The sequence below is a fragment of the Choloepus didactylus genome, chromosome 2 (genome assembly GCF_015220235.1).
Source record: "Choloepus didactylus isolate mChoDid1 chromosome 2, mChoDid1.pri, whole genome shotgun sequence".
NCBI classification, from domain to species: Eukaryota; Metazoa; Chordata; class Mammalia; order Pilosa; family Megalonychidae; genus Choloepus; species Choloepus didactylus.
In genome coordinates, this window is record NC_051308.1 from 218,157,319 (window position 1) to 218,276,619 (window position 119,301).

Here is a 119,301-nt window from a genome sequence, read left to right on the forward strand (position 1 = left end):
CCTAGCAGGAGCTGGGTGGGGGAAGTCAAATCTCTCACCCTGAGGGAGCTGGTCTTCTCTGGAAGATCAACTCTAATCATAAAATAAATTGTTTTCCACAGTTGGCGCCTGGTGTCCTCTGGGGCTGGGGGTGGAGGGGCAAGGAGGACAAGGATGTGGTAGGACTAAGGCATGCCTTGAATAAACCCTGGATAAGGTGGAGGCATGGGTCCTCTCCCTGCCTCTCTCTAAGCCACACTTTCCTTATCTGTGAAATGGGGGTGACCAAACCAATTTAAGAGACTGTTCTGAGGACTAAATGTGACAATAAGTGAAAAGCAGCCAGCACAGTGTCAGGCCCACAGAGGGTTTCACCAGGATGAGCTGGTCCCCACCCCCCTGCCTGCTATTCCGCTGTGTCCTGCTTGGCATAGAGCCTGCGGAGAGAACCCGGGGAAATGCCAGCAGGTGGGAACCCATGGGCCTGCACTGCCCATGTACCCCTTTGCTGCTGAGGGGCTTGGCCACCCCCCGAGGGCTTTCCCCTTCTGCCTCCATCCTGGCAGGAAGCTGGGAGCATTCTTCTGAGTCGCCTCCACCCTCGGCCTGTCCACCAGTGGATACAGGGTATGGTGCTGTCACTCGGGCATCTGGAGTGGCTGCCAGGGCTCCACGTCCTTAAATCCTACAGCAGGGGACTATGCGATTAGACCTCAGGGAGAATTTACCAAGGGCAAGTGCCTAGACTACCTCCTGTCAACATGGAGGGGTTGCGTCTGACCTCAGCTTAGAGCAGGAGGTGACAGAATTGATATATCAGCCAGACAGGTCCCTGCGGGACCAGAAGAAAGGAGGGCTGCTGCCTCCTGGGTGTGTATGGTTATTTATATACCTGTGTGTGCTGGTTTAGATATATTATGTCCCCCCAAAAACCACATTCTTTAATGCAATCTTGTGCGGGCAGATTGATTAATCTTCTTAATTAGGGTGTGACCTCTTGATTGAATGTTTCCCTGGAGATTTGGCTGTGCCCATTCAGGGTGGATCTTGATTAGTTTACCGGAGTCCTTTAAAAAGAGCTCCAGGCCCAGATGCTGGCTGACGCTTAGAGATGCTCAGACACGCGGTCAGAAGGAGGCTTGGAGATGCTAAGCTAAGAGAAACCCAGAGACGTTTTGGAGCAGCCCATTTTGAAACACAACCCAGGAGCAAAGGAACAGCAGACTCCAGCCATGTGCCTTCCCAGCTGACAGAGGTGTTCCGGATGCCATCGGCCTTTCTTCAGTGAAGGTATCATCTTGTTGATGCCTTGGTTTGGACACTCATGGCCTTAGGACTGTAAATTTGTAAGCAAATAAACCCCCTTTATAAAAGCCAATCCATTTCTGCTATTTTGCATAATGGCAGCATTAGCAAACTGGGATACTGTGTATCCCAGTCAAGTACATTTGACCTTGGGCCAGGGACTGTGTAACTGTGTGCATATGGGTTTGTCTCTTCGTGCATCTGTGTATGTGCATGTGTGTGTTTACATAGACCTGGAAGGCAGAAAAGGAGGAACTTCTAAATAAGGAGAGGCGATAATGCAAGGAGGTAGATCCAGATTCAGTTTCTCTGCAGGGATCATGACACACACTGGCCTGGTCAAACACAGCCACACCATAGCTCCTGCCACCTCCTTTGCTGCACCCAGCTCAGCAAATAAGAACTCCTGTGGGCACACACCTCTCAGGGGATGGGAGGGGCCGCTTGGAAGGCCTCAAGGTCAGGGCCCTAATCTGAGTCATCCCCATGTCCCCAGAGCCTTGGCCAGCCCTCAGCCCTGAGTAAGTCTGTAAGGGACCCACATTCCTGCAGATGACACCTCCCTGGGCCCAGTGCTGTGCAAGGTACTGGGCATTTATCATCCTGTGTGACCCATATCAGCTCTGCTAGGTTGGGATCATTCTTTCCGTTTTACAGAGAGGAAAGAAGAGGATTGGAGAGCATATGCAACTTGCCCAAGGTCACATGTCTAGTGAGTGAGGGACAGAGGCAGGAATCCAGATCTGTGCGATCCTAGAGCCTGAACTCTTTCTGACTTATCACACGGGAATCTGGAACACTTTTAGTTAACAAGCATCAACCAAGAACCATAGACTGAAAGCTCTGTGAGGACAGGGTCTCTGCTTGCCCTTTCGCTATTCATTCATTCATGTACTTAACAAATATTGAGTCCACTTAACACTAATGATGTTAAGTGCCAGGACATGCACCTGTGAATGGACAGACACGGCCCTTGACTTCAAGGAACTCATGGTCCAGCAGGGGATAGTAATGATTACATGAAGGAAATAAAACAGGGATATGGGATGAAGCAACTGGGAACATGGGGCTGCTTTAGAGGTGTGATCAGGGGAGGCTTCCTGGAGGAGTTGAGGTTGGAGCTGAGACCTCCATGATGAGGAGTCAGTCATGGGAAGTGCTGGGGGAAGGGTTTAGGGTTTTCCCAGAACAGTAGGAAGCCTGTGTGACTGGAGCATGGGGATGGGGTGGGGGATGGAGATGGCTCTGGAGATAGGCAGGGGTCAGACCTGGAGGGTCATGGTGAGGACACTGTATTTACACTAAGAGTAGTGGGAAGCCACTGGAGGGCTAAAGGGGAGGGACATGCTCTGATTTTCATTTTAAAGAAGAGATGGCTCAGTGGGCTCTGGGAGAATAGATTGGTGTGGGAGAGGTAGGAGTGGGATCCTAGGGACTGAAGAAGCAGCCAGGCACTAGGATGATAGCTTGGACTCCGGTGTTGGCAGTAGGGATGTGAAGAGTGGAGAGATCTGGGATATTTTGGGAGGTAGAACCTGCGGACTTGCTGATGGCCTGGATCTCAGTGCCTAGAACACAGTAAACACTCAAGTATTTGTTGAATGAATGAATGAAGGCACCTTCTTGGCGCCAGGATCTGTAGACACTTGTATGCAGCCTCCAGTAAAAGAATTATGTGTGTGAAGATGGCCCAGGACCCTAATCAGTTTCTCCACCCTCTGTCCCACAGCCCCCCCACCAAACTGGGCATCGACCTCCTGGAAAGATTTGGTTGGGGAACAACTAATCCTCCCATCTCTCCCCAATCTACAGTACCAAGAAAGTGACCATCACCCAGCCAGGGCTGATCCAGGCTCCTAACCCATTTGGCATACGCAGACAGAAAGATGGAAGCTAGATATGCAGAAATTCCTACAGACAGAAGGGGGCCATTCCTTCTTCTCCAGGATCACCCTCCAAGATCCATGATGTCTAGGCCAGTGGGGTGTTGGTCGTATGAGCTCTGAGGCAGATCCGAGGGAGACTGTTACGCAGATTTGGGGTGGGGTAAGGGACTGGAAGGAGCTTGGGGGTGGCGGTGGGGCGCCTGGCTGAGTGGCTATGGTGGGCAGGGGCTAAATGTGAGATGCTCCTGGGTCCCACTGGCTGGAAGGAAACCTGTCTAGGCTCTGGGCCAAATAAATCATTGGGAAGGGAAGAAGAACATTTTCTCATCTGTTTAAAGGGCAATGAAGCGTATCTACTGCTGGCCCAGTGGGAGGCAGAGCTGAGGCCAGGCAGCATGCGAGGGTGGGGGGAGGGGGGAGCTTACTTCCTCAACCCCCCACCACCTTCTCCAGAGCTGCCCCATCGGCTTTGAGGGCCGTGCTGCCATTGGTGGTTATTATTATTAACAAAATTACAAATTAGTTGGTAATAAAACAAGTATTTTAAAAGGCCCCTCTCAGGGGCATAGCCCTTGCTGATTCATATCTTTTATCTTACTAGAGCCATTAAACAGATAAGGAAATAGAGGCCCAGAAAGCTGAGGGCCCTTTCTTAAGGTCACCCAGAATGGCAGTGTGAGAGCAGGGAACAGAACCTGGCCTCTAGTTGCCTTTGTGGGGTGAATCCCTTCCATCCCATCAGAGACTCCAAGGGGGGCCCCAATGGGGCTAAAGGGTGGAGTCATTGCCCTTTGCCCGGTGTGCAGGGGCTGGGTGAGTGGCTATGACCCTCACTCTGCCCCAGTGCTCTATGCCCAAGCTCCGGCTGGTGCCTCTTCTTTTACCCAGTCTCTGCCCCAGGCTCCTGGGAGGTGTCTCCTGGAGCTAAGTCTTGCTCTTCCCACCTCTGCCTGAGCCGTCAAGAAGTAATTTCTCCTCAACCAGCTGGATTTGAATATGGAAACGATTTGTAATTACTCTAAGCTCCAAGTCCTCCCCTGTGGCATTATCACCACAATGAACCTGGATGGGCAGGGGCTCCCGGGAAAGGAGGTGGGGAAGCCCAAAAGCAGGGAGGCGCCCCCAGGGAAGCCTTTCAGAGGTCTGCTCTAGTCGAGCCTGCTTCTGCACCACCCTGGGAGGTCCCACTCTCTCCACCTGGCCTTCGCAGCCGCTCTTGCCCTGCTGTCCTCCCTACCCTGTCCTGGTGAGCCCCTGGGGATGGGGTACAATCTCTGTCAGTCCTTCACCCTGTCTGATCACCTGTCTTTCCTGGGGCATACATTTTTGTGGCTGAATGAATGGGGTCAAGAAGTCAAAGGGCTACCACGGAACAGAGATACAGACAAACCACTGCTGTATATCTGGAACCAGCCTCTCCTATTATCCCCCACCCCAGCTGGATCCTGGAGGGAGTGGGAGGGCCTAAGGGATCCAGCTGCATCACATCTGCAAGAGCCCTGTCTGGGTTTCTCTGAGCTCTGGGGCTCTAGTATGCTAATGATTATGAATATTCATAAGGGAGGCAGGCTCCCTGTAAGCGAGAAAGGGGCTGGAGCTCTGGAGGACAGGGTCCTAGCCGCTTCTAAGGGCCCATCCTTGCATCCCTGTGGGCACTCCATGTCCCAATGCCTTTCTCCACCTCTGCCCACCTCTTCGAGTCCCCCATCCCAGAAATTCCGTTGCCTCTTACAGTGCTTTCCCCATCCTCAGCATGGCTCTCAACATCTTGCAGATGGCGAGGATAGCCTGGCTTGGCTTTCACAGCAGCGCTGAGCCTCCAAAGCCAGTGATGCTGGGGTGTGTTTGAAGGTGTTCCAGTGAGAACCCAGGAGCCCTGCCTGCCGGCGAAGGCCCAAGGCATCAGCCTCCTCAGGCACCTGCTGGGAAGGGAAAGCTGCTGGCCCAGTCCCCCTCCCCTCTCATACTGCCTCATAAATCCCCTGAAGGTGACGGGTGAGATTCCTTCATCGCCCCTTATTACCTCCTTCCATTAAAGGTGATAATTTCTCACAATCATTCACAACAAATGTCACCGGTGATGGCTGGCAGAGGAAGGGACTGAAGAAAGGAACAGGGGGTGCTCTCTCTGCCTCTTCCTGCTACTGTCCCTGGGGGGGTGGGGGTGGGGGTGAGCAACACCACTTAGGGGACCTCAGTAGAGAATTGGGGATGGGGTGGGTGGACTGGAGACTTCCTTGCCTTTCAAGTTTAGCACCCGCACCCCCATCCCCCAGCACAGGCCAGAGAAGCTTCAAAAAGAGCTCCTGAAACCACCCCACCCTCACTGCGAAGCTGCCCCCTGCTGGCTGTGCCTCATCCCTCCTCTGACCAGACTCATCAGATTAACCTACTTGTCTTGGCTGCAGTGGTGTGTTCCTGGTCTGCCCACCTTCCTGGTGGCATCATGCCCAGGCCACAAACCACCCGACCAGGGTCCTGAGCCATGCGTATCTCCCTGGGCACCACCTGAACCATGTGGGCCCAGCCCCACCCAACTGTCCATGGGCACACTGCCAGGATGGGGAGAGGGTGGGTCTGTACATTTCTGCTCCTTCTACATAAACAGATGCAACATGGGGGCGCCCCTGGCACAGGGAAAGGCACTTGTGGGGATAGACAGGCAGTCAGGAAAACACGTAATACATTGCACACGTGCAGCATCCCCGTGCCCAGGGACATGCAACATTGCAGAGTTTACACTAGAGTATGCACCAAACATACCACACTGTAGTGTACATATATGGTTCCTATATACGAGTGACTCACAGCACACAGCACACATGTGACACTTGCAAGCTTACATGCACATAACATCTCTATACCCAAGAACAAGCAACATGCAATCAAGACCTGGGTGCATGTGTGCGGCACTTGAATGCACAGAGGCAGGCAACATTGCAGTGCACGCTTTCAGGAAACCTGTATGCATAAGCATATGCAAAGTTAGGAGCACAAGAGTGGCACCTGCATGCACAAAGATATGCAAAATGCAGTCTGCATGAGGGCCGGGGGCACCTGTTTCAGCCCCCAGGGCTCGGACACCCTGGCTGCGTGAGATGCCTCCAGCCCGGGGTATCGCTGGAGGGACGTCGCGGATCGCCTCATCCTGCGGTCCAGGAGGCCGCGTGTGGGGCGGGGTCTTACCCGGGGTTTCTCCCCCGCCGGCGCCCAGGGCCCAGAGCGGGGGAGGGTGGAGGGTACGCTTGACTCGGTTGGCGCTGCTCCCCCTTTAACAGGAGGCGGCGCGCGTCGTCCCCGTCCCCCGCCCCATCTCCCGCGGCTCCTCGCGCCCAGCCGGGCGCGCGCCCCCTCCCGGGCCCGGCACGCGCAGGCGCCGCGTCCCCCCTCGGCCGTCACTCGGCCCCGCGCGCGCTGCGGGCAGCGGCCGGAGCGGCCGGAGGAACCCAGCTTGGTGGTGGCGGTAGCGGTAGCGGCCGCGGCGGTGGCGCGAGGAGACCAAAGAGGATGCGGCGCAGGTTTTCTGGGCCCGGGGCTGCGGCCGCCGCCCGCGAATAGGAGGCGGCGCGCGGCGCGGGCGGCGCTCGGGCGGGGGAGCGGGGGGCGGCGCGGCGAGGAGGCGGCGGCGGGCGGCGGCGGCAGGAGCCCGCGCCCGGCCCGGCGCCCGCCCGCCCGCCCCGCGCTGCTCCGCGGCGCCTTTTCTGCACCCGCTGCTCGGCGGAGCGGGAGCCTCGGCCATCGGCGCGGCGGCCGCGAGCTGTTCCGCGCCCGGCCGGGACCCCGCCTCAGGGATGGCAAACTTGCGCCCCGTGGTCGCCTACGCCAGCACCGGCCCCCGCTCCTGCTGCTGACGGCGCCCAGGTGAGTGCACAGCCCCAGACCCCGACCCGGCCTGGCCCCGAGCCCTCTCGACGCCGTCTAGAGTTTCCGCACCGGTATGGACTCGGGGGCGCTCCCTTGGCCCCTCTCTGCTGAGTTCGTTCAGCAGCCACCCACCCCTTATCTCTCTGGGAACTCTCAAGCTTGGGGGCGAGACCCTCTTCATCTCTGATTCCCTTCTCTGCTTCCTCCTGGGACCTTACCCCCTTGCCCTTCTCTGCTACCCATCCCTCTTCCTGACCCAGACCCCCGCATCGCTGACTCGAGTCTCTCCCTGTCTCAGCCCCGATTCGGGCAGTGCGCCCCCCGCCTTGATTAGAGCCTTTCTCTCCAACCAACGACTCCACGGTGTCTCCCTGCATCTCTCCTCCTAGTCTGGATTCCGGACCTTGCCCCTCCCCGTACTTCATCTCTGCCCGGAGTCCTTCCTGTCCCCATCCATGTCTGCCCATAGTTACTGCCCAACCATGCGCCTGTACCCGAACCACGCTTCCCCTCTATTTCTGCCCCGAGTGCCCCCTCCCCCATATCTGCCCGGAGTCCCGCCTTCCCTTGCCAATCTCTGCTGCAAATCCCCTCCCCCCAGCCTGGACTTGGGGCCCTGTCCCCGTGTCTTCTCCGAGCCCCCTCCCAGATCTTGATTGGACCCACATTCCAGGCTCCCCGAGTCCATCTTTGGCCGGAGTCTATTTGTCCATCCCTCACCCCTCTCTTCCCACCTCCGGGCATAGAGCCAGGCACGAGACGCACCCTCCCGCAGCCCCCGGGGTGGGCATGACTTGGGGGGGGTTGTAGGCTGTGAAGTTGGCGGCCACTCCCGCAGTCAGCTCGGTCCGAGGGCACGGCCGCGGGAAATTCTCCGGGCCGCGGCGGGTGCAGAGCGGTCGACAGGTCTGGTGTTCGCGCCGGGAGGGGCGCCCGGGCCGGGAGATGCCGCCTGCCTGCCCGCCTCGCCAGCTGCCCGCCCGGCCCCGGGGCGTTCTTTGGCGCCCCCTGCCCGCGGCCGGGGACCCGTCGCCCCTTCTCCTCCCGTGGGCAACCCCGGGTTTCCGCAGCCGAGAGCAGCAGCAGTGGCTGCGGGATTGGCGGTGGGAAGTCTCTGGGGAGAGGAGGTTGCTGGGCGAGGCCGGGTGCCTACTCGTGCTATCCGTGCCTCAACACTCCTAATTGTCAGGTCATCTGCTGTAGGGTGGGGTGGGGTGTAGGGCTCACCCTGCAGCACATCAGGAGCCATTTGAGGCTTCATGTGGAGGCCAGTAGGACTGGTCCCCCGGATTCGGGGAGGGTCTGGTTGGGCTTGTTTGGGTTTAGACAGGTGTCCCCAGGGGCCTCTGTCTACCCCATGGCTGTCCCCTCGAGGTGTGTGTGTGGGGGCGGGGCAAAGGGGTCTTCCTCTGGCTTGGGCATGTGTACACTGTGTTGGAGTCCACCTGGTCCCAGGACAGAGCAGGCACCTGGGAGTGTCCCCTGTGCTGTCACAGGGGATCGGGGAAGCAGTGTAGACTCTGCATATGGTATACACTGGTGAGGAGGGGGCGAGGGAGGCTGTTCCCTGGACCAAGATGGGCTTCTCTGCCTTCCCTCCTCCTTCTCCTCTCCTTTTCTGCCCCTCTTCCCCATCATTCTTCAGAAAGGAACAGGCATATCATGAGTGTATGTGTCTGTGTGTGTGTGTGGGGGGGGCAGTGTAGGCATTTCTGTAATACCATATGAGGTGAGGTTCCAGTTGGTCTCTGCCCCCTTCCCTCCCTTCCAACCCCCAGGTTACTGAGCTGAGTGAGTAGTTAAGGAACTTAGCTTTTGGTCCCATGACCTGGGTTCAAAAGCTGTGTGACCTGGGGAAGCTACTTAACCTTTCTGAGCCTCAATTGCCCTCCTGTAAAATGGGTCAGTGATCACAGTCTTATGTAGTTCTGGGAGAATGTAATGAGATTGTAGAGAGTATCCGGTACCAAGTAATGTTCAATAATGAAAGGTGTGATCTCTTTCTGTTCAAGGCCAAGGTCAGGCCCCTCTCTTCTCCCCACCTTGTGGTCCTATTCTAGAGGAGAAATGCAAAAGAGGTTGATGCCTTCACCCCACCCCCAAGATAATAAAGCTAGAAAATACCTTCAGCGCCTTAGAGTAGGTGCAGGGAGCCTGTGACTATTGTTCTCCCCCTCCCCCCATCTTTCCTGCAACATTCCAACACAGAACCTCTCTGGGATCAGCTCTGGCCCAAGGGACATCGGTGAATGCCAGGCCAAGGTGTCTGAGGTCGGGGTTCAGGTGTGGAGCCTGGGGAGGTGGGATAAGTAAAGAGAGGAAACTCATTTCAGAGTCCCCAGAGGCAGGCTGCTTGTTAGAGCGTCCTGTGTCACTCAGTCACTCTGCACCACAGAGGAGCCTCGCCCTCACCCCAGGACGTTAGACACCCTCAGGAACCTCCCAGGACACTGTGGAGAGGGTTAGTGCTCTAGGTCAGAGTTAGGCGGCGGCCTGGCCCGAGGGCCCGAGGAGTTTGAAGAAACCTGGCTTTGACCTAAGTGGCTTGGCTCGAACCCGTGACGTTCTGCTCGACTGGCAGTCCTCTGGGCACTAGGACTGGCCCCGGGTCCCACCGGGGAGTGGGCAGCCTCCCAGCCACCCGCCTGCCTGGGCAGCCCTGACATTGGGGAACAAAAGCTTTCGGTTCCTGTAGCAACGGCAGCTCCAGCTGCTGCAAAGTTCCGGGGAGGTGGGCGGAGGGCGGCTGAGTCACCGCCCCCTCCCGCGCCGCCCCGCCCCCCGGGACCCCCGGGAGGGCTGTGTCCACCTCCTCTCTATGGTGTGGGGAAGGTCCCCGGAGCCCCCGTACTCTGACAGAGAGACCCCGGGGAGGGGGCGGAGCGACCCTCTTCCCCGTCCGAGGAGGAGTCGCGCTGGTGGGGAGATCGCGCCCTCTGCTCAGTCTCGCCGTCCAGCTCCCGAGGCACCCAGGAGAGTGTGCGCGCTCCCGGGTCCCAGAGCTCCGGGAGAAGGGTCCCTGAGGACCCCGCCCCCCGGCCCGGGTGCGCGGGCAGGGGACCCGGAGGCCCCGATTGGGGGTCCCTACCCTCGTGGCGGCCTGGGCCGGGCGGGGCAGCGAGCGCCCGGGGGGCGGAGGGTGAGTGACGGGCGGGCGAATTGGTGCTGCCAGGTGGATAAACGCGACGGAAGTGCGCGCTGCCGCGGCCCCCTCCCCCCATCCGGGGTCCCTCCCCAGCGCGCGGCCCGGACTCCGGCTCTCGGGGCCGCCCCTCGCCCCTGCTCACAGCTGGAGCGGCCCATGGGGTCCAAGCCCCGAGATTCTGGAGACCCGACCCTTACCCCGAGGCTCCCCTCCTCCGGTCTCGGCCTTCCAGAAGCTGCAAAAGCCTCGAATTCCTTCACTGGTGCGGCAAGGAAGCCCGAGACTGGGCAGGCCTTTGGCGTATGGGAGGAAGGGGACCTGACTGTGTTTGAGCAGAGAGGGGGATTCTCAGATTTGCCAGAGGTGAGGGGGAGGGATGCGGGGAAGGGAGCCCTTAGTCCGAGGAGAGGGTCCCTGAGACTGAGGTTACTCTCACCAGCCCTTCACCCATTCCAGCCCAGAGAGGACCTGAGGAGGGAGGTCTTTTGGTCTTCTCTATCAGTCTCTGTCTGACCCAGGAAGTTCTTCCTCAGAGCTGATCTTCATTCCTCTTTTCTCTAGCTCTAGTGCCAGGTTCTGTGCTGGGAACAGGCCAGGAGGCTGAATGAGAAGATTTAATGCAGGGCAGGGATCATGTTCTCCATCCCACAGAGCAGAAAACTGGGGCTCCAGGAGCTTACTCATTAGGCTTATAACCACTTGGGCTGCCTATGTGGGGAGGGGAGGGTGGGGTGAGGTCCTTCTTGGCCCCCCTTGACTCACGGAAATGGCTCTGGGCCATTCAGGGAAATGCTCTGGGTCCCAGGAGGCCAGGCCCTGGCCATGCACACCGAGGAGGGTCTCGAATGAATCAGTGGCTCTCTCTGGCCCAGGTTGGAGTTGGCTCCTGCCTTATGTTGTGAGGTGGGTTGTAACGTAAAAAGGAACCCCTAAAAGGGCTTCCATTGCAGCAGGAAAGGTGAGAATCATACATATCCAGGAAATCTGGCAAGAGTATGAAGGGGGTGTCTGAGGAGGACCAGGTGGGGAGGGGGCTTGGCTGGTTTTGAGATGGCCCTGTTCCGGAGAAGCTGAGCTGTGGTTCTGAAGGGACTGGACCTAGTGCTTCTAGAGGGGCTGGGTGAGGAGAAGGGGGCAGCAGAGGCCTGGGAGGTAGGGGTGGGGATCTGCTTGCCCAGCGTCAGGAACAGAAAGGGGAGCAGCAGGTCAGTTTCCTCCTGATCCTTAGCTACCACATGCTGGCCCCACAGGGCCAACTACCTGTGTGTGTGGTCACAATTAGAGTGCATTTGCTTCTCTGTGCATGTGCTCAAGTGTCTGACTCTTTACATCCCTGTATGTGTAAGAGCGTGCACCCCTGTGTGCAGGCGACTTCCTGCCTCAGCGGTTTACACTGATCTGTGTGCCTGTGTGCTGTTCATATACAGGACACCTGTGAATGCCTGTCTATGCGTATGTCTGTGCACACATGTGGGGCACAGGATGTTCAAGTCCACGTGGGTTGGTGAGTGTGTGGAGGTTCCCCTCCCTGCTCTAATTGGGGGTAGGGAGGCCAGTTACAGTGTGCCCCCACGTCCCCTTCACTGAGCTGCAGCCACACCCTGAATTTTGCAGCCTGCTTAAAAATAATTGGGGGTAGGGGGGGATTGGATGTCACTCATCATCAGTCGCTGGTTTCCGTGGTGCTGCAGCAGCTGGGCGGGCTGCACAGTTTGGGACAGGCACGATGTGGGGCAGAGTAGGCCAGGGTTCTAGTCTCTTTTCCAGCTCTGGGGTGGAAGGTGGGGGGCGCACACAGCCTGTTCTGGCTTCTGCTCAACAATCCCAGTCTCATCTTTGGAGGAGTGTCGGGGGCTCTTCCCTGGTGATTGGGCCTGTGCTGAACCCACCCTTCCTCCTGCCCAATATGACCAGGGAGGGGTAGGCTGCCTGTTTGTGGCTGGGACTTGGGCTGTTTCAGAGGTGCAGCATATGGGATCAGGGGCACTGAGGGGTTCTGTAGATGCCGCACAGGGATTGGAATTCTGGGGTTCTAATTCCTGGCTCCTCCCCACCCCCAGTCACTATTTAGACCCTGGAACAGCCCATGGGAAATCTGTCTCTGGGGAGCATCTATGTCTTGGGAAAACCTAGCCACACCTGGAAACTACACCTCTGTTTGTGATTCAGTTCCCAGAGCTAAGAGTTTGTCTCTCTGACTTGCAGCCTGAGCAGCAAGGAAAGGGAAGGAGAAAGGAAGAGGCTATTGGCAGAGGAGACAGTGAAACTCAGGCTGGGGTCCGAGGTCCTGGGTTCCAGCTTATTACTCTCATTGTACGGTCTTGAGCAGATTGCCTCCCCTCTCAGAGCCTCATCTTTCCTCCTCTAATGTGGAGCAGCCAGGCTCTGGGGTCCCATCCCATGTTGTGAGCTGTGCTGTGGGCCTAGAGGTGGGAGGGAATGTGGATCACTCGGGGCTGGGCTGGAAGTGGGGTTGAGCCAGCCCAGGTGCCAGGCTCTGTTTTCTGTATAGGTGGGGATGGAGACTGGGCGGGCTGTGGGCGGTGGCTCCACCCTGGCCTCGTGGGTGGGAAGATCCTCACAACCCCTGTACATATATCAGGGCAGGGCTTGGGTGTGCTCACATCTCCTGGGAGCTCAGCTTAGTGCAGCAAAAGGGAGGCAGAAATCAATAAACTCTGGCCTCTGCTGTTAGCTTGAAGACTCATGAGATGAGCAAGCTAGCCCTGGGGAAATGTCACTGGTAGAGGTGGATTTTCATGCAAGGGCTGTGGGAGCTAAGAGCAGGGAGGTGGCGGGCCCTGAGCTAGACCGTGGAGGGTAACCTTGGAGGGGAGAGGGAGGCCAGAGGGGAATGACTGTTCCCATTTCACAGATGAAGAAACTGAGGTTCACAAGGGTCACCCAGCCAGCAGGTGGTGGGCCAGGCCAGCTCTCTAGCTCAAGGCCACCTCACCCCATACCTCTCCTCACTGTTTCCACCAGGCCAGCTGCAGCCATGAGACACACATGACAGTCACGCCTGCAATGGCCTCCCGTGGGCCAGGCTGAGCTCTCCTGCTCAGTAAAGCCAGTGAGTGAGAGAGACATTGTTCTGTGAATAACCTTGGATTGCAGTGATTTATAAAAAGCAAATCGTTGTCAAACATCACCGCTTTGACAATTACTGCTGGGTTACGCGTGACACACCCACAGCCGATGACAACACGCTGCGACTGAGAGCAACAGTTACGGAGAATAATTGGGTAGTGGGGACCACCAGGGCCTGAATATCAGGCTGAGATGCGTGTGAGTAATGGGATCAAGTGGAAGGAACCAGGGAAGGACAGTAACAAAGGCAGCTCGTGCTTATTAAAGGCTTACTAGTTTCCAGGCACACTGCCCAGCCCTGTCCCTCACTGATCTCATTTAATCCCTAGAGGAAGCCTGTGAGCTGGATACCGTCGTTGCTCCATTTCACTGGTAAGGAAACGGAGGCTGAGGGGTCAAGTCCCTTGTGTAAGATCACCCAAGTGGGCCTGGGCGACTTAAGAGAACATGGTCTCAGCCACCAGGCCTGCTCTCTGCAGCTGGTCACGGGAGGTTCAGAGCTCCTTCCATGCCAGGGGCCCGCTGACCACTGTCTTTCTCCACAGGGCAAGGGACATAGGATGACCCCAGCCTGTCCCCTCTTACTGTCTGTGATTCTGTCCCTGCGCCTGGCCGCCGCCTTCGATCCCGCCCCCAGTGCCTGCTCTGCCCTGGCCTCGGGCGTGCTCTACGGAGCCTTCTCACTGCAGGACCTCTTTCCGACCATCGCCTCGGGCTGCTCCTGGACCCTGGAGAACCCTGACCCCACCAAGTACTCCCTCTACCTGCGCTTCAACCGCCAGGAGCAGGTGTGCGCCCACTTTGCCCCCCGCCTGCTGCCCCTGGACCACTACCTGGTCAACTTCACCTGCCTGCGGCCCAGCCCCGAGGAGGCTGCCACCCAGGCGGAGTCAGAGGTGGGGCGGCCAGAGGAGGAAGAGGAGGCAGCTGGGTTGGAGCTGTGTGGCGGCTCCGGCCCCTTTACCTTCCTGCACTTCGATAAGAACTTTGTGCAGCTGTGCCTGTCGGCGGAGCCCTCGGAGGCCCCGCGCCTGCTGGCACCCGCTGCCCTGGCCTTCCGCTTTGTTGAGGTCTTGCTCATCAACAACAACAACTCCAGCCAGTTCACCTGTGGCGTGCTGTGCCGCTGGAGTGAGGAGTGCAGCCGTGCTGCTGGCAGGGCCTGTGGCTTTGCCCAGCCGGGCTGCAGCTGCCCTGGAGAGGCAGGGGCTGGCCCTGCCACCACCCCACCTCCAGGTCCTCCTGCTGCCCACACCCTGTCCAATGCCCTGGTACCCGGGGGCCCAGCCCCACCCGCTGAGGCTGATTTGCATTCAGGAAGCAGCAATGACCTGTTCACAACCGAGATGAGATATGGTGAGTCTGAGCGGGGCCTGAGGGGTGAGGGTATGTCTAGGGACCCTCTGGTGGCCGCTGGTGCCCGCCTGGCAAACTCTGGCCGTTCACGTAATCGTTCACTGATATCCTTTCTGTGTCTAGCCTTGTCCAGATGTTGGGGTCACTGAGATGGATTGGGGTCAGATTTCGTTCTTGAAGAGTTTGCAGTCTGGGGTGGATGAATTGGGGCATACTTCAGACAAAGCAGAGTGATAAATATAACTGCCAGGGGGGGACCCCTTAACTGAGCAGTCGGAAAAGGCTTCCCAGAGGAAGTGATATGGGAGCAGCAATCTGAAGGGCAAGTGGAAGTGAGCCAAGCCAGAGGAGTGGTGAGGGCATCCAGACCGAGGCAGCGGTGCACAGAGGCCCAAGGTGTTGCGCCTGGGCAGGCCCTGGCACTGTAAGTCGACGAGTTTGCCTGGAGGCTTGAGTAGGCAGGGATGTGTCCCTGCCCACATGGGTCAGTGGTTTTTTGGCAGTGGCCCCAGGGTCAGGGCAGAAGGAGGCAAGGAAGAGTGTGCCTGAGTGAAGAGGCCTGAGCTTTGATGCTGCCTTGGAGGGCTGGGCTGGCTCAGCTCCCAGCATCCCGTCTCCCCACTCTGGGCCCCCGTCTTCTGGGACTGAGGTGGCCAGCTGCTAGAGCTTCCTGCTGACTGGGCAAAAGCTCTGCGAGCCCTTGAGTCCTGCCTGCACCCGCTCCCACTCCCGTTCCCCTCAGCCACGGCCGCCTTCCACCGACCCTCCTTCCTGCTGCTTCAAGGCCCCAAGCCCCTCAGCTGGAGCCTGCAAGTCTGCCAAGCAGTGCTGGGCCAGGGGCCTGCAGGGGCTGGGGCCAAGGATAAGGGAGTGGGAGGGAGGCAGGCCTAAGATCTGGTCTCTAGCTCTTGTACTGACAGGGAGGCCCCTCCGTTCCTTGGGTCTCAGTTTCCCCATTTGGGATAACACTACCATCATGAGGATAAGGACACAGGGAGGGAAGTCAGTGGAGCATCTGGATTTTGCTGAGAGAATCCACAAGGAGGCAGGGGCTTGGTCTGAGGCCTCTGGGAATGCTGGAGGAGCGAGGCAAGCATTTTGCCTTTTCTCGTCGCTAATTTAGAGGCCAGAGCCCTGGAGTTGGACACTGCCTTTGGCGGCATCAATTTCTTCATCTGTGAAATGGGGGAGATAGCCCTGTGAATTAATTAGAGGTCCTGGTTAACACAGTAGCCTCTCCCAGTGCTCTGGGAGGGTAGGGGCTTCTCGGCTTCCCCACCCCCAAGGCATCTGGCATCTTGCCCATCCATGGCAAGTGTCAAGTGGCACTGCTCTGGCCCCTCCCCCAGGCCAACGTGGCCTCTAACGGTGGGCAATGAAGCCGTCCGGGTGACAGCCAGGCTGTGGGCAGGTTATGGACCCTGGAGGCCGGCCTGGGATTTAGTACCTGCAGGAAGAAATTGAATTTCGCTTCTTTGTCGAACATCGGCGGAGAGCGCCAGGCGTATATCAGGAGGTTTATGAGTCTTCCTGCCTGGCCGCCACTGCCTGTCACTCTGCGGGGGCCTCCCCCATCCTGCTCAGCCCAGGGCCGGTTCTTTTGTCTGGCTTTCCCTGCCGGCCATCGGTCCAGTGGTTCACAGTGGATGGAGCGAGGCTCTGCCCTCAGGGGCAGGCATCACCTGGGCAGGCTGCCATTGGCGCACACAGCCAGGAGCAGCCAGCTGGGCTGGGGTGAAGCCGGAAGCAGGACTTGGTTGGTAGCCAAGGTGTTTTGGGGGTCAGAGAGGGCCGGTGACAGAAGGGAACCCTACCTGTGGTTTCCCATGATGCTCCTGGCCTCTGTGGGGGTCTCTGTGACTGGAAATTGATGGAGATTGGAGGCCTGATTGTCCCTGGGCCTGAGGTCTGGTGTCGTCTCTGAGCAGGGAGCCCTGAGCTGGGGCTTCCAGCTGTTTCCCAGCCTGACCTCTGCTCTTGCCCCCCGTCCTACTTGGCACGCCTCCAGGCTGCAGGGGGTGATATGGCATCAGCTGGGCCATCACAGTTGGGATCCCATGGTGCACTGGTGCCCAGAGTCATGCTGGTGCTGCCCCTTCCTCTCCCCTGGCAGGTGGGAGGCTCTTCCTGTCTGCCACCCTCTCCCTCCTGCCCAAGCTCTCTAGACAGACGGGCGCTGGTACATGGGTGATGGGCACACGACTCAGTTTGTTCTGCATAGCAGGGGGTGTCCGGGGGTCAGTGGCTTCATCAGGACCCAGAGCACTTTGTGCCTGATGGTAGCACCCACCACATTTGCCAAGCCCCTGGCCTGCCCTCCATGCCACCTCACCTCCTCCAGACACAGGTGCCAGCCCTGCCAGATGGACAGCAAGATTTGTGGGGGAGGTGGTGGGCATGAAGAGTGAGCCCCATCCCTGCCCCTCTGCTGGGCACTGGGGCAGAACAGCCTTGCCTTCTCTGGGACGTCCCCAAGTAGGATCAGTGGCAAGGCTGAGCAGGGTGGGCTTGGGGTTGGCACTGGAAGGGCCGTGAGGCTGGGAGCTGGTGGGCAGTGATGGAGCGGTGGTGCCCGGGCCCACCTTGGAGCCGGGTGCATTTGACAAGAGGGTACAGGCGCCTGTTAATTTCACGCAAACTGCCTTTGATAGATCTCTTGTTATTTTTGGTGAGTTGAGCCATAAATTTGTGCCATCTTGCTGCCGCAATCTGTCAAGTCAGGGGGAGAGGAAGAAAGGGAAGGCAGGCAGGAAGGAGCTTGGTGGAGGACTGGCACGGGGGCTGGTGGGGCCAGGGCAGGAAGGTGGGTAGCGGAGGTAGTGCCAGCTGCAGGGCCCACCCGGCTCCTGGGGGCTGGCCGCCAGCCTGCAGTTCCCGCCCACTGACCTTCCATTCGTGAGGGGGCTCTGGCCAATGGGGATGGCTGTGCAGAGTGACACTTGGGACAAAGACACCCCCCACACACATCCCACCCCCCTCCTCTGCTGTACCCCCTTCCTCCCCCAGGGCCACGTCCCACTCTTGCCGCCTGCTGCTAGCCTGCCCTCCATTCCCGAGGCTGTGGCAACAGCTGAGTCTGCTGTGTCCTGAGTGTCAGGCCTGGGAGGCAAGAGTGGGTTCAAATGCCCACTCTGCCACTACCGCTGTATGGTTGGGACAGGATGCTGCCCCCCTTGGGGCCTCCGGACCCCCAGTGCTCTGCATGTCACTTCCCTGATCCAGTCCCTGGCAGGTCCCCATGCTGCGCCTGCATCTCAGCCTTCCCTCTGATTCGCTCTTACCCCTTCACCTGGAAAGCCCTTTGTTCTTGGCTACCCAGAACTGCCCATCCTTCCAAGCTCAGCTCAGTCCCTGTGCCCGGTGGGGAGCAGCTTCTGACGTGCCCAGCCCAGTCCCAAGATCCCCCTCTCTCTTCTGTGCCCCCCGGCTCAGGCCGCTGCCGGTCTGCTGAAGGAAGGGGCTCCCTACATGCCTGTTTGGGGCTCTCAGGGTGGGGCTGGGAGTGTTTCCTGGAAGGGCCTTCCCTCCCAGAGTTGTGGTGAGTCTCCCGTGTGTGTTCTTTTGGCTTGGAGCCCTGCAGGCTGCCTGCGGCACAGGGTGGGGAGGGGGCCCCGGATGCCCCTTGTATATTCTCAGCTCCTGCCGATCCACAACACATGCCTTCGTGTCTTTATCAGAGTGGAGTTTGTGCCAGGCCCTGGGCTAGGGTGCCCAAGACACGATGTCTGCCCTCTGGTCAGGGGAAGTGACCACAGATGTACAGTGGGGGTCAAGGCCACAGACTGCAGCCACCCAGCCCCAGGTTCAATTCCTGACCCCACCACTTGCCAGCTGTGTGACTGTGGGCAGGTTACTTTATCCCTCCTTCCGCATCTGTGAAGTGGGGCTTGAGAGAGCACCTCCACAGGGTAATGGGGTTGCTTAGCCCAGTGCCTGGCACATGACAAAGTCCTAATAAGGAGTCCCTGTGTCGTCATCATTCAGTGCAGTAGGTACAATTGTACGTGCGTCAGAGGAGGGAGAGGGAGGGAAAACCATGACAGGGTGGGCAGATCATATAAAAAAGGTGACCGTGAGTTGGGTTTTCAAGCTTGAATAGGAATTCACTAGCCCATGAAATTTTTCTTTAAATCGAATCACTTTTTAAATTTAATATGGCTAAAAAAAGAAATTTCCTATCATAAATGGAAAAAGAATATCACCTTAAGTCAAAGCAAACCCAAGAAACATCCACAGTGAAAACAAAACATTATTAAATTCTAGCTGGGTGTTGTTCTGTCCTCTCAATTTGTTAGGAAGAGAAATGAGCAAGTGTTGGAGATGCGTTAAAGTCTAGCACTGCACAGAGACTTGATCTTTCATGCAGTTGCAAGGATTCAAAGGAAGGTAACTGGAAAATTTATCATTAGAATTGGGACACTTGAGGTTATAAAGGGGGAAGGTGGGTACAATTAATTACACCAGGACAACAGGTGTGAGCCAGGCATCCCAGGGAAGCTGGTAAGTCATCACCTTAGTGACAGCAAACCTGGGAAGGGGCTGACATCCTGCATGCATTACCTAACAGCACATGTGTGAGCCGCCCCAAGTTGTCTCCTGCCCCACGCTTTGGAAAGCCCTGCACGAGGAAGGGCTTTTGAGGAGAAGAAACAGCCTGTACAAAGGCGTGGAGCTGCAAAACACGCTGGCTGTGGGGAGCTATAAGTAGGCTGGAGTTGCTGGACCACGGCCCCGGTGGTGGGGGTCAAGGAGATCACAAGCCTTGACTGTTACCCCAAGTTTCTGGGACCTCGTCCTGTTGGCCGAGGGCTTTAAGGCAGCAGGACACCGGGCGTCACGGAGGAGGTGGGATGAGTTAGACATCCCTGCTCCCGAGGAGTTCCTGGCCACATTGGGGAGGTGGCACAGACCCTGCTGGCTCTCGGGGTGGCCAGGTGTAGGCCGGCAGCCAGGCCTGCGGAGGGGCAGTCGCGGGAGGGAGGACACGCATGCTGGCTGGGTAGCTGGTCTCATGGGGGGAATTTGCATCGTACTGCCAAGGTTGAGCCTGGAAGTTTCAAAGGCCACCTGCCCGCCCTGGGATTCTGACGCGCTGCGGGGTGTGAGGAGCACTGCTGGGGCTGGGGGCCATGGAGGGGCATGCCAGAGCCGTGTTCCAAGGGCTCCGGGTCCAGCCTCGGGGAGAATGTGGAGACCCCGGGTGGGGAGGACGGCCTTGTAAGTCGCAAAGCTCTCTTCCTGTGGAAGTGATGATTATCGTGGTTATTTTTAACGTATTCATGACAAAGGAGGCTGAGGGGGCTGGGTTGCTTGGAGTTGGGGGGAAGGGTCTGTGGAGCAGGGTGTAGCAGGTATCTGACATCCTGCTGAAGTGGCAGAGACTGTGCCACCCTTGCCCACCAGGGATAGGGGTCAGACAAGGGTGGCCCCTGTGCGATTTGGGCAGGGGAAGAACTCCCAGGGGTATGTGGCCGATGCTTGCTGAATGCTTGTCCAGTGTCCGGCTGCCCAGAGCTAGGCCCTGCGTGTAAGAGGAACAAGGGTGAATGAGACCCTCGCCCAGGCCCGTGAAGGGCAGCCCAGAATACTCACAGCTGCAGCAGGAGGCCCTCTGGGTCTAGGCCACAGCAGAAAGGACCAGAATGCCAAAACCTGTATGGCCAACCTAGGAAGGCTTTCTGGAGGAGGTGGCATTTGACAAGTAGAAGATTTTGGCAGCTTGAGGAAGGGCATCCAAGGGGGTGGGAACAGCATTAGTAGATGCATGGAGGGAGGAAAACATTTGCATGCTCAAGGAATAACAAGAAGGGGTGCCAACTCATTTTCTTTTTCATTGAAAGCTCATTGTGCTCTAGCCGGTCCATAGCTCCTGTCTCATTTAACTCTCACAATGAGCCTGTATGGTAGAAAGTATCATCCTTACTTTCAGTTGAAGGGTCTCAAGCCCAGAGAAGTGGGGTGACTTGCTCAAGGGCACACAGCAAACAGCAGAACCGAGAATGAAACCTACACCTGTCTGGCTCCAAAATCTATGCCCTTCTCACTGGCTCACATGGCCTCACAGGGTGCTTGGCTGCATGATGGGAAGGAGAGAGAAGACTGGAGGTCAGCAGGGGCTGAACTGTGAATGCCAGGCTTGGAGGTTCACGCTGGAGCCTCTAGCACTGGGGAGCCCCTGAAGGTTCCTCCAGAGGGGAACATGTGGCTGGAGCTGGGCTCCCCGAGAACCCCTTTGGCAGCCACGGAGGAGAATCATGCTCCCCTTGTGGGTGGGGGTGGGGTGGGGCAGATGTGCAAAGGAAAGATTAGAAAGTGGTGGGAAAACAATAATGGAGGCAAGTGTGAGAAGTTTGGAAGTGTGTGCGTGTCCGCACGCGCATGCCCCATGGGAAGCAGGTCCAAGCCGATTTGTGTTTTGTCAGAGCCAGTGTGGTCCAGCGGGAAGAGCCTGGGCTTGGGAGCCTGGCAGGCCCTGTTGGCCCCTCTCCAGGTGACACCTGGGGCAGGTGGAATGCTGCCTGTCTGAGCCTCACTCCTCATCAGTTAAATGGGGGAAACTGGTCCTAGTGAGGGTTCCACAAGGTGATACCGAGTGCACAGTGACCCGTGCTTAGGAGTTGTTTAATAAATAGTATCTTATTCAAAACAAAAAACCCAAACAACAGAGGTTATCAGGAGGCCGAGGGGCAAGTGTGTCCCCTGCTGCAGATGCTGTCTGTCTGGCGACTGGCAGCCAGGCGCTAAAGCTGACAGATGAAGGATGGGGGCATCTGTCTGGCGGAGCCCCTGCTCCAACAGGCCCATGGGGCCCACTGGGTGGACACTCAGGAATCTGAGGGCACTACATTCCTTTCTGGACCCCTCCTTGTCCTCCTGGATCTCACCTGGCTCAGCTTCCCCTCGGGCTCCCCGTGTTCTGGGCCCAGAGCTGGCTAGGGCCTGCATGTAGGATGTGCTGAATGAAGGTTTGTTTCCATAAATGATGCCTCTGGTCTTATCTGTCTTCTTCCCTCTTCAGGTAGAAAGGTAATGGGGGAAATAGACTGCTGGCCTCCCGTCTGAGGAGCTGGGGCGGGGGATGGAGGCCGGGCACCAGCTCCTGCTTGTGGCCTTGGCCTGTTCCTTCCCCTCTCTGGCCCAGCCCAGGGGGCTCCAGAGCCACCCTGAGATTTGGGAGAGGTGCCCAAGATCTGGACCTGAGCATGATTGATTTTCAAATAGAGTGCCTTCTAGAAACTACCACCACCACCTCTGGATAAATTGTGGGACTGGCAGGGTGAGTGGTCTGTAGGGTGTGCGGGGACCACAGGCACTCATGTGAGTCTGCAGCAAGCAGGGCGGGCTGTCTCCATGTTTCCTTTTTGGATGGGCTTACCGGGTGCCAGGCTGGTGAATGGGGGCAGAGGGGGACGCTGCAGGTGTGGTGATGACCAAGAGGCTAGATCAGGAGTTGGCGAGAGCACCCTTAGCTGGGTTTGCATCGGGCCAAGCAATGTCTCCAGAGTTTTTATTAATAAATGGTGTCAAGCTTGGGGTGGTCTAGGTGGAGGGCCTGGAGCCCTGTCTTTGAGCCTGTCTCAGTAGTAGCTTTGAGGAAGTCTGGCTTATCAAATTTGTGATGCTGGTGCTGGTGTCAGAGGTGATAGCTTACATGGGACGTCATGATGACAGATGACCACTTCAGTAACCCCTTGGAGGGTGGGGAGAGCTGGGAGCAGTTTATCTGCTGGTATTGATTGCTGTGTCACCAGGCTGGTTCTGTGCTGGCATTCACTGGGGCCAAGGAGATGACTCCCACATAGTCTCCCCTCAAAGGGCCCACAGTGGGGTTCAAACAGTCAGAAGATAGAACTGTCTATGACGAAAGGGCACGGAGAAGAGAAGAGGGGGCAGCCAGCACTGCCTGGGGAGTCAGGGATAAAGAAGGCATCACAGAGGAGAGGACATTTGAGGTGGGTTTTGAAGGTTGAGTAGAAGTTTTCCAGGGAAAGAAGGTGGAAAGTAAGCAGGTAGAGGGTGGGAAGGAGATCACAAATGCATTTTGGACAAACTGAGTTTCGAGGGCCCTGTCAGGATGGCTGTTGGGGAGACAAGAGGGTATACAGGAAGGGAGCCTGGGAGAGGAGGATGCTTGGGATAACAACTTGGGAGTAGCGGTTCAGTGGCTCCGAGGGCTGAATTAAGCCTTGGGGGTGGATGTGCAGTGAAGTCAGGACAGGGCTTGGAGGGTTGCTGTGCAAAGCAGCAAGAAGATAGGCCTGTCAAAGAGACTGGGGCAGAGTAGCCAGAGGGGCAGGAGGAAACTAGGAGAGCTAGAGAAGGGAGAGGTTTCGAGGAGGGAACAGCCAGGGGTGCCAAAGGCTGCCGAGGCGTCCAGTGAGAGGAGGCCTGCCATGCATCCATTGGGTTTAGCAACAAGGAGGGTGGTGATGACTTTGTCAAGAGTGATTTCAGCGGAGAGATGTGGGCAGAAGCTAGACTGCAGTGGATTAACAGGGGAGGTGACATTTGAGCAGGGAAGTGAGTGGCAGGTGAGAAACGAGAGTGTCAGCTTGGGGACCAGTAAATGGTGGTGAAGAGAGGCCGGGGGGCAGCAGCCGGATGAGGAAGGAGGGTCCTCTCCAGAATGGCGGGGGCCTAGGTATATTCCTGGGCTGCCCTGGGAGAGGGGACAGTTGGGGGAGGGGGTGCTCTCCTGAGAAGAGGGGAAGAGCAGGGCGCAGGACCAAACCGAGGGACTGGCCTTTGTGGGAACAGGGGCCGGGAAGGAAGAACGGATGCCATGCGACAGGAAAGTTGGGAGTTGGAGGGGTGGGGCAGGAAGCTGGTGGTGGGTGTTCCCTCGTCATAGCTTCCCATTTCTTGGTGAAGGAGGCCATCATTGAGAGAGGGGGAGACAGGCTTGAGGGGAAGAGGCCAAGGTGGCACCAGGAAGAGAGGGAGCCGAGAAGGGCTGCCGAGACACCCTGGGTGCCCCGTGGATGCAGCACCCCTGAATCTGTCGTGGTGCCAGTTGGCACAGCTGGAGATTTCTCCAGCAGCCTGGGGCTGGGCATGGGGAAGGCGGCTTGTCACCAGGCCCCAGGGTGGGGCTGGCTGCGCAGGCGTGGTGGAGGGCTGGCAAGGGGATTCAAGGGGTAGGTGGGCATGGCACCCACACCCTCTCTGCAGTCTAGACCAGGGCAGGACCCAAAGAGAAGCCAGGAGGGGTGACAGATACTGTTCGAAGGGAGGAGGCTGGAGGAGGGGGGTGGGTGAAGGATGGCATATGAGGGGGCAGGAGGTTGTCATGGGAGGGGAGGGTATAAAAATAAACCAGATAGTTACTGCCTCCTGAGCTTTTGTCATACCCTGAGCAGGCTGAGCATGATGCTAAGGGCTTCCCGGCCTCGTGTTGGGGAGCCCTTTGCATCAGCCCTCGAGGTGGGGGTATTATGAATATTGTTCCTCAGAGGAGAAAACAGGAACAGAGAAGTGAAGAGGCTTGCCCAAGGCCACACAGCTGGTCAGTGTCCAAGCCCCAGCCAGGATCTGGGGTCTCCTGACTACACAGCTGTTCTGGGAGAGAGACATATTCAGGGATGGTGTGGTCTGGGCGGTTGAAGTAGGGGACATGGAAGCTGGGCTGGGTGGTGGTTCAGGTCCCTAGGGGCCAAGGGTGGCCACTCTTTTTTTTTTTTTTAAATATGGTTTTACTGAGGTATATTCACATACCCTATAGTCATCCACAGTTTGCAATCGATTACTCTCAGTACCATCATATAATTGTGCATTCATCACCAGAATCAATTTTTGAACATTTTCCTTATTCCAGAAGAAATAAAAATAAAAGTAAAAAAGAACCCCCATCCCGCCTTATTTTTCATTTAGTTTTTGTCTCCATTTTTCTATTCATCTGTCCATACACTGGATAAAGGGAGTGGGAGCCACCAGGTTTTCACAACCACAGTCACACCTTGTAAGCTATGTAGTTATGCAGTTGCCTTCAAGAATCAAGGCTACTGGGTTGCAGGTTGACAGTTTCAGGTATTTCCTTCTAGCTATTCCAATACATTAAAACCTAAAAAGGGATATCTACGTAACGCTTAAGAATAACCTCCAGAGTGACCTCTTGACTCCTTTTGAAATCTCTCAGCCACTGAAACTTTATTTTGTTTCATTTCGCTTCCCCCTTTTGATCAAGAAGATTTTCTCATTCCCACAAGGCTGGGTCCAGGCTCATCCCCAGGAGTCATGTCCCATGTTGCCAGGGAGTTTTCCACCTCTGGGAGTCAGGTCCCATGTAGAGGGGAGGGCGGTGAGTTCACCTGCCGTGAGGACTTGGCAAGAGAGAGGGGCATGGCCACTCTGCATGCCTTGTTGGAAGGAGCTTTCTGCTGCATAGCCTGGACTGGACGGCAGGGGGCAGGAGGGGTACTGCTTCTTGGGTCCCTTCAAACTCTAAGTGCCTGTTGACCTGGTGTTCAGAAACCAGGAGAGGCCCTTCCAGTGTGGGAACAGCAAGGGCCAAGCCCATGCTGTTCCAATCCCACCTGCCCAGCAGCCTTCCTCTGAGTGGGCTGGGCCTTTCCCCTCTGCCCTCAGGTCTGGGCAGCCCACCCTGATGCCCAGTCCGTGGGGGAAGGCCTGGGAGTAGCTCATATCTGTGCAGGAAGGGCCGGCTTTGGAGATCTGGAGGCTCCCAGCCTCCTCCTCCAGCGCTGGTGGCACTTCCAAGGCTGAGACCAGACCTATAAATCAGGGTGGCCGAGAGCCTGATGAGGCTGAGCTGAGGCAACAGCTGCCTCCCGGAGCACCTGCTGCTCTTCTGGCCCCAGGGGCCGTGGGGAGGAGGATGTGCTGGCTGCAGAGGAGTGATATTCTGACCTGTGCCTCCAGGCCACAGTCCAGTGCTGCTTGAGGAGCAGAATCTGGGCTCAGGACCCAGCCCCTGGGCTGACATGAATCGTGGCACAGGGGCAGACTTAGGGGGTGGTCCCGGCTCCCGGCTTGGCTGTCTCGCCAGACTAGGAGTCAGCCCTGGCTTCAGACTTTGGCTCATTGCACTGTGTGGTCTTGAACAAGTTACTTCCCCTCTCTGGTCTGCAGTTTCCTCATCTCTGAACAGAGAGGAAGGTCTTTATTTCCCAGTGAGTGGATGAAAGGAGATAGGTATGGCAAGCACTTGGCACTGAAGCCTCACCCAGAGCTCACTGATGTGCGCAAGGGGGCCCCCCCCTTCCACTGTGCCCTGGGTCTGCTCGAGGCAGGAGCAAGAGATGGTTGTGAGGCCGTGGGCAGATCCTCTGCCCCTCTGAGCCTCAGTTTCCTTATCTGTTCGGCGGTAGTGGGGGCAGGGGGCTGTACATGACGCTCTGTCAGCCTCGCCTGCAGTCGGTTCCAGACCCCAGGCTGAGGATGAGCAGGGCTGCCCTCTCTGTGCCACTCTGGCAGGACAGAGCTGGCCTTGGCTGAGCCCCCGCCATCACCTCCGTATTCCAGGTGAGGAGCTGGAAGAGGAACCGAAGGTGAAAACGCAGTGGCCGAGGTCTGCAGATGAGCCTGGGCTATACATGGCACAGACAGGTAACTCGGGCCCGCCTCCCTCCCTCTGCGGCGGGGGCCCGACTGTGTGACGTCTGGTGGCATGTGTGCTTGACGTGTGCCCTTCTGTGTCCATGTCCTGGAGCTCAATCGCGTCTCTCTGCCACATGAGGCCTGTGGGCAGGGCTGGGGGGCCTTCTAGAGAGTCCGTCACTTGGTGTTAGGGTAGGAGGGTCCCTCCGATGCCAGTCCTCTCCCCTTGATGGCTCCCCCCGCCCCATGGGAGGTGCCCCCTGCCGCCGACGCTGTCCCTCTTTTGTAGGCGACCCGGCAGCTGAGGAGTGGTCCCCGTGGAGCGTGTGTTCCCTGACGTGTGGGCAGGGTCTGCAGGTGCGGACGCGCTCCTGTGTGTCCTCCCCCTATGGGACCCTGTGCAGCGGGCCCCTGCGGGAGACCCGGCCCTGCAACAATTCGGCCACCTGCCCAGGTATGCCAGCCCTCCTCCCCACCTGGTCTGTCTGCAGGGCTACGTCCTGCGTGGGGCTTGGGCAGGCCACGCTTCCCAAGGTCGCCTGCTTTCATTCACCAAACTCTGCTGACCCTGCACCATGCCTGGCCCACAGAAATCAGACCAGGGCCTGACTGGCAGGCCCCTTTCTGGGTACACCATTTCCCCAAAGCCTATGTCCTGGTAATCAAAGTGCATCGCCATCCCGTTCCCTGTTCTCTGGCCCCGCCAGCCCCTCCTGCACTTCCTCCTCCCTGTGTTTGCTAGTTCTAGTTCTTTCCTCCCTCTGCCCTGCCACCTTGGCTATTAAAATACAGCCTGTCCTTGAAGACCTAAGACAGATGCTATTTTTGTTTTGTTTTGTTTTTAAATGAAGCCTTCCTGGACCGTCCTCTCTCTTCTCTGGGTTCCCCCTATCCTACTCCCCAAGCCGTCCTCTGTTGAGTTAAGCATGTAGAGTTGAGCATCATGCCTTCCTGGGACAGGTAGTGGACCAAAAGGGGCAGGGCAGCTTCACTCTCGGGTGGTGCTAGGCTGCAGGAGCTCCCGGCTGGGGTTTAGATAGGGCCTACTTGCGGGGGATGATCACCGGGCCTGGGGGTGTGGCAGGTGCTTGCAAAGGGCGGGTGCAGGGTGCAGGGGGCTGGTGCAAAGCTGTGTTCATTTGTCCTGGAGTGTGAGCTCTTTGTGTTGGTGTCCTTGTACGGGTTCTGTTTCTGTGTGTGTTCATGCAGTTGGGGCTGGGAGGGGCCCTTCTCTTGCCCCAGGCTGCCATGTTGGATTTAGGTTCTGGGTCTGGGAGTGGGGAGGTGGGTGAAGTGAGGAAAGGCTGTATCTTGGGTCCTTTCCTGGGCTTTCCTGGGCCTTCAGGAGAGGGGTCCCTGGTTCCCCTGCTGGATAGGGCCCAGTCTCCCTGTCCTGCAGTCTGTAAGAGCTGTCCTGCTGCAAGTTGGGACTAGAACCTGTGTCTTTCTGATCCCTCATAAGGGTGGAGGCCTGGGGCCTTGAGCGATCTCCCTGGCAACAGCACACAGGGCAGAGCCAATGAGGAGCCGGGGCAGAGCTGCTGGAGCTCCTGATTGGTGGGCGGATGGGCCAGTGTTGGCAGTGGGCGGGGCCAAGGTGCCGCCCCGCCCCCAGCCACGTGCTTCCTTGCAGTGCACGGCGTGTGGGAGGAGTGGGGGTCCTGGAGCCTGTGCTCCCGCAGCTGCGGGCGGGGGTCCCGGAGCCGGATGCGGACCTGCGTGCCCCCCCAGCACGGCGGCAAGGCCTGCGAGGGTCCCGAGCTGCAGACTAAGCTCTGCAGTATGGCCGCCTGCCCGGGTCAGTAGCGCCCGTGGGCTTCCAGGCGGGCGCTGCCCAGCCGGGTGGGGGTTGGGAGACCCAGGGGGGAGGCCGTCAGGTTCCCGGTGTCCTGCCCCTGGGGGCCCCTGGTGCTTTGACCAAGCATGGGGAGACTGGAGAAGTATACCTGCTCCAGTGGGAGGTGACCCCCAGCCTAGACTTGGGGATGGTGCACTGTGACCCCATCAAAAGGGGGATGCTTGTCTTCACCTCCTCCTGTAAGTCTTGGGTTGCCCTTTCTCTGCAAGCCTCTGGTGCCCATGGCTAGTCAGGCTGGGAGGGGATGCAAAGCTCAGAAGTGTGGGCAAAGGTCAGAAGGCAGCCTGTCTCCTTAGCTAGGAGAAGAGCGTGTGTGGCTCGGTGCTGAGTGGGGGGTGCCCTGTGTTCCTGGAGCAGGTGACCAGGCAGGCAGGCGAAGGCCCAGGCACCACCTGCTCACCCTAGCCTCCCTTCATCCACCCCTCACCAGTGGGTCTGTCAGGCTCCCGTGTTTCCCTGCGGTGTTCTTCCCCACCGGTCCTCACAGCCCTTGCTCAGCGGCCTCCCCTGCTTGTGTCTCCTCATGCAGTGGAAGGCCAGTGGCTAGAATGGGGTCCCTGGGGCCCGTGCTCCACGTCTTGTGCCAATGGGACCCAGCAGCGCAGCCGGAAGTGCAGTGTGGCAGGCCCGGCCTGGGCTACGTGTACAGGGGCCCTCACCGACACCCGTGAGTGCAGCAGCCTGGAGTGCCCAGGTGAGTGCTCACTCGGCGTGAGGGTGGCAGGTGGCAGCGCTGGTCCCCTGGGGTACCTGGAGCTGCTCACGTGCCACCCCACACCCCCTCCTGCAGCTGCCGATGGCAAGTGGGGGCCGTGGAATGCTTGGAGCCTGTGCTCCAAGACGTGTGACACGGGCTGGCAGCGGCGCTTCCGCATGTGCCAGGCCACAGGTGCACAGGGCTACCCCTGCGAGGGCACCGGAGAGGAGGTGAAGCCCTGCAGTGAGAAGAGGTGTCCAGGTACTGCCCAGCACACCCCTGGGAGCTTGGGGGACGAGTCTGTGAGCCCGGCTGAGCCCCACTCTGCACCCACAGCCTTCCATGAGATGTGCAGGGACGAGTACGTGATGCTGATGACATGGAAGAAGGCGGCTGCTGGCGAGATCATCTACAACAAGTGCCCCCCCAACGCCTCAGGTGAGAGGCCGGGCGGCTCTCCCTGCAGGCCCCCATCTCCGCCATCCCTGCTGCCCCTTTCTGGGCCCAGCCTCTTTGACCTCCAAACCGAGGTGTGGAAGGAAGCGGGTGAGAGCTTGGTACCCATGCCCAGCTCTCTGTCCGTCCCCCTGCAGGATCTGCCAGCCGTCGCTGTCTCCTCAGTGCCCAGGGTGTGGCGTACTGGGGGTTGCCCAGCTTTGCCCGCTGCATCTCCCATGAGTACCGCTACCTGTATCTGTCAGTGAGTGTGCCCTGTGGGGCTGGGGCTACACAGGATCTGTCTTGAACTCTGGTAGGGGGTGGAGGGAGCTTGATTCTCACTCGTGTCCATGTGTCTTGGCATACACTGTGCCCACTTCTTCCTGGCTGTGCCTCTCCGTGTCTGGTGAACTCCTATTCATGTCTCAAGGCCCAGCTCTCAAGTGTTTTCCCTTATCGCGGGTGCCTTCCTGTGCTCCTCCCCGAGCTTCTCAGTCATTAAGTGTTGTGTGCTCATTTCAGTGTCTGTGTCCTCTGCTAGGCTGGGAGCTCCTGGGAGGCAGAGACAAAGTCAAATATATTTCTGTGCCCCAGTGCCCAGCCCAGGGCCTGCCATGGGGTAGGAACGGTTAGCCGATGTGGTCTGTCTGCATGTGTTTGACTATAATGGGATATTTGTTGTGTGTTTGCATTCGGAGCTTGTGTTGGGAAGAGCGAATATGGGAGTGTGTGGACATGCGCATTACCCTCCAGAGTGTTTATGAGCCTTCTGGAAAGGGAGGGTCCCCTGTTCCCACACTATGCTTGTCATCATTTAAATGTTCACTTGAGCAATTCTTTCCCTAGATGTTTCTTCTGTCTTCTTAAAAGTGTCTTTTGGAATGCTCTCTTTATGGGTCACTTTCTTGGACTCTGTCTCCTCTCTGCGCCCCTTTGAGCATCTCTCTCTGTCCCTTTCCTGCCTCTCCCCCTGGATGCAAGCCCTGGGTGTGCTGGGGTGGGGTGGGCCAGGGGCTGCTCCCTCCCCCCGATACTTCTGGTGACTGCAGCCCACCCTGTCACCTGCAGCTGCGGGAACACCTGGCCAAGGGGCAGCGCATGCTGGCGGGCGAGGGCATGTCGCAGGTGGTGCGCAGCCTGCAGGAGCTGCTGGCCCGGCGCACCTTCTACAGCGGGGACCTGCTCTTCTCTGTGGACATTCTGAGGAATGTCACCGATACCTTCAAGAGGGCCACCTATGTGCCCTCGGCTGATGACGTGCAGGTGCCGCCCTGCCCCTCCAGGAGGGCTGAGGGTGGAGAAGGCCCAGCCTGGGGCTGGGGGCTCTAGCGGCTTCTGCTGGGGGTGGGGAGTGTGATCGTAGTGGGGAAGCCCTCAGTCCCTGGGGCCGGGACACTCTCCCTAACCTCACCTGCTCTCTCCGCAGCGCTTCTTCCAGGTGGTGAGCTTCATGGTGGATGCAGAGAACAAGGACAAATGGGATGATGCTCAGCAGGTGAGGGTCTGGGCTTCTGGCTTCTCTCCCTTGGCCCTTCCCTGGACCCTCATGCGCCCTCTGTCCCCAGGTGTCCCCAGGCTCTGTGCACCTGCTCCGCGTCGTGGAGGACTTCATTCACCTGGTGGGCGATGCCCTCAAGGCCTTCCAGAGCTCTCTGATTGTCACGGACAACCTGGGTACCTGGACTCAGGGGGGCACGGGGGCTGGACTTGGTGGGAGCCCAGGGCCTGGTGGATGATGGATGGGGGATGGTTTCTGAGGGGCTCTTCCAGGTTTTCTCTCTCTTTCCCTGGGCCCTTTCTCTCCCCATTTAACTTCTTATTTGTATCTTTCTTTCCATGTTTCTTCCTCTCTTCCTTCCCTGTGTTGTCTGTTTCTCTCCGTACATGTCCCCCACCTCACATCTTTCCTCCCTCGGTGTCCACGTCCTCTGTCCCTGTCCTGGTGTCTGTCCACCTCCCTCGGTGCTGTCTCCCCACCCTGCAGTCATCAGCATTCAGCGAGAGCCTGTCTCCGCCGTGTCCAGCGACATCACGTTTCCCATGCGGGGCCGCCGAGGCATGAAGGACTGGGTGCGGCACTCGGAGGACCGCCTCTTTCTGCCCAAGGAGGTGCTCAGCCTCGCCTCCCCGGGGAAGCCGGCAGCCTCCGGGGCGGCGGGCAGCCCCGCTCTGGGACGGGGTCCAGGAACCGCGGTGCCCGAGCCGGGCCATTCCCACCAGCGCCTCCTCCCAGCCGACCCCGATGAGTCCTCCTACTTTGTGATCGGTGCTGTGCTCTACCGCACCCTCGGCCTCATCCTGCCGCCCCCCAGGTGAGTGCTGGGGAGGGGGTGTGGGGGTGCTGAGGGTCCAGGAAGGCCCAGCTGAGAGCCAGGAGGACTGAGCCTGTACTGGCCAGAGAGATCTGTCTGCAGCCTCCTGCACCCTCGGGGACCCTTCGCCTGGCTCTGGACACAGGTGCTTCTCAGGCACTCACGCAGCTCCCAGAGGCCTCCCTGGGGCCCAGGGTGGTGGGACAGTGGGTGGAGCTCATGCAAAGGCCTGGGCCCACCGAGCTCTAGGCCTTCCCCTGGGCTGGGTTTGCGTGGGAGCCTCCCCACCCCCTTCTATCCAGGACAGCTTCAGGGTTCCTGACTGGGTCTGGGCACCTGCTGGCAGGAGCTGACCTCAGCGCCTGCCCCTTCCAGGCCCCCGCTGGCTGTCACGTCACGGGTGATGACAGTGACCGTGCGGCCCCCCACCCAGCCACCAGCTGAGCCCCTCATCACGGTGGAGCTCTCCTACATCATCAATGTGAGTGGAGGCCCAGGCAGGGACCCTGGGTACACCCCAAGGTGGGCAGCCAAAGGCCTGTCCGATGGGGATAGGTGGGTGGATTGTCCCCAATGGCAAGCTGAATTTGTGACCTGTGTGGGGCCTGCCATGGCAGGATGGGTGGTTGCCAGGGGTGGCGAGCTCCCCATCCCACACTGCACTCGTGTCTCCTGTTCCCCAGGGCACCACAGATCCCCACTGTGCCAGCTGGGACTACTCCAGAGCGTGAGTTGGGTGAGGGCTCTGGGTAGGGAAGGGTGTAGCCCTGGGACCCACCCCTTCATCACTGAGGCAGGATGCCTCTCCTGCCAGGAAGGCCAGAGAGTTCCTTGGTGCCAGCCTGGGCCTGAGGTCGGAGGCCCATCTTGGGGCTCCCACTGCCTAGTCCTTGGATATGGCCTTGCCCTGGGTTTTTCTTGTCCTGGAGCTGGGTGGGGGTGGGGGTGGGGGTGGGGCATACCTGAGCCGGGACTCACTCCACTCTGCCCCCACCTAAGAGATGCCAGCTCGGGGGACTGGGACACCGAGAGCTGCCAGACTCTGGAGACCCAGGCATCCCACACCCGCTGCCAGTGCCAGCACCTCTCCACCTTTGCCGTGCTGGCCCAGCCGCCCAAGGACCTGGTGCGTGGTGGGGGGGAGGTGCCAGGCCTGCTGGCAGGCACCTGGGTGATCCCAGGTGTGTGTCTGTGCAGGTGCACTTGTGCGACTGCACCTGGAAGCCTGTGCCTGTGATGGTGCTCACAGGAGAGGGAGGATGCATGACTGGGAGTGTGTGCTTGGTGGGTGATCGTGTGCATGTGCACACCTGTGCCCACGTGTGTGTCCAAGAAGACAGTGCAGGCACCGGTGTGTGGAAGGGTGTGGTGACTGAGTGTAATTGTGCATCCATGTGTGTGACTGGGTGTGCTCTATGCTTGAGGAGCTCGGCGAGTGCCCTTCTGGGTGGGTGTGAGGTGAGGAAGGGGTGGTTGCCAGCCTCTACCAGGTGGGGTGTGGGGAGAGTGGCGGGCGCCCCTGCAGCCCCCACTCCCAGCCCTCCATCTTGAGCAGTTCTGCATCTCCCCAGACCCTGGAGCTGGCGGGCTCCCCATCGGTGCCCCTCGTGATTGGCTGTGCCGTGTCCTGCATGGCCCTGCTCACCCTGCTTGCCATCTACGCTGCCTTCTGGAGGTAGGTCTGACACTGGGAGGAGTGGGAGGCAGTCATGGCAGGTGGAGCGGGGTGGCCAGCTCCCCCGTCTATGTTCACTGTGCCCTCCCAGGTTCATCAAATCGGAGCGCTCCATCATCTTGCTGAACTTCTGTCTGTCCATCTTGGCATCCAACATCCTCATTCTCGTGGGCCAGTCCCGGGTGCTGAGCAAGGCAGGTGCAGGCTCACGGAGGTGCCAGGGCGTGAGAGGGGTTGAGAGGGCGAGGGTGAATGTCTGCAGGTGGCCGTGCGTGTGCTCTAGTGTGTATGTCTGAGTGATGGGTGTTTGTGTACGCTCAAGCGATGTCTCAGCATGGGGCGTGTGTGAGACGGCGTGAGCATGTGTGAGAACGTGGGAGAGGGCCCGTGCGTACTCAGGTGATGAGTGTTTGTGTACATCCGTGAATGTGTGCTGAGTGCCTGGGTGTGCACGTGTTGGGTGGGTGGTACTTGGAAAGCCTGGGCCGCCTTGTTGTCGGCAGTCTCTAGGGGCCTGAGTGAGACCTCCTTTACCACCTGCCTGGGGGTGACCTGCGCTGGCTGCCTCTCACTGTGCTTCTCTGCGCAGTGCCAGCCCCGTGACGTGTGCCAGGCGTGGGGCCCTCCCGGCCGTGACGTGGCAGGTGCTCGTGCCTGTCCCCCTCCCGGCAAGCCGCGTCCCCGTGTGGGCGGCCTGCCTCCCCGCCTCCCCGGATGCTGAGCGCTGTGTGCATGTCACCAGGCCTGTGTCGTGCCGTGTGTGGGTGCAGGAAGGCGGGGGCGCCTGGCAGGGCTCTGTGGGGGGCGGGGCACGGGTGGGTGGCCGTGGCAGCGCCCAGCAGCGGGCGTGGGATGCCTGGCACCTCCTGCACTAGTGGCTGCTCGGGGTCACTGCCTCCCTTTCCCTCTCCCTGCAGGGCGTGTGCACCATGACAGCCGCCTTCCTGCACTTCTTCTTCCTCTCCTCCTTCTGCTGGGTGCTCACCGAGGCCTGGCAGTCCTACCTGGCCGTCATCGGCCGGATGCGCACCCGCCTGGTTCGCAAGCGCTTCCTCTGCCTGGGCTGGGGTGAGCTGGGCTAGCGCCGGACTCTGCCCCTGGGCCTTGGTGGGCAGGGCCAGCGAGCAATAGAGATTCAGCTTTGGCCCCGGCCCAGCTCTCTGGGCACAGGGGTCTGCAGCGCTGGGGGGCTGGGAGAGAGAAGGGACCCCCGAGGACCGGCTGCTATCTCACTGTGCTCCCACACTCCCACTCCCACAGGTCTGCCTGCCCTGGTGGTGGCTGTGTCTGTCGGCTTTACCCGCACCAAAGGATACGGTACATCCAGCTAGTACGTGGGCCTTCCAGGGTGGGTGGTGGGGCTAGGTGGGCCTGTGAGGGCACTGCACTGGGAATCAGGCCTTCTTAGGCTGAACTCCTGGCTCACCCCTGCTATGATATTTTGGGTAAATTCCTCCTTGTCTCTGAGCCTTGGTTTCCCTGATTGTAAAAGGATATAGTAAGATTAGATTTTCTTTAAGAGCCATCCAGCTCAGGGGTCTGCCTTGTTTCATTCCCTTGGTGGCTCCAGGGACTGGGCCTGGTTTCTTGGTCTTTGTTGGATGGGAAACCAAGGCTCAGCCAGGGCCAGTGGCTCCCTCGAACCCTGCCCGGGGGAGAGTGAGGGGTGTGTGGCTGGGGGTGGTGGTTGACAGTTGGGAGGGAGCCTGCTGGGTACCTGATGCCCTCTCTTGTCCCCTCACCCCAGCTGCTGGCTCTCCCTGGAGGGTGGCCTGCTCTACGCCTTTGTGGGCCCTGCGGCTGTCATCGTCCTGGTACGTGCCCCTTGCAGTGTCCTGGGAGGGGTGTGACCCAGGGCCCACCCTGTCCATCCCTCCACCTCCTCCCTGCACTCTGGCTGCCACCTAGGGGGTTGCCCCCCAGGAGGGCACCTGCTGATCTCCCCCCTCCCCACTCTGCTGGCCCCCAGGTGAACATGCTCATTGGAATCATCGTCTTCAACAAGCTCATGGCACGGGATGGCATCTCTGACAAATCCAAGAAGCAGAGGGCCGGGTAAGGGGGACTCTGCGACTTGGCCTTGTGGGGAACGGCGTGGGGAGGGTGGGCCACGGGCACTCCCGGAGGCTCAGGGCTTGAGGATGCCGACCGACGGGGGTCCCTGACCTTGGTGCCTCAAGGGTGCAGGCAAGGTGGGCACCCGGAGTGCCCAGCTGCAGCCCCTCGCCCACCCTAACCCAGCTCTCTCTCTCTCATCTGCCCTCCCCCTCCCACCCCACTTGGGGCTCGTTCTGCCCCCTCTTCTCCCGGCTTCCCATGTGTTTCCCCTTCTCCCATGTCTGTGCCGCCCCCGAGGTCGGAGCGGTGCCCCTGGGCCAGCCTGCTCCTCCCCTGCTCAGCGTGTGGAGCGGTCCCCAGCCCCCTGCTCAGCTCAGCCTCGGCCAGGAACGCCATGTTAGTCATGCCCCCCGGGGGGCGGTGGGCGTGGGTGGGGGCAAAGGACTGGGGGGCAGTGCCTTTGGTGGCGGGGGGTGGGGAGGGAAGTCAGCCCAGCACCCTGGAAAGCTTGCCCCTGCCTTGCCAACTGCCATGCATTCTCGAGGACTTGGCATCAGGGCGGCTAAGGGTGACGGGGAGTGAAGTTCTGTGCCTCCCGGAGGATGCTGGGCTCCTGTGCCCACCCCTTGCCCCCATCCGCATCCCGGCTTCCGCTCTCTCCAGGCACAGCCGCAGGCGCCTCCTCCTCACACCCCCACCCTACAGAGGGCCATGGAATCCTAGGCCCTTAGGACTTTGAGTCATAGAACCTTAGAATTAGAGTGATATACTCTTGGAATAAAACAATCAGAAGCCAAGAATGTTAAAATGAGTGAATCATCGCATCTTATCATCTGTCACAGAATCTGAGACTTAGTGTTTCAGAGCCATTGAAATCAAAATCATTTGGAGGCGGGGAATCTCGGAGGTAGAGAATTATTTCACGGAGACCCTCTAGCAACTGAGAGTCTTAAAATCCCAGCCATGCACGAGCAGAATGAACCCACAAGGGCCCAACCTCTACCCAGGGCCGGAAATCCATCTGAGCCTCCCTGACCGGGAGTGTGCTTCACCTTGCATGCCTCCAGGGCCGGGGAGCTCACTGTCTTGAGGCAGCTGCCCCCATCCCTGGGAAGCTCTGCAGGGTAGAAAGCCCCGTCTTAACTCGGGCTGCCCCTGCCTCTCTGACTTGGTCTGTCTGAACCAGCAGCAGTTCAGGGCTTGGGTTTGGAGTCAGCCACCGTGAGTGTGTGTCCCAGCTCTGCCTCTCTCTGCCCAGGGAGCCAACTCCAGCTTCCTCTTCTGAAAATTGGGATAATAATCACCAGGCCTGTTCCTTGGAGTTGTTTTGATCAGTGTGAAATTATGTACGTAAAGCATTTAGTACGCAAGCTAAAAGGACTGGTGGTTGGCAGTAGCTCTTATTGCTATGATTAGACCCCCTGTTGGTCTTGGCTCTGCCTCTGGGGACTGCAGAGACCACTGTGCCCACCCCTGCCGGCTGAATGGCCCGTGTGGCCTCAGCTGCCCTTCCTCGCTCGGTCTGGGCCTCCTGCCCATTTAGCTGCCTGGCCTCTGCAGAGCGGTGCCGCCCTCCGCTCTGCCCGGAACTGTGCCTGCCGTGCTGCCCCTGCCTGCCTCTCCCACGGGGGCGTCCTTCTGGCAGAGTGGGTGGGCTGTGGCAGCCAGTTGGGCAAGCCTCCCCTTCCCATGGTCTTGTGGACTGAGGGGTGGGGGGCTGGTGCCTGGCTGCCTGGGCCTGGCTGCCTTTTCCCCCTGCCTTCGCCTCCACGTTCCTCCTCTGCCCACCCTGGGCAAGAGGGCCCGGGCTCTGTGGGTTTGACCCTGACCCCAGCCCCCGCCCATGATCCTCCTACGCAGGGCCTCTGAGCCGCCGCTGGGAACTGAGGGCAGAGCCTCTGCTTTGTGGGCCCTGGCCCCCATCTCCCCACAAATGTCTGCTCTGCTCGTTTACTCTGCCTGTGTGTCTCCAACTGTCTCATGTGCACTCTGCTGTGTCTTTCGTCCTTTTTGGTCCCTCATCCTCTCCCCTCTCTGCTGCCTACTGAATCAGGGTCTCTGGGTACATTTTTAAAAAGCTCCCCAGGTGATTCTGTACCGCAGCATCTGCCCCTGTCTGCCCCCTCCCCTTCTCTCCTGCTGTCTTTTTCTACCTTTCCACCTTCTCAGGCCTGGCTCAGGCCCGCTGTGTCCGTGTGTCCGTTCCTGCCACCCCTCCCGGCCCCTGCTCTGCCCCACGGTTCTCTGCTCTCTGTTTCTGTTCTCCGGCTCTGGCTCCTTAGCCCCTGTGCCTGGGGACATTACTAAGCTCCTGGAGTTTGGGACCTGGCCGGGCTTGGGCAGTGTGAGGGCCCCAGCTGGGTGGCGATCTGGCCTGGCCCACCCTATGGACGCTCTGCCACTGCCCCTCATCCCCAGGGCCTCGCTGTGGAGCTCCTGCGTGGTGCTGCCCCTGCTGGCGCTCACCTGGATGTCCGCCGTACTGGCCATGACAGACCGCCGCTCCGTCCTCTTCCAGGCCCTCTTTGCCGTTTTCAATTCCGCACAGGGCTTTGTCATCACCGCTGTGCACTGCTTCCTGCGCCGAGAGGTGAGGAGCGGGCTGGGCCTTGCCTGCACCTGCCTACCTCCCCGCGGTGGTCCTCTAGCTTCTCCCCACCCTGAGAGGCTTGGAGTGTGACCTGCTGGGTTACGGCCAGGATGGCCTCTTAGGGCTCTGCCCTCTGCCCCTAAGCAGCCCTTGGAGGGGAAGCTGTGCACCCCAGCTTTGTCCTTGGCCTCTAGGGGTTCCTTCTCTCCGTTGGACCCAGTCCCGGTGTCATCACTTCCCCCAGGCCATAGGTGCTTCTTCCTTCCACACCCACCTGGGTGCCTGCGGTGGGAGGCACAGCAGCCATGGCCGGGGCCCAGCGGAGCCCTGAGGCCCAGCAGGCAACCCCTGTCCCCAGGTCCAGGATGTGGTGAAGTGCCAGATGGGCGTGTGCCGGGCTGACGAGAGCGAGGACTCCCCCGACTCCTGTAAGAATGGGCAGCTGCAGATCCTGGTGAGTGGGGATGCCTGGGCAGGGCACAGGTGGGTTCTGGGAGCCCCTCCACCTCCCTGCCCCAGGCCACTTGCTTTCCCCATTCACGTCAGGTAGGGGACAAGAGACGGGGCTTGATCCAGGCTCAGCTATTGACAACTGGGTGACATTGGGCAAGTCCTTCCCCCATTCTGCCACAGTTTCCCACCTGTTATGTGGGCCTGAGGTAGACCACATCTGGGGACCCCTGGGTTCTGCTGGGCACTGTTCTGTGGGCAGTACCTCTGGGAGGCCGACTGAGCAGGGGTGTGGAGGGGGCAGCCTGAGCCCCTGCCACCCTGATACATTGATCCCTCCTCTGCCCACTGGCTCTCTCCCTCTCCGCCTATAGTCAGACTTTGAAAAGGATGTGGATCTGGCATGTCAGACGGGTAAGTTACCCAGGCTGGGCTGAGGATGGCCGCAGGGTGGGCCTGCTGGGGTCTGGCTGCCCGGGTCAAGCTCTGGAGTCAGAGAGCGCCGAGTTGGAGTCAAGGATGTGAACACCACATGCCCTGTGACCTTGGGCAGGCACCTTGAGCTCTCTGAGCCCCATTTAACACACCCGTAAAGGACTTGACATTCTCCTTCCAGAGTGGGTGGAAGGCTTAAACACATTGGGTGAGATCGTGAGGTCACCAGGGTGCTTGGCGCATAGTGACTGATACCTTTTATTTTGTTTCCGTGATTCTTACTGGATCTTTCCAGTTCTGTCTCCTGGGGAGGGTTACCCATGGATGGGGGAAGAGTAAGGCCCTTTGGAGAGCCTTGGGGCTCTGGGGTCAGAGGTCCGGACCTGTACCAGGGCACTGGGGGAGCTGGGCCTTGGCTTCATTTCTTGTCCTGCCTTGCTGTGGGTCCCTGGGCCGGTCATGTACCACCCGCCCACCCGCCTCTGCAGGGCTTGGTGTCCTCCCCTGTCCACGCCCAGCGGCTCGGTTCCTGCCCTACCTGGGCAAGGGCATCTGGGGGCTCCTCCTTCCTGGGACTCACCCCTCCCTCCCACTCCTGCCTCCAGTTCTGTTCAAGGAGGTCAACACTTGCAACCCGTCCACCATCACGGGCACCCTGTCCCGCCTGTCCCTGGATGAGGATGAGGAGCCCAAGTCCTGCCTCGTGGGCCCCGAGGGTGGCCTCAGCTTCTCACCGCTGCCTGGGAATATCCTGGTGCCCATGGCGGCCTCGCCAGGCCTGGGGGAGCCGCCGCCACCGCAGGAGGCCAACCCCGTCTACATGTGTGGGGAAGGTGGCCTGCGGCAGCTGGACCTCACATGGCTGCGGCCGACCGAGCCGGGCCCCGAGGGGGACTACATGGTGCTGCCCCGGCGGACTCTGAGCCTGCAGCCTGGCGGTGGGGGCGCAGGTGGCGAGGATGCCCCACGGGCCCGGCCTGAGGGTACCCCCCGGCGGGCTGCCAAGGCCATGGCCCACACCGAAGGCTACCCTGGCTTCCTGTCCGTGGACCACTCGGGCCTGGGGCTGGGCCCTGCTTATGGGTCTCTGCAGAACCCCTACGGGATGACCTTCCAACCACCACCACCGACGCCCAGCGCCCGCCAGGTGCCCGAGCCGGGGGAGCGCAGCCGGACCATGCCCCGCACTGTGCCCGGCTCCACCATGAAGCTGGGCTCGCTGGAGGTGAGGGGCTGCAGGACCCTGGGCTGGGGCGGGAGGCAGCACAGGCAGCAGCTGGGAAGGGACAGCTGGCAACCTCCCGGAACAGCACTTCTGTACAGGGTCATTGTGGGTGTACACACTGAGCCTGCCTGCCTCCGTTTGTGTTCACGGCGGCTTCAAGGAAATCCTGGCTGCTTTTTGTTCTGCAAGTGTGCTAGGACTTCACTCACTGAGGGGGCACATCTTGGCTCATTTCCCCTTGCTCTAGGGCCTACTGTGGGGTGACTGGTTAGGATGGGGCCTCCTTTAAGGAGCCCGTGGTTTAGGCAAGGCGCTGTATTGTTAGGAAGCCCCAGATCGGGAGCCTGGGCCTCTGAGTTGCACAGGTCTGAGTTCAAATCTGGGTTCTGCTGGTCCACAGTGAGATCATGAGAGTCTGGGTTAACCTGCTGAGCCTTAGTTTCCTCATTTGTAAAGTGGGGATAGTCTACTAGCCTCTTTGCAGAGTAGTTGTGAGGATTGAGTGATGGAAAGCACTTAGCTCTGTGGAGCATGTGGAAAGTGCTCATTAATTGCCAGTTTCTGTCATTGTCACCCCTGAAAGCAGCCCCAGGCCCTGCCATAGGCGGTGGGAATTGACCCCTCTTCCTGAGAATACCAATCCCCTCTGTATCCACATGCCTGCCTGTTTTCTGGGGATTTCCCCCCTCCCCTCTGGCCTCCTTAGGCTCGCTCCCTGCAGGGGACACCGGGACAAGCAGGTGGTAGGGACGTTTCCAGAACTGCAGCTGGAGGGATGAGGAGGATGTGGGTAAGGAAAGGGGCAGGAGTCCCAGCTCAGACAGGATGAGCTGCTCTGATTTGGCCCTAGAAACCTGCTCCTTATTCTCTGCATAAAGCAAATTAAGCTAGCAGCTAGAGGGTTCACAAGTTTAGTTTTTCTCCCAAAATGTTTCTTGAACATTTGGTGCCTGCTCCTGCCACAGATGGCAAAAACAGGCAGGCGTAGTGAAGACTTAAACTCGGAACCAGTGCTGGGGAGGGGTGGGTCCAGTGTGGCGGTAGGTTTGGTCCGCGGGCACCTGCCCGTGGTCGGCTGGGGTTTGGCTCCTTGCATGGGAGGCAGCGGTACAGGTGGCCACATTCTCAGGGGTCAGGTGACGTCCAGAATTCCCATGTGGGCAGCTGCGATGGGGCGGAGGTGGGGCCATGGAGCTGGAGGCGGCAGAATTAGGGGTTTATTCCAGTGGGGCACAGGCTGTGTTTGTGAGTGCCCGGGGGGCCCTGGGGGTGGGCGGGCAGGAGGTGTCCTGCTGCTGTCCTGGAAAGGGATGTGGCCGGAAGTGGGGAGGACGCTCACGTGAGAGGTGCTGGGCAGGAGAACGTCCCAGGGCAGAGCTTGGAGGGCCTGGTGTTTGAGAAGCCAGAGTGGGCGGTGGAGAAAGAGTGGGCAGGGGGGCAGGAGCAAACCAGGAGAGGGTTGTCTTGGAAGCCGGGGTGGTGAGCATGTTCACCGGGCCTGGGTTTGTGAGTTCTAGATGGTGGTCTTAGCTCCACTGCTAAGTTGAGCCTCAGTTTCCCCATCTGTAAAATGGGAAAGTTGGCCTTAGTCTTTTGAGTCCTCCCCCTGCCAACCTTCCAGGAATCTAAGGCCGCCTCCGCGAGTGGCACTGGATGGTGCCTGGGTGCTTAGCGCCGCGTGTCTGTATCTTTTGTGTGAGTGTGTGTGTGCTTGCCCTGAGCGTCTGCTGGCAGGCTCCGGCATGTGGGTGCGTGGCAGGGGCATGAGGGGGGTGTGGGCCTGGGCCTGAGCTGCAGCCCGTGGCAGGGGTAGTGGTGGCTCCTCACCTGCTGGGCTTCACCCTCTCTTCCCACCACCCTGAGAGCTGCCCAAGAAGGATCCTCATCTCCAGGGTCTGGGCTGGGGTGAAGGTGCGGCAGGCTGGGGACACTGGGTTTCTTGGCTGTAAAGTCCCTGCTTGAGGTTAAAAAGCTTTCTTTTCCACCTCTGCCTCCTTGTGGCTCCTTCCCAGCGGAAGAAGTTACGGTATTCGGACCTAGACTTCGAGGTAAGGCTGACTGTGTCTGTGTGTGTGTGTGTGTGTGCTAGACTTCGAGGTAAGGCTGACTGTGTGTGTGTGTGTGTGTGTGTGTGTGTGTGTGTTTTGAGGGGGGCATCTGTCTGTGGGGTCCCTGGAGGGTAGGACTGCAGCTTCTCAGAAGATCCTGAGCCCCATAGCAGAGCCTGACCCCAGGACCCTGAGCCTGTGGTTTCTGGGAGGTCTTCCCAGTGTCCCCTCCCTGCCCAAGCCCAGGCCTTTGTCCCGGGGGGCCAGCAGCAGTCAGGGATATGGAGGCGCAGGACACTGAGTGTCCCGGAGGGTGGCTCACGGCGCTGCCTCGGGAGCATCTTCTCTGACGCCCTGTGGATCCCAGAAGGTGATGCACACCCGGAAGCGGCACTCGGAACTCTACCACGAGCTCAACCAGAAGTTCCACACTTTTGACCGCTACCACAGCCAGTCCTCGGCCAAGGTGAGGGCTCTCCGAGGCTCAGGACCCTAGCTGGTGCACAAGGCCTGGACTCTGCCGGTGGCCCCTAGTGTTGGACCCCGACCCGTGGCCCCCGTGGCAGAGGGCGAGGCGGTGGAGTGTGTCCTTGGGTGGGGCAGCCCAGTGGAGCATGTCCGGCCTCTCCCTCCCTCCCTGCCCTACTCCCCTGCCTGGGCAACCTCATCCCCTCTTATCAAGAACCCCGCTATGGCTTGAGTAATGGTTCTCAGGCTGTGCAGGGGTGGGGAAGGCACCATAGACGGCGAGCACTGACAGGGCTGCCCCGGGACCTTGGGGGTGCGTGGCAGGCAGAATAGGGCCAGTGTGCCCAGGGCCATGGAGCACAGGCCTCAGGAGCCCAGCTCTGGAGCCAGGTGGATTCGAACCCTCCTGCAGCACCCGGCTGCTCTGAAACTTTGGGCATCACTGGCCCTCCTTGGGCCTCCTCAGTTGGTCCCTCTGCACCGCCTGAGTGGGTGGGAGGGTACTGGCCTGCCCACGGGCCCTTTCCCTTCCCCCACAGGAGAAGCCCAGCCCAGGGGAGCATCCCGGCCTGTCCCAGCAGCGGCGACATCAGAGCTGGAGCACCTTCAAGTCCATGACGCTGGGCTCACTGCCCCCCAAGCCCCGAGAGCGGCTGACTCTGCACCGGGCAGCAGCCTGGGAACCCGCAGAGCCACCAGACGGCGACTTCCAGACAGAGGTGTGAGTGCCACGCCAGACTGCCCACTGCGTATAAATATATATATCTCTCTATTTTCACACTCCACTTTGGAACTACCCAGGAGCCAGCGCCCCCTCCCCTCTCCCGAGGGCTGGGCAGGGAGGCGCAGTGGACTCGGCCGGGCTGGGGGAGCCAGACGTGGTGTGGCCTGGGGGGAGCCAGGGCCCCTCCCTGCCTCTCAGAGGCCCCTCAGCCACTGGAATCCCATCTTTGCCTCAGCCTGTCTGTCCCTGTCCCTGTCCCGGGCTGGGGAGGGGGAGGGGGCCTTTGTCGGGAATAAACTTCACTCTGTGGATTTGGTTGCTGAGCTGTTTGCTTCCCTGAGGTGAGGGTCCAGCCTGGGGACCCCAACTCTGTCCCTCTATCTCCCTACGTGGCCTCATTGATCTCAGATTGTGTGATGGAGTCAGGCCGGCCCTGACTGGGAGGGGGAGGCCTGGGCTCTGACCCCATATTTGCCCCTGAGCCCCCAGGTGGGCTTGGGCACCCTCTTCCCCTGTCACCTTCCTGGTGGCTATGATGACCGTGGTGTCATTCGTGGGGGCCCAGGAGCCAGACTGCCTGGGCGAGAACCAAAGCAGAGCCTCGTGACCCCGGTTTCCCCCTCTGTGAAAGGAAGATGGGGGTAAGGCCTCCCTCAGCATGTTGTTAGGAGGATGAAGCAGATGACTCGACGCTGAGGGCTGGAGGGGCCGGGCCAGCTTGGGGCCAGAGGGCAGGGTGGGAGACGCATTGTTGGGTTGTATTCTTTTTTTGATTTTCAGGGTTTTTTTTGTTTTTTTTTGTTTTTTTTGTTTTTTTTTTTAATTTTAGATGACACAAAGTTCTATTTTGATTATTTTATTCTTGTTTACTTTTATTTTTTATTTTTACAAACAGATGTTCTGCTTTCCCATCTCCCCCTATACCCTGGTACCCTCTAAGCTACTTTCTGTGTCTGCAAATTTGCTATTTCTAGTCATCTCTTGTAAGTGATTTCATACACTATTTGTCCCTCTGTGCCTTGCTTATTGGGTTGTTAGATGCCCAAGTGAGTGGACCCTTGCTCAGTTCCCCTGCTCCCAGGCAGAGGGCGCAGGAGCGGCACATGGAAACACGTTGCAGTCAGTGCCATGGCGTTTCCGTCGCTGGGCAGCACCTGGGGCAGGGCCACAGTTAGCAGGGGCCACAGATGGAACTGCAACCTGGTCACTTAGCACCTCTTGGCCTCTCCCCAGGGTCTCTGAGATGCAGACCCAGGCCCTTGGAGAGCTGACAGTCTTGGGGGTGGTCGAAAATGTCAGGGATGGTGTGGGTGCTGCAGGAACTGGGGGGTCGGGGGGCTGGGGCAGCGGCGGAGGCTTCCCCTTGGTCTCATCTGAACCGTGCCCGTGGTGGGACCTGATCAGAGGGTGTGGACAGAGCCCTCTCAAGACTGCTTTCCGAGGCCCTGGGGTTTTCCAGGCCCCCATCTCTGCCTCCCTCCCCGGGGTAGCCCCTGCTCTAAGCGTGTAAAACGTTCACACTAGCACCACCTGCGTGATCCTTGAAGGTAGGTATCGTGACTCCCCTGTTTTGCAGATGAAGAAATTGAGGCTCAGAGAGGGGACATGACTTTCCCAAACCCCCACAGCTTATAAGTCACTGTATTGGGACTTGTCGTTGGGACTGGCAGAGTCCCAATGCCAGCCAGCTTAGGTGGAAGGGAACTCTGTTTACTCAGGAGTGCCAGCTGTGCCGAAGACGCGGTGGCTGCCAGGTGTGCTGTCCCCTCCTGGCTGCTCAGCTGCTCTCCGAGTTTCAGCTTCATTCTTTCAGGCAGGTTTCCTCATCCCCTGGGCCCTCCTGGCTCTCATCATCAACTTTGCCCCCAGAGAGGAGGAAACTTTGTCTCTTGATTTCCAATTAGGCCTTTGCCAAGGAAGGCCTCTGACTGACCCCAGGTGGGGGATGGGGCACTGTGATTGGCAGCTCTTCAGGAAAGACCCTAGTGGGGAGGGGGAGGGATGGTCTCCCCAGTCCCTGATGTGTGCCAACAAACCCCACCCTGCACCCTGGGCTGGGCCTTTCCCTGAGCCACCCGCGGCCCCCAGGTGAACCCTTCTCGACACCTGCTCAGCCCTGAGCTCCACTTGTCACCTCCAGAAGCTCTCTGGGGCACATCTGCTATGTGCGTTTTCCCTCCTGTCTTGTAGTTTCCTTCTTTGCGTCATGTTTGAGGAGGAAGTTTAGTATTCACTTGGTTGATTCTGCCCAGACAGCGGCCAGCAGAGGCTCCTGGGAGCTTTGAAATCTGCCACATCCGTGGTCAGGGGCAGAGCTTTCTCCCTGTCCCTAGTCCCTGACTTCTGTGTGACCTTGGACAGGTCACCACACTCTGGCTTTGGTTTCCATATTTGTAATGAGTTGGCCTGATAATCCCTTCCATTCGGGCTAACATCTAAGATAATGTCATTTCTTCCCTGGGCTCGAATTTCTCACTTATCATCTTTATTCTCTCTGCCTCCAGTTTCCAGTCCTTCATCCACATAGCCCAAGTGGGAACTTTCCAAAATGCAGATCTGGGCAGGCCACCGCCCTGCTCAGAACCTTACATGGATCCTAGGATTCACCTAGAATGCAAGGTCCTTTGTAAAATGTGGCCCTTACACACCTCTCCTGACCTGTCTCTCTCTCCTCCACACCTAGGCACAGGCCATTCCTTCCACCTGGAACTCCCTCCCTGCTTACGATGGCAGACTCCCACCCATTCTTCCAGAACCAGCCTCCAAGGGTCCCTTCTGTGATGCTGCCCCTACCCCGACACTGCCAGCAGTGAGCCCTCTCTGCACTTTCAGGGTCCTTGACACACAATTTCACTGTTGTTCTGGTTGTACAGAACTGCTGTTATCCATGTTGACCTGGTTCAGGTTTGTGCGCTCAGCCAAGGGCCCCACGCGGAGCAGGCATCAGTGGATCTTTATGGAGTGAATGGATGGAGTACACAAATCTCTTGCACATCATTTTTTCTCATCTGCAAAATCCCTACCCAGCTTTCCTCACTGGGTATCCAGAAGATGATGTGTGATTCATGGGGGGCTTTGTTACAGGTGTTATCTTCCCTCTCCCAGACATTCCTTCCCTGGCTTCAGTGCTACTCTAGGACCCCGAGTGGGAAGCCAGGCCTGGCCGCTGTCCAGCGTGCTGAATGGGACCTGTCACCTCTGAAGACAAGGAGACAGCCTGAGAGAGCACCCAAGCTCAGCTGTAGCTTTTCCTTGACGCCCAGACTGTGGCAGGGTCCTGGGTGAGCGGACTGGCCCTGCCTTATGAGACCATATGCTGGGGAATGTTCAGTGAAAATATAGTGCAAACTACATATGTAATTTAAAATTTTCTGGTAGCCATTTTTTTTTAAAGTAAAGAACCAGGTGAAATTAATTTTAATAACTTATTTAACCCAACATCAAAAATATTTCAACATGTAATCAATATAAAAAAATTACCGATGAGCTATTTTACATTCTCTTTTCATCTCGAGTATTTGGAATATGATGTGTGTTGCACATTCTCAATTCAGTCTGACCATGTTCTGAGTACTTATAAAGGCAGATGTGGCCGGTGGCTGCCATATTGGAAAACAGCTCTAGACAGAACAAAGGCAGAGATCTTGGGGCAGGTCAATTCAGGGTCCTCTGAAAAGGGAGTAAGAGCCTATCTGCCTCGATGGTCTTTGTGTGGGTTCCAAGTGATGATGTATGGAAAGTTCCCAGCACAGGGATAGGATGGAGTAGGTTCTAAATAGATGTTTCTGGAATCTGGGTATTCTGGGAATAAAGATAGGTGGGAAGGGAGTGCTCAGGAAGTAGGAAAAATGGGCAATTTGGAGTGTCCTGCAGGCCTGGTCCCGAGGGCACCTGTGGCCTGGTAGCAGCGCTACTTCAGCAGCCTGTCGTCTCTCCTCCACCTGCAGCTCCAGATCCCAGGAGAGGGGAGGCAGGTTGGGACTGGCACTTGAACAGATGTATTAAAACTCAATTGGGTTTAATTCACTTCATTAGGCACCAATTAAAAGGAAATTGGGTGTCCTAGGTGGCCCGAAGGAGGTCCTTGGTGCAGTAAGTTGCTGACTTCTGCTTCTCTGGACTCATTTCCCCCCAGGCTTCCTCACGCCCACCCTGGTGGCTCATGGGGTCCCACAGTTGGGGCCTTTTTAGGGCTTGTCCCAGTACTTTTCATATTCCTTCCTCTATTTCTTCAAGGTCACCTAACCCAGAAAGACATCCCCACCCCCAGCATCCTCACCCTCTCAGGCCTTCAGAACATGTGCTAAGTGCCCAAGGCAGAGACCACTCCAGGCCCCACTCTTTAAGGAGGGGTCAGCACAGTTCATCCTGATCTGAAGCATCCTCTTTCTGTAGAAAGGCCAGAGTTGCAAGCAAAGGAAGAAAGTATGAGCAGGGGAGGAAGACCCAGGGAAGTCACGTCTCTCTGAACCTCAGATATAAAATAGGATGGGGTGTGGGGTTAGGTGGCTTCTGAGGCCCATTCCAGCTCTGCTGTTTTTGGAGCCTACAACTCTGAGTAATGCTACACATGAGAATTGGTACAGACAGTAAGTCAGAAGTGCTGGAACTTCTCAGAAGAGAAACCAGTGTAGCCTTGTTTGATCAGGGAAGGCTTCCTGGAGGAGGTGGATAGATAGAATGGAGGAAGGAGAACACGGAGGCCATCCTAGATGCGAGGAACTGTATGAGCAAAGGCACAGAGGCAAATGTGCATACGCTCAGGGGCACTCAAGAAGGAGAGCACCTTCTGGTTGGGATGAAGAAACCATTGGTGAAGGGAGCTGAAGAAGTAGGTTGGAGCTAGATTATGAAGGGCCTTGGACACCTGAGTAATGAGTTTGGATTCCATCCTATAAGTACTAGGGAGCCACAGGAACTTTTTGAGCAAGGACAACTCAGTAAAAAAAGGTGTTGTAGAACATTATTCCAGGAATAGGGATAATCTAAAGACTACCCCCAGAAACCCTGATGAGACATTATAGGGCCTAAAAGCAGGTATGGTATAGAGGAAACAGTTTCTGGAGACATGCGAGAGTAGAATTGACATAAATTGGTGACTGGATAGATGAAGGAAGTAGGGAGGGGTGTGTGGAGTCAAGGATGATGGCCCAATTTCTGGCTTGGACGACAGGGTGGATGGACAGCTCTACTGGGACGGGGACACAGCAGGAGGTCTGGGAGAGGGGAACACTTCATCACCACTACTCGCCAGGCTCTGCTCTGGGAGCCAAGAATAAAACAGGAAAACACATAATGTCTGCTCATGGAGTTCATAGTAAAGTGGGGGTGGGATGAGGGGAGAGACTTCTAACAAGCATGCAGATGGATGTTCACTTGCAAACTGAAGGAAAGGAACTGATAACAAATTACCCCGACCCAGCCTTTGGGGTCATAGGAGGAAGTGGTGCTTCATCTCACGTCACAGAGAAGGTAGTCAAGAACCAGGCAGGCAGTGGGGTTGGTGGGTGGGCAGAGGTATTTGAGACAGACAGAACCATATGTCAAAGGCCGTGTGATGGGAAGGAGCATGAAATATTCCAGAAACTGAAAGGGCAGTGTGACCAGAGTGTGGACAGTGAGAGGGAGAAAAGCAGGAGATGAAGCTGGGTGGATCCGTGAGGTCAGGTCCCACCGAACTTGGACACCACAGTAAGGGTTTTGGCTTTTAAGATGAGTGAGACGCCAAGGAAGGGCGTTGAGCAGGGAACTTACATGATTAGATTTACATATTAACAGGATTGCTGATCTGGCTGAATGGGAAATGGATGGGGAGTGAGAGCAGATACAGAAAGACCAGTTAGTAAGTAGTTCTTAAGAAGGAAACTTTAGAGGAGTGTTATGGAACGCGGGAATAGAATCTATCTACCTATCTATCTATCTATCTATCTATCTATCTATCTATCTATCTATCTATCTATCTATCAATCTACCTACCTACCTACCTACCTGCCTATCTATATGTCGTGGGTAGAACTGGCAGCACCTGATGTGGATTGGGTGTGAGGGGAGAGCCAAGGATGACTCTTGGGCTTCTTTCTTATACACGTGGATGGATACTGGTGCCACTGGATTAGAGGCTCAAGAAGAGGATAGGCTTTGGGGAAGATGATCATGAATTTGGCCTTGGGGTTGTTAACCTTGAGATACATTTGAGATGACCAAGGGGTGATGTCAAATAGGAAATAGATTGTTGGGCACATAGGGCTGGAACTCAGGAGAGGAGCTGAGTTGGAGTCACTGACATGGCAGTCACAGAGTAGAGCAAGTGGGAGGGCAAGAAATGAAGATGGTATAGACAATTCTTGAAGTGAGGTTATGAGAAGGGGGAGTGAAAGTTCAGGACATACTGTGGACTCTGAAGGTGGATTAGCTGGAGAGGGTAGCTGAAGGTTTCCAGGAATGAAGAGGCTGTCCTTATCCCTCCCCAAGAGCTACATAATAGTGGACAAACAATAACCAGCTCTACCACTCTAGGGTGCAGGGTCCTGAGACCCAGTAATGATATCATCAGAGAGACTGATTCTGCTCATTTGTTGGCCAGCCACAGTTCTGGAAGGCAGGGGTTGTGGGGGCGTGGGCTCTCAGTGAAGCCTGAGCTCTAAGACTGTCTGGGAGGAGGGAACCCTGGACTCTACTGGAAGCTCCCAGGGCACAAGATGGAGATGCCGACGTGGTGCCCCAGGTCCTCTGCAGCCCTCTCCCCCGGTCCTGAGTAGGCAGGAGGAAGGCAAGTGCTGCCCCACCACACCCCCAATCTCAGCTCCTCACTGTCCCCCATCCCCTGTGGCGGCCCAGCCTGGCCCCAGCCATCCATCTAGGTGTCCCTAGAGTCAACAAAGAAAGTCAATATTTAATTTGGGCACCATGTTAATGCCATCGATTGCCAATCCCCTCCCCCCCACTCCACTTCTTCAGGCTCATCTGTCACTTCCCACCCACTGGTGAAGGTGGCTGGGACCCAGTGAAGGTGGAGCTCACAGCCTGGACTTAGCTAGAGAAAACTGGCCCGCCTGGGGGTGCTGCTCTGAGCCCCCAGTTTCCCATTCTCCCTGGGAATCACTGATGTGCTTTGTCTGAGTTCATTGAGCCCTATCTCTGGGGAGAGTGCTGAGGGGGGCAAAGTGAGGTGGGGGGTCATCTTTTCTCTCAAGTGGGGACTGGAAGTTCCGTACACTGAGCAGATATAGTTGGGGCTTGAATGAGTGAGAGAAGTAATGAGGGAAGGATAGAACCTGTGGATTATGCTTGCGTGGGACAGAAGTGAGAGCAAATCCTCCGACCTGTGTAGGCCCAGACTTCTGGAGCCCCTTCTGGGTTCCCCACGTTGTGCCCGTGTGATGATGTGAACCCACGTGAGGACCCTGAGACCAGAGACTATTCCATCTCTAGGCCCCAGAGAGGACTTTGGGGGAGCATTGAATTGGAGGCTTTTAGAGCCCAGCTGGGCAGCAAAAGAGGGGCCTGAGGGGAGGGCAGGGTCTGCTGCAAGGCTAACCGGGACCCAGTGCCATTATTTGTTCTGGATCTAGAGCTAGATACGGGGAGGTGGGCTGTGCCCCTTGATTTTCTTCCCCAACCAATCCCACCCACCCTCAGGAAGGGAATGGGGCCTTCTTTTGGGAGCTGGCTTGGGCTCAAATCCCAACTCCTTCCCCAACTTACTGTAAGACCCTGGATAAGTTAAGTAACTTCTCTGAGCCTTGCTTTTCTCCTCTGAGAAGACTCTTAGGACCTTGTTCACTTTGTATAGTTTTCAGAGGGTCAGGGACAGACAGGGGCAGGCCTTGATGCCCAAGGAAATGTTCCCTAGAGAAGTTCCCACTCAGAGCAGCTGCCAGTAATCCTGCTGTCTTGTTACTACCTGTGGGGCCAACTCAGCATCACCGAGGCCTGTGTCAGGAGGGTAGCGTTGGTGCACCTCATTATCCACAGTTCACTAGCCAAGACCACGTCACTGAGGGGACAATTGGTTCAGCCCTCCACCTGGCACCGGATGGCCCAATGGGCAGATGGAGGACAGACTGGGGCACCAGTGAGGTGGCAGCTCATGTGTACACACACATGTAAGCGGGAAAGAAATTCTGCTTTGCACTTCTTCAGAATTTTGCGATTGGAAAAAAAAAAATAGTGGTTTTCATTTCAGCACACACCTAAGGATTATCTTCATGGATTTGTATTCTTTCTATTATGTATTATAATGGGGAGCACCAGGCTCCTTTCAATGGGTAGGGCATCTAAATATCATAATCTGACCCAGCTGACCAGTGTCCTGGGCTGCCCATGGATGCTGCACAGACTTGCTGATCCACTGCTGAGCCTTTCAGTCAAGTCGTGAGCAGGGGAGCCTGACTAGGTCATTCATTTATTCTGTAAATACTGTCTGATGCCAAGGCTGGGCACTGACAACGTAAGATGAAGAAGGTAGAGTCTCCAAGAAGGAGACCAGGAAGGAGGATCAGGGAGATGAGATGGGTTTTGTTTCCTCTGCTCAAAACCCTCCCAGGGCTTCCCATTGCCCTTAAAATAAAGTCCAGGCTCCTCCTGTGGCCTAAGAGGCCGGGCATGATCCGATCTGATCTGATCCGGTGCCCACCCCCTGCTCTGACCACAGCTCCTGCCTCTCTCTGCCTCTCAGACTGAGCTCCAGCTGCATGGCCTCCTTTCTGCTCCTTAAACAAACTTCATGGTTTCTCCCACCCCAGGGCCTTTGCAGTACCCTCCACTTGAAAGGCGCTTCCTCCAGCTGTCATCTTTTCTGGCTCCTTCTCATTTGATTGAAGCCACAATGCCACCTCCAGAGAGCGTTTCTTTGGCTACTCTTTGCCCCTCTGAGTAATTTTTTTTTCCTTATAAACACCCAATTGCCTTCCATAGTACTGTTTCTCACAATTTGAAATTATATAATTATATTACCTGTTACAGCCTGTCTCCCCAACTATACTGTGAGCTCCTGAGGGCAGAATAGGGTCATAGTCACTGCCATGCATACTGTTACCTGGCACATGATAGGAACTTAATAGATATTGTTGAATGAATGAATGAATGTGGAGTCTAGGGTCCCCATAAGACATCCAGGGGGGGTGTTTCTAGGAAACAGAGCTGAGGGTTGGGCCCTCAGTGCTGTATCCCAGGCAAACTGTGTCTGTCTATGCCTGTGTGTGTGTGTGTGTGTGTGTGTGTGTGCGCGCACTTGTATGCGTGGTGGTGGGCAGGGGTGGGAGGGTTGCACATACAGGCCTGGGAAGGGGAGAGCCCCATAGGACTCCAGCCTCAGGCCATGCATATTGCAGGAGGCTCATCCTTTGAATACTAACTCAGCTGGACTGGCAGCCTCAGCTGCTGCTGAATTTTTCAGTGTCAGGGCTAATGGTTGATTGGGAGTGGGGGTTGGGAGGACAGAGCATCCACATCCAGGAGGCCACGTATGCTGTTGTGTGAGTGTCATGTGCAGCTGTTTAGGCAGAGGCTTGCTCCCAGGAGGCCATGCATGGGTGCTATGTGTGCAGCTGCATGTCTGCATGTTCTGCCCTTTGCTAGCCTGCAGTGCACACAAGTGAAATTGTATTGTACGCGCCATTATTTCCAAGCTGCATGAGGAAAGGAAGAGCCCATAGCGACCAGTGAGTTCCATTCCCTACATTGTGCAGAGAGGAAAACAGGCCCAAGGAGGGGAGAGGTTGCTTAAGGTCACACCGTAAGTCCATGGAGGATCAGGACAGGAGCTCAGTGAATAGAGAACATTTATTAAGCACCTTTGGAATACCTGACACTGTGCCAGGCATGGGGGACTCATGACACTGGAGAAGACCATGATTTGGGAAACAGGGCTTGGGGAAGGGGGCAGGGAGACAGACACAGACATGAGCAATGGGCCCAGAACAGGAGCAGTCTCCTCTGCTTTGGAGGTGCAGTCTTAAAGATCGAAACACTTGGAGAACTAACTGAAAGCTTTGCAGGCAAAGAGAGGGGAGAGGGCACTCCAAGCCAAGGGTGCAGCATAAGCCAATGAACTGAGGCATGAAACCACCTGGCAAGCCTGGGGAATTGCAAATAGGCTGGAGAGGAGAATGCAGGAGAGGATGGGCTGCAGAGAGAGGCGGCCCACCAGGCCAAACACCGGTAGGGGTTTGGATTTTGTTCTGAGGGCAACAGAAAACCAAGGGCATACTTGGGTTTTAGAGGGATTTCTCTAACTACCGAGGAAAAGTGGATTCAACAACACATTTTGGGCACTTACTCTGTGCCAGGCACCACACTGAGTGCTGAGGATAAGATTTTGCACAAGGCATACCAAGTCTCAGCCCTGTAGTGGGGATACACACAGACAGGTGTAGCAGGTGGGAATCCTGGCATGCAAACTCAAGAAACAACCCATTTTTGTATTCTCTTTAAATCAATTCCAATCTGACTCACTCTCAGCCCTTTCCTACAAGGGGGCAGAAAATTCAATCTCAACCATTATGGGGGCCCTCCCACCTCCTGTGCAAAGGATGTTCTGGTCCCACCTGTGCCTAAGCATGGCGGAGGTGCCTCCTGTCTACTCTTCTCACACAGTTGCCCATTGTCCTAATCCGCATAGTTGCTTGAGGTCTAGCCACTTGGCTGTTCCTTTGCCCCTTTGGGGTTACTAGCATTGTTCTGAGGCTAGCACCCTAATGCCTGGGCCCTAGCCTCCCCATGGGCACCACCACCCATCGCCCACAGCTCCAGTCACTTGTCAGGAGAGGGGATGCTGGGCACAGGTCCTCACCACTCACAGGCTCCCCCCCCCCACACACCTGGCTGCCATCTCTCTCTTCTCACTGCTCCACAGGCCTATCCTCTTTCTCCTCCCCATCACTTGGGAACATCTAATACAGTCACTTCCAGGAGTTCAGCTTTTCAAAAGTCAGGATGAGCCATCAGACTTCAAGTGGCTTTTGAGTTCAGTCCTGCCCAGCTCCCCAAGGCTAGAAAAATAAAAAAGTTTGGCTATCAGCTTGAAACTGGGAGGGAAGCATACAGAGTAGTAAAGCAATTAATATCTTGATAAATTATCCTGCCACCAGAGTAAATATGCAATGAGAGAGCCAGGCAGTGACTGCTCTGAGAAGGGCAGGTATGTACTGGAGGCTGTGGGAGCTCAAACATGTACCTATTTCACATCTGGGGGTCAGGAAAGGCCTCCCAAAGAGGGGAGTTTATGCCAAACTGATCCCAGAAGATAGTAAGGATTAGACGAGGAAGAATGTTCCAGAAAAGGGAACAGCAAATGTGAAGGCCTTGGGGAGAGAGTGAACCAACTGAATGTGTGAGGAACTGAAAATTGCCCTCTGGATGGCACGTAGCAAGCACCTGCAAGAGTGGCTGGGGATGAAGGACATTGGTCTGGGTAGTGAAAAGCCGAGGTTTGGGTTTCATTTTGTGCATGAGAAGCAATTGAAATATTTTAATCAAGGAAGTGACATGATCAGATTTCTGTTTTAGAAACCCTACTTGGCTCTGAAGAATGAGTACAGGAAAGGGTAAAACTGGAAGCAGAGAGAGTAGTTGGCAAGTGCTGCAGGGATCCAGGAAAACAATGGTGGTGGCCTGGACCAGTGGACGGGGATGGAGAGAAGAGGGCAGGTTCTGGAGATAATCATGGGGAGGACGGGACAGGACCTGGGGCTGGGGGGAAGAGGAGAGGGGCAAATCTGGAGATGGGGCAGACTGGGCAGGATGGCAGTGTGTGGGCACCAGCAGACATCCGGGAAGAAGGGGTCTGGGTGCTTGGATACCCGCTGCATCCCACAATTCCCAAACTTCCCACTAGGTGGAGGGCTGGTGCTGGGGGACTGGGCTCCGCCTCCACCCTGCCCCTCCCGCCGGGGGAGGGGCCTCAACTTCCCCTACCTCCACCAGCACCCGGCCCTGCCACCCTGAACCCGCTTGTGTTCTGGGCCATCAGCTGCCCCCACTCCCCAGCACTGAGGCCTCAGCCTCTGGGGCTCAGCTTTAGAGGCATCAGCTTCTCTGTATCAGAGACCCCCGGCCAGGGGCCTCCGGGGGCCTCTCCGTGCCTCCAGATACGGGGTGGTTTCCGTGCTCGGGGCTGCCTCAGCCATTTCGGCCTCCAAGACTGCTCGGCTACCGCAGATACCTCCTGCAGCCACGAGGCTTCTCCCACAACGCCCTCCTTCTCCTCGACCCCAGAGCCGGGGAGGAGGCCCCGCTCCTCTTACTTCTACCCCGGACCCATGAGGCAGGCCCTGCTCCTGTCCAGGTGGTCAGATGCCCGGCAGGCAGACCTCTATGCACGTTGGGGCCAAAGCCAAGGTCGGCCAGGGCTGGGCGAGCCGGGCGGGGGGCGGAGCCTGGGGTGGAGTCCAAGGAGACCTTCAGGCCGCGCGTGCGGCCGGGCGGGGTCTGGGGCGTGGCCGGTCGGGGGGCGGGCCAGAGTGGGGACTGGAGGGAGTCCGATCCCGCCCTCGGGAAGCTTCCTCCCTTCTCCCACCCTAGCCGGCTCTGTCGCCGGGGAGTCCCGCCGCCCTGGCCCCCAGGTTATTAGCCAAACAGATCGGCTGTCGGGAGGCTCCTGGACTCACTTAACAGACCGGGTCACTTCTAGGGAGCTCCTTGGACCCGCCAGGCCTTGTGAGGAGCAGGGATGAAAGGGAGGGGACGCATTCCTTGGGCCTGCTCCTCACCCCCTGCGCAGCTGATGACCTCCACCCACCCACCCACCAGAGTCCTTCTGTTCTTTTCTGGGAGGACCGTGGAGGGCCTGGGCCTTGACCCCTAAAGCGGAGAGGCTGGTCAGGCACCTGTGCCTCCCACCCCCGTGGCCCCCTTCCTTGCCCCTCTGCGCTCAGGCCTGGAGCCGGCTCTAAAAATAGACCAAGTAGACCAAGGCGCCGAATCATGCCCACCCAGGCGGGGGTCTGGGAGGGCTGAGTCACTTCCGGGCGAGCCCCCACCCCTCTGAGGCGGCCTGATGGCCGGGCACCCCTCCGACGCGGTTGGCGCGGCCGTGCACTCTTGGCCGTGCAGTGTCCCGTTTCCAGGGCGGGGAGCTGGCCAGGCGATGGCAGCGCAGGCAGGCGAGCGGTAGCAGCCACAGCCGGGGAGGATTAGGAGTTCCCGGGCTTGATTTATTTGGTTGTTTTTGTGCGTCTGGCGGCGGCTCCCACACCCCCACACCCCCACCCCATCCCCCCACCCCGTCCTGCCCTGCCCTCCCACCCAGACCTACCGGGCTGTTGGGCTTCTGATTGGGACCTGGCCCGACTTGGATCTTAGAGGTTCTGGAGTGAATGCCCCCATTCTACAGATGAGGAAACTGAGTCCCAGGGAGAGGAAGGGGCCGGTCATACACAGCAGAGTGTGCTGTGTTAGCCCTGGATTCAAATCGTAGCTCTGCCTCTTACCAGACAACTTGCTTAATTAGACATTACCTGTGAAATGTTCCAGGTTTATGGCTCATTCACCTATAACATGGGGATGATGAGATATACTTAGAATTGACCCCATAATTAAAATAATCATTAAAAGCAGCAGAAGTCTATTGGGAGTTGCACACACCTGGGTTCAATCCCACTTCAGCAAAGTTAGTTACCATCTCTGGCCCCTGTTTTTCCCTGCTTTGAGATGTATGGAGGGGGATGAATGGGTGTGGGGTGGTGGGCTACCCTCCCTGGAGGGGCATGGTCACAGGGCACCTGGATGGACGTGGGACACCTGTGACGTGTTCTGGCCCCCAGTGAGGGTGTCCTGGGCTGCAGACAGGCCTGGCTCTCCATGCCCATTCCAGGGCAGGCGGCATGTTTGGGTCATCTCAGCCTTGAAGAATTAAAGGGTCCCCGAGATCAGCCTTTCCTTGTTGCCAAAAGGTAGTGACCCTCACAAGGCCAAACAGTGCCTAGGGCCCCAGTGCCCCAGTCTGGGGCATTTCCCCCACCTTCTAACCACCCCTCCTCTCGAGCCCAAGCACCAGTGTCAAGCTGACCATTACTCCAGCTGGTTTTATTTCTTTACATATTATTTGTTATTTAGGCCACTTTGTGGGGAAAAAAACTATTTTATAATCTAGCAGAAATGTCATTGACCTCTCAAAGCTACGTGCACTCACTATATAAACAGTGAGACGGAAGGTGGGGGGCCCAGTGATAACCATGGTTGTGCGGTGTGGCAGGAGTCCCTGGCGAATTACTAGTACTCCCAAATAATAATAATGTTAATAATAACTAACATATTCAAGTGCTTACCCTATGCTTGGCTTTGTTTCACACATTATCTTGTTAAATCCTCACAACAGCTCTACGTGGTTAGGTGTTATCACCGGATGCATTTTAGATATGGAAACTGGGCTCCCAAGAGGTAAAGGAATTTGCCTGAGGGCCAGGATCCAACCCTCAATGATCTTTGATTTTATTTTCTACCTTATTGAAAAAGTTGAGGTTTTCACTCCAAACTCTCCCTTCCCCTCCTCCAGTTCTGCAGCCTCGCTTTCTGGCCAGGTTGTCAGGCCTCCCCGCCCAGCCCCGGGCACTGCTGGGTGGAGGTGGGGCTGGGTAGCAGCCAAAGCCTCTCTCCACCCAGAGATTCCTGGATTCGAAGAATTTACGATTCCAACTGTCTGAGGCTCTTGCGTGCTAAAAAAGAATCTGGGAGTCCCTGAATACTTCCCACTTCTTACCACGCCTTGGCCTTCAGGAGACTCCCTGGTTTGCACTCCATGGGGGGGAGTTTGCCCCCAGAAGGGCTTTCCCGCCTCTTTTGTTCATGCAGCAAATATTTATAAAGTACCCAGTCCCCAGAGTCACGGGCTCTGGGGACAAAATGGAAGCAAAGCCAGCCCCTCTCCTGGGGCTTACAATCTAGCAGGGTGCAAAGACACTCAAAGAAATCCACAGCAAATAACTGATTGCAAGTCTCCCCTCCAAGCTTCGGCTCAGATCTACCCAATTGCATTACCAATTGTCTCAAAGCTAAATGTGTGGGAGGAGTGGGAGATGGAAGCCAACCAACAGATTGTGTGTTGTGGTGGGAGCCAGACATTTTCATAATATGTCCATAATGGCTGACATTGTTGAGAACTGGGCTCAGCACTTTACATGTATCATCCCAGGTAAACCTCACAGCATCCATTTTACCAGTAAGGTAAACTGAGGCTCACTCCCAGAGGTGAGGTGAGGTGATTTGCCAATAGTCACCGAGCTGGTAAATGGTACTGGTGGGGTTTGAACCCAAGGATTCTGGGGCTGGAGCCCTGACTCTTAGCCATTGAGCTGGGCAACTGTTTGATTTTTATAGATGAAGAAACCGAGGCTGAGAGAGGCCCAGGGATTGGCTCAAGGTCACACAGCACAGCAGGGTTGACTTGAGTTTGTTTGGTGGTAGCCAAGGGATGTCTGGGTAAGGGTACACAAACGAGGCCAATGCCTGCTCCGGAAGGCTGGGATCATTGTGGGGTGGAGCAGGGTCTGGAGGGAGGATGGCGGTCCAGATTAGCCTGGGGACCCTCACTGTTGCCGACAGAGCTGGGCCAGCCTGGGCTCCACCCTCACTCCTACTCCAGGAGGCGCATTGCTCCTTGGGATGCCCCTCCCGCTCCTGTTCTGACATGCCATCTCTGGGTCCTTCCCTGTGCAGGCCCAGGGAGGTGGCAGGTAGACAGGGAGTGGGGGGAGTCACCTGTGTTGGTGATCGTTGTGCTGACCAGCAGCAAGAGCCAGAGCCAGGATTGAACCTAGATAAAAGAGATCTTACTCCATGCTCTGCTGCAGGGGTTGTCAAAGTGTGGTCCCTGGGCCAGTAGCAACTCTATCTCCTGGGAACTTGCTGGAAAAGCAAATTCCCCTGAATCAGGAACTCTGGGGTGAGGTCTGGAGATCTGTGTTTTACAAGTCCTCCAGGCATTTCCTATGCACTCTCAGGTTTGACAACCCCTGCTCGACTGCTCTACAGTACTTGGGGACTGCGGATGCCATGATTTAGGTCATGGGCCCTGGGTCTGGCAGAGCTGAGTTCCAATCTCTGCTTTACCCCTTCCCAGCCCTGTGACCTTGAGATTTACATCTTGAATCCTCTCCTTCCTAGCCTGTAAGATGTGCCTTACCTCCTGGGTTTGTCACTGGGGAGGTTGAATGAGATCACAGACCCCCGTGTGACAGATGAAAAAATGGAGGCTCCAAGAGGGGAAAGCACTTTCCCAGGCCCCTGCTGTGGGGCCTCTTTCCCAGACAGGACGCTGCCCATTTCAAATCCAGGCTCCATCCTTGCCAGCTGTGTGAGCTTCTCTCTGCCCGTTTCCTCAGCCCTAGAGTGGGGGAGGTAGCAGTGTGTTGTGAGACTAAAATGAGTGTGCGTGTGTGCCTGGCACTTCAGAATGGCACAGTAAATGTGAGCTGCTGTTATTAAAGGCAGAGCCAGATCAAAGTCTGGTGTCCCGGGGCCCACGCCGTCCTGGTCAGCGTATGATTAAGAGTTGAAAGGAGGTCAGGAGTGTGGGAACTCTGCATGGAATCTTCCTTTTGGGTAGAGTGGGGTTTCTCAGCCTCAGAACTGTTGATATTCTAGGCCTGATAATGCTTCATTGTCGGGGGGGGTGTGCTGTGCTGTGCATTGTCAATGCTCAACAGCAACCCTGGCCTCTACCCCCCATGGAGCAGCACCTGCCCTAAGTTATGACAACCAAATATGTCTCCAGACATGGCCAAATGTCTTCTAGGGGAGCAAAATCGCCTCTGACTGAGAGCCACTGAGGTGCAGGCAAAGGCCAGTGTTTTAGGGGGCTTTAACTGTCAGTGAGTGGGATAGCCTTGGACTTACGTGGTGTGTACCCATGTGGTACGATGGGATGGCCACGCACTCTGAGCAGTGGGCAGAGCCTGGGAGCAACCTAGCTGGGGCTCAGGAGACCTGGAGTGTCCTCCCTTCCTGCCTCAGGACCCAGCTGCCCTGGCGATTGCCGTGGAGTCTGGGATTACCCCTCTAGAATCTCCAGGGCAGTCAAACTGAGCAGGTGCCTGGTGCCCTGAGCTGCTTGAAGCAAGATGCCCTGGCTGGGCCTGGCCAGCCGGCTAGAGTCACCAGGGCCGAGTATCTGTGTGGAGCTCACCGGGGCCCTGCCGGGGAGATGGGGCATTAGCCAAGCAGAGCACCAGCCTGCTCACTGGGACCATAAAGCTGCCAGCCAGAGGTGAAAGATGGGTCTCCCTGCCCCAGGGACGCGGACAGCCATGGAGACATGGAGGCTGATTTAGGGCAAGGAGAGGGAGGGAGGGAGAATGAGAGACAGAGAGTCCAAGAGGCAGGGCTACAGACATGCACACACAGACAGAGAGAGGGTGAAGAGAGATACACACAGAAGTAGAGACATGGTGACAGGGACTGTCAGACAGGAAGAGAGAGGACACAGGCACAGAGGTGCAAAAAAAAAAAAAAACAAGGAAAAGACACAGAGAGATGGAGACCCAGAAATAAGGACAGACAACAACACAGAGGGAAACAAGAGTTGGAAGCAGAGAGACAAGGCAAGAAATAGCTGGAGAGAGGAACAGAGACACAGAGGAGGAGGCAGGAGAGCCTGAGAACCAGTGCAAAACCAGAGACCAGAGAGATGTGGAGATACAGAGGCAGAGAAAAGAGGACTGAGACTGGGAGAGAGACAGTGGGGAGTGGTATGGAGACAGGACAGAGGCACCCAGGGACACTGAGGGAGGTCTCCGTCTCTCCTTGGTAACCCAGAAACTGTGTGTGTGTGTGTGTGTGTGTGTGTGTGTGTGCTTGTGTGTGAGTGAGTGTATCCCTCTGAACACATGTGCATTCATTTGTGTTCTGGTGCATGCTGATGGAGGGGCACATCTGTGTCTGCATGCTTGTAGTGCTCGTGGGCACCCCAACAGTTAGTGGGTGAATGTCAGGTGCCGAGCTCGGCCGTAGGGCAGTGAGTGATGGCAGTGGATGGGACCCCTCCTGAGCCTCCCTGCCCATCAGTGGAGAAGGACGACAAACCAATGCCAGAGTTATATGTTAAACGGGGTGATGTGCTAGCGAGTGAGCTGGGGCTCCTCAGGATCCTGTGGTCAGGGAGGGCCACTCTGAGGAGGTGATGCAGGCGGCAAGACCTGGACATCAAAGAGCCAGCCTGGCAAAGATCAGGGGAAAACCCTTCCCTGCAGAGTGAAGACTTGGTATAAAAGCTCCAAAGGGGAAAGCCAGGATGGTGAATTCAGGGTTCCGGAAGAAAGTCAGTGGGGCCACAGTTCTTGAGGTTAGGCAGTTGGACAGGAAAGCAGAGGCCAGATTGTGAAAGACCTGGGAAGCCAAGGGAAAGGTTTTGGATTTTATTCTACATGAAAGGAGAACTGGAACATTTAAGCAGGAGAATGAAATCCACTGGCACAGGTTTTGAGAAGCCTGACTGGCTGCTGGTGGGAAGTAGAGTGTGGAGGGCCACAAGGAAGCAGGGAGATCATTTGGGAGGCTCTTACAAAACAGCCCAGGCTATAGGTGATGGTGGCTTGGGGGAGGGTGGTGGCTGTGGAGGGGGACAGAAGTGGATGGATATGGGGCTATATTTTGGGGGTAGAATGGACCGGGTTGGACAGGAGTGGTGGGGGAAAGAAAAGAGCCAAGAATGACGCCCAGGTTTCTGGCCTGATCAACTGAATGGATTGTGGTGACATTTATGGGGATGGGGAAGACAGGGAGGAGTAGATGTGGACAGAAATCAAGAGGTCCATTTTGGCTTTGCATGCTGTGGCTATGTGTTTACCTGTGCGCACACATGCCAGGGCCCAAGTGTGCCTGTGTGCACGCTAGGCGAAGACATTCAGACCACCTCCTCTTGGCTGTGTGGGGCTCCTAGGCCCATCCTGACCAAGCCCTGTCCTTGGCTCTGCACCCTCCCTGGGTCCCAGGTGCTGCCCCTGACAGATGGGGATTCCCCAGCTACCAGCTGGGGCAGGGGGGTGGGTGGGCCCTTGGGCACTGCCCGACATCTGGATATACTACCCCAGCCCCAGGAGGCCTTGGCAGCCTTGCCCGGCAGTGGCAGGCAGGCTCCAGGGCAGCTGGTGGCAATTAACAGTGTTGATTACCTCGTGGAGATGCCATCTGGGGCGAGGGCACTGAGCCCAGCCCAACGGGATACCCTGCTTGCTGATGTGCAGGGCTTTCTGGGGCTGAATGCATGTAAATGAGTCAGCATAGCTGCATGCATGTGTGTGTGCATGTGTGTCAGTGTGTGCATGTCTGAGTGGGTGTTTCTGTGGGGGCTGAGTCTGTGTGCACCTCTGTCTTTGTGCACACATGTGCATGTGTGGTAGGTCTGCAGGTTTCTCTGTACTTGCATATTTGAGTAATTATGTCTATGGTCGTAATTATGTCTATGAGTAATTATGTTTGTACGCTTGTGTGCACACGTTTTTGTGTCCAGGGATATATTTCTATGGGTTCATCTGGGCTTATACATGGGTCTTTGATTACTTGTTTATGCAGAGGTGTAGTGTATGTGTGCATGTGTTTGTGTGGAAATGTTTCTAGGGTCAGGTGTGTCTGTGTGCATGTGTGTGCAGGGAATCTGCAGACATGTTTTGTGAGAGAGTTTATCTGACCGCATGTTTCTGGGTGTGTGCACATATGTGCCGGAGGGCGGAAGGGACATAGGTGCATTTCTAAGACTGGGTCTGGGATAGTGTATCCAGGCCTGGGGCATGCCCTATGCTTTCCCATTCTTGTGAGCATCCTTGGGGTGCTGGTGCTGTGGGAACTTGTCTGAACTCCCCCTTTTCAGGTTTTGCCATCCCAGGTTCCTGCTGCTCTGGGCCCAGCCATTCCCCCTGCCTGGAAGAGCCTGGGTCTGGAGAATGGCAGGGAGAAGGGTGGGAGTCGTCCCGGATGGCACAGTGGTTAAGAGCTTGTGCTGGGAACGCAGGCTAACAGGGTATGGTCCTCACTCTACCGCCGACTAGCTGTGTGCAATCTCGGGCAAGTTGCATGGTTTCCATGCTCCTGGTTTCCCCATCTCTAAAATGCAGATCAGTATAGAATTCTGCTCCCTGGAGTTGTCGTGAGGATTAAAGGAGTTAACATATGTGAGGTTCTTCGATCACAGCCTGTCCTCTGTGCGTTCCTTTTGTTCCCCAAGTGCCCACTACTAGGGCGGCAGCCCCTGGGCAGGCCCAGCCTGCGCCTGCGCCCCCGAGGGCCCAGAAAGCCCCTCCTCCTCCACTTCCCGTCTGCTGAGCTCAGTGCTTCCCAGCTCCCACCCGGCCGCAGCCACCACATCTGGGCCTGGCTCCGCGCGGGGACCACAGTCGGGCCCCGCCATGGCCGTGGCTGGGGTTTCCACTGACTCAGCACCTCGAGGCCTGGAGCCGGAACCCCAGGCCTGCCCCCCACGCTGCCAGGGTTAGATGGGGCCACAGGGCTAGGCCACACCAGGGTGCCGCTACGGGAAGCCCCTGCCCCCCTTCAGGGCACCCAGTTCCTCCCCCCTCAACCCCCATACCCATTCCCACCACCCATGGGCCTCTTGAACCTACTTCTCAACGGTTCCTCGGACTTCGAGTCTGGAAATCTGTTTGAGGACTCCAGGGGGAGACCCCTGGGAGGTCACCTTGGTCATCCCACTGCCTCCGGGCAGAAATGGAAACGTTACCTTCTCCTTCCTCCCCAGAAGTCCAGTGTCTCATCCAATCTCAATCCCTCTTGCTTTCTTGGGTCCTGAATATAAAGTGACCCAAAGTGACCCCTCCCCATCAATGGCACATGAGCCAGCCCCAGCCCCGTCTGCTCCCCCCTCCTCCCCTCTCCCTGCTCTCCTTTCCCCTCCCTTCCCGCCTGGGATCAACACTAATAATGATAATAACAGGAAATATTTATTGAGCTCCTCCAATGTGCCAGAGCCTGTGCTAGGCACTTTTACAGTCTTTAACCATCACCTGCTCACAATAACCCTGTGAGTTATATACCATGATTACCCCATTTTACAGATGAGAAGGTGGAGTCATAGTTAAATAATAAGTTTGAAGCCACACAACTAGAGCGGGGACAGGGATTTGAGCCCTTCTAACCTCATGGTGTAAGGAAGAAGAAGGGGACTTGCTGGGTTCCACTTCTCTGGGAATGAGGCCAGAGAGGAAGGGGTTAATTTAGCACTCTGTGTGCTCCCCCCCACCACCCCCACCCCGGTGCAGACAGACAGACTGGGAATGTTAGACTGAGGAACTGGAAAAGGCTGACCACTGAGGCTTGGGCGGCAGCCACGTCACGGGTGCCACAGAACCGGGTTGGAGGGTCTCCACCCCCCACCCCCTAGCCTTCTGGGGGCCCAGCCAGGGACAGGGAAAGAGGTGGCACAGGGGAGGCCCTTCAAGCCCTGGGCCTGGCTCTTAAAGGGCCGGTACTCTTGTCTGCCTGCCCACGGGAGCCCCTTCCAGGGCAGCTCTGGGCACGCAGGGTCCCGCCTTGCTGGCTTGATCGCCTACCTGGCAGGGAAGGAGGAGGGGCAGGCCTGGGAGCACCGCCAGGCCAGGAGCAGGGCTGTGTGTCTGTCCAGCCTTCTGCTGCCGCCACCGCCTGAGCCCCCTCCTGGCCCACCCGCCTTCCTCCTGCTTGGCGGGCCGGTCCAGCTGTGTTCCATTAGCGGGCCTGGCAGGCCCCCAGTCCCCTGGAACCACCCCCTCTCCCCCCACCCAGCGTGGCCTGCAGTCTGGAGCAGGCAAGCACGGAACAGCACTCAGCGGCGGGAGAACTCGGGACCCGGGAAGCTGCGGACCTGCCGCCTGGAGAGACCGAGGGCCCAGGAGGGGCTGAGGAACCCCAGCCCTGCTTCCTCTGGCTGGCGTGCCCTGGGCTACCCAGATCGCTCAGTGAGGTGGGGGAACCCCCAGCCACGGGTAAGTGGGGGTGACGTCGGCTGCCAGTGGACTCTTGGGCCTCAGGGCCTCTCTGTCCCTGACTTGCTGTGTGACCCAGGGCAAGTGGCTTCCACTCTCTGGGCCTTGGTTGCCACTGATGGAGTGATAAACTCCATCTCACTCTGACTCTCCCTGCCCCCCAAATCTCGATACATCTGAGTTGCTCGGGGAGGAGGGGTGTGTGTGTCATCTCCTTGGAAGCTTCTCTCCCTCTATCCCTGTAGCCCCCAGATCTGACTGGGGCCTAGGAAGTAAAGGCCAGTGATCGGGAGCTGGAAGGGGTCACGAGTACATCCATGTTCACGCCTCCACATGCGTCCACATGCCTCCCCGGGTTGGCAGCCCTTCCATTGGCTGGCAGGAGGCGGAGGCTGGGATAGGGCTTGAGATTTGGGGTGTGGAGGGTGTATAGGGTGGGGGCATAATTCTCCCCCAGAGAGGAGGGGACTGGGGTCATGTCTCCAAGTGCATTGGGGTAAGGGCTTTTTTCTGTTCTCATTCCCTATCCAGGATTGAGGGAGGGGAAATAGGATTCCATTATGGCAGGAGGAATGAGGTTAGACTTGCATAAGAACTTCCTGACAGGAAGGCCTACAAGAGGGGTGGTCATAGGCTGGCTGTGTACACATGTGTATGTGCAGGCTGGTGTGTCTGTATAAATTAGTGTGCCTATATTTCTCTGTGTTGGAGCATGCCTGTGTGCAGATCAGTTTGGACGCACACACTGGCATGTATGTGTCCATGTGTATATGTGCTTACGTACTTGCATGTATCATGCAGACACGTGCAGGGAGAGTGTGTGCTCCAAGCTGCCTGTCCCGGGGAACGCCAGATGATGTATGACTCTGCTGGCTGCTTGCTGAGCTTGCATTGATTTATCTGAGCCCATCCATCAGGGTTTAATAAAACTAAAAGACAAGCATCCGTCAGCAGGGTAGGCTGGTGACGAGGTCCTGAGCCTCGATGACCTGTTCTCCTGCCCACTGTACCCCTGGGGGAAGCTTCCTTGGCCCACACACTGCCCTGTGACGCCTGCTGGGAGAATCAGCTCAGTCGGCGGCTCCTGACTTTGTGGGTGCCTGGCAGGGCTGCCTGGCCGAACTGGGTGCTGCTGACCTGGTACCAGGCTGGTGTATACCAGAACAATGCTCAGGTTGTTTGAATGTCTTGCCTCAAGCCCCCTCACTATACCAACTGCCCTGGCCTTCAGGACTGCCGAGACCTCTCCTCGATCCAGCAGCTTTCCGCTGGCCGAGCCAGGGCCGCCGGTTCCTGTGTTCCAGCCAGCGTTTGCTCTGGCTGGTCAGTGGCCGTGCCATACCGGTGGTTAAATATTTTGAATATCACCCCTGCCCAAATCCTAGCCCAAGGACTGATGCCTGCCCAGACCTCCTGCCACCCCAAGACCAGTGCCTGGGGCCCCATGGACTGGCTGCATCTTGCCCACGTGTGGAGTTGTGCTGTGTGAGCTCAGGAATCTGCCTTCCCAGCTCTGTGGTTTTCAGGTGCTGCAGCTGTGGCCGACCTCTCTGGACCAGGATGTGGGCATCTTGGGCTCCCAGCCTGTGGCTGCTCTGTGTCTGGGCCACCTGCAGCCATGGGGCAGATACAGGTGAGATGACACAGGAGGGTCGTAGGCCTGTGATTGGCTCTGAGGTGCTGGGGTCCTGTGCACCTATGTTACTCCATCCCTAAGTCATATGGGGCTAGGCTCAGGGTGGCCTGGGGTGTTTGCACATGTGAGCATGTGCAAGGGTGAGGTAGAGAGAGAGAGAGAGAGTGTGTGTGTGTGTGCTTCTGTCTGTACATGTCTGTGTGTCTCTGAGCATCTCTGGGTTTGTTTCTTCGTGTCTCTCTGTGCATCTGTATGTATACCCATGTTCTGCGAGTCTGAGAGAACACACATACATGCACCCATCCTGTGCACAAAGTGTTAGCAGGACTGTGGAAAGGGGTGGGGAGGAGAAGGCAATGACTTCTCCCTGCAGAGGGAAGCTACCTCCCAAATGAGGCCCAGGCCCCTCTGATCCTTTCCGTGGTGGAGAAGCCAGCCTCTAGCCCACGTGCTCCTCCTCCTCCCAGGCTGGCCCTGGATCTCTGAGAAAGGGCCCGCCCTGCGGCTCAGATGCTGGATGAGACAGAAGGCGGAGCTTTCCAGGGCCCAAAGCCAAGGGGAAGTTGATGGGGCACCCTGCCTGGCTCTGCCGAGTACCCTCTGAGTGCCATAGCTCAGCTGCCTGGCTGAGCTGGAGCAGAACTCCTAGAACCCAAATCCAGTCAAGAGAGGCAGAGAAACCAAAGAGAAGATGCGAGGGGGGTTGTGCACCCAGGGCCCATGTAACTGCTTGTGGGTTGTGTGTGCTGCATATGTGTGTGCATATGTGTGTATCTCCATGTGCATGTGCTTTGCTCCCCTCTCCCTCACCAGGTCCCCTGGAGGGGGCTGGGGCAGAGAATTTCAACATCTGTAAGGAATCTGGGCCCCCTGCCAAGGGGTGAGTCACTCGTTGCTGCCGAAGACAGTGATGGTCTTTCTGGCCAGACCTGGGGGAGGGAGTCTCCAGTGGGGGACACTGGACCCAGGGACCCAGAGTTGCTTATTCCAGCCAGACCAGCCAGGGAGTCCAATGCCTGGCTTCTTGGAGCTGTCTTCATTGTCTCATCCCAGCTATCCCACCGGCATTGATGGAAAGGGCTTTTAGGTTCCAGCCTGCTGTTGTAGCACCCCCACCCACTTCCGTTCATTGGGGAGAAGGGAGGCTCACTGCTGCCTACCTGTCCTGTTGGGGCTTTGGAGGCTTGAATTAAACTATCCCCTTCTCCAGGAGCCCTTACCCCCTTAACATACCCAGTCTGGAGCCCTTCCGGGTGGTTCCCTTGTGTCTGTGGGCCCTTCAGGCCTTCAGTCTCTTTTCACTGCTTCCCAGGGTTATTATCCAGGTGGAAAGCCACTTTGTTGGCTCAGACTTGTGTCTGGCTTGCTTCTCTGCTTGGGATGCAGAAGATGAACCCCACCCTTTGCTGAGAACACGTGTATTAGCTGTACATGGCATTCCTTGTGGCACAAACATCCACCATCCACAACTCACACCTGTGCAGCCATGCGCATGAAATTGTACATAACACAAGTGTGTGTGAACCCATTTCCTTACCCCTGAAGTGTCCCTCTGCCCCAGGGCCCACCTGAGTGTGTGTTTGTGGAGCGAGCACATGTAGCACACAGCTCCCAACCCATCTGAGCTCTCAGGCTGCCCAGAGATTCTCTCATTCTCTCTCTTGCTGGCCTGGCCTCTGACCTGGAATCTTGTGGCATTTGGGTTATAGGAGTTCTGGTCCTGCTCTGCGATGGACTCAGTAGCCTTGGGCCAGGCCTCAGTTTCTGGGCCTCGCCTCAGTTTCTGGGCCTCAGTGTTCCCATCTGTATGATGGGAGTCCTCCTGGCTCACTGGGTAGTCAGGGTCAGACAGCAAGTGGTGAAAGGGGCCCCAAGGCAGAGCCTGGTTAAAGGTCCAGAATGCGGACGATAAACTCGCTCCTTCCCAGGTTCCCCGAGAGCCCAACTATGCAGCTACCTTAGCCTGAGCCCACCTAATGCCCCTCTGCCAATTCTCTTCCAGGTGAGCAGTGCCCGCCTTCGCAGCAAGAAGGACTCAAGTTGGAACATAGCAGCAACTTATCAGCCAACATGACAGGTGAGTGCCTGCTTCAACCCACTGTCCCCGCTTCACCCTTTTCCTGGAGTGGCCTGTGCCCCTCCTCACCTGCCCAGCTGACCTCTCTCTGGTGTCTCCCCTGAAGGCTTCAACCTCATCCACCGCCTCAGCCTCATGAAGACATCCGCCGTCAAGAAGATCCGCAACCCCAAGGGGCCTCTCATTCTGCGGTTGGGGGCAGCCCCGCTGACCCAGCCCACATGGTAAAGACCCCAGGATGACCTCTGGGAGTTAGTGCTGACCTCAGCTACATGCCCCAGCACCTCTGGGTGCAGGGACTCTGTGGATCATTTCATCCCTTCCCCTGCCAGGAGTCAACTGGGTTTTCATCCCTGGGGCTGGCAGTGTGGATAGAGAAGGTCCCTCCCAGACCCACCCTCTGTCCCTCCCCCATCTCGGGCTAGTGGTAGGTGGGGACAGATCTATACTCTGTGGGCCCTGCGAGAGCTCCAGGATAGGGGTGGAAACATGGTAAGAGGCGTGTCTATGTGTGTGCGTGTGTGTGCGCGCATGTGTGAAGTCCAAACTCCCACAAATCAGACCCTGCTTAACACTCCAGCCTCAACTCCCAAAATGTTCCCTTTTCTTTCTTGCTGCCCTGGTCAGGCCAAAGCCTTTTCATTTTTTCCAGCATCTCTCCTCCCATAGGAGGAGAGCTCACCTTGCTATTTTCTCTTCCGGGAGAGGTCACCTTTCCCTCATTTACTCTCTTTGACTCCTACTCATCCTTCAGGCCTCAGTTATTCTCTCCAGGGCTTGCAGTTTCCTTGGAAGCACTTGCCACAGTTGTAACAAAATAGTCATTCTGGGGATTCTTTGTGGTGTGTCCTCCCTCATCAGACTGGAGGCTCCACGAGGGCAGACACCTCTGTATTTTCACCACTGCATCCTCAGCAGGCAGCCTCTGCCTGGTGCATCGTAGGCACTAAATGGATGTGTGTGGAATGAATGACTGTGATGTGTGTGTGTCTCTTTGGAGGTGTACACCTGCACGTCTCATGTAGGCTCAACACACCTGGGTGGGGAGACCACTTAGGCCCTTGTCTGAGCCTCAGAGCACCCTCCCTGCTCCACCCACAGGCAGGTGTTCCCCCGGGGCCTCCCGGATGAGTTTGCACTGGTGCTGACACTACTAATGAAGCGCACCCACCAGAACGCGTGGTATTTGTTTCAAGTGACCGATGGAGATGGGTACCCGCAGGTGAGCCCAGCCCCAAGCCCCCATTGTTTCATGGGGCATTGAGCAGTACCAGTTCAGCCCACCCTCCATCCCAGCTGGCAAATACCGGGGCCTCCCCGCTTCACCCCAGGGCCCCCCAGCACCTATCCCATTCTTTCAGGATGTACTGCTCCAGGACCCCTGCCAACTTCTTCCCTTTCTGGACTTCAGTTTCCCCTCCTGTGAAATGAGCTTCATGGCTCTTGTCTGCCATCCTCTGGCTCTGGGGCTTTGATTCTCTGTCCTGCCCCCTTTCCCGATTCCACACAGATTTCCCTGGAAGTCAACAGCCAAGAGCAGTGCCTGGAGCTCCGGGCCCGGGGTCAAGATGGCGACTTTGTCTCCTGCATCTTCCCAGTGCCCCAGCTCTTTGACCTGCGATGGCACAAGCTGATGCTGAGTGTGGCTGGGCGCGTGGCCTCCCTGCATGTGGATTGCACCTCCGCTTCCTCCCAGCCTCTGGGGCCCCGGCGACCCCTGAGGCCTGTGGGCCACATATTTCTGGGCATGGATGCTGAGCGGGGCCAGCCCATCTCAGTGAGTACTAGGTCAGGCCCTGACCTCTGCAGCTATCTTCTGGGAGCCTGAGTGAGCATCCCAAAGCCCATCCATATCTGCACGGGTCCTTCCCTTGCTCAGAATCCTCCCATGAGTCCTCATTGCCCTCTAGATGCAGCCTAAATGTATACATCTGGCTTTCAGGGCCCTTCTCAATGTCTGCAGCAGCGCCTGCCTCAACACTTCTCCCTGCGGCTCTGCTCTGGTCAATTTCATCCTATTCGTCCAGCTCACCTAGTACTTTCACCACTCCGTGCCTTACCTGTGCTGTTACCTCCACCTGGCGTGTCTTTCCTTGTGTGCCCACCTGCCGGATATCTACTGGTCCTTCAAGGCCCAGTTTGAATGGACTCCCGTCCTGCCCCGTTCCTCTGGGACAGTTCTCCCTCATCTCCCCCTTGCCTGCACGTGCAGGTTTCAGTCTGCTTTTGGTGACAGCTGTATTCTTGATTGTCTCCCAGGCCAGGCTGGAAACCTCCTGAGGTCAAATCTGGGGGTGAGGCCATCTTTGTGCTCACTGGGGGACAGGGCACAGCACAAATCGATAAAATGAAGTGAAACTAACTTTTTTGTCCCCGGCAGTTTGACCTCCAGCAGGCGCACATCTACTGTGACCCGGAGCTTGTGCTGGAGGAGGGCTGCTGTGAGATTTCACCACGAGGGGTGAGCCACCTCGCCCCAGCTCAGCTCGGGGTGGGCACTGCACAGAGGCATAGCGTGTGGAGATGGGCAGCCAGGAGGGATGCCTGGAGATCTTAGAGTGAGTGGCCAAGGGTGGGGGTTCTGCCCTCCATACTGACCCTGGCCTCTCCCCTACTTTGGACAGTGCCCCCCAGAGACCTCCAAGTCCCGCCGGGATACCCAGAGCAACGAGCTTATCGAGATCAACCCACAGGCTGAGGGCAAGGTCTACACCCGCTGCTTTTGCCTGGAGGAACCCCAAAACAGCAAGGTGAGTGGTGGGATGGGCAGACATGGACACAGGCACAAGTGAGACTGCCCCACCCCTGACCTGGCTGAGGTCTGCCAGCAGGGTCAGCCGGCTGTGTGCCAGGGCTGGACAGGCCCTGGGAGCCTTGCCTATTTACAGACCACCTTATAGATTCAGGGAGGACAAGAGCCCATGGGATGACCCTGTGTCTGCCTGTTGCCATTGAAAGTTATGTCCATCTAGCTCTGCCACTACCCAGACGCTCACTGATGCCGATCCAGAACCGTCTGGTGAGGGCAGGGCCAGGCTTGTACCCCAAGGTGGCTCGTCCGGGACAGAGATGTCTGGGGTCAGAGGTCAGGTTGCACTGTGACCCCTACTTGCTCACTCTCCTGGACCCAGCCCCAACCAATGCCAGGCTTGTTCTATGCCTGGCCTCCTGGCCAGCTGCCCTGCTCACTCCCAGGTTCATTTGGGGTGGTGGGGAAGCCCAGTCCTCCCTTAGTCCCACCCCCTGGCTGGGCAGTCTCCTTTCCCCCAGGCATCATGCCCAGCCTTTGGCTGCAGAAACATAGGATCCCATTGATTCATGGTCTTGTTTTCTCCAACATCACGTGGGTGGGGGGAAGAGGAGGAGGGGCCAGGAAGAAGAGGGATGGGGCCTCGAGGGCCTGAGGAGGCCCTTGTGCCCTGGAAGGTGCCAGACACCAAGCTGAGGGGGTATCTGGGATCCATGCCCCTGCCTTGGGTGCCCCTTTCCAGCATGGACCCCAGATTGCCCCTCCTGAAGGAGCTCATCGAGATCAACCCACAGCCTTTGTTCTGCCTAGGTGGATGCCCAGCGGTCGGGAAGAATCAGCCAGAAGGGAGAAAGGGAAACAAAGGTAGAGAAGGTGGGGAGGGGTCCTCGGTCTGCCCCCTGTGGATAAGACACTACTCACACTCTCTTGTCACCTGTCTGCAGGTGCCAGCTCTGAGAAAGAAGGGTAAATGGGGGCGAGGCAGACTCAGCACCCTGGCACTATCTAGGGTGGTTCTTGGGTAGGGGTATTGGAAACAATACTTGATTTCTTGAATTCCCTGCCCATTCCCATGCCCTCCCTTTTCCCAGGCCCATCAGGAGGCAGTGGCCAATGAGGTAAGGCTCCCGGCTGGACTGGCAATAAGGGCTCGATTGAGGAGATGCCAACCTTAACCCATTGGACAAGGCTTTGGGGCTCTGGAGCCCGGGCATGGGGGTGGCTGGGTGAACACAAACTGCTGGCATTCCTTGGGAGCCCAAGGAATTCCAGCTGGGCCCCGTCTGCCTGCTGCCTCTCCGTGGGTGGGGAGTATCCCTGGACACTCCTCTGAGTTGGCAAAAATGGCCATGGGTGCTACGGAGATAACCCAAGCCTTGGACCTGGAACCCCTTGATTCTGGGCCGCAATCCTCCCCCGAAACTTGGTGTGACCCAGGGCCCTCTGCTCTTCCTCTCCGGGCTCCAGTTTCCTCATCTGAAACAAGGCTCAGGGTCTGCACTGGTGGGAGTTGGCAGGACGAGACTTGTTGTATATGATTCTGATCTTCCTGCTCCCCTCAGATTCCTTCTAGGGCATGTGTGATGTTCTGGGGGCTTGGTGTGCATGGGGGAGGAAGGGGGGCAGGGAGGGCTGATCTGGGGGCTCAGAATTGGTATCCTGGCCTTGTTTGTCCCTTCCAGTGCCCGCCCTGTGCCCTTGGTGCCCAGGAGAGCAATGTGAGTGAACGGAGGGTATGCGGGCTGGGGTGGGTAGGGCCTGGGGCATCTGGGCAGATCTGGGCAGGCAGGGCTGGGATGGGTGTTACCTGGAGGTCGGGTTGGCAGCCTCCTGGTTGAGGACAAGGGGGTCTTTGTGCATTTTCACAAACCCTCCCTATCCATCCTTCAGGGTTGGGATTGAGCCCCACCTCCATCCCTGCCATGGAAGAGCCTCATGCCCTGTGATCTGGGCCTTGGGTTTGGATCCGGGGTGGAGTGGGGGTGGGCAGGTGCCAGGCAGGACCAGGACCTTGGTTGCTGATGCCAGCTTTGCACTCCCCACAGGGTTCTTGGGCCTGCTCTGCTTGGAAGGCTTCATGGGTCATCTTGGAGGCCTAGAGAGGGGGAGAGGCTGGCTCAGGGCTACCCAGCTCAGCTTTGGCCCCCAAAACCATATATTGGCTCAGGGCCTGAGCAGAACCCCTTCCTAATCCCTCTCCAGCTGATCTTGGCCCAGCCTTCTTCTAGGGTCCAGAAGGACAGGGCAGAGGGGATCTGTGCAAGCCCATCTGGTACCCAACTGTGTCTCTTGTGTGTGGAGCATGAGTCACTACTTTCCCGTAACCGGACATTCTGAGTTGCCATGCCACGTTGTCCCACGAAGGGCACAACCTCAGTTCTCCTCAGCTCCAAGGGCCCTGACCTTGGGAGATAACTCCCTCTGCTGCCTGCCCCCTTTTCCATCCAGCTCCCCACCACATCTAGTAAGGCTGATGATTCCCAGATGTGTAGGGGTTACCATGGCAACTGAGAAGCCATGTTATCCTAGCAACTGGGGGGCGGAGACAGCCAAAGTCAGGCAGGTTAGAGGAGATAGCTGAGAACCCTCTGCAAGTTTACAGCCTTAGGAAATAAAGCCAGCATGTTGGTTGGCCTGGAAGGCAGAGAAGGGGCTGGGATTTGGGTCCTGCCGCCATGTTCTGTGACCCTGGCTAAATTTCTTGCCCTCTCTGGGCTCCTGGTTTTCTTATTCCTCCCTGAAATCCTCTGTCCTCTGTTCCCTCAGGTCACACTTGGCCCCTCTGGCTCCAAGGTGAGTTCCAGATGGAGAGGGCACTCCTGCCCTCTTCAGTGGCCCCAGCCCACCCACAGCATGTGGCTCTATGGCTGTGTATTTATATCGGGGCTACCTGAAGCCATGTATGGCTGTGGGGGGAGGGTGGTATTAGGTGTGTAGGTGTTGGAGAGAGCAGGGGCTTTTGTGTGTGCAAGGATGTTTAGAGCTGCCCTTTTCCAAGGCCCTACTGTGCACCAGATCCTGGGCCACACACATGCACATTATGTTCCTGAACCCTTTGTGAAATGGGTAAGATTGTATTACTGCAGGGGGAAGCTGAGGTCCAGCTATGCCAGGTGTGCATGACTGGGTGGGTCAGAGTGATTGTGTGAGGGTGTGGCTAGATGCACCTGGGGCACTGTTTGCATGCATGCCTTTGCACATGTGTGACTCACTGGGGGTGGGGGATGGGGTGGTGAGCACAGACCTGTGGGCCTGACGGGACCACCGAGCTTGAAAGTAGTGGGGTCAGCAGCAGGTGTGCAAATGGTGAGTCAGTGTGCTTGTGAGTGCTTGGGAGTGTGTGATAGAATTATCAGAGCCACCATCTCATTCGGGTTTATCCTGCTAGCTCAGCGCAGAGCACTTTACGTGCAGCATCATGCTTGTCCCCACCACAATCCCTCGAGCCCAGTATTGACCTCATCCCCATTCTACTGATGAGAAAACTGAGGTTCAGAGAGGTGACTTGAATTGTGCTAAGTCACATGCTTGCAAGTATGGAGGCAGGATTTGAACTCGGGCAACTGGACACTCGGCATCTGCCATCCTATGTGTGTGTCTCTGCTGCGTGTGGGTTGGTGTGCTTGGGTGTGGGTGTGGGGAAAGAGATACCAGTGTATTAGACTCACTTTGCCAAATATAGCCTTTGTGGGAGCTGGGGGGCTTGTGGAGGAACACGTATGGAATCCATATGCTGTGTGCCTGGTGGATGAGTGGGTGGGGGCTGGGGGCTGCCTGGGTGTGTGCAATTTACACAACCATGTGTGCCGGGTGGGTGGAAAAGATGGAGCTGGGAAGGGGAAGCTTCCTTGAGCTCCCATGTGTCCCTCTGGTCCCAGTCTGGTTCTGGTCTCGCCCACAGGGAGAGAAAGGCGAGCGGGGCCTGCGTGGCTCCTCAGGCCCTAAGGGCGAGAAGGGAGCTCGGGTAAGTGCCCCAGCCATGCTCCTTGCCTGGGGTGGGGTGGGATGAGGAGCCATCACCCCACCCTCCCAGCTGGGAGCCTTTAGCCTAGCCTGGAGCAGGGACAGGGGCTGGGTCTTTCTGGCAGTTCGTGTGTATGGAAGCACCTATTTTCCGGGGATATCTGGGATGTGGGGTTCCCGGGTAGGTTCAAGGTGTCTCCCCAGGAGGCCCACCCCTTCCTGATCCTCTCTTCCCTACTCCCAGGGCAATGACTGTGTCCGAATCTCACCAGATGCCCCGCTGCAGGTAAGACCTGGAGGTGAGGCTGCTTCAGGGCCGGGTGGTAGGGACCTGTGCCCTCAGGGGTCCAGGGCATCAGGCCCTGGAAACGGGACTGGGCCCCTGTCAACACCTTATCTCCCTGTTCAGTGTGCAGAAGGCCCGAAGGGAGAGAAGGGGGCGTCAGGAGCCTCGGTGAGTGGGGCGCCAGGGAGGGGACGGGGCGGCGGGGTCCCAGGCCAGCCTCACCCTTCTATCTTCACCCCTTCTTTTGTGTCCCCTTGCTCACCTAAGGGACCCTCAGGACTCCCAGGCTCAACAGGCCAGAAGGTAATAGGCCTAGATTTGGAGGGGTGGGTGCTGGGGAGGTCTGAGGCGGTCCTACAGCCAGGAGGAGGGGATGTCCAAAGTCTTCCTGGGAGACCAGCATTCTGGGATCAGTGGGCAAAGGGTTGGCAGCCCCCTCCTCCTCCCCCATCCCTCCCCGTTATCCTGCCTTGTCCAAACACCCGCCCAGACGCATAGCCAAATGCCACGGACTCCCTGAGCGAGTGGCCTGGCTGGCTGGGAAGTTCCTGCCCCGGTGACTGAAGCCATTCAGTCTCGGCGAGGCGGGACCAGGAGTCTGGAAGGCCGTTCCCTCTCCTCAGGCTGAGCTGCCCCTGTTCGTCCAACCCCTTCCCTCAACCCCAGTCATTTTGCTGCTTCTTTCCTCAGGGCCAGAAAGGCGAGAAGGGAGACGAAGGCCTCAAGGGCTCGCTGGGGAGGCCAGGCCGAGATGTACGGAGCTCGGGGCCCCCCACCACAACCCCCAGCGTGGGAATTTAGGATCTTGAAATGCTGGAGTTTAGCCGTTCGAATCCAGCCACTTCCTCTTGCTCAGCCCAGGGGTCCAGGGAAGGGAAGGCTGTGCCCAGGAGGCACAGGAAGGAGGGGGCAGAAGGGCACTGGGCCTGTTCTCCTCCTTGACCTCACACGCCCTGAGGTTGACATTTGGTGACTTTGGGGCACTGGGGTGGCGTCTGACTTTGGGGAGGGGCAAGGAGGGTGGGGGGTGGGTAGTCACGGGTCCCAGGGTGGCTGCTGGCCCAGGGAGGTGGCAGGTCACAGCCCATCCTCACAGCCTCTCTCTCCCCTGCAGGGCCGGCCAGGAGAGATCTGTGTCATGGGGCCCAAAGGGCAGAAGGTGAGTGGGGCGGACGGTGGGTCATGGGGCTGAGGAGGCAGCGCTCTCATACCCGTCTTATGTCTGTGCCAGGGCGACCCTGGCTTTGTCGGACCTGAGGGGCTGGCAGGAGAGCCTGGGCCCCCCGGCCTTCCTGGGCCCCCTGGAATAGGTCTGCGTGGGATTCCAGTGAGTAGCCCCTTGCCCTGCCTGTTGTCCTTTCCTCAGAGAGCCCTCACCAGCCCTGGCTGGAGGTGGGGGATAAGGCTGTGTCCCAGGGGCCCTGGTTGGGGGAGATGGGTAGGGTGGGAGCCTTTGCTCTAGTCAAGCCCCTGAGAAGCTTCCCCTTGACCGTGTTTCTACCCTCAGGGGGACCCAGGTGGCCCATCAGGCCCTAAGGGAGACAAGGTAAGCAAAAGCAGGTGGGTGGGCACATGGCAGAGCTCACGCTTAGCAGGGAGAAAGGAGAACAGGGTCGGGGCAGCTGGGGCCACAGGTGTGTCCAGGGAGAAAGCACACATTTGGCCCATCTGAGGTTGAGCTCTGCTCAGCCAGGTCCCCTGGTGAGTGAAGTGTGACCCCATCCCAGGGCTTGCTGAATGGGAGCCTTGGCTGGGGAGTCAGGCCTGGGGATGGGCAGGCCCCAGTCTAGTAATGACCAGAGTGGCCTTTCCTGGGGCCAAAGTTCATTTTAGGGTCTTGTATCTTGATGAGAAGGAAGCCCCCCTGGGAATGTGTACGTGTCTGTCTGCTGTGGTTCCTCTGGGGTCAGCCAGATCACCTCCCACCGGCTGTACCAGAGCAGGGGTACCCAGAAGCCTCATTTCCTTCCTTCTGGTTTTGCAACCAGAAGGGCTTGGGTTAGACATGAAGAAGGACAGTCAACAGGAAGGGAGTGTTTGTTGACCAAACGGTCTAAATGGAGATGGGAGATTTGGCAGGGAATGTCCTACTAGGGAGTGGAGTGGGCTGGACAGGGAAGGGATGAGTGGAGTGAGGTCAAATCAGCCAGGATCGTCAATTCCCCCTCTTAAGCTTTCCTTCTGACCACAGGGCAGCTCCGGGACTCCAGGAAAGGAAGGTCCTGGTGGGAAACCTGTGAGTGTCCCCGATCTAGCAGGGAGGGGGGTGTCACTGCCACCATACCCAGGTCTGCTCTGCCAGCGCCTCTGAGGGGAGGGGCTGGGTCCTCGGGTCCTCTCTTGGCACATCAGGCCCCTCTGCCCTGGCACTCATGCCCACTGCTTCTTCTCCAACAGGGGAAGCCTGGGTTGCCGGGGCTGAAGGGAGAGAAGGTGAGTTCCAGGTCTGGTTGCCCCCGGTTGGAGGTGAGAGTGGGAACCCCTCTCTGAAGGGGAGACAGCATCAAGGGTCCTGGAATAGGGGAACTGGACCTTCCTCAGGGTAGGCCCCTACCCCCTACTTTGTTCCTGTGCTGTGCAAGTGAGATCACTAAATAAGGAGGTTAACTGGGAGGAAGACAGGTGGGTTCAAGTCCCAGCTCTGCTACCCACATGATTTGTGAATGTGGGCAGGTCAGTTTACCTCTCTGTTAGCCCGCATTTCCCCATCTGAAAAAAAGGGACACAATAATTCTTCATAGTTTGTTGGGAGGATGTAGTTTTGGGATGTCCAGGACTCATAAGTTAAATGAATGAATAAATTGAACAGAAACCCGCTCCGGCATCCCTGTTGTCCACTTTGATGTTGGGGTAGGGTGCTGGCCCACGCTGGGTCTTGAGCTGGGATCGGCATGAGGCTCCTTGCCTTCTCCATGGTTTGACCCGCACCCTGTTCATTCATGGCCTCTCCCTTCTCCTAGGGTGACCCTTGTGAAGTGTGTCCAGCGCTGCCTGAAGGGTTCCAGAACTTTGTGGGGCTGCCTGGAAAGCCAGGGCCCAAGGGGGAACCAGGTGATCCTGCACCAACCAAGGTGAGTGCCCAGAGTGGCCACTGAGGGACCCCACAAAAAAAAAAGAAAAAAAAGGGAACATGACCATAGAGAGGTGTTTGGCAGAGGGACAGGGTACCTCTCATGGCCATAGAGAGATTGTGGGTAGAGGGTCCAAGCTCTTACCCAGGGAAGAGAGGGTACAGAACCATAGAACTTAGGGCTGGGCTAGAGGGCCACCCCAGATCTCTATGGCAACCTCCCAGGGCTCTTGAGGAGGTCCTAGGATGCCGTTTGGGCAAGCTGGGGTGGAGCCAACCCTTATTGTGAGTGAGGCTGTGCCCTCCGCCTGGGGGTGGGTATTGGTTGGGGATGAGGAAAAGGAGCGGGGAGGGCTGGGTCAGGGGTCCTGGCCTGGACTCCCCACCCCACTCCCTCACAGACCTTTTCTTTCAGGAGGGCCTGGGAACTGTCCGACAAAAAGGTGACCGGGTAGGTACAAAAAGGTGATCGGGCGAGGTGGTTCAGCCTTCATTTTCCCCATCGGTTACATGAGTTGATAAGCTCTACCTCTGGGGTGCTGGCCTTGAACCCCATGGAAACCCTGGATATTTGAAGTGTTTTTGGTGGTGATGTTACTGTCCTCATGTGTGGGTGAGAAGTTTGGGGTGCCCCAGCACACCCAGTCTCAGTCCACAAATCTTTCCTCCCTGCAGGGAGACCCTGGTATCCAAGGCATCAAAGGAGAGAAGGTGAGGGAACCCCAGTCCCCTGACTGTCCTTTCCCGACTACCTGGGTGCCTTTCTCATCCCTTCTTTTCCTTCCCCAGGGGGAGCCCTGCTTGTCCTGCAGCTCAGCTGTGGGGGCCCAGCACCTCAGGCCCTCTACAGGGGGCAAAGGAGATGTGGGCTCTCCTGGCTTTGGTTTGCCTGGTCTTCTGGTGAGTGACTCCCTCCTTCCAGAACAGCCCAGGATCAGGGGAGGGGCCAGGAGGGACGCCAGGAGGCAGGTGTCCCAGGCCTGCAGGCTGACCTCTTTCTACAACCACGCGCTGCTCCTGGCTACTTGCTCTGGTACTCCCTCTTAGGACCTCAAGGTGCCTGCTTAGTTGTATGAGGGTTACTGTCCAGCTACCTGCAGGTTGTGGAATCCATAATTCTGAGCTTGCTTTTCTTTTTCTGGTAGACTCTGGGACACATGGAGTCTTGGAGGTGTGGGAGGTGGGGGTGTGTGTGTTGTGACTCTGGCTTGGTTTTCTTCCAGGGGAAAGTTGGGGCTCCAGGGCCAACAGGGCTGAAAGGAGAGAAGGTGAGAGCTGGTTAGACAGCAGGGGACACCAGGGCTTCTTGCAGGGAGGCAAGGGAGGAGGTGGCCAGTGGGCACAGAGTAGGCGCAATATAGACAAGAGGTCAAGCTGTCAATTCACAGTGCAAGAAATGCATTGGGGTTTTGCACACTGGGGTCAAAGAATTTATTCCCAAGAGCCCTCACGTTTTGCAAGAGCATTCCTTAATGTTGTCTTTTTTAATTTAAAGACTATTTAAAACAATTAAGCACATTCAAGACCACCTTATAAGAAAATAGTACTTTACACTTTGACACATCTTCCTATGTGCTGGGTGATGTTCCAAGGGCTTGCAAATGAATTAACCTGTGTTATCCTCCCCAAACCATACAGGGTAGTTAGTACCCAACTAGACCCATTTTACCGAAGAGGAAATGGAGGCACAGTTCAAGTAAATTGCCCTAAGTCATGCAGTGTTTGGGTGCATAGCTGGGATTTGAGCCCAGAAAGTCTGGCTCCGGAGTCTGTAATCTTCACTACTCAGCTGGGCCACTCAGTTTCTATGCTCGTGTTAACGTTTGTATTTACGATTGCATTGGAGACAAACGACAGCATTGAACTTCTAATGCAGCGTTACTTAAATGAGGGGTTCTGCAGGTGTACACATATCAAGCAAGAGAAAACTCAAAATACATGTTCAGACTCAATTCTAACAGGCACTCACACTTGTTATATCTCTCCGGTGGAGTTTCTGCACCCTCTCCCTCCCCTTGCTTCTTCTTCCAGTCTTCTCCATCTCAGTAAATGGCATTTTCCCAGCTTCTCAAACCTGAAACCTTGTCATTCTTGATTCCTCCCTTCTCATCACCCTTTCCATCCCATTCATCAGCAAATCTGGACCGTCTGCCAACAAAATCTCCCTCACCTCTGTCCACCTCTCTGCATCTCCACCATCACCGCCTTGATCTAGGGTCCAGTTGTCTCACTCCTGGACGCCTGGAGCAGTCTCCTCTCCGGCCATCCTGCCTCCCCTGCAGCTCTTCTACAGTCTGTTTTCATCTAGTAGCCAATGTGGCTTTGTAAAATGAAATCAGATTATGTTGTTTCCCTGCTTAAAACCCTCCTCTGACTTGCCTTTGTCTAACGGGACCCCGGACGTTCCAGCCCCTGCCTACTTTTCCAAGCCCAACTCCTCTCTTCTTCCAGTGCTGTGTCTTGGCCGCACTGGCCCTCATTCCATTCTGGAATCTGTCCAGACTGCTCCTGCCTCTTGGATTCTGTACTTGGGTTTCCCATTGCCTAGCAAGTTTTTACTCTCTGCCCTCCCCCTATTCATTCTTTGGCTGACCTCATTCTCATCTTTCTGATAGTAATTGTGGTTACCACTTCTCTGTCTAAAATGGCCTCTCCCACTTACTCTTTCTCATCACCTTCTTTCCTTCATAGCACTCAGCACTATCTAAAGTTATTATTACCTTTTAACATTTTTTATTGTCTCCCATGAATATGTGAGCTTCACTAGGGATTTTTGTCCGACTTGTTCCCTGCTGCATACCCAGCACCTATTCCAGTGCCCAGTACACAACAGGCATCTGATGAATTGCTGTTGGAGAAATGAATTAATGATCTTTGTGTGCTGGGTCAGGGGTGGAGCATGGGCTGGGATTCTTTGAAGTGAGGTTGAGGGCAGAAACATGGCCTCAATCCCTGGCTTGCTATGGAGTCTCTCGGTGACCTTGGGGAAATCCCTTTCCCTCCCTGTGCCTCAGTTTCCCTAGCCAGGAATTGAGGGGGTGATCTAGAGGTCCCAAGGGGGTACTTTTGTAGTCCTGAGTTTGGGGTTGCTCTGGCACTTCCACCCCACCCCCCACTTTAACCTGAAGATCTCTGCTTTGCCCTCAGGGTAATATTGGAGAGGCAGGGCCAGCCGGCAGTCCAGTGAGTATGTTTTGATGGCTCTGGGGAGAAGGGCGAGGGGGAGGTGCTGCCCCCTGCTGGGGGAATGACAGACCTGGGCTGTGCCAGGCCGATGGTGGGCGTCACATGTGGCTTTTTTTGTCATGTAGGGGTTACCAGGGTCAGTGGGACCAGCAGGCATCAAAGGAGAGAAGGTGAGCCTGGGGACCTTCTCCACGCTGCATTCAGCTTTCTAAACACCCACTCGTCTTGCCTCCTTCCAACCCTCCGAGACTCCCCCGCTACCTGTACGGGGAAGTCTGACTCTTTAGCTGGGTGTTCAAGACCCTTGTTGACTTGGTGCTCACCTTCGTTTCTCACCTGTTATATCCTTCGGTCTCTCCGAGATACCCCATGTCCCGCAGAGGTGCTGGGTCAGGGACAGGCTATGCTCCCCACCCCCAGACTCCAAGCCTGGCCCTAGCACACCAAGGCCTGAGGACTCCCTAACCCTGGGTCCTTGCTCGGCAGGGGGAGCCTTGCGAGCCCTGCCTAGCCCTGTCTGAGCTTCAGGATGGTGGCAGCCGAGTGATGGCCCTGCCTGGCCCGCCTGGAGAGAAGGGGGAGCCCGGGCCTCCAAGTTTTGGCCTACCAGGAAAACCGGTGAGTTCTGGGGCTTCTGGAGCTGGGGAGCAGGAAGGGTTCAAGAGAGGGGAGGGATCCTGCCCGGGTCTTGTTGCTCTGATCCAGGTTCCCTGGACAGTGGAGGGGTAGGGGGAGTGTGTGGAGGGGTCAGTGCCTCTGTCTCCAGAGGGAGCTGGCCTGACAGACCTCTGCCCTTTATCTTGGGACTCAGCACCAACCTTGGCACAGACAGACCTGGGTTCAAGTTCCAGCCCTGCCTTTTATTAGCTCTTTGACATGAGCAATTTTCTCTTCTTGGTGCCTCTGCTTCCTGTGCATGTTGTTGCTGTAAAGCTTAGCAGTGACGTGCGCGGAGCACTTGGCAGCACACGATAGGCATTCGGGAAGTGGCAGTTCCCACTGCAGTTGTTATTATTATTGCTTTAAGAACAACTGCGATATTTGTTAACTCTGCCATATCTATAGAGGCCTGTTGCATTTTTGTCTTTTATGAAATTGTTGTCCCCAAGAAAGGCAGGAATACATTTTCCCCCCTTGATTGAGTTGGTGTCATGTATTCTTGGTTATATCCCAGTACTCACAGCTTTGGGACTTTGAATTGGTAAATATTCATGAAAAAGCATGAAACACATAAAAATGTATGCTCAGTTGTATGTATACACATAAAGCACCTAGAAGGATATGTCAACCCGTAAACTGCTTGTGATTCTGGATGACTTTTGTGTTTGCTTCTTGTGCTTTTCAGTTTTCTATATTGCGCAATTAAAAGTTTGAAAAAAAAATAAATGTTATTTTTAAAACTTTAAAAAAAAAAAAAAAAAAGAACAACTGCGAGCACTGATACGGTGCATGCTGCACGCCCAGCACTGCCTCGCTATGTCAGCTCATCCAGTCCTCACAAGAACCCATGGAGTAGAGCTCTGTGCTATTTTTATCATCCCCATTAGACAGATGAGAAAACTGAGGCACAGAGAGGTTAAGTAACTTGCCCAGGGTCACCTAGGCAGGGCATCTGGCTCAAGCCTCCTCTTTGAACTGAATGCTGCACTGCTTCATTAGGATGTGGGCAGATTTTGGTCTGTTTTCTTTACTGTTGTCTCTCCTGGGTATAACACGGTGCTGGGCACTTAGGAGGGGTCTGGTATGAATGAACAGATGCTGGAAATGCTTTATCCTCAGGGCAAGGCTGGAGAGTATGGACCAAAGGGGCAGAAGGTGAGAGAACCTTGGTGGGCAAGTGGGTGGGCAGTACCCATCCCAGGAAGGTCCGAGAGGGCAGCCTGCCCCCAGAGGGGACCACTTCTGCCTTTCTTGAACCTCACTCCTTACAGGGTGATGCTGGGAATCCTGGAGACCCGGGAACACCAGGCACCACGGGGCAGCCGGGACTGTCGGGAGAGCCTGGGGTCCGGGGTCCTGCAGGGCCGAAAGGAGAAAAGGTCAGCCAGGCAGGATGCAGCCTGCTGCACGAGCAAAAAGAAATCAGGCTGAGAGCTAATGAGGGAAAGGACTGTGGGGTCAGGAGCAGGGTCAGGCTGTGAGCCCTAAAACATGCCAGAGTCACCCCTCACTGGTGCCAACTCACTGGGTGGAGGCACCTCGGCCATTCTCCGAGTCAGGGAGGAGAGGGGTTGGAGTGCCAGGGGCTTATTTTGATATTCCAGGCTGAGATGGGGGCAGCAGAGGGGCAGAGCTCTCAGAGGGCACAAGGACCCCCTTTCTGATGTCTCCACCTGGCCTGCTGCCAGCCCTGGCTCAAGGCACGGTCTCTGACCAGGGTGATGGTTGCACTGCCTGCCCCAGCCTGCAGGGGGCACTGACTGACATGGCGGGACTGCCTGGGAAGCGAGGCCCCAAAGGAGACCAGGGCCCTGAAGGCGTGGGCCGGCCTGGTAAACCCGTGAGTTCTGGTCCCTCCCTGCCTGCCTTTGCCTTCTGCTTGTGCCCTCCCTTTCCCCTGCTGGGACTCTATGGGCCCCCTTGTATTTTTAGGGCAAGACTGGTCTCCCAGGAGTTCCAGGGCCCCCAGGACTGAAGGGGGTACAGGTATGTGTGAGGATGGGAGGCCTGGCCTGCAGGTATGTATGGGTGAGGGTGGGGGCAGGGAGATCCATGGGGGCAGTGGGCCTGGAGTGGGAAATGGAGGCAAGACACAAGGTAGGGGGAGGGTGTAGGGGGAGCTGGTTGAGGAGGAGCTGGGGAGGAAGGGAGGGGAGGAGGGGGGCCTTGAGCCAAGGTTTGTCCTTTTGCCTCTTCAGGGAGAGCCAGGACCTCCAGGAATGGCAGTCCAAGGGTCCCAGGTGAGTCTCCAGCCTTTCCTTGGCCCCTTTGCCTGACCTACCCCCAATAGCCAGCGGTCCATTCCCATCCGAGCTCTGGGGTGAGGAGTTGGGCTTCAGTCTGGTCTGCTGTTGCTTCTGCCGTTGCTTTGTCCCCCTGCCTCTCTGGCCATCAGAATCTCCTTGGGGAGCTCTCCTGTGTTTGGGCTGGCAGACAACCCACCCCACCAGGTCAGCCAGTGGGGCAGTGCCAGTGAGACAGGTTGGCTCAGGCCTGCTGTGCCCAGTTTGCCCTTTCTGCTTTGCAGGGGGAGCCTGGAGCCCAGGGTTTGCCTGGCATTCAGGTATGTCTGCCTCGGGCCTAGAGGTGGCTGGCAGGGGAAGGGGCCTCTCCAGGATGGAGGAGAGCTAACTGTGCTTCCATCTGCAGGGACTTCCAGGACCTCAGGGACCACCCGGCCCCACTGGAGAGAAGGGTGCCAAGGTGAGCCTCTGCCTCCTTGGGGATTGAGCTGGCAGTGCCTTGGAGTGCCCTGGCAGCAGTGCTGGGGAGGTGGGAGCTGAGTGCTGCCTGCTGAGAGCTGCCCAAGACCTGCCCTGAGCCTTCCCCTCCCGCTGGATTGTGGCTAGGTTCAATTTCTTCTCCTGGAACCTTTGTGCCCTCTATAGGGATCTCCAGGAGTGAAAGGAGCCATGGGCCCTGCGGGACCTCCTGGTGCCAGTGTCTCTGGGCCTCCGGTAAGGGTCCTCTCTGTGCCCCTGGCTTGTTGTGGGTTGGGGGCCTCCCCAAGGACACTGTTGCTGGGGAGGAGAAGAGGGTGCTGGGAGGGGAAGATGGGAGGAGAGAGGCCCCAGGCCCCCTCAGCCTCAGAGCTCAGAGGAGGGAGGACTATGCCGTGGAGGGTGGGGGGAGCCTTGAATCATCATCATCTTCATCAATATCATCATCATCATCACCACCACCACCACCACCATGAGCAGAGGCTATGCTGGGGCTCTGAGCTAAGCTCTAAACACACAGCAATTCACTTGATCTCACTAGGGCCCTGGAGGGAAGTGCTATTATTGTCCCTATTTTATAGATGAGGAAACCATGCCTGGAGAGTCTCTCCAACTCAAAGTCCGTACATTAACCATCATCCTCCCCAACCTTGGAGTCGTTAGAGATTATCCAGGCCAGTGCTGCCCAATAGAACTTTCTATGTTGATGGAAATCTTTGTTTTGCACAGAAGCTCCTAGCCACGTGTGGCTATTGAGCACCTGGAATGTGGCCAGTGCAATAGAGGAGCTGAATTTTTAATTTCATTTCATTTAACTTAAATTGCAGTAGCCACATGTGGCACTGGCTGCCACAGCCAGACCACAGCACAGCCCTGCCCAGGGACTCCAAGCTCATCACCCTCAAAGACCACCCTTTATCACAGTCTCTGCCAAGGATTCCCATGTTTTAAAAGACTGTGTCTACTAAACAAATGGCATAGATTAAGTGATAATGAATGCATTGCCTCATTTTTATTCATCCAAGTGTACAATAGTCAGCTTGTACTCCTCATGAACCCACAAGAAGTTTACAAGATGATATAATTCTAGCCTAAATCAAATGCTACCTCTCAGCTAGTCTGTGCCTGCTGGGTCATGGGCAAATGTCTAATTTTTCTTGGGCTTTTGGTTGAAGATAGCACAGTGAACCGTATTCTTTTCTAACCTTGTGGATCCCTAGAGACATTCCAGGCCCAGTTTGGACTCACCGACGGCTTCCCTACCAAGGTGTGCTGAGGCCATCTGAGTTGCTCTGCAGAGTGGGACAGTTGGGATCCCTGCCTGCCTGGGGGAGCCGTGGGGAGCCCCAGGGCAAAGGCAGAGATGAGGTCCTGATCCCTGGGACTTTGAGTCCCAGGGCTGTTGGGACACCCTCCTTGCCACCAGGCTGGCCTCTCTGGGCCCGAGCAGATTCCATGCATTTGTTCGAGCTGCCGCCTTTTCAGGAGCCTTCCCCAGGCCTCCTTTCCTCAAGCTGAATCCCACCCGGAAGTCTCCCAGGCCCGGCCCCACACCCACTAGTTGTGTGGCTTTAGTCAGGTGACAGCTTCTCAGAGTCCCCAGTTCCTTGTCGGTAAAATGGGACAGAGAGAACGTGTGCCGAGTGGCTGCCAAAGGCATGAGAGAGCAGGGATGTGGGGACCGAGCAGACCTGGGTGCAGCTGTGCTCTTGGGTCTATTATGGCATTTCTTCAAGCCTCAGTTTCCTCACTTGTGAAACGGAATGATCCCGCCCTGCAGGGCTGGGAGTGGGGATTCCACTGAGTTCTCTGACAGGTGCTTGGCCCAGAGTCTAACACCCAGAAGGCACGAGGAAATGGCAGTCTCTTTCTCCCGCCATCCTCTCCTTGTGGCTGTGTCTCCGTTCCCTCCTCTTGAACACGGGCTCTGGGCTGTGGGTTCCAGGGGGGTGCCTGGCACTGCTTCTGTCTGTCCTACCGCCCTTCTCCACGGGCAGGCCTGGTGGCTGCTGTCCACCTCCTCCACTGACCCTGGGCTCTCTCCCTTCAGGGCCATGAAGGGCAGCAAGGACAGACCGGGGTTCCAGGAGCCAGAGGAGTGACGGTGAGTGTTGTGCCTCTAGGCAGCAGGATGTCACCGCTGGCCCTGCCTCAGCACCCCTATCCACTCACCTCCCTGCCTTTCCTCCCCACAGGGTGAAAAGGGATCTCAGGGAGAGAAGGTGAGTCCCAGGGACCTGTGACCAATATTCCGGGGAGTTAGCAGCCCCCCACACCCCCACAAGGAGGACATAGGCCGGGGAGCACAAACACAGAAGCAGCCCTGGAGTGGGGCACAGCAGCTGACCCTAAACACACCCTCTACCTCACCTGCCCCTGGCCCAGAGCTCACCCAGCCTCACAGGAGATCCAGAGAGCTCCAAGGTCTCCATGGGGCAGCCGCCTCACTGGGCCTGAGCCAAAGGGCAGGGACGGGAACCGAGTTGGGAAGGACTAGGGCTGAGAGGGCGGAGATGGGAGCGGGCTGGGCCAGGGGAAGTGGGGCTGCAGCTGGGTTGAGCCCTGACTGCACTGGAGGCAAGAGCCCTTGTGCTGCAGCAGATGGTGATAGGGCTAAAAACGACAGGAATGGCAGTAGCTGTTGCTTGTCAAGAGCTTACCAGGTGGCGGGAGCTCTAAATACATCAATCCATTTCATCCTCCCAGCAGTCCTTGCATTTGGCATTATTATCTGAGGAGGCTGAGGTTAGGGAGGTTAAGCAGGTTGCCCCGGGGCAAAATCTGAAGTGGCAGATCCTGGATTTAAACCCTGCCCGAAATCTCCATCTCTAGAGCCTGCGCTGTCCCCCAGATGTTGGTTTCCAGGGGGCCCCCTGTCCTTCCCTTTCTCTCACCAGGGCTCTTGTCTTTTCAGGGTGAACCAGGGGAGTGCTCCTGCCCCTCTCGAGGAGACCCCATCTTCTCTGGCATGCCGGTAAGTAGGGCTGAGAGCCCTCCCCCCAGCTCTGGGGAGAGGCCCAGCTTCTCACCTCGTGCCCACTGTGCCAAGGGCCCCGCAGGGCTTCTCGCCCCTGCCAGCCGCCTCCCATGCAGCCCTGCGCTTGGTGTGGACGTTGCCTATAACCTCTTCCCTTCTTTTGCGACCCCCACTCCCACCCAGGGTGCTCCCGGACTTTGGATGGGCACCTCCTGGCAGCCGGGCCCGCAGGTGTGTCGCTTGTCACCTCTGTCCTCTCTGCCCACCAGCGCCCCGCGGCTTGCCCACTGAGCACACTTGCCCCCAGCAGTGGGGCAGAGCTCTCTTCCATGTCTGACTCATCTTTCTCTCTCTTAGGGACCCCCAGGTGTTCCCGGACCCCCAGGGCCCCCTGGAATGCCTGGGCTGCAGGTAAAGGGGGAGAAGGGAATGAGGGATTTGGGAGTCAGGGAGGCTCGGCTCATGCAGTCAGGGTGTCAGACAGCTCCTCCACGCTGGGCCCCAAATATGCTGCTCCCCTGCTCCAACTACAGATGCATCATTTCTCTCTCCCCTGTGCTCCTGCTTCCCAGGGTGTCACGGAGGGTCTCCTGATACCCTGGGCAGGCCTAGGGGTCTTTTCTGAGGAATACCCCATTGTGTGCCCACTGAGGCACCCCACTGATGGATGCCAAGCTCAGGTCTTGGCAAGCTGTTGGGAACCTAGAATCTGGGTCAAATAAAAATCCCTTACAATGGTATAGAGCTCTACAATTTTGGAGCAGTGTTCAGCAGTCATTTGTACAACAAATACTTTTGCACATCGGTTATTTTCCAGGCACTGTTCTAGGTGCTGGGGATCTAGCAGTGGAAAAACAGATAAAAATCCCTGCCCTATTGGAGCTTGCTTTCTAGTAGGAAAGACAGACAATAAAAAAGGTGAATAAAAAAACGTTAGAACGCAATGATTCGAAGGAGAAAGATAAAGCAGGGAATGAGGATAGAAACTAGGAGGGGAGCAGGAAAGATGATGTTTAAGAAAAGTCCTGAAAAGATTACATTTAAGTCCAGAATGAAAGGAAATGAGGAGTGAGCCTGTGAGTATCTGGAGGGAGAGCATTCCTGGCAGAGAAAATAGCAGGTGCAAAGGCCCGGAGGTGGGGCTATGCCTGATGTGTTTGGGGAATAACAAAGAGGCCAGTGATAGTGGATGGTAGTAGGAGTTGGGGTGAATGTGGCATTGTGGTTACAGCATGGATTCCAGGGCCAGGCGGCTTGAATTTGAATCCTAGCTCTGTCATGTGCTATCTGTGTGATGTTGGGTAAGTTCCTTAACCTCTCTGTGCCTCAATTCCTTCATTTGCTCAGTGGAGACAATTACAGGACTCAACTCACAGGGCTTATGCTAGCATTAAACCAGTTAATGTGTGCAAAGTGCAGAGAGCCTTGCCAGGCACATGGTAAGTGCTTAGAAAGCATTAGTCGACATTACTACCGTGACTGCTGTCATTGTTTTCCATCCACTCTTTGATTCATCTGAGCCTTACATCAAACCCAGTGGGAAGGCAGTTTTATACCTGAACCACAGCCAGGCACAGGGAGGCTCTGAGAGGTGAAGTAGCTCCTCCGAGGTCATCTGGCTGGGAAGTGGCAGCGCTGGCCCGGGGCTCCCCATGCAGTGCACTTCCTGCTCTCTCTGCTGCCTTCCAGGACAGGTTCCCAGTGGTTTGCAAACCAGGCCACATTTTCCAGAGCTTAGGGTGTCTGGAAGAATGTTTCTTACCTGAAGAGAGGAGGCATGGCAGCAGAACAGAATCACATGCAAGCTTTTCACAAACCACTCCCTGCTGTCCGGAAGATGGGATATATGCCACCCCCCCCACCCCCCATGCTCCCCAGACACACCCCTCCCCTGCCTCCCAGGATCTACCCTGGTGAGCCACCACTGCTGATGGGAATCTGCCGGATCCCAGTCCCCTCTGCCTCATTGGTCACTCTGAACTCGAGCCCATGCTCCGTCCCCATGGGCCAGTCATGTGTTTGCGGATGGCCCCGGGCTTCCTGCTGCACTGCCAAGAAACAGGAATCTGTCTGCAAGGGGCTTGCTGTCTGCTTGGAGAAGTGGGAGGCAGCGTGAGAGTCATTTCAAAGTGACCCATTAACAAGTCCAAGGTGATATAGTATGAACTCTGTCAAGACCTGCTGGGAGAATGAGGACGAAAAGGAGAATATGGTCCCAGGCACCAGAGCAAGCTGACGTGGTCACCAACCGAGGTGGCCTCTGCCTTGTGCCAGGCAGGGTGTGGGGCCTTCTCCTACAGCTGCCCCCCACCCCTCCATGCAGCAACTGACCCAGGGACAGGCGGGGCTTAGTTGCCCGAGGTCATGTGGTCCCAGAGCTTTATCTCATTTAATCCACACCCATTTCACAAATGAGGAACATTGAATCACAGAGGTTCAGAAACTTCCCTGAGGCTATCTGTAGGTCCTTGAACCTAGGTTTAAACTCAGGGTTCGGCTCCAGTGCCAGTTGGAGGCTGGGAGGGTACGAAACAATCACAGAGTAGATCTGAACCTGTGGGTGGTGAGCGTGGAGTAAGGGGTGATAAAGAGGGCAGAATATTGAACACTTGCAAGTTGCTTTCCCGGGGCCAGGCACTTTTCTGAACACTTTATGCTTATTTTATTAATTTAGCATTTATTACAAGAGTATTAACTCATTTAGGAGGTGGAATGATCAGGACTGGGGGTCGGCATGTGGGGGCCCTGGGGGCGGGGTGGAGACTGAGGCCAGCTCTCGCGGAGCCTGCCCTGCGATGGGGAGGGCTGGGCGGGGAAGGCGACTCATTCTGTTGCTGGGAGCTGGGACTTGAAGAGAGGCCAGAATTCGGAGTGGCCAAGGAAATCCTGTGCAGGGAGAGCTGGGCAAGCAGCGATGCAGTCCCTCAGTGCAGATTCAATGGCTGCCTCTGCCGCGGCTGGCACTGGAGATTTAAAACATGACATATTCCCCGCCTCCGTGGAGCAGTGAAGACGCAGATGTGCACTGGGACTTGCCAAGAGGATGGGTGGTAAACGATGACCCACTGTGAGTGTCCCGGGTGCCTGGCTCTGTACTAATCTTGCAGTCGTTATCTCCTTTAAGCCTTACGATAAACTTGCTCTGTTTTACACATAAGGACACTGAGGCACGGAGAGGCGTGTGTTTGTTTTTTTAAGTAACCTGCCAAAAATTATACAGATAGTTGGGATTTGCACCTAGATGGGTCTGATTCCCGAAGACCCCCGCTTGCTGTGTGCCCAAATGCTCTGGGGGACACCGTGTGAGGAATGACGCTGAAATGGCGGTTGAGAGAGGGGTTGGAAGCCAGAGGGCCTCACTCTGAATCTCACCTCTGTACCTTGCTTGTGCTGCAAACTTTGGCAAAGTTCCTCACCTCTCTGAGTTCTTTGTTCTGTTTTTAAGATGGAGATAACTCCTAGTTTACCAAGATAACATGATGATTAAGTGAGAAAACATAGGAAAAGTGCTCAGCCCAGAAAAAGAAACAATAGTTATTTCCTGTATGGAAGACCCTCTTCCCAATTTCTGTCCTTTCCCTGTCTTGTGGGAAAAGACTCCCCATTGGACTGGCTTGGGAATTGGGACCACCCCTCTGGGCCTGCCTGGCTCCTCCTTCAAAGGATCTGGAGACTTGGGGCTAAGAACAGATGTCAGCTTTGTGCCGGGCAGGGCTCTCGGCACTGCAGGATGAGAGGAAGAGTCAGCAGGGATGACAAGAATGGATGAGGGTGCTCAATGGGCTGGAGAGAGGCGTCTACTCACTCGTGTCTCTCCTTGGCTGCAGGGAGTGCCTGGAAACAACGGTTTGCCAGGGGAGCCGGGGCTAACTGCAGAACTGGTAGGTAGAGGCCGGGACTCCCTGCCTGTCCCTTCCCTGCCCTTCTCAGGGCTGAGCTTGCCAGGCTGGCTCCTTTAGCTGCAGTGGGGGCCCCTCTCCCTCTGGAGGCTAGGAGGAGCCTGAGGGGCTGATGTCTGATCCTGTAAGTCTCTGCCCCCCTCCCCTCACCTGCCTGAGTCCACATGTCTGTCTCTTGCAGGGATCCTTACCAATCGAACAGCACCTCCTTAAGGTAAAAGGGTGAGAGGGAAGGGTGTAGGAGCAGGTGGGGGGTTCTCCTGAGGGGATTCTCATACTAAGTGCTCAGCTGTGCAGCTCTCATGGAAGACTGCAGAGAGCTTGCCGTTCCAGGGGAAAGTGTGTTCCCAGCATCTCTCTAAGGGCCCAGCACAGTGCCTGGTTTGTACCAGGCCCTCAGTCAGTATTTGCTGAATGAGTGCTTGAACAAATCCAGGGAAGACACCCCCATGGTGGATGTTATCGCAGAATCCAGCCCTGAAAGCTGCCATAGCAGCTGCAAAGAGGCCTGTCCCACCTGGGAGATGCCAGGCGGGCTCGGCAGCTTCTAAAGCAGAGGGGTGCAGGGGACACTGCAGTGAAGGTCGGGCAGGGGGCTCTGAAGGTTCTGTCCTATGCTGAGACTGGATGGGGGCCTGGAAGAAGCCTTCAGCCATTCTCTGGCCAATCCAGAAAGAATCCAGGGAGCAGATGGGACATGGGAAGCAATTTTAGTGGCCCCAAAAGACCCAAGGTGGTCTTGGGGCCTGATGGGAAAGTCGGCCTGTGCTGGAGCCTGTAAATAGTGTCAAAACCAGACCTGGGGGCTTGCACTAGTCTGACCCCCAAGCTAGGCTGGAGTTCCCCTGGGTCCCTCCCTGACCAAAGGCCACACTGCCCTCCCTTGCTCATTCGCCTCAAGAGAAAAGAGCACAGCGATTCTGCAGGCTGCCTTCTGGCATTTGAGGGCGACCTTCATGTCTCTGGACTCTTCTCTCACCCCAGCTCAGCATGCTCTGGCGCCTCTCTCCCCTATCCTGCCTAGTCAGTACTCTGACTACCTTGAGGTAGTCAGTACCACCTCAATGGGCCCTGGTCAGGGCAGAGTAGGGGAACTGCCTGCCCACCCCTGCCCTCGACAGCAGATGCCTCCAGAAGTGGCCTGAGCTTGGGTTAACCTCCTGGCAGCAGGTCCATATTGGACGACAGTGGGCTTGTGGCAACTAACCCCCCAGCTGTTCTCCCCTAGGCTTCTGCCAAGCCTCCCAAGTCCTGCCCTTGGGCAGTCGATTGTTAGACTCCAAATGCAGGACCTGACATTTCTCCCTGTGACATTTTACCCGTTGGCTTCTTAATTGTGTTCAACAGAGGGCCCCGGGCAGGAACTGAGTGTGCAATAAAGATGGTGTCAGGTGGTGTCTGAGCTCCCGTCCCACGTGCATCCTCAGGCTGAGGGAGCCTGGGCTCCTGGAGAGACCATGGGCTTCGGCCTCCTATGGCCAAGGCCCTGCCAGGCTTCCACTTACCTTAGACAAGTCACAGCACCTCTTTGAGCGCCGGCTTTCTCATCTCTGGAATGTTTAAAGGATTACCTGCCTGGCTGCGTCTTCAGGATTGAATGTGACAATGAGCAAGGCCTGGCATCATGGGCCCTGAATAAATGACAGCCATTATCATTGGGCTTTGCTGTGAACAGTGAGGGTTAGGGCAGCAGTTCCTCTCTTGGGGTCCACTGACACCCAGCCAGTCCCTGGAGAGACCCCAGGCTCCCCGAGTCCTCTGAAACTGTAGGCCAGGTTTTATGTGTTGGTTTTCTTTTTCTAAGAAGAGGGGCCCATACTTCCATCAAAATGTCAGAGGGGTCTGGGGCCCAGAGAAGGTCTGCACCCCTGGCTAAGAGGGAGACCGTCCTGTCGGGAAGGCTGTTTGGGCCCAGCTCAGTGGGGTGCCGTGAGCAGTCGGGTCTGCTCTGGGAATGGGGGGCAGGCCCCTCCGCAGAGTGTGTCTGCACAGACCTGGCTCTTCCTGCAGCTGTTTCCTTTGCTCCCGTGGGGCAGAGGCTGCTGTGTGGAGCCAGCCTTTCCCGTCTTTCCCACCTTTCCCGCCTTTCCCGCCTTTCCAGCCTTTCCAGCCTAAGTCCTGACTGCTTGTCCTCGCAGTGGGTGCAGGTTGCAGGAACAGCCGGGACAGATGGTCCCTCTGTGGGCCCCGCCCCCTCCTCCCACAGGCCTGTCTGGGAAAGGGGCTTTGGCTTGGCCCTACCAGAGCTTCTTCCGGGAGGAAACTCAAAGCCAATTGTTGGGATTGGGTCCCCTGAGGATCGAGCAAAGCTGCTGTAGCGATGGGGCTGGGGAGGGAGAGTGTGTGGGTGGAGGAGCACCAGGCAGGGTGCCCCTGGCTCCCAGGTCTGCGTGGGGATCCCCGTCCAGCCCCTCCTGGCCTTCTCCTGCCTGTGCCCCACTGCCCTCCCCTTTCCCTCCTCAGAGCCTCTGCGGGGACTGTGCCCAGGGGCAGATGGCCCGCCCAGTGTCCATCCTGGAGAAAGGAGAGAAGGGGGACCAGGGCATCCCCGGTGTGCCGGGCCTCGACAGCTGTGCCCGGGTAAGGAGACTGGGCTCGGGGCAGCTTGTTGCAGAGTGAGCTCCCTTTCCTTCCCCACCTGACAGAGCCTGTCATCGCCCTCCACAGTGCCTCACAGAGCGGGAGCGCCCCAGAGCCGAGGAGGCCCGCGTGAGTGGCCCTCATCCTGTCTTTGCCCCCTGCCCTGTGCCCCACGTGAAGGGTCCCTGGTGCTCACTCACCCTCTCCATCCTCACTCCAGGGAGACAACAACGAGGGAGAGCTAAACTGTGCCGGGAGCCCCGGGCTGCCTGGTCCTCCGGGACTGCCAGGCCAGAGAGGAGAAGAGGTAAGACTGGGGACCCTGCCAGCATCGGGCTGGGCCGGGAGGGTGCTGGTTCTCTTTGGAATCCTTACGTGACCTGGCGCCCCTTCCCCTGGCCTTACTGCTCTGCCCTCATCTGCCTCCCGGCACACTGGCCTCCTCACTGTTCCCCAGTCCACGCTCGCCCTCCCCCGGGCCCAGCTGCTCCTTCTACCAGGGACGCTCCTCCCTGTGGCTCTTCCCTTCCTTTCTTCAGCTCTTTGCTCAGATGTTACCCTCTCAGTCAGACCTGCCCCAACCACCTCTTCAAATTCGAAGCCCCCACCTCAACCCCAGAATTCCTGGCCCCCCTTCCTTGCATTTTACTCTTCACCGTCTGGACACACTGCGTGTTTACGTCACTCAGGAACCCTTGACGGGTATCTGCTGAGCACCAGCTTTGTGCCTGTGCCTGTTCTGTTTGCTACTGTCCCCCTCTCCCCCTAGAATGTCAGTGCCACGAGACAGGGAATTTCATCTGTTTTATTTTTTGCTGTGTCCCCAGCACCTGGATGAGTGCCTGGTACATAGGAGCTGCATAGTGCCTGGTACATAGTATTTGTTGAATGACTGAATGAACCAAATGAAAAGCCATTTTAACTCCATGGTCCTGCTTTGACACCCGCTGCCCTCTGCTGACTCCAGCTATGGGGAGCTGGGAGGACAGCCTGCTGAGACCCTGGGCTCTGTGGGTCCTGGGCCTCTTCATCCCGTTTCCCTTGGCTTCTTTTTCAGGGTCCGCCTGGCATGAGGGGCTCCCCAGGTCCCCCAGGCCCTATTGTAAGTATCTATGATTCCCTGGGGTCATAACCTCCAGATGCCATTCTGCTGCCTTGTCCCAGGAAGGTGGGCTGGGCAGAAAGAGGGAGCTTCTCCCTCCCACCACCGTACCCCTGGAACCAGCCTGCTCTGCCCATTGCCTGTGCTCCTGCCTAGGGGAGGGCCTCGGGTGTATCTTTGCCCCGTCCCTGCTGTGTTTGTTACAGTGGATCCAGGCTGCCAGGCTCACAGTCTCAGCAGCCAGGGGAACGTGCAGCTGCCTGGCCAGACCTCCACATGCTCCCGCGACACGAGTCCCCGCAGTGCCAGGGGCCAGGAGGGGACCCACCCTCCATACCCTGTAGGGCCATGCGTAGGTCAGGTCCACAAAGGCCAGGCCAGGAGCATGGACCCTGACGTCCTCTGTGGTGTTGACAGGGCAGGAAAGCAGAAGTGACAGGGAGAGTTGCAAATGCTTTCTCTGGAGGGAAGAAATGGCTGATGGGAGGCGCCTTAGGACGATTTCTATGGAGGGTGGAAGACAGAAATGGGTGTCCGTTCCAGCAAGGGCACCCGGTTAGACGCAGGGAGAACTTTTGGACACTGAGCATGGTTTCGCGTCTCTGCTGATGGCAGAGCCATTCTGCCTGGAGCATAGGGGAGGAGCAGATGTCTTCCGGGCCAAGATTTCAGCGAGTCTTTTTTCCAGCTGCATTGAAATATCCCCCTGACCTCCTCTGCCTGTGACCCCCAGACTGCCCCAGGGTTACCGTGCTCACGAGATGTGACCTGCCTGTTTCTCCCACCAGGGCCCCCCAGGTTTTCCTGGTGCTGTTGGCTCCCCTGGATTGCCTGTAAGAACCTAGCACTGCTCGGCCTCCCCTTCCCCTGCCAGCCAGGTCTCTGTGGCTTTTGTTCGTCTCCCCCTCCATCGTGCCTTCCATGTTTTTGTTGTCCCCCTTCAGGCACCGTAGCTAACGACACAGGTTCCCTGAGGTTCCAGGCTGACTTCTTTCCATTCCCCCCTCCCTCTTCTGCTTTCTTTCTCTAACCTTCTCTTTTCCACTAGCTTCTGCTTCCCTTCTCTCCCTGACCCACAATCCCATATCATTCCCTCTAAGCCTCCTGAGCTACTTTACCTTCTTATTTAAGCTGACGTCTCCAGGGATCTCTTTATTCCTCCCTTTCTCCCTTTTGCCCCCCACGTCTTCCACCTTTGGTGTTGACCGAAGATTTGCTGAAAGTAGTTCTTGGGGCCTGGCCGGGCACCTGGCACAGAGCCCGGCAGCGATGCCAGAGCTTTAGGGCTTCACGCTGCAGGCTGGCACGGGTTGGCTGCCCTGCTGCTTGGTGGGGCTGTCCAGAGGCCCCCCCAGGGATTTAAGGGCCACCCTGCCTGCACCTTTCCCATCATCCTAGAGGAAACTCTCGGCTTCCGCCTCCTCTTCCTTTCCTCCTCCTTGGCTCCAGTCCCAGTTTGCTCCAAAGCAGAGAACATGCGAGTAGCCAGTTGGGTTTCTGGGTGTCGCGAGGCCCTGCCCTTCTGTGCCCATTGCCTTGGCCTGCTCCTGCCAGGTGTCGTTAATTGCTCTGCCTCCGTCGTCGTCACAGGTGTGTTTCAGTCGCCCCCGTCCTCACTGTTGCTCCCTCCTGGGTCACGGACGCTAACCTCCTGTTTGTCAGATTTCGTGTTCCCGGGGCCTGGCTCCTCTCCTCCCAGGCCTGGTGGTGGAGGCCCAGGGGCCGGCCCTCGTCGTCGCAGCTCCATCTGTCCCCACGCCCTCATCTCTGGCCGGACTGTGTGTGTTTCTGCTTGCTTGGGTGAAGGGGCCATCTGTCCGTCTAGCCATCTGTCTTGGGTTGTGGAAAGGTTTGGGCGCCGTCTCTCGCGGGGGAAGGGGCAGGTGTGGGACTCCTCCTGGAGACGAATGGGCGAGGGCCAGGGCAGGTGTGAGGGGGCGGGGCTCTGGCTTTGATCGAAATCGATAGCCCCTCCCACCTGACAAGTGACGGGACTGCTCTGCAGGAAGCCCTCCCATGTCTCTCCCTTGACCCCTAAAAGAAGGTGATTTTGGTTTTTGGAGGGTGGCTTGGACAGGTAAGTGTCAAGGGTCTGGTGAAACATCTTGGTGGGGAGCATCCTCTGGGGGCCCCTCCCCTGCCATTCGTCCTCAGGAAGAGCACATGTTGTCACCCTCTTAAAGGTATACCCCCAAAAGTGACCATAATAGGTCACCTCAGTGACAGTCACCTGCCTGAGAGGTACCCTCGGAGAGTCAGCCACTTGGGGGCCATGCTCCTGAGAGGCACCCATATGTGGGGTTTACGCCTCTGACAGTCACCCTTCTGAGGCTCACCTCCTACAGTCACTTTGCCAGGGCCACCAGGGGCCACCAGTGACCTCCACTTTTGCCTAGAGAGGGAATCAGGGCTGCCGGGCCAGGGAAGGAGTTGGCCAGAGGGACTGCCTCCTCTGCAACTTCTCATGATTTTTCTCCCCTAGGGTCTTCAAGGAGAGCGAGGCCTCAGGGGCCTGACAGGAGACAAGGGGGAGCCGGTAAGAAGATGCTGGTGGGGAAGGAGATAGACCAAGGGCCCTGGGGAGTCTGGGGTTGGGCCACAGGAAGTGGAGGATGGGAGTCGGATTCCTTCTATTGAAACCCACTGCCCCTCAGCCCTGATTCCCTCTGTATGGGGTCTTTGTGCCCCCTCCGGATCTAATGGGGCCTATCCCCATGTGCCCTGGCTCCCCGTGAGGAGCAAACACGCCGTCACCCGTCCTCCACCAGTATACTGGGAGCTTTTCTCCTTCCCTCTTCCTGTGGCGTTCATCTTGCCCCTCCAGCCCCTCCTCCCTGGTCCTCACCGTCCTCTGCTGGTGGTCATGACCAAGGGGACCCGGGCTTAGGGAAATGGCCCAAGGCAGTGACTGTACCAGGTAGGTGGATGGGCACCTGTTGCAAGGCAGCTCCGGACCTTCTGGCTTTGGCCGCCTTCTTTCCCAGGGAGGCAGGAACAGAAATGCTGGGGGCTGCTCCAGCGTGCCTTCCTCTCCTTACAGGGTCCTCCAGGGCAACCTGGTTACCCAGGCGCCGTGGGCCCTCCAGGACTGCCTGTGAGTATGGGGATCCCGGCCCTGGGCCCCCCGTCAGCCTTGGGGCAGTGGTCAGGATAGGACTAGGCTTGGGCATCCACCAGCCAGCGCCCTCCAAGCCCACCTCCCACCTTTCCAAGCATTTCAGCCGATGCCTTCGCCAGGTCATCTGGGCAGCCCCCCTCTGTGGGTGGCTCAGCCACGCCACTCTGCCTTTGGGTACCCATTCCAGCCATTGTACACCAAGGGCCAGACTCTCAGAGCCCTCCCAGAGGCCTAGACACAGCCGGAACCGAAATCCGCCTCCTCCTGGAGGTGGGAGAGTTGGGGAGACAGTGCCGAGGCTCCACCCCCACCCGGGAGCCCGTGGGTGGGTGTGTCCCCGCCTTCCACTGAGGGCCACAGGTGGGCTCTGGGAGCCACTCTCCCCTCCCCCGGCTGCCTCCCTTGGTGCCATCTGCCTCTAAGTGCCAGTCTGTGAGCCAGCTGCAGTCTCCACCCCTCGCATTAGCGCCGTAGTGGGCAGGCCACGGGGCTAATTCTGCTCTCCCTCCGCTTGCTTGTCAGGGCATCAAGGGGGAGCGTGGCTACCCGGGGCCTGCGGGAGAGAAGGGAGAATCGGTGAGTCGCCGCTCAAGTGCGGGGGTGGGAGAAAGGGCTTCAAACCCGAGCTGTTCCCTGCCCTGCGGCAGCCTGGAGATTTTCCTAGCAGCCGGTGAAGGAGGAGACCGTGACCCCTGCTTCCCCTGCCCCCCTGAGTCGCTCCAGCTGCGTCTCAAGCAGCCAAGGCAGGCTGGTTGCTGCGGAGGCGGGAGCTTGAGGAGAATCCCAGTGGGTTTCAGGGAGACAGGCTGGGAAGGGGGGCCGGGGAGTCAGCTGGCAGAAGTCCTCCCCCTCCCCGCTGCTGGCAGGGGCGGGCCTGGGACTCTAGGCTGGGCTCCACGCGGCCTCCATCCCTGGAGGGGCCAGTGACTTTGGGAATGATCCCCCGAGGCTGCCCTGCTGGAGCTCGTGCTGAGCGTGGGAGCAGGATTGTTATTGGATGAGGTGACCGAGGCTCTGACGTGACTCAGCCAGAGTCCTGCAGCCGGCTAGTGGTGGTGCCTGGACTTGAACCCAAGCCTGTCTGGTGACAAACCTCACAATCCTCAGATCTGGGGTCAGCCAAACTGGGATCAGAGCCTTATCTTTCCTCCCTCACAAATCTCCACTGGGCCTCAGTGGGATTCAGCAAACCCCATCGCGCATTTATTCAATAACAACTCCTCGTGGGCCTGCTGGGGGTACCGTGGTGAACAAAACAGTTGTGTCCCTGCCCTTATGGAGTTCACATTCCAGTGGGGGAGGCAGCTAACAGGTGAATAAACAAATACATATAAATCATGAGAGCTAAGACCCGTGGAGGAAAAGAGCGCAGGAAGGGAGGGTGGGGAAGGCCTCTCTGAGGAGGTGGCGTTGAGCTGAGACCTGAATGGAATGAGGGAGGGAGCCACGGTTCTCTGTGCTGGGGGACCCCAGAGAGTGGACTGTGGCTGGGGGAACCACAGGAATGGCTCTGAGCCATGCGATGATTTAGTAAAGTTTCAAAAGACCTAGAGGGGCTGGGGAATGGTGGGCTTTGAGATAACGAAGGTCCAGGGTGTAGACATTCAGTGCATGTTCAGGGAAGAATGCAGTCTGGCCAGAGCAAAGCAGAAGACAAGAAAGGGAGCAACGTGACGTGGGAAAGGGTGGTTGGTGCCAGATTATAGAACAACTCAAAAAATAACATTGGTGGAGAGTGGTCTCCTCATTCAGTTGGTAAATGGGAGCCATGGACAGTTTTTGAGCCAGAGAGTGACATAATCAGAGCTGTGCTTGAGGAAGAGAAGATGGTAGCCATCTGCTCCCTGGTTTGGAGTGAGCCAGGAGGTGGTGAGACAGTTTGAAGGCTGGTTCACTTGTTCAGGAAAGAGGGGAGGCCCTGCCATCCCCTGCCTCTACTCTGTCCCCAGCCATGGCACTGTCCCTGCCCCATTCCACCCATACCCACTTACCCCAGCCAGAGGGTCCAATTCTGCTATGTGTCTGCAGGGCCCACCAGGATCTGAAGGCCTCCCAGGTCCCATAGGCCCAGCGGTGAGTGAGGGGGCAGGGGAGAGGAGGACATTGGGCCCCTGGTCCCAGTCCTGCACCTGGCTCTAGGGAAGAAAGATTGGGTTCCAACTGCTTTTTCTGTGTGGGTGACAGGGTCCCCGAGGAGAGCGAGGACCCCAAGGAAACTCGGGTGAGAAGGGTGACCAGGTGAGTAGGTGACAGTGACCTGCCAGGCCATCCTGACCATGGTGGATGGCTGGGTGGAGCCGGGGGGACAGGGGTCCTCTTTCCTGGTGGTCACCCTCACGTGCACAGGGGTGACCAGCTAGAGTCTCCCTGCCCTTAAGTCCCACCCCCTGCCTCCCCATCCCCAGCACATGCTAATGGTCTCTCTTGCCAGCATCTCAAGTGGAGCTACCTCCCAGCCCAGGCCCCAGGGGCTCGGGGCTGCCTCACTCTGTCATTTTTTCCATTTGGACCGCCAGGCAGGAGAGGGGGCGGCACAGCCAACTGTCCCTTGCTTCCTCCCATAGGGATTTCAAGGCCAGCCAGGCTTTCCAGGCCCACCGGTAAGTGAAGACACAAAGCTGGTTGTGTCTGATGTGGCCTGTCAGGGAGGGGCCAGCCTGACCAGACCAGGCTGGGATGAGGATGAGCCTGGGAAGGGAGGGAAGAGGCAGGGGAGGATGGCCCGGGTGGCCAGGCCCGATTCCAGGAGCCGGGGCCTTGGGAGCAGGGCCTCCTGGGTGGGCCCCAGCCCAGTGGCGGGGGGAGCCAGACCTATTGCTCTGGGTGGGTGTTTCTAAGGAATCGAAACATACTGCATTACAGCAGTGTAACACAAACAGGAGGAGGAAAGAAGGGGAGCTGCCTCTCCAGCCCCCCTTTCACTCCCACCTGTTCCTCTGTTGATATAGGGTCCCCCTGGATTCCCAGGCAAAGCTGGAGCACCTGGCCCACCCGGTCCCCAGGCGGAGAAGGTAAGCAGGACCCCAAGCTGGCAAAAGTGCGCTGATCTAAGCCACGCAGCCCCCACTCCTCATCCCTACCCCAGGCCTTTGGGAAATGCAAAGATCTCCAAGCTGGGCCAGCAACTGCGGGATGGCTACAGGGGCCCGGCAGAGGAGTGGGCTCCAAGGGATGGGAGCCGGTCCCAAGGAACCTACCAGCCTCTGTGACCTGATGTCCTGGCCTGTGGGGAGAGGGGAGAAGGCAGGGAGGGTGGGTGGGGAGGAGGACCAGGGGATAGTGAGGGGCTGCCTCATCTTCTCTGCCCCTGGGTCTGGCTTGATACACTTTGGAAATGGGGCTTGGCTTTGGTTCGAGGGCTAACATCTCCGTCTCAGCCTAACTTCTGGGATCCCCGGATTCGATGGGTGGGGAGGGGGTAAGGGGCCCCCAAGACTAATTTCAGAGCTTGAGGTGGGGTAGAGGTGGGGGACCATGGCCCAGATGAAAGGGCAGGAGGCCTGTAGCCTGGTGGGAAGTCTCTCTGCTCTAAAGCACACACAGCACCACGCCTCAGAGCTGGCAGGGACCAGGAAGAAGGGCCATCCTGCTTTAACTTCTCACTGAGGCCGGGGGAGGGTGTAGCAGAGTGGCCCAGGGGCTCACAGTGTTAGCAGCAGAGCTGAGACTTTCCCTCCCAGCCCAGGAGGGCCCTGCAACCCCTTGCTGCCTCCCTTCCCTGTGGGAGGGGCATTCTCATCCCGCCCTGAGGGAAGCCCCCGCTGGCTGGAGCTGGCTGTGCTGCAGGAAGCCAGCTGGCTCTGCGTCTCAGGGCTGCCTGCTCTCCTTAGGCCGGTCATTGTGGAGAATCCCAAACATCTGGCCAGTGGTTCTCCGCCCTGGCTCCCAGTGGGGGCCGTTTCCCAGGGTTGTGCTGACCCCTCCTGGTGGCTGGGGGCATTGCAATGACCCCCTCGTCCCCCAAGCTCTTTCCCTGCTCTGCTGGGTCTTGGGTCTCTATTCTCTTTCCCTCCTCCTGCCATCCCCGCTCTCCCTATTGCTGGGCAGTCACCCTCCCTCCACCGGGGAGCTGCAGCGGCCCTCTTCGCCGGCCTGCGCCCACCCCTATCTCCGGTAAACATTCTTATCTACACTTCAGTTCTCATCACTCCTCTGCCTTGAATCTTTAGTAGCTCCGAGTGCCTGCAGCGGTGGTTTTCAGGCTTTATTCTGTAGTCCTGAGCTCTTCCTTCACAAAGAATCACAAGCAAAAACCCAATCTGTAATTCAGAATCAAGTGGAGCTGCTCTGGCTAAGGCAAGGGGGGGGGGTCCTGGAGTCCCACCCTCTGGGCCCCCACTTCGTGCCCTCAGCACAGAGGTTTCTCCAGGAACCCCCATGGCCCCGAGAAGTACAGTTTGAAAACTGAGTTTTCTTGGCATTCTGGGCCCTCCCAAGTCAGGCTCCAACTCTTCCAGCCTCTCCTCCCCCCACGCGGGCTCCCCATCTTATACCTCCCCCCACCCCAATACTCTGGGGGGACCAGGCATGTTACTACTTCCGAACCTTTATCCTTTCTCTGCATTCTCTCTGGCATGCCTTTTTCTGTACCATCTGCCTAAATCCCAGGCATCCTTCAGGGTCTGGGGGCACTTCTGTGACTCTTTCCCTGTCCCCCAGGCAGAGGGAAGTGCCCCCTCTCTGAACTCCCCCAGCCCTCATTCCCACAGAGCATGTGGCCTGTCACATTGCCCTTGGTGGCCATGGGCCTGTGACCCTCACGGATTGTGAGCTCCTTGATGGCAGAGGTCACCCTTTACTCATCTTGGGGACATCAATGCCCATTTAGGGCCTAGCACGTTGTTGGAACTGATGCCTTCAGTTCAGCACACATCCCTGAGCACTGGCCACACCAGCTCCTGGTTTAGCCCTGAAGAAGACACTGGACCAAGTGGGCTCTGCCTCTTCCTCGTGGAGCAGGGAGGGAAGGGGGAACATTTGCAGTGGAAGATAGATCCTCTTGGGGGGTAGTTGTGGAATCTACCAGGGCAGACTAGTATTAGAAGCCAGCTGTCCTGAACTCCAGTAGTCACCAGGTCCCCCTGGTCTAGGACCTAGACCTCAGGGGGGCAAGGCCCTGCTGACCATTGCGGGGGCTGGTTTCCAGGGCAGTGAGGGGATTCGCGGCCCATCAGGCATGCCTGGTCCCCCTGGGCCACCAGGACCTCCCGGCATTCAGGTGAGTATTGGTCCTCTTAGCCTGGTGGACCTGTGGGGTGTGTGTGCGCGTGCATGTGCATGCATGTGTGTATGTTTGCTAGCACTGGGAGCTGGCTGAGGGTGGGCTGGAGGGAGTCGAGGGGCTGGGTCAGTCTTCGGGCCCCCTGGGACTCCAGCTTAGGCCTGCAGGAATGCCTTTCTCCTGCTTCCAGGGCCCCACTGGACTGGATGGTCTGGATGGGAAGGACGGCAAGCCTGGCTTGAGGGTGAGATGATGGGCTGGGAGGGCACTCCTTTTTTCTTCTTTCTTCTCTGGGAGCCAAAGTCAAGGGAACCCTGATGAAGGGAACTGAAATGTTCCCCACCTCTGTCAAGGGGCACCCATGCCTTCCCTTGGTCTGTCTCCTACTGCACCCCAACTCTTTGGTGGCAGAAGAGCCCCTTGGCTTCTCAGTCCTTCTGGTAGCCTAACTGGTTGGACGTACTGGGTCTCAGCGAAGGTAGGACAGGAAGGGAATTAATTTATATACAGAAACTTAGGCAGCTAGAGAAATTAGGCTGAGTTCCAGAAAGAATCAGGCTACAGACATAGAAGAAGTTGAGCAACCCTTTGCATCTTGGGTTTGGTTTTGCTGGGGAATCTGAAAGGAATGGGGCCATGGCAAAGGGCAAGGCATCAAGTTCAACCTCCTTCTGTACTCAGAAGAAGGAAAGGTAAGGCCCAGAGAGGAGCCAGGGTTTACCCAGGGTCCACAGTCAGGGGCTGAGCCAGACTTGGATTCTTCCCCTTGCCCCATGTGACATTCCCTCCATCCCAGGGAAGCTGGGGGAAGAGGGGCTGGAGAAAGGAAAAGACGGTGGTGAATGGGTTGGATTCAGGCTTGGCAAGACTTCTGCTTCAGTGCCCTGGTCTCTTTTTCTAGGGGGACCCCGGTCCTGCTGGACCCCCCGGAATCATGGGACCCCCGGTAAGTTGAACTGCAGAAAGGAGTGGGAGCTCCATGGTCCTGAAGACTGAGCAAGTAGCAGGCTCTGCCTGGGTGGGTGGGCAACTAAAATCTCGATTCTCCGTGGCCACCATGTTGTATCTTTGGACTGGTTTGACTTATTTAACGTAAGGAGTGGGAAGAGGCCTCTGGTTGAGGCAAGGGGCAGACAAGCATGACAGCTTCCTGCTTTTTCTTCCAGGGTTTCAAAGGGAAAACAGGACATCCTGGCCTCCCAGGACCTAAGGTAAGGGCCTGGTAACTTCTTTTTCTTTGAACAGTTTTATTCACACACCGTGCAATCCATCCTAAGTGTACAACCAATGCCTGTTGTTACGAACACATAATTATGCATCCACCACCACAATCAATATGAGAACATTCTCATTTCTTCCAAAAAAGAATCCCATACCCCTTATATCCCGCTGTTATTGACATTTAGCTTTGGTATAGTGCCTTTGTTACAATTAATCAAAGAATATTACAATGTTACTGTTAATTATAGACCTTAGTTTGCATTAATTGTATTTTTTTCCTTATACCACCCTATTATTAACACCTTGTAATAGTGACAACTTTTGTTCTAGTTCATGTAAGAACAGTCTTATATTTATATTAACCACTCTCATCAGCCACTCTAGGTTTCACTAAGTTATACGGTCCCAGGTTTTATCCTCTGGCTTTCTTTCTGATGACATACATGACCCTAGCCTTCCTCTTTCTTTATTTTTAGGTTTCACCTAACACTACACATACCACACTCAGCTTTGTTACTTACACTTACAGTATTGTGCTACCATCACACAGTATTGTGCTGTCCATTTCCGAACCTTTACAATCAACCTTATTAAACACTCTGTACTCCTTAAGCATCAATTGCCCAATTGCTGCCCTCTTTCTATCTCCTGATAACCTCTGTTCTCAACTTTAACTCCGAGTTTGCTCGTTATAGTTAGCTCGAATTAGTGAGACCATACATTATTTGTCCTTTTGTTTCTGGCCTATTTTGCTCAACATAATGTCCTCAAAATTCATCCACGTTGTTGCACGCATCATGACGTCATTCCTTCGTACAGCTCTGTAATATTCCATCGTATGTACATACCGCAGTTTATCTACTCATCAGCTGATGGACATTTGGGCTGTTTCCATCTATTGAGAGCCTGGTAATGTCTGCCAAGCAGGTTTTCTCTGCTCTCCTTGAGACCTGACTCAAGGCATGGCAGCTTTGTCTAGGTAGAGGTGACCCCTGACCCCTGGCTGACGTGACAATGCCGCATCCAAGCCACCAGAGGCCACCAGTGCCTGGCGGAAGCCCTGGTCAGGGCTTCTCCATCCACCAGCCTGAGGGCATCAGAACCCGGGCAGGTGGCAGGGCCCCTGTGGGGTTGAGTGGAGTGGGGTGGATTGCCAAGTAGAGGCTTGGTGGGCTCCAATTCTCTCTCTCTCTTCCAGGGTGACTGTGGCAAACCGGGTCCCCCTGGCAGCAGTGGCCGGCCTGGAGCGGAGGTAATGGCCTGGGGCTCACATAGGCTACCTTTGGACAACCTTTGGGTTCTGCTGAGTCTGGGATGCAGCGGCTTCTTCCTGCTCACCGGCAAAGTAGTCACCTTCTCCCCTTGCCCTTCTGGGAGAGGTTTCGCTGAATACTACAATCTTGAACATTCTCCCCCTCTTACGGCTCCCTTCCCTAGAGGCTGTTGGGTCACCAGCCTTGAAGGGCAGAGCCTGGCTTCCTTGGATTGGGGGCTCCACTTTCTTTATCCAACAATACTCACTGGGCAGGGCTGGTCCCTCAGGCTCTGGAAGGCAGGGATCTGAGGCCGGGCTTGGCCGGTGGTTTTCCCACCTGCTCCACTCAGCCCCCTCACCTCACAGCCATGTGTGTGTGTAATCTGTTTTTGTCTCATTTCTTCTTTTTTCTGGCTCCTGCAGGGTGAGCCTGGTGCCATGGGACCCCAGGGAAGACCCGGTCCACCTGGCCATCTTGTGAGTTAAACCATTTTCATCTCTTCCTCTGTGAGGTTAGGATTCGGCTGGGGCAGGATGGTGACGGGCAAGCTGGTGATGAAAGAACTGACCATAGGAGGAGCAGGGCCGGCCTTGTAAGGGGCTCCCAGTGGTTTCCAGGCCTTTCACCGTGTTCAAACAAAGGTCATCCAATTATGCAACCAGTGTTTATCAAGCACTGTCCCATCCCAGGCCTGGTCCAGGTATTGGGGCCACAGCAGTGAACATGAGAGACAAGGTCCCCTGATCTACCAAGCCTTTGTGCAGTCACAACAGACAAAAAAATTAATGTGAAAAGCATCCAGCAATGATATGAGGTGACAGGTGGGCACTGGGAAGGAGAAGTGACATTTGAGCTGAGAAGGAGCTAGCTATAGACAGACCTGGGGGAGAGTGTTCCAGGCCCAGGGAGCAGCTGGCACAAGAGCCCAAGGTGGGGAGGGGCACGGCGCCAGCCTGGTGGGTCTGAGGAAGGTCAGCGTGGCTGGGGTGTAGTGCCAGGAGGGCGTGCCGGGAAGGGGAAGGTGAGCTTAAATAGAAGGACATGGGGCCAGAGGGCCCAGGAGGCCTGGCCAGGAGTTTGGGGAAGGGTGAGCACAGGGAAGCAGGGCTATCAACCAGGGGGCTTCTTCAGCAGGGGTGGATGGTTGTAGCAGAGAGGGGGAAGTGTGGGCAGATTTGGTGTGTTTGGAGGTAGAGGACTCGTGATTACCTGGGGAGGGGGCTGCCAGAGGGAGGGAGAGAGGGACGGAGGGTGACTCCTGCATTTGGCTTGAGCCACTGGGTAAGTAGGTGCAGAATTTACCAAGACAGGGCGACTTGGAGAAGACATTTATTAAGCAATAACATTGACATCAGTAACATAGACAACTGCCAACCAGTGCCGTTAATCGGTTGGACCATGCCAAGCTGAGAGGGTTCCAGCTGAAAGCAAATGCACGGTGTTTTCTTGCAGCCCTATTGTGGCTGGCTGTGAAATTTTCAGGAGGCTTTTTGAAATGTTAAAATAATTCATGACCAAAAAAAAATGTAATGTTCAGATCCCCATCATGTTTTTATGGCTCTAAAGAGGTTCAGGGGTCCTTGACTGGGAACCCCAGGTCTAGCCCGGTCCCTTCACATTACAGGTGAAGGGAGAGTGTGATGTGTCCAGGGGTCCACACTGAATCGGGTCCTCACTGGAGACTTACAGGGACCTGGAGGCCTGGGTGGCCCTGGGTTGCCCCTCTCCCATCCACATGTCCAGCTCAGCTGCTCAGCTGTGTGCCCCAGTGCTGGACATTTCTACCCCGAGAGACTTGAGATGAGCAGAACAGAGTCCGTGGACTCTGGAACTTTCAGTCCGGGTTGGGGGAAGTGCTTTGGAGGGAACCGAGTACCCTGGGGTGCAGAGATGGTGCCACCTCTGACCAGGGAGAGCTGTGCCTCAAAGGCCAGGATGTGACCATCAGAGGTGGGGGAGACATTTCAGACACAGCCCTCACCAGGCCAGGAGGGAGCCCTCCTGGGGGGTTTGGCGAACAACAAGGAGTCCCTGTGCACTCAAGTGATGGGGTATGGCAGGAGACCAGGGCGAGGGTCCGAGTGCCAAGCCACGGAGTTTATCCGTGTGGATGTTGGGGTGGGAGCTGGGCCCCTGCCCCTCCCGCCCCTGCTATGCAGCCCCCTGGCTCCTACTTGTTACTCCCCCCACAGAACAGGAAGGGAGTGGAGCAGCCTCCAGAGAAGCGGGAGGCTCAGGAGACCCCAGGCCCACATAGTAGCTCCCTCAGGCCTCAGCCCTCTGTACTTGGCCTCGGTGGGCGGCTCTCAGATCATCCCCTCAGGTTGCCCTGGCTGCCTCACTGGGTATGAGGTAGGAGTGAGGGTCTTTATTGGAACTCTGGGCACAAATCTTCTGGCAAAAGCTTAGGCACAGGACTAGAAGAGAAGAAAAGGTTTAAGGACAAGAATGAAACTGCAGAAATTGAGGGCTGACTGGGAGGAAGGCCTCTTGTGTCAGCCCCTCTCTGCCTCCCCAGAGGCCTTATTACCGGCATCTCTTGACATTCCACTGACTCATCACTCTTTAGGGGCCACCAGGACCTCCAGGTCAGCCAGGTCCGGCTGGGATCTCTGCAGTGGTGAGTGACATGCTGCCCTCGCCCCTCCCTCCCAGGGACTTTGCCCAGCTTAGCTGTGGGCTCCTTCGGTGGGGGGGGGGGGGGGGCTAAGGGATTGAGAACGGTTTGCCCCCATTCTCCTCCTTCTTCCCTGGTGTCAGCCTCTCTTCAGACAGGGCAGGAGGCCATCCTAGGGCCCTGCTGCAAGACTACACAGCACAACCTCCCACCATGGGTTCTGGGAGGCGGGACATGGTGCCTGGTGCATGATGGGATGTCTGCCTCTAGCTACATGGGGGTCCACCCCACTGCCTCACCTCCCCTCTCATCATCTTCCCTTCTCTCCTCTAGGGCCTGAAAGGAGACAGGGGAGCCACTGGAGAAAGAGGCCTTGTAGGCCTTCCAGGCCAGCCCGGCCCACCCGGACACCCTGGCCCCCCGGTAAGGCCCTACCATCCATGGCCCAGCCCCATAGGGAAAGGTCAGTTGGCTTTGCCAGTTGAGCTCAGCACTGCCAATCTGGGCTCTCCAGAGAAGGAGAGGCTGTTAGCATGGCAAGATGGCAGGTTGGAGCTTATGCCTGAGGATCACAATATTTGGAAGAAGAGACAAGTCCTGCAAGTCAGTGCTGTGCCAATTGCACACAAGGTCACTGCCTCTGATGACAGACCAATACCAGCCCTCAGCTGGGTGCTGGACAGAGGAGACTTGGTCCCTGTTCTGCTCCTGCCCCTTCACTTGGGGAGCTTGTTGGTAACCACAGAAAATCTTCGTAAATGTCAGCAACAAGACATTGCAGTACTGTTGCTGTAGCTTTCTCAGCTCCCCAGAAACCACTCCTTGGTCTTGGCTAATGTTTAATATTCACAGCTGCAATATATTGTCAGTGGCCATGTGCTAGATGGTGAACTAAGTGCTCAATGTACATTTTGCCACTTAATCTCTACTGCAACCCTGTTTAGTGGGTCTGGTTGTCCTGTTTTACAGATGAGGCAACTGAGGTTCAGCAAAGTTAAGTAGGTTGCTCAGTTACACAGCTAGTGAGTGGAAGAGCTGGGACTTGATCCCCAGCCTGCCTGATTCCAGACTTTGTGTCCCGAGTCACAGAGCAATGTGACCTCTTTCAAACGTTCCTGATCAGTGAACCACATCAGGTGGAAATGATGGAGGTCTCAGGGCTGAGAAGTTTCCTGGAAGAGCTGAGGCAGGGTCCTGGGTCTCCTAGACCTCAGGTCAGGGCTTTCCACCAAAACAGACTGTCTCTGGGGGAGCAGTAGTAATGGCTGTGGTCCCTGCCTGCCCCTGGAGCTGGTGGCCTGGGATGGGGTGAATGGCTGCAGCTGGGGCGGGGGGAAGTCATTCAGCCATCTGCTAGGAGCTCCGCCACTCGCACTTCTTCAGATTCCTGCCAAGGACCCCAGGTAGGTCCCTGGACCCTCCTCCCTCTGTGATTGCAGGCTGGGATGAATTTACCACTCGCGTGCAATCACAGATACCTCCTTCCCAGCATCCCAGCAGGAGGGAGCTGGGCCAGGGAGGCAGACTCTCCTGTCCTGGGGAGGGAGTGGTTCAGGCTCACCCTGGCGGATCTCAGAGACCTCACAGGAGGACAGAGGCACAGCTCTTGCATTCACTCAGCAAAAACATTTAGCAGATAGCAAAGCCAGGAAGTGTGTGAGGATCTAAGAAAGAGCAAGGCAGGCACGGTGCGCTCTTCTCTCAGAGAGTTCAGAGTCAGGACGTCCAGGGTCTCAGTCTGGGACTTGGGGACCAGGCTGGGGTGTAAGGTGGGGCTAGAGGTGCGAGACTTAGTTTCCATGGGCCATGCCCAGAGTGTCAGAGGGTGGGGGCTGGAGGACCATGGGTTCTTGGTGGGCCAGGGAGCTCGGCATGCTCAGTGGGCCAGGCAAGGCATGTGAGGCCAAGCTGGGTTGGAGCTCATCATGTCTCCCATTGCTCTCCACCTCCAGGGTGAACCAGGCATGGATGGGGCAGCTGGCAAAGAGGTACTGTGGTGCTGGGCTTCTCCTTTTCCCCTAAGGATGCTTCTTGTTGCTCTTGCTTCATCCTGGCCCCTGTTTGTTCAGTAAACTTTCCCCGTATGCACCCTCTCTCTAGGCAGATACACAAGGAACTGGTAATCCTTGCTGCTCTGGAGAGAGAAACTGGGGACTAGGGAACAAGGATGGGAACAAGACTTATTTTCATTGTTTCCTTTTTCCATGTGCCCAGTCAGAGTCTATAATAATAATAAACCCCAAATCAACATTTCCCGGGCACCAGCTCTTGCCAGGCCCATCACTTGCCACATTCTGGCCCTTTCCTTCTGACTTCTCACCTCCCTTCTTCTGTGACGAGGAACCCTGCCACCATGACCAAACGAAGCCGTGACCCAGAGGATGTCATTCTCCTTCCAGGCTTTCCAGCCCTCTCTTGGCAGGAAGGCTGTTGTCCTTTCTCATAGTCACAGTCTGGGGACCTAAGGCCATGGAGGGTGGTCCCTTCACTGCACCTCCCTTCCTCATACGGCTCAGGGATACTGCCTGTACTTGACCCCTGCCTTTTTCTCTCCTTTTCTAGGGACCACCAGGAAAACAGGGACTCTATGGACTTCCTGGTACAAAGGTGAGTGGCCACTGGCTGGGTTTGAGAAGAGACGCTCATGAATCCATGAAGCCCAGCTCCCAGCTCTGACTTTAGCTACAGAAAGAGGACATGGGAAGGCCAAGGAGGGGGAGGTGCTTGGAACAAACTTATCTCTGAAAAATTCCCATATGAGGCTCTTTCAGGGTTCTTAACTGTGGTTGGGGAAATGGGAATCTCGTTTATTCACTCATTGATTGATTGATTGATTGGTTCATTCTTTTATTCTTCAAGGATCTGCTTGATCTTGCTTATATTCCAAGCTCTCTGTCCTGGCCTTGGGTAAACAGGCAGAGGTCCTAAAACAGTAGGTGTTTACTGCAGTCTAGTCTCAGTTATACTAGAGTGTGTTGAGTTTTACAGAAGAGGATTCTGAGGGGAGGAGCCCCCAGTTGGCCAGGGGAGTCAGGGAGGCTGCATGAAGAACAAGATCATTTCAGCCAAGTGGGAGGAGTGCACTGAGTAGAGAAGTGGGAGAGAGTATTCCAGGCACGGGAACTGCTTGTACGAAGGCAGGGAGGACTAAGACAGCATGGCAGAATCAGCAAATGAAATCCAACAAATGAAATCCAGGGAGGTATGACTGGAGGTGTAAGTGCAGGAAGATGATCCTGGAGAAGGTATGGCAGGACCGCATCTTGATGGTCTTGGATATCTGATCAAGGAGTTAGGCCTTTATCCCGAGGGCAGCTGGGAGGCATCAGAATTTCTAGGCAGAGAGTAACATAATGAGAGCTGTCTTCTAGAAAGACCACTGTGGGGGCAGGGTGGAGGGTGAATTGCGGGAGGAGAGTGAGGCAGAGTGACCTGTCAGGATGCTGTAACCACAGTCCAGAGGGAGATGCTGTGGGCACGGTGGGCTGACAGCAAGGAAGGGGCAGATGGCTGAGACATCATGAAGGAGGTTTGACAACACTTGGCAGTGCTGGACTGTGACTTCCTGTCCTTGTAGGGCGATGTGGGACCTGCAGGACAGAAGGGCCAGGCAGGAGAGAAGGGGAGAGCTGGCATGCCTGGGGGACCTGGCAAGAGTGGCTCCATGGGGCCTGTGGGGCCACCGGGTCCCGCTGGAGAGAGAGGCCACCCTGGATCTCCGGGGCCTGCGGGGAGCCCTGGATTGCCTGGTGTTCCAGGCTCCATGGTAAGGAGGATGGCTGGCAGCCGGGGCACTGCCCCAAGGAGCCAGCAGGTGGGGGGGAGCATGGACCATTTCAGGAGGTTTGCCGGCGTTCACGGGGAAAGAGTGCGATCCTCCATTCAGCGGTTCTTGAATGTGTATGGAGGGTGGGGGCATTAGGAAACCCTCTCCCCAGAGAAATGCACATATGCACAAAATGTTTTGTACCATTTCGGGAGGGTTAGGACTTTAGAGTAAGAATCTCTGGGAGGCTCCTGGCACCTTGCCACCCTCCTCATCCTTTATTTCCATAGATATCTGTTCCCTGGAGAAAGCGCCAGGCTTGGAAGTATAATTGAGAGAGGTTTTCTCCTTTTTCCTCAGGGAGACTTGGTGAATTATGATGAAATCAAGAGGTTCATCCGACAAGAGATCATTAAAATGTTTGATGGTAATTGGCAGCCGGCTGGGTGGCAGTGGGTGCTGCTTGCCCTTCCCAGCTGCTTTTCCACCCTCTGCTGGCCTCCTTTTCCTCAAAGTTCCATGTCCTCCCCACTCCAACCCCCACACACATACTTAATGGCTTGGGGCTGACTGGCCTCTGTTCAGTTATACTTCAGACCTTCCCTGTTAGCTGCTTGTTCAGAGATAAAATGATCCCCTCCTGCCCTCCCCAAGCCCCCACTTGAGCAAAGCAGACAGACAAGTAAAGTGATATCAAACGAGGCAGCAGTATGTGATCTTTAGAGAGCCAAGCAGCAACTGTAAGATGGTCGGTGTCTTTTAAAAAGCTTCTTGCCCCTGTTTTCTGCTTGTAAGATCATCTGCTCATTTGTTGACCCTACATCGAGGCGCTTGGGACTGGGGACACCCTGCTGGGGGGAGCCTGGACCCCATCCTGAGGGGCTAGGCATCGAGCTTGGGAAGCAGACCTCGAATGCCAGGCAAGGGTCCGGACTTGGTCCTGAAGCCAGTGGTCATCCACTGAAGGGCGTTCGAGAAGAAAGATGCCGTAAACGACCTGTGCTTCAGAGAGGTCACCGCGCAGAGCCGGCTGGAGGCGAGGGCCCGGAGCCGATGGAGGAGGTGGATCGCATGCCCTCGGGCTGACTCCCACTGAAGAAAGGCTGTTTTGCCCTCTAGGCTGGCAGCCCGTCTGCAGCATCTGCAGTCATTCTGGGCCCCTTGGGGTCACCCTGTGACCTGCCCTTGCCCTTTCTTGCAGAGAGGATGGCCTACTACACCTCTAGGATGCAGTTCCCCGTGGAGATGGCGGCGGCTCCAGGACGGCCAGGGCTCCCAGGGAAGGACGGTTCTCCCGGCCGGCCAGGTGCCCCAGGATCACCTGGGCTCCCCGGACAGATAGGCAGAGAAGGACGGCAGGGCGTGCCAGGAATGAGAGGTAGCTCTGTCCTCTGGATCCCTGAGGGGCACACAGAGCTCTTTGGGCAGGCGTGAGCCTTACATGAGGTCTGTTGTGAATATGGTGTGTTGTGTATGGGTTTCAAATAATCCGTCTGGGAGGTATCTTTTTCTACCCAGGGATAGGACTTATTTTATTTTATTTCTCTTGTCCCAGGACTGCCCGGGACCAAAGGTGAAAAGGGAGACATTGGCGTTGGCATCGCAGGGGAAAGTGGTCTCCCCGGCCCCCCAGGTAGGAAAAGCCAGCCCCTGACACGATGACTTCAGAGCAGCAGAGACCCCCTTTCTTTAGGTATTTTTCTACCACACAATTGTGTACAACCCCAAATGACGACAGGCCAATCAACCAACATTTATAGTAATACTCATGCTTGCCCAACACTCTCCTAGGGCCTGGGGCAGCAGGGGACAGGGGAAGAAAAGTGGAAGACATTCCCTGCCTTCAAGTCCTCAGCTGTGCTAGCATGACACAGTGGAAGAGAGCAGGATGTGTTGGGGGCCAGGGGATATGAGTTCAAGTCCTCCTCCACCTCTTTCTGGCTGCATAACCTTGAGGAGGTCATGTAACCCCTCAGAGGTGCTCTCTAAGACACATGCTTGGCTGTATACCTAAAAAAGATGACCAAAGCGGATGACCTGGCTGTGCCACCCAGCTTCACCACCTACCAGAGAGGCAGCTCTCTGAGCCTGTGTCCTCACCGACCAAATGAGTTGATCGCTCCTTTCTCAAGGAATTGTTGTGAAGATTTAAAAAAATACTCTATGAAAAGCAGGCACAGGGAAGATCTCAATAATACAAGCTAGTGGTATTGTTCTTGGGAAATTAATGGGAAGACCAAATCAGGTTTCCATGAAAACACCTTGTAACCTGAGAAATATTTCTCAGAGGTATGGTGTTATTTGTCATGACCATTCCTTCTTCTTTCTTTATGATTTGGGCCTCCTGACTTTCCTTTTCTGACTCTTTCTTCCCTAGGTCCACAAGGTCCTCCAGGATATGGCAAGATTGGCCCAACTGGACCCATGGGCCAGCAAGGCATTCCCGGCATCCCTGGCCCCCCAGGCCCCACGGGCCAGCCAGGCAAGACTGGCCACTGCAGCCCCTCCGACTGCTTTGGGGCCATGCCAATGGAGGAGCAGTACCCGCCCATGAAGAACATGAAGGGGCCTTTTGGCTGAAATAACCATCTGCTGTCAGATGAAGGACTCCACTGGGAACAAATGGCCAAAGCTTTCAGGACTCTGTGATGGATTGTGAATGTTTGTTTGTCTGTCTGTTTGTTTTTTTTTAATTACTGTTAATATTTTTTTAACAATTAAAAAAAGAAACAAAAACTATCTGTAATCCCACTCCCAGTGGTGTTCCTTTGGTGCTGCAGCCATTTTGCATCTCCTTTTGTCATTTGGTCCGGGGTCAAGAAAGGGCATTTCCCCCCTCTGTGGTCAGCCATGAAGTCGTGGGCAGGTTGGAAGACTCCCACTACCAGTTTATAAAGGCCCCTCCCTATTTGCTTCCCTAAAGAAACCAGCGTTTAGAACCCTGCCCACCCCCTGCCCACCCTCTCCACTTCTTGAATGCAACACAGAGCCAATCCAGGTCACACCCTGGGAAATCTCACACAGTGCTGGAGCATGCAGTCTCTTCTTGATGCTCCTGTAATTTTTGATTGGAAAGCCAGTGCAAATAGGAGGCAACATGGGCTCCAGCCCCCAGCCCAGGCCACGAGGGAATGCTTCTCTGGGAAATGGATGGAACCTCCTGCTGGTACCAACACAGGGCCCCATCTCCAGCTCTCCCTGAGTGCTTCGGGCCATGACTTTCTGGACAACAAATGGCATCTCTGCCATTCAATGTGTACATCTTAGCAAGGCCTTCAGAAACAAGTCAGGTTGCGTCAGTGCAAAAGGCTGACAGGCAGGAGCCACTGTCACATCTAAGCTAAGGGCCCTCAAAGTCCACTGGGAATTTGGTGTCATATCTGCTGTCTCCTTCCCCATCTTTATAAAGACTAGCAAGGAGAAGGGGTTGAGGGGAGGGCAGCAAATTGAATGTATGGAAACATTCTGACTCAAGCTTCTTACTTGTCCACTTTCCAGATCTCTTGTCCTGATGGGCTGGCTGCCTGGTCCTGGTGAGAAGGAAATGGGGTACATATCTAGAGGGACTTCCCAAGAAAGCCTTTTTACTGGTCCTGGCTTTCTGGAAAAAAAACTTATTCAAGTTGGATAAACTTCAAAGGGATCACAGAGCAGGCTCAGAAATGCACCCACATTTCAGATGCTTATCCAAACTGCCTGAAGCCTTCAAACCAGGTGCTGAAGCTCGCCAGAGCTGCCATTTCCAGGGCATTTCTGAAAATCCCCTTTTCCCTTGGGCCCCAAACATCATTAGATGAACCTTTATTGATGGCTTTTCAGAACCTTTGCCCTGTTTTATTTCCCTGCAGGAGCTGAGGTGTGCCGGTGGCAAGAGGAACGAAATCAGGCAGACTCCTGAGCATGCTCGAGGGTCTCACACAATGTTTTTAGATAAAGGAGTCGGTTCTCGTCTCAGCTTTCACCAGCAACCCTCAGTTAACCCTGCTTCTAACATAAAACATTAAAAGCAAGCACATCATCTTTGCATTGAAATAGCAGCCAGGTTTTGGACAGTGGATGAGGACAGATGTTAAAGCGCTCCCATTGGAAGGCCGACTTCCACTTTCAGCCCAGTCTGTGGCTTGCTAACTGATGATGGGCCTCATGATAAGGAGCATGTTGGCGGGAGTAGAAAGGACGAGAAGCAAGGACCAGCTGCTGCCTGGAGCAGATTGGCTTTGAAGGCCAGAGGGGAAAATAGCCATGAGGAAACATCCAGCTCATCCTTTTTGAGGGTTACCAGGGAATTGATCCTTCCAGGGTAAATGAAGCTTTCTTCACTTTTCTTCCTGAGTCAAATTCACACTACTCTTAGGGGATTCCATGATAGGCTAGGCTTAAGCTTTCGTGATTTGAGTGTTTGCCTCCCTGGAGTTTGAAATTGCTATATTTTCTTGGACCATGAAGAGCCAGATGGAGAGCTAAATTTTATAGTCTCTTCTGCTACTGTGGTCAGCAAAAAATCAGTGGATCTTGCTCATAAATTCAGAAGTTGGGTGCGCTGAAGGGAAAGGAAGGAGGGGTGCATACCTTCCACTTCGTTTAGGCAGCCTCCTCATAATTCCCGCTTTGTTATTCTCCAGTCTTCGTTTCTTAGTCTATTCCAAGCTTTTAAGGCAACACAGATCATTCAGATTGCCAAAGCCTAACTCGATGAGTCCGTTTCCTCTTTCTACTTTATGCCAGGAACTGTACTAGGCTCGGGGGATTCAAAGGCAAACCAGACAGAAAAGGTTGCCGCCCCCACAGTGTCTGTGGGGAAAGCAGACAGTTAAACAAGTAATTACAATAGAGTGGGATGATGGGGCCGTGCCAGGGGAGCACAGCTGGGGTGCTCACATTGTCTAGACAAGAGAGGGAGCGATCGATCCAGGCAGAGGGAACGGCATGTGTCAAGGTCCAGAGATGATTGAGCCCGGCAGGCCGCATTGCTGGCATCGGGCAGTGTGGCCGGAATGCGGGGCACAGCGCGGAGTCACTGACGGGTTTTATGCAAGGGTGTGAGGAGTCAGCTTGGCCTAGTGGTGCATTTACTGGCTGCAGTGTGAAGAATGGATTGGAGGGTCCTTAATCTGAGAAACCCTCTGCTCTGCAAGATGGAAGGATGGAAAACAGGCTGCCACATATTTGTTCTGCAGAGAAAAATCCTAAATTAGATGCCTTCTGGAATTTAAATCTTCCTTTTTGTCATAATATTTCCCCCATCATCATAATTCACCAGAATCTATTTAGACTCTTCCTTTACATGTGGTCCGTTAACCTCTTACAAGACTCGATCTTTTCTGTTACTGTCCTTAGTATTTTATGGGAGTGGAATGGATAAATGTACTCTCCATATGATCCCATAATAGAAGGGAAGAGTGGCCAAATTGCCAAGTCTGCTGTCCTCATTTTTCAGTTTGTTCTGTGGAAAGTGCATCTTACCCTCTGATCCACAATGTCCAAGTGGAATTTAAATTTCAGAACTGGATCCAGTTGGAATCAGAGAGAAGAAATTCCATAGTAATCAGGTGGGTGCTGGTATTCCTTCCCAATAAGCAAAACTGGAGCTTGGCGCTGAGCCAGGAGGCCGCAGGACTGTGTCTCTAGGAGAGGCGATATTTTCCAGTGGATGGGCCTCCCATTACCAAACTCTGCCTCACCTCTAATGGGTCAACCACATGGCTTCCATGAGCTCAGGAAAGTGTTCTGCACTCTGAAAAAGGCTGGAATCCAAGTTTTGTCCTTTGGCTAAAGCTAAGATAACTTCTCCACCCACCTTTGTCTGCCTCAGGTAGTTGAGGTTTTGGAAATGAGTTGTTTTCAGTCTTTGGGCAACCCTTCTCTTCCTCTCATCCAGCAACCTCCAAAATAAACACACCTGGGCCTGCTGTGGATCCACAGAGGCCCAGCCCTAGATGTCTGAGCTTTGGCTGGTTCCTGACTGCCTGAGAAATGACTCAGATGCCCCTGCCCCCACATAGCACAGAGCTCCAACAGAAAGTGCTCCTAAGAGCCCTTTACTGGGAAGCAGGGATTGGGAACATGGACATCTCATAGGAGTCGTATCCTCAGCTCCTAGGACAGTCTGGCAAGTGGTGGGTTAACGTTT

At 56.6% G+C, this 119,301-nt stretch overlaps 3 protein-coding genes across 19 annotated transcripts; 2 read left to right on the forward strand and 1 right to left on the reverse strand.

Annotated features, from left to right (window-relative positions):
- Positions 1–6,441: 6,441 nt before the first annotated feature.
- Positions 6,442–10,255, reverse strand: LOC119514349 (collagen alpha-1(I) chain-like). Its single transcript, XM_037810069.1, has 4 exons — positions 9,886–10,255; positions 9,591–9,693; positions 7,800–8,148; positions 6,442–6,987 (listed from the first exon to the last, which is right to left on the reverse strand). Exons 1-4 carry the CDS (start codon positions 10,253–10,255, stop codon positions 6,442–6,444), a joined length of 1,368 nt encoding a protein of 455 aa, XP_037665997.1.
- On the forward strand, positions 6,849–43,470 carry ADGRB2 (adhesion G protein-coupled receptor B2). Of its 11 annotated transcripts, XM_037827883.1 has the most exons (31): positions 6,940–7,031; positions 13,599–13,641; positions 13,815–14,625; positions 26,107–26,190; positions 26,471–26,635; positions 27,815–27,979; positions 28,569–28,733; positions 28,830–28,997; positions 29,073–29,174; positions 29,330–29,436; positions 30,243–30,437; positions 30,601–30,669; positions 30,740–30,848; positions 31,159–31,486; positions 31,862–31,967; positions 32,170–32,213; positions 32,486–32,612; positions 33,058–33,161; positions 33,253–33,355; positions 34,079–34,229; positions 34,422–34,491; positions 34,909–34,975; positions 35,131–35,216; positions 35,517–35,615; positions 37,638–37,809; positions 38,168–38,263; positions 38,634–38,673; positions 39,300–39,919; positions 41,932–41,967; positions 42,335–42,433; positions 42,975–43,470. In XM_037827883.1, the coding sequence occupies exons 3-31, from the start codon at positions 13,830–13,832 to the stop codon at positions 43,158–43,160; spliced, it is 4,659 nt and encodes a 1,552-aa protein (XP_037683811.1). In that variant the 5' UTR covers positions 6,940–7,031; positions 13,599–13,641; positions 13,815–13,829; the 3' UTR covers positions 43,161–43,470. The 11 variants fall into 11 exon arrangements, with proteins under 11 accessions (XP_037683819.1, XP_037683820.1, XP_037683818.1 ...); XM_037827891.1 differs by lacking the exon at positions 13,599–13,641 and having other exon boundaries at positions 6,849–7,031; positions 42,338–42,433; XM_037827890.1 differs by lacking the exon at positions 13,599–13,641 and having other exon boundaries at positions 6,850–7,031.
- Positions 43,471–64,575: 21,105 nt separating this feature from the next.
- Positions 64,576–115,910, forward strand: COL16A1 (collagen type XVI alpha 1 chain). 7 transcript variants are annotated; one of them, XM_037827894.1, is made up of 72 exons: positions 64,576–65,067; positions 66,594–66,700; positions 68,706–68,780; positions 68,887–69,004; positions 69,882–70,002; positions 70,291–70,557; positions 71,161–71,241; positions 71,405–71,530; positions 72,340–72,393; positions 72,621–72,647; positions 73,212–73,247; positions 74,296–74,322; positions 75,431–75,493; positions 75,737–75,778; positions 75,902–75,946; positions 76,046–76,081; positions 76,469–76,531; positions 76,893–76,937; positions 77,010–77,105; positions 77,286–77,324; positions 77,970–78,014; positions 78,176–78,211; positions 78,739–78,849; positions 79,264–79,299; positions 79,524–79,559; positions 79,638–79,748; positions 80,072–80,116; positions 81,996–82,031; positions 82,160–82,204; positions 82,521–82,652; positions 83,814–83,849; positions 83,966–84,073; positions 84,412–84,534; positions 84,627–84,680; positions 84,893–84,934; positions 85,222–85,257; positions 85,344–85,397; positions 85,583–85,651; positions 87,465–87,518; positions 87,610–87,636; positions 88,329–88,388; positions 88,575–88,622; positions 88,749–88,802; positions 92,219–92,272; positions 92,472–92,504; positions 94,754–94,870; positions 94,958–94,999; positions 95,091–95,177; positions 95,928–95,972; positions 96,761–96,805; positions 98,455–98,508; positions 99,013–99,066; positions 99,613–99,666; positions 101,119–101,163; positions 101,275–101,328; positions 101,655–101,690; positions 102,039–102,101; positions 104,237–104,308; positions 104,502–104,555; positions 105,213–105,257; positions 105,478–105,522; positions 106,731–106,784; positions 107,211–107,264; positions 109,358–109,408; positions 109,739–109,828; positions 111,358–111,393; positions 111,968–112,012; positions 112,983–113,171; positions 113,532–113,598; positions 114,373–114,549; positions 114,727–114,804; positions 115,549–115,910. In XM_037827894.1, the coding sequence occupies exons 2-72, from the start codon at positions 66,628–66,630 to the stop codon at positions 115,749–115,751; spliced, it is 4,875 nt and encodes a 1,624-aa protein (XP_037683822.1). In that variant the 5' UTR covers positions 64,576–65,067; positions 66,594–66,627; the 3' UTR covers positions 115,752–115,910. The 7 variants fall into 7 exon arrangements, with proteins under 7 accessions (XP_037683822.1, XP_037683823.1, XP_037683824.1 ...); XM_037827895.1 differs by having other exon boundaries at positions 64,576–65,045; XM_037827896.1 differs by lacking the exon at positions 96,761–96,805.
- The last annotated feature ends 3,391 nt before the right edge of the window (positions 115,911–119,301 follow it).

Bases quoted from the DNA above. Each gene is read 5' to 3' on its own strand.
- ADGRB2 (XM_037827890.1), top strand. From the start codon at position 13,830: ATGACCCCAGCCTGTCCCCTCTTACTGTCTGTGATTCTGTCCCTGCGC. The intron at 38,674-39,299 runs GTAAGTTACCCA...TCCTGCCTCCAG, and splicing joins GGATCTGGCATGTCAGACGG to TTCTGTTCAAGGAGGTCAAC. The intron at 41,968-42,334 runs GTAAGGCTGACT...TGTGGATCCCAG, and splicing joins ATTCGGACCTAGACTTCGAG to AAGGTGATGCACACCCGGAA.
- LOC119514349 (XM_037810069.1), bottom strand. From the start codon at position 10,255: ATGGGGGGAGGGGGCCGCGGCAGCGCGCACTTCCGTCGCGTTTATCCA. The intron at 9,694-9,885 runs GTACGGGGGCTC...CCCCAATGTCAG, and splicing joins CCCGGGGTCTCTCTGTCAGA to GGCTGCCCAGGCAGGCGGGT. The intron at 6,988-7,799 runs GTGCGTCTCGTG...GTGCTGGCGTAG, and splicing joins ACCCCGGGGGCTGCGGGAGG to GCGACCACGGGGCGCAAGTT.
- COL16A1 (XM_037827894.1), top strand. From the start codon at position 66,628: ATGTGGGCATCTTGGGCTCCCAGCCTGTGGCTGCTCTGTGTCTGGGCC. The intron at 92,273-92,471 runs GTAGGTAGAGGC...TGTCTCTTGCAG, and splicing joins CGGGGCTAACTGCAGAACTG to GGATCCTTACCAATCGAACA. The intron at 109,409-109,738 runs GTGAGTGACATG...TCTCTCCTCTAG, and splicing joins CGGCTGGGATCTCTGCAGTG to GGCCTGAAAGGAGACAGGGG.